The sequence below is a fragment of the Galleria mellonella genome, unplaced genomic scaffold, assembly GCF_026898425.1.
Source record: "Galleria mellonella isolate WM207_F2 unplaced genomic scaffold, CSIRO_AGI_GalMel_v1 utg1812, whole genome shotgun sequence".
In the NCBI taxonomy this organism is placed as follows: Eukaryota; Metazoa; Arthropoda; class Insecta; order Lepidoptera; family Pyralidae; genus Galleria; species Galleria mellonella.
In genome coordinates, this window is record NW_026442022.1 from 596,176 (window position 1) to 710,968 (window position 114,793).

General features: G+C 35.8%; 2 protein-coding genes across 2 annotated transcripts; one reads left to right on the forward strand and one right to left on the reverse strand.

Moving 5' to 3' along the window:
* The first annotated feature begins 1,297 nt into the window (after positions 1 to 1,297).
* On the forward strand, positions 1,298 to 18,728 carry LOC113518859 (synaptic vesicle glycoprotein 2C-like). The gene is made up of 10 exons (XM_026903879.3): positions 1,298 to 1,526; positions 6,268 to 6,471; positions 9,620 to 9,782; positions 11,025 to 11,206; positions 12,445 to 12,629; positions 13,121 to 13,272; positions 14,022 to 14,237; positions 15,327 to 15,512; positions 16,610 to 16,737; positions 17,190 to 18,728. The coding sequence occupies exons 1-10, from the start codon at positions 1,412 to 1,414 to the stop codon at positions 17,243 to 17,245; spliced, it is 1,587 nt and encodes a 528-aa protein (XP_026759680.1). The 5' UTR covers positions 1,298 to 1,411; the 3' UTR covers positions 17,246 to 18,728.
* A 954-nt stretch (positions 18,729 to 19,682) lies between these two features.
* LOC113519101 (mothers against decapentaplegic homolog 6) lies at positions 19,683 to 88,521 on the reverse strand. The gene is made up of 5 exons (XM_026904161.3): positions 88,123 to 88,521; positions 75,362 to 75,415; positions 33,462 to 33,542; positions 25,798 to 25,991; positions 19,683 to 22,244 (listed from the first exon to the last, which is right to left on the reverse strand). Exons 1-5 carry the CDS (start codon positions 88,394 to 88,396, stop codon positions 21,900 to 21,902), a joined length of 948 nt encoding a protein of 315 aa, XP_026759962.1. The 5' UTR covers positions 88,397 to 88,521; the 3' UTR covers positions 19,683 to 21,899.
* Positions 88,522 to 114,793: the final 26,272 nt, after the last annotated feature.

Genomic DNA, 114,793 nt, shown 5'->3' on the forward strand with positions numbered 1-114,793 from the left:
GAGACTTTGTAGAAAAGTCGTTTGCTTGGGTACCTCTGTACCATTCGTGTTTCAACCGTGAAGCAGTTGTGTTTGCATGGCTGTATTTCGGTTTGAAGGGTGGGATATGGCGTGAATTTACAGGGTATAGAGGAATAACACCCGAGTTCTCAGGAATGGCAACGCATAGGGGGTATCATGGGCGAAACAGTATACTCTGTTATGTCCATGGTACTGCTCATGTCTATAGGCGACGGTTACCACTTTCCATCAGGTGGGCCGTCAGCTTGTTTGTATATATATATATATATATATATTATGGTCGAATTTCGACTACGGAACGAGTACTAGTTTAAATAAAATATAACAAAACTATTGTATGTTGCAAGTAACAGATAAATAAATATGTAGGTATATTAAAATAGAACTTATATCTATAGGTAAATAGAAACCAAAATAACAATCGACCTAACCTTCCATTGATAGGGAACACTATGTCACTGAGCTGATTATGACATTCAAAGCCATTACGACTAGCTGACGCGCCCCGGTTTCGCACGCATATTGATGTCACGGAATTTACCCTGACTTGTCTACCTACGTCACTAATTTTTTTATTACTTATTACTAATTTTAAATTATCGCTAACATTGTAAACACAAATATTGTTCTGCAAAGCAAATGTTTTATCACCATGAATTGTTGGTTTGATAAGGATTACTTTCAACCGACTTCAAAAACAAAGGGCTTAATTCTATTGTATGTACTTTTTTATATTTGTTACCTCATAACTAATAGTATTTTCCAAGTCGGTTTACAAGTGATGGACTTGTAAACCGACTTGGAAAATACTATTTTATGAAAAGATTCTTTAAAAAAGAATTTCCCAAAACTAGTGAGGTAACAAACATAAAAAAAAATATACAAACGACTTAAGGTTTCTTTTTTTATAAAAAAAAACCTTTCTCTTATTTCGTTGATTATAACAAACTTCTTTCTTATAGTATTTTTCAAAACTTTCCTCTTTCAAACGGAAATGAAAGACGGGACAATTTTATTTCATAATGAATAAATAGTGATAGCAATCGAAACAAATAGCTATGTTTTCCCGCAAATATTTGCAAAGCATTAAATAACATTATATTATTTTCTAATACATACAGATTCTATTTTAGTCGGTAGTGTTTGAACAGAGATACAGGACTGGAGGAATACTGAACACTGTATGCGTTGGGCTTAACCGCTGATCCCACTGCAAACTTATGTGTAATCTCTCCGCAGCACCCGTATAAAACATCAGCATATTTTACTTTCAAATTAGTTCGATGGTTGAGAATGGTTACGGTGTGAGTCCATACGTCCATAAATGGACACAAATAGTCCTAAAGTTTATACTAATTAGTAATATTTGGATTGTAAATAGTCAGAGATAATGGTGTTGAGTAAAACAGACTCGGAGGCGCCGGCGGCGAAGGAGGTGATACCCCACGACCATCTTTTCAAAGTGACCGGCTTGTCGTCGACAAATCTGGAGAAATTGGCTCAAGGTACATCTTCTATACTTATAATAAATCTGTAGAGAGGTCAATTCTGTACATGAAATATATTTCCAAAATAACTATCAGGCGGTGATTAGTGATCGATACTGATGCCAAAAATGCAATCGGTAAAATTTTTGTCTGTCTCTCTGTATGTTCGTTATAGAAACAAAAACTACTCGACGGATTTTAACGAAACTTGGTACGATTATTCTTCATACTGCTGGGCAGGTTAAAGTATACTTTTTATCACGCTGCGATCGATAGGAGCAGAGCAGTGAAGAGAAATGTTGGGAAAACGGGAAAAGTTACTCCATTTTTAAGCTTCCGTCGCGTGTGCAGCCTTAATGGCCACTTTTTAAGATGTAAAAATGTCCACCCATGCGAAGCCGGGACGTGTCGCTTGTTCACAATATAAAGAAATAAATAACTAAATATTTTCGCGAGTATAATCGCGTAATGGGGTTGTCAGAGACATTTGTTAATCATTCCCAAGTTTAGTTAAAATTATCACAGATATACTCTCTAAATTAGATTAATTACAAACCGAAACATTCAATGAAATAATCTATTTTTAACCCTTCTTTGCATGATTTTTTTTTTATTTTTGAAATAAATCAAAATTAAAGGATTAATGGTTAAAATAATAAATTTGATAACTATGTTTTTTTTCTGCAATGGACATTCAAAAGGTATCCAGACACGATCAAGTTAAAGTGAACTTGTTCTTATATATAACTTTTGGACATTCAATGTTATGATGGAAATTTCCACCATTATGCAAAGAAGGGATAAATTTGTGCCAATATTGAATGCAGCAAGCAAAATTCATTAGATTGTCTTATGGTCGGATGTTTGTTCGCTTCTTTACACTTCATTCTCTTTAGGCTTCTTTGTGAGTATACTTATAGTACTTAGCAGGAATCTTTGCATACTTTCCCGTTATAGAATGAGTCACCCCTTCTTTTCCCGTGGGTGTCGTAAGAGGCGACTAAGGGTGGGCGAGGGATGAACAGCAGTGTCCCTCTTAAAACATCTCCAAAGTCCAACTGCGGTTGCCAACCCACCTGACAAGTGGGCAAAGTCTATGTTAAACTATTCATTTACTTCTATTAAAAGAAACTATAGAATCGTACGGCAATTTGGTTTCGTCGATCGTCTTCGTCGATCTTAGCTTACATAATCTTAAAGCGATGTCCAAATGAAGAAACTTGTCGATAAATACTTTTGTATTTTTTTTTTCTGTATGCGTTACACGATATCTTCACCAGTTTTAGTTTGTTTTTTTTTTTTTAATCGACAGGATATAGTTCTATATTGGTCCCATATAATTCTAATTATGGTTGAAATCGTTTCTTTTGCAGAGTAATATCCTATTTATTTTAAATTCTCAATCAGAACTTAACACAACACGATTACACGTAAATATAGTACCTATATATATATAATGAGTAGGGATAATATTTATATTATTACATGTATCACATCTCCCATACCAGAGGGAGACTTTGTACAAAAGTCGATTGCTTGGGTACCTCTGTTCCATTCGTGTTTCAACCGTGAAGCAGCTGTGTTTGCATGGCTGTGTTTCGGTTTGAAGGGCGTGAATTTACTGGGCACAGAGGAATAACACCTGAGTCCTGACTGAGGAATGGCAACGCATGGGGGGTATCATGGGCGAAACAGTATACTCTGTTATGTCCACGGTACTGCTCATGTCTATAGACGACCGTTACTACTTTCCATCAGGTGGACCGTCAGCTTGTTTGCCATTCTAAATTGTATAAAAAAAATTTAGAATTAACAGAATTTTTCACCGCGCCTCTCACCAAATTGTTTATAATTACTCCTCTCCGTCCAAAGGTTGCCTGGAAGAGATCGCTCTTAGCGATAAGGTCGTCCATTGTTTTCTCACTGTGATTATCTCTTGTAATTGTTTATATTTATAATAAGTTTACTATTGTAATATTTTAGAGGAAACAATAAAGAGTATCTATCTATCTATCTACACACCTGAATTTTATTGCCGCCGTTTCGATGTGGACTACATAAACAACAGACAACGAGAAAGTCTGAAAATTAACTGAAATCCCGTTTGTGGCGACACTTCTTCATATTAAACACAAATATTTTAACTGTATCTGTGAAATATTTCGTCATGTACCAGTACATTTTAACTATTTCCTTTTAATTCAAATAGTGATATTACTGATACTACTACTACTACTCTACTCTCTACTCTCTACTCTTTACTTAGAGAGAAGTGTGGACTGAAAGACGATGTAGTGACAAAAATCGAAATAGGAATGTTGCGTTGGTTCGGTCATTTGGAGAGGATTGATGAAAGAAGAATTACGAAAGAGATTTATCGAGCAAGAATGAATGGAGATGTCGGTAGGAGCCGCCCTAGACGGACGAATGTCGACCAAATAGGCGACGTGCTGAAGAAGGGCCAAATTAAAAGTACCCGTAACCGGCGAGCGTGTATGAAAATATTGATGAATGTGGAAGAAGCGAAAGAGGTTTGTTTGAATCGAAGCATTTGGCGTTCCATTGTTTCTGCCTACCCTAATGGGAGACAGGCGTGACAGATATGTATGTATGTATGTATGATATTACTGATTTATATTATTATTAATTTTGGTACTATCAAAGTTGCTTATTGCAAAATAAAAACTACTTATCAATTTATAAATTAAGTATTGCCCGAGACATTCCATTTAAGTTGAAATTTTCAAAAGACCTCCCTTAGCGAATGCTTACGTTATATAATAAATTCACGTTCCAAATTTCAGATCTCTAGACTTATTCATTTTAGCTGTACATTGACAGCGATTAAGCGATTGTACATTTGACAAATGACTGTACAAATATAGATTAAATACGTTAGTATTTACGATTGTGATGAACATCGTACCACTTACCTAAGCTTGAGGATTGATTAAAAAAAATGTAAGACGGCCAGCAGATCGAATGTTTTTCCGCAAAATCACACCAAAAATATCCCAATACGTGTTACAAAGTAAGATTATTATACAAATTACGTCTCAAACTGGTCTAGTTTACGTTTGGAGTGGAGCCAACACTGTAACCGGCCGGTCCGTCGAATTGACGTATTTACTGTAAAATGTCACAGTACAGTTTATGGGCGCTCTTAATTTTATGTTTTGCTGCTGAACTAATATTTATTTAAAGAATGGAAAAACAACGTCCATAGCTGCGAACATTAGAAATAGGTTTTTTTTTATTAGATGGGTGAAAATGGGATGTTAACCCCGCCTGCGCTATCGGTATAGTCTAGCGGGACACCAGTGATAGGTGAAAGCAGGTCAGTTAGCCCATAGTGAAAAATTCCGTGAGAATTAACCATGATGGTTTCCAGGGGGAACCGCGTGGAGGTCGTCCTGATAGGGTACATTGCTAGCAATGGAACTGTTTGATCTCATTACTAACACCCTCTCCCCCCCCCCCCCATTAGGAATATGTTAGGTATGTCCATGACGTTATTAGAGTTAGCCTAGCATTCAAACATAAAAACACCATTGTACAGTTTGTTTCCGGGGACAGTTAATACTCTTATAAGTACTTACCAGTGGGAGACTTTGTACAAAAGTCGTTTGCTTGGGTACCAATGTCCCATTCGTGTTTCAACCGTGAAGCAGTCGTGTTTGCATGGCTGTGTTTCAGTTTGAAGGGTGGGATATGGCGTGACTTTACAGGGTACAGAGGAATAACACCTGAGTCCTCAGGAATGGCAACGCATGGGGGGTATCATGGGCAAAACAGTATACTCTGTTATGTCCATGGTACTGCTCATGTCTATAGGCGACAATTACCACATTCCAACAGGTGGGCCGTCAGCTTGTTTGCCATTCTAAGTTGTATAAAAAAAAGTATAAAGCCACGTGGTGTGTACTGGAAACTATTGTGGTTTTATTTTTGATGGGTGAAAATGGTATGATAACCCCGCCTGCGCTAACGGGATACGCTAGCGGAGCACCAGTGCAGGGTGATTGATGAGAATGAAAACAGATCAGTAAGCCCATCACTATGAATTCATCAGGAATTAACCATGATAGTTTGCAGGTGAAACGGCGAGGAGGTCGACCTGATTGGGTATATTGCTAGCAATAGGATTCTGAGTCTCCATTACTAACAATCCCTTTCCCCTCAATTATTGTGGTTAATTACTGATGAATTCATCACGATGAGCCAACTGACCCATTTTCATCCTTACCTAGCATCCCTGACTGATACCCCACCAGCGCATACCGGAAGTTACCATTCCATACAAAAGCCAGTCGATTAGTATTTGGCTTTGGAGACCCCAAGATTGAATCCCATCTCTGAATCTCCCCGAATTTCCAAATTCACGATTGAATCATTAAAAAATTCAAATCTCTTGTGCTTCGGAGGATACGCAAAGCCATTGTATAACAAGTCACGTCAGAGACGACTTAGAGACTCCAGATAGCAGAGGGCGAAAACTCCTATAGTTCAATCTTTTCTGGTTATACTTTACGCCAAACATCCACACATATTTCTGAATAGAAAAAAAAAACAGTCTTTTAAATTGTCGTTTCTTTAGAAATCTACTGCGAACCTGGCAAAATGACAAGAAAGTTCGCTAACGTATGTTCTGCTAATGTATATTATCTGCTTAGAAGAACCCGCAAGAAACTAAAGTTACTTCCGAAAAGTATACTTATTTCATCTTCAGCAAAATAACACTTCCTGTTACCTGTTCTAGATGCAGAAGCAGCGGACTTCGAAACTGCGATCGCCGCGACAGGGTATGGCAAATTCAACATCTGCCTGATGCTATGCATCTTGCCCGCGTTCTGGAGTGCCGTGTCGGTCTCCAGCTCTGTATCCTACATCTTCACACAGGCCCAGTGTGACATGCAGCTCAGTTTACTAGACATGGGAACACTTAACGCTATCACTTATGGAGGTAAATTATCTTTTTTATGATATTTAGAATGGCAAACAAGCAGATGGACCATCCAATAAAAAATGTTAACCATCGGCTATAGACAGGAATATACATAGACATTAGAAACACGCTGTGATGCCCTTGTGTAACCATTCCTAAGGACTATGGTGTTATGTCTTCATGCCCTGTAACTAGTAAATGCCATACTTGAAGCTGTAATAAAGCAATCAAGCACTACTGCTTCGCGATTGAAACCTTTGTTCTCAAAGGTGCACATACAGAGAACTCATGTGGAGACTTTGTACAAGATCGGAGTACCAGAGTACTTAACAGGAGTCTTTGCATACATTCGTCTTTTCACCATATTCTGCTGCCAAACTGCTTGCTCGTACGCTGTGTTCCAGTTTTAAGGGATATTGTAGCATTACTGAGTACTATGTCTTAAGATTTACATTGTCATAGGTTCTGGTATGATGTACAAGTGACGCCTCTAAGAATTCTTGAGCTATGGAGGCCTCTTACCATTAGACGCATTAGCTCGTATCATTAATTGTCATTACAAGTCATTAACGTGCCCTTGATGATGACGTTAAACTAAGATAAAACTTTAAGTTAATTAGGTTTAGTTAAATTTGTTTACTTTTAAAATCATAAACATAGTATATAATATAATCAAATGCATATATACTTAGTTTACAAATCATATAAAAAAAAAATTGTAGGCTTTTTAAGTTCTGTAGTCAGAGGTATGACGACATATTATTGCTTTCTATTTTTGCCCACTATGTTATAATAGGTGATAACTACTATAAAAGCTTATCAGACGCACCAGGTACAAGGATACAAGTTTTTATCATAGTAGAATTAAATCAATAGTCATTATTTTATTTCCAAATTCCTTCTAGTCTAATGTTTGCACACTCGTAACATCTAATGAGATCATACGTTTGTTGATAAGAGATAAAATTGATTCTATACTATTATAGCTGTTGAATTTTCATGTAGTATTAATTCATCTATATTCAAAATATAAAACTTACATCCAAGAAATGGTATTTAGATTTTTAAACTTGCTTATTATTATTTTTTTTTATTTTTTACGACTAAATAACAAAAAACATTTTATTCATAAAAACCCCTTTTATTCATTAAAACTCCTTTTATTCATTAAAACCCCTTTTATTCATTAAAACCCCTTTTATTCAAAGAAACCCCTTTTATTCACAAAGAACCTATTTTATTCGTAGAAACCCCTTTTATTCGTAGAAACCCCTTTTATTCATAAAAATCCTTTTATTCATAAAGACGTATTTTATTCGTAAAAATCCCTTTTATTCATGAAAACCCCTTTTATTTATAGAAATTCTTTTATTCATAGATACCCTTTTATTCATAAAAACGTATTTTATTCATAATAACTCCATTTATTCATATAAACGTCAAACCTCTCATAATAATTTTTAGCTATTGAACTGTTTTATCTTTTTCTTTTGCACTGATTTCTCAATTTGAAAGAAAATTACAAAACACCCCAATTATTAAAATACTCGTAGATTCGTTGAACGTTTTAGTTTTTATGAATAAGGAGGTTATAAACGAGAAAATTGTATTTTATTATTCCTTTCTTTTTTAACTTCCCTTAATATTCCTAAGATTCTGTTCAAATACATATTATAAATGTGAAAGTGAGTTTCTAATAACGATATTTATATTTATTTATACTTTTTTGTATACAAAAATTATATTGTTATATATTTACATTAAATAAAAACGTACAACTGGCGAGCTTAACTCTGTAAGAGTTCTCCTCCAGTACACCCTGAGTGGAAAGAAACATTAATTACTTTGTATATTTGTTTTTGTATTTGTGATGGGCTGCTTTATATACCGATCAATAAATATATTAGTATTCCAATTATGCGATCAGAACCGCGTGTAAAAACTAGTAATATATAATTTATAGTAAATAGGCAGCCATCACAAGATCAAGACACTCCTCCAGCATCATAGGAAACCGTTTTTTTTTTTATGGGTGAAAATGGTACGGTAAGCCTGCGCTAACGGGATACGCTAGCGGAGCACCAGTGAAGGGTGATAGATGAGAATGAAAACAGGCCAGTTAGCCCATCATGATGAATTCATCAGGAATTAACCATGATAGCTTCCAGGGGGAACCGCGAGGAGGTGGACCTGGTTGGGTATATTGCTAGCAATGGGATTCTCAGTTTCCATTACTAACAATCCCTTTCCACCCACATTATATATTTGTTTTTGTATTTGTGATGGGCTGCTTTATATACCGATCAATAAATATATTAGTATTCCAATTATGCGATTAGAACCGCGTGTAAAAACTAGTAATACATAATTTATAGTAAATAGGCAGCCATCAGAAGAACAAGACACTCCTCCAGCATCACAGGAAACCGTTGTGCAAATACAACATAAGTAAATTTAATTAGTTACCTACGGCATATATAAATTTGTTTAATTTTCTCGTGATACATGAATATATAATATATGTTTACTAAATATATATATATATATATATATATATATATATATATATATATATATATATATATATAACATTGTTTACTATTTCAAAGTCAATACAATGTCATAATTGTCACATGCAAATGTTGACAATACAAACATTATTACTCGTATACTCGTATTTTTGTTTCACGCTGATTGTTATGTTAAAATTTAACGTAACGTGTGTTTACTCATTTGTAATCATAATTCATTTGACAATCATAAATGTCTTCTTGTAATTAAACTAACTGGAATTTTTTTTTATCAAAATTCGTTAATAATGACAAAAAGGTCGATGGCCCTTTAGATACAAAATGGCGGCGAAAGGTCGTCTGTAAAGTTAAAACAAAAAAGTATCTATACAGCGAACCAATGGTAGGCAATAGAATAGACCTTACATAGAATGAAATAGACTTCCTTGCACTTCAGACTAGGGCACGACAACATTGTTTTTTCACAGTGAAATATTATACGTAAGACTGTAGTATGCCCAATTAGGCAAATCGTACAAAATTGTATTTTGTATACATGCGCTCCACGACTCTTCAGTTATTTAATACGAAAGGCATAATTTATTGTATTTATTTAAAAGAATACACATAAAGGTTTTAAAAATAACATTTTCCAGGTATGATCTCATCTGCGATGATTTGGGGCTTTCTGTCGGACACCCTGGGCCGCCGCAGGATCATGGTGTGGGGGTTCTTCTGCACCGGCATAGTGGAGATGTGCGTCAGCATGAGCCAGAACTTCATTATGCTACTCCTCACCAGATTCGCCAGCGGTTTCCTGTGAGTATTATTTGGTATGTCTACTGTTTATTGTACAGAAAGATAAGAAGTAACATGTTTATAGAGAAGTAATTTATGTACCAAGGATATGTGCTTAGAGCAAGGAGTTTTCTTTCAGCAAACCTGATGATTCTTCTTCAACATTGCGACTTCAAAGAAGTTTTCTCTCGCGAACGCTCAGACTATGGAATAAGCTCCCTGTCAAGGTTTTCCCTAAAGACTACAGTATGGGGTTCTTCAAAAAGGGTATATTAAGTTTTTTTTAGAGTCTGCAACGCGCACGTGACACCCCTAGTGTTGCTGGCGTCCATAGGCTACAGTGACCGTTTACCATCAGACGGGAAAAAATTAAACAATAATCTAATACTAACATAGATTATAAATTTTATTTATAATCTATGTTATTACCTCTATTAACTTTTAGACTTTTTAAGTTTTATAAGAGACAGGAATTAATTTCCTTCTACCCTCACTTTGTCATAAAAACATTACCTCAGTATAGCATGCAGTCGGTAATTGCATTGAACAAGGACATGGCCAATGCTGTGTGCAGAAACCCTCTGTCCAGTGACACAATTAATGTTGTGTAGGTCAATAAGTGAGTAGGAGAAATTTCGGAAGCGGACACATGACAGCGGCAAATCAGTCCACTCGAGACCATTTTGAGGGGAAAGGGATTGTTAGTAATGGAGACTGAGAATCCCATTGCTAGCAATATACCCAACCAGGTCAACCTCCTCGCGGTTCCCCCTGAAAACTATCATGGTTAATTCCTGATGAATTCATCATGATGGGCTAACTGGCCTGTTTTCATTCTCATCTATCACCCTCCACTGGTGGTCCGCCAGCGTATCCCGTTAGCGCAGGCGGGGCTAATACCATTTTCACCAATCAAAAAAAAAGTCCACTCGAGACCACAACCAAGGTAACACCAGGTCAAAACGTAAATTAGTTGACCTAAATGATTGCTTTAAATCCTTTATAAGGTCTCTTATAAAATCTAACTTGTTCACATTCGGTGATAAACCATAGTACTCGTAATAAATATATTGGGACTTTCTTACTTTTTAAATCTGTAAAAAAAAGAAATAATATGGAAAAAAAGAACTAAAAGAATATCTATTTTAGATACAGCTATTTAGAGTAAGTGGGCATCACTCCATGGTGCTGTTCAAGTTAGCCATCAGATTTATATGAAGATTTATATGGAAAATGATTTTTTCTAACAATTTCCTATTTCAGTTTCAACGGTCCCTTCGCAGTTCTCATCTCGTACCAGGCCGAACTCCACCGTGCCGAGTTGAGGGCCAGGGTCATCCTACTAAGCAGCTTGTTCTACACCATAGCCAATACAACGCTGCCGCTGTTAGCTTGGGCTATACTAACCAAGGACTGGCACTTCTACTTATTTGGCACTGGCTTTGGTGAGTATTGTTCCTGAAGTCTTTTATCCTACTATCTTACATTTTTTTTTTTATACAACTTATAATGACAAACAAGCCGACGGCCCACCTGATAGAAAGTGGTAACCGTTGCCTATAGACATGAGCAGAACCATGGACATAACAGAGTATATTGTTTCACTCATGATTGATACCCCCTATGCGTTGCCATTCCTGAGGACTCGGGCGTTATTCCTCTGTACCCAGTAAATTCACGCCATATCCCACCCTTCAAACCGAAACACAGCCATGCAAACACAACTGCTTTACGGTTGAAACATCCTTCATATATCTAATATTCACTTCTTGTTGGTTAATGAGGAGGTTAGTCGCTATTGCTATCAATATAGCCAGCCAGGTCGACCTCCACACGGTCCCTCCTGGAAACTATCGTGCTGAATTTCAAGTGTATTTCTTTTTAATGGATGATAATAGAATGGTTACTCCGCCTACACTATCGGTATATACTGGCAGGGCACCAGTGAGAGATGATAGGCGCGGATGAAGCAAGTCAATTAGGCCACTGTGACGAATCTAACAATAAATCAATAACGATGGTTTTCAGGAGAAACCACGAGGAGGTCGACCTGACAGGGTATATTGCTAGCAATGGGGTTACTAATCTCCATTACTAACAGTCCCTTTTCCACCCAGGAAAGGGTAATTTCAGGTGTATTTATCACGATGGACCAACTGACCTGCCTATTCATTCTCACCTATCATCCCTCACTGGTGCTCAGCTAGCGTAAGGATATGATAGGGAAGTTACAGGGTACTGTAACTCGAGATTTTTTATACACAAAGCTGAATAAGGTGTGAGTTATGCCTTTGGTAATGGCTAGGGATCATAGGTTGCAGTAGCCTCCTACCTTCGAATTGCTAGCATGGGTTTTTTTTTAAATGGATAATAATGGAACGGTAGTCCCACCCACGCCATCGGTATACACCGACGGGGCACCAGTGAAGGATGATAGGTGAGTATGAAGTAGGTCAGTTAGCCCATCGTGACGAATTTAACAAGAAATGTTCACGATGGTTTCCAGGGGGGCCACGTGGAGGTCGACCTAATAAGCCATATTGCTAGCAATGGGGCTGTCAAACTCCATTGTTAACAATCCCTTTCCCCCCTGCTAGCATGGTTGATTATCCACAAACGACCATCGACTTATGTGTCAATCTAAAATATCTACGAACATTTAAATTCTCCTCTTTGTCAACAGTAATTCACGCTTGGAACCTATTTCTTTTGGCGACGGCGTTAGTTCCCCTAATCACCGGTCTGGTCTTCCTTTGCATGCCAGAAAGCCCCAAGTTTTTAATGTCAAGAGGAAGAAATGAAGAAGCAATGCAAATTTTCAGAAAGATATATGCCATGAATACTGGCAAGCCGATGGATGACTATCCTGTAAGTTATGTAATTCTCATACAGATAGAAAGATCATTACTTTTCTATTTACTTCAAAAAAGGAAAACGTTTAGTATTTTACTGTTTTTTTTTATGATATAATAGGGAGGGAGGGAGACTTTGTACAAAAGTCGATTGCTTGGATACCTCTGCGCCATTCATGTTTCAACCGTGAAGCAGTTGTGTTTGCACGGCTGTGTTTCGGTTTGAATGTGTTATTCCTCTGTACCCAGTAAATTCACGCCATATACCACCCTTACCAAGCCGAAACACAGCCATGCAAACACAACTGCTTCACGTTAGAAACACGAATGGGACAGAGGTGCACAAGCAAACGACTTTTGTACAAAGTCTCCCTCTGGTAAAGTACTCTAACTGTACCCGATATTAAATATTTGAAAAATTATCTAAGATTGTTTCTATTCAGAGAAACCGAAATATAAGGTCTTCAGGCTTTCAATACTTACAGTATTCTATTATTTGCACTTCAGATAAAAATCTTGGTAGAAGAAAAGTCAGAGCAACAGGCGCAAGGTCTGGCGGCTCTGCGCGGGGGCTGGTCCCAGCTGGCGCCCCTGTTCCGACCGCCACACCTCAAGTGGCTGCTGCTTGTTTGTATCATACACATGTGCTGCATGTTTGGGTATGTATAATTTTCAAAACACTTCAAAATGAAGAAGGCTCTCAAGTCGATTGTATTTTTTTTATGTTCGTTACCCCATAACACCGTCAGTTCTAAACCGATTTGGAAAATTATTTTTTATCTGTAATCTAATAAAATATATCTACAGATTGGTCTCATACAAATTTTCTCAAAATCGGTTGAGAGGTGGGTTGGCAACCGCAGTTAGGATTTTGGTGATATTTTAAGAGGAGCACTACTTCTCATCCTTCGTCCATTAAATTCTCTTAGTCAGCTCTTACGACACACACGTGAAAGGAAGGGGTGGCCCATTCTATGCCGGATTGTCTTAATCCTGGAATATGATAACACCTGGGACCATGTTATAGCGTATTCTGTGCTGAACAGCACAGAATACTTGAATGTTTATAGGTGACGGTTAACACTTTCCAGCATCCAGAGGGAGACTTTGTACAAAAGTTGTTTGCTTGGGTACCTCTGTTCCATTCGTGTTTCTACCGTGAAGCAGTTGTGTTTGCATGGCTGTGTTTCGGTTTGAAGGGTGGGATGTGGCGTGAATTTACAGGGTACAGAGGAATAACACCTGAGTCCTCGGAAATGGCAACGCATGGGGGGTATCATGGGCGAAACAGTATACTCTGTTATGTCCATGGCACTGCTCATGTCTATAGGCGACGGTTACCACTTTCCATCAGGTGGGCCGTCAGCTTGATTGCCATTCCACGTTTCATAAAAAAAACTTCTTACAGATCGAACACGTTGAGACTCTGGTATCCTCAACTGGCCGCCATGATACAGTCAGACAGTAACGAGGGATTGTGCGCAGCCATAGCTCCGGAGGCTGTTCCTGCTCCCGATATACTGTGTCAACCAATAGAGACTGACATGCTGACATACCTGCAGAGCGCCGTGGTAGGCGCCGGCTCCGTACTCACTTATGGAATTGGAGGTTTACTTATTAATAGGTAAGCAGTTTATTTATACTCTCTTGATTATGGTACTTAGAAAACTTTGTTTTATATTACATCATAGACATTTTTTTTTTTATTTATTTTACAATTTATTGCACCATTTATTAAATAATAAATACATTTAATATTAATGAGAAGTGATACAAAAGGCGGCCTTATTGCTAAGCAATCTCTTTCAGACAACCTTTGGGTAGAGGACATTGAGAAAAGAAAGAAAAGCAAAGGGTAGGTGGCGCACTATTATATAGATACTAATATATACAAACATATATATAAATAAATATATACATACACATACTTAATAGCACAAATACGTTAGTTCTTTAAATAGTAAATAAATACAGATAATTTGATAATTTCTTATAATTAAGATTTTAGCTAAAAACAGGCTTACCAGACATTTGAAGGTGATGTCTCTCACTGGTAAATCACATGGGAATGATATTTATTGAAAGTAGCTCCACCCTTTGCAGCATCAAACGTTTCTAATCATATAACTCGGCGAGTACAGGGGGAAAGGAATTGTTAGTAAAGGGGCCTAATCCTCCACACACACACTCCCTCCTGGAAACCATCGTGGTTAATTATAATAGAATTCATCACGATGATCTAACTAACCTGCTTTCGTTGTCACCTATCATCCCTCACTGGTACCCAATGTACACTAATAGCGCAAACGATGCAAACGTTCGATTATCACCCATTAAAAAAAAAACTCAGAGTACATATACACCAGACCCGCCGTAGAAAATAAACTAGTGCAGAAGCGAATTTTAATTTAATAACATCTACAATTTCGTCGCCTACTGTGTGGTCCCGGCATAGAATTGGCCAACCCTTCCATTCCCGTGGGTGTCGTAAGAGGCGACTAAGGGAACTTAATTTTTTTTATATATATTAATGGTCGAGGGATGGGCAGCAGTATCCCCCTTAAAACTGCGATTGCCAATCCGCTTGCTAAAAATGGCAACTAATAATAAGACCCTCATAATGGGGTAGGCCTATGTTCAGAAGTGGACGGTAAATGCCTGATACTCGTATAATAATTTCGTCTGTCCTTATAAATATCTCTGTTCCATACAGATGCGGGAAAAAGTTTGTGAACGGTTTCTGCGGGCTGTTCAGTGCAGCTACAGTGATCATGCTGCCGTTCCTGGGCAACGGAGCGTTGTCAGTGCTGGCCATGATGACCACTGCGCTTGCGTTCACCGCGCTCGGCGGAGCGGCGCTGTCGAGCATCTGTGTCGATCTGTTTCCCACATCGCACAGGTACGTATTTTTTTGTAGAAAATGGAATGGCAACCCCGTCTACACTATCAGTATACGCTGGCGGGGCACCAGTGACGGATGATAGGTGAGGATTAATGTAGATCAATTGGCGCATCGTGACGAACTCATCAAGAACAAAATAAGTTCTTGATAAGTTCGTCACGATGTGCCCGCTGGTAATCAATGCGCCTTTCCACTCAGGGTTTGTTGGAAGAAAACTCTTACAGAGTTAAGCTCGCCTGTTGTACATATCTATTTAATATAAATGATATCATCATAGTCGTAGAATACTGACGGATCTGACAAAGAAATACATATATAGATCCGTCAGTATTCTACGACTATGTGTGTAATTTTTTGTGTACAATAAAGTATAAATAAATAAGTTCCTTCCATACGGAGACCGCGTGGAAGCCAAACTATCAGCATATGTGACTGAGGGGATAGGATTGTTAGTAATGCGTACTACCAGTGCCCATTGCTAGCAATATACCCTATCAGATTGACCTCCACGTGGTCCCACCTGGAAACCATCGTTCTGAATTCCGGGTGTATTCGTCACGATGGGCTAACTGACCTGCCTTTTCATTCTCACCTACCACTCCTCAATAGTGCTCGGTCAGTGTATATCGATAGCGCAGGCGGGGTTACTATTTTATCATCACCCATTAAAATACAGCGTGTCTAATTTTTTTTTTTTGGCACCAGTGAAGAATGATAGGTGAGGATGAAGCAGGTCAGTTAGTCCATCGTGACGAATTCAACAAGAATTGTTCACGATGGTTTCCAGGGGGAACCACGTGGAGGTCGACCTAATATGGTATATTGCTAGCAATGGGGCTGTCAAACTCCATTGCTATTAATCCTTTTCCCCCTGCGTGTTTAATATTAGGTCTATTCTTTTTAATGGGTGAATCACGATGGCTTCCACAGAGAACTGCATGGAGTTCGATCTAACAGGGTATCTATATTGCTAGCAATGCGTTATAAACCCTGTTATTAACACTCCCTTCTCCCATAATGGGTCTGTTAGACCTTATAACTAACAATCTACATGTAACTACCATCACCATCACATAACAATGATACTGCTCCAGGGTGATGGCAATGGCGACGTTTCTGATGTGCGGCAGAATGGGCACCATCGGCGGCACCGTCACGTTCCCCGCCCTCATACAGTACGGCTGTTTCCCACCGTTCATCACCATAGCAGCTGTGTTAGCCGGTGAGTCGCTATAGACAATGTATTTACCAACCTTCGCGAAAAAATAGAAATAAACAACATACCAAGTGGTAATATAAATTCATTTGCGTAGATACCTACATACATTTATGTACAATAGTCTTCCGGTTTTAAATTTTTTATATCTTGAAATACTGATCCATAAATTTTCAGGTATATTTATAATTTTATTGTTCTACGCCATCTAACAATGAATCAAGAAACTACAAATTAAATAATTTAAAGTATGTGTGAATAAGCACAGAATCCTATGTAATCATTGTGCTTGAGATTAATAAATTCACTTATTCGTCAAAAGATGGCGCTGATATACTTTTTTTTTTCATAATTAATGAAATCTTGTGATTTAAATGAATTTGCTTAGAGTCAATTCTAAAATTGATGGTTTACTTTTAATTTAATGTTAAATCTAAAAGTGCACTTTTACATTTCAGCTTACGGGCTGGGCTGCGCATTGGTCCCGAACACAACTTTAAAAAAATTAGAATAACATTTAGTATTGATTGTAAAGCCAAAGATTTTTGCCTTTTTTTATCATAAATTCTGTTAGTATTTTCTTAGGTTATGTATATAATTTCTTTTTTTTTAATTATACTTACTCGAGGTTATATTTTATAAGTTGCCTGCATGTTTTGTACAAATAAGGAATAAGTAAATGAAACGGCTGACATTTTTAAAAAATATTTTCTTTCTTTATTTATTTATAATTTATTGTATCCTAATCTCATCCTTCTTTCAGTCAAACTCACAACTCATACACTTAACCGGCGAATCAGGGGGACTATCTAAATTATTTAATTTATTATTATTTTACATGTCACATATTTTCAACAATGTATTCGTATAAATTAACGAACTATGGACGGTATACGAAACCTCACAGTGAGGCAACATCACTGTAAACATTTCAACGTTTAAGGTATTGGAGACAGAATGGCGCGGATTCCGGGATGTCTTCAAATCTGTATTTCTAAATAGACTATTACAATCAAAGAATGGTAGTTAAAAATTGATCCCACTTTAATTTTAAACGACATGAAAAATGGCAATTTTTTTTTACATTTTTTTTTTGACAGTACACAGACATCCCGGAATGTGGTACAATATTAATTTAAAAATCTATTTATGTAATATTTTTATGATATTATAAAAAAGAGCGACATAATTAACAAGTTTAATAAAAAATATTGGAAATAAAACAAAAAAATATTTTTTTTAAATACAACATCAATGTACATTGTCAAAAATATGTGTAACATTTCTTAAGATTGCTACATCAGTCTAATGCAATGACTAAACAGCAGTTTCGTTAGATTTTTTTTTTACCAATTATACATAACAATGTTAACAAACAAATTATGCTGGGACTGTACTTTGTGACAGCTTCACGATACACACCCATTATAAAACTATCCAATTGTCTGTTAGGCCAGAATGATTCTCCCAAATTTTATTAATTAGCTAGAAAATGTCGAAAAGTTCGCGGAATGGCGGGGATGGTGGGGCTTGGTTTACACATCCATAGTAGTAGGTAGTCACTTGTTAAGAGTTTACATTACCAAGTTTGAACCAAATCAGGTCATGAGATTTTAAGTTGTCGACCCGTAAACAAGTGAATCGGGTAGAAGTCAGCGAGTATTGGGAAAATTTAACACCGCACCTTTATCAAGTTCCTCGCCAAGCAAGGGGGATCCGTTCAGAAGATTTTTCAAAAGCAGTTACCAGAGGCGGACTCTGCCCCTGGTGAAACCATAATGTCAACCCGCCTCCCCCTCATACGGCGAACCTTTCGACCACCCCCCCCGTATATCATCTCAATGGACCGCTTCCTTGACTGGCCTGTCGATTTTCCTTGAAGTATACTAGTGGATTATGACAAAGCAAGATTTCTTTATACAGACTAGAATGAAGTGTTTTATTGTCAACTCACTTTGTCTAAACGGTACACTCTTAAATTCGAGGCTTATATATAATAATAATTTATATATATATATATATATATATATATATATATATATATATATATATATATATATATATATATATATATATATATATATATATATATATATATATATATATATATATATATATATATAAAATATTATAGGCCAGTGAAATTGACTGTATTATAACCCTATGTAAATTTTGGATTTAAACATTATATTTATCTGAAAATAAAACAAGGCACAATGTTCAGTGATCGATTAGGACAGCTTCGCTTACATAATATAAAAAAAAAAAGTATTATAAACACGATTGCACTAATTTACACGAACCATTTTTTTTAATATTGGCAGATCTTTCACGATTTGTAACAACTAAAAGATCGAATTTTATTGATTTATACATTCTAAATATATTTTACTGTGTGTGTGTGTGTATGTGTGTTTGTTTGTTTGTGTCCGTCGCTCCCGTGCCGCACGCCAACGTAACCTGAGATACGATTTACTGGTAAATTATTGATATTAACACATGTTTTATACCGCCATAGTTAATTGTTTCCATTCATCTGTATGGCCAATGTTATTATTAAACAGCCATTAATCAAGTCAATATTTTGTCTATTACAGCCATAGCATTGTCAATGGTTGTCTAAATATATTTCTAATTGACCTAGGGGGGAAAGGGATTGTTAGCAATGGAGTTTCACAGCCTTATTAGGTCGACCTCCATATGGTTTCCCCTGGAAACCATCGTGAACAATTCTTGTTGAATTCATCACGATGGGCTAACTGAAGTGCTTCATCCTCACCTATCATCCTTCACTGGCGCACCGTCAGTGTATACCGATAGCGCCGGTGAAGTTACCATTCCATTTTCACCAATTAATAAAAAAAATTCTAAATAGGTATTGTTTTTTTAATAAACATCAATGTTGCCAGTTATGATTTTTAATCGGAATATTTACTGTACTCGGATTTAGGGTTGACAACATAAAAAAATATGTACTATGTAATTTTTCTGAATAATAATTAGTAAATCTGTATGTCACTGTAGATCGTCATATTTTTCAGATATATAAATAGAAAAATGTACATTTTAAACAATACACGTGGGATATTAGACGGTGGTAACAAAAAGTTTAAGAACAATATGAAATCCAGCGATTATTAATTCAGGAGTTAATGGTCAAAAAATTAATTAAAAAAAAAAACATTTTTTAGCACTTTTACGCAATTACTTTCTTCATTTTTAGAACTATTTCATTTTTACGATACCTACTATTGCTGGAACTTTCTATTACAACTGTATGACAATCGGCGTGCAACAGTAAAAAGTGGCGGGACAGTATTAATCTCAACACTTGTAACATTGCGGAGACCTCAAACACATGTCTCAATATAAAATTTCCACCCGGAATCGGCTACAAATGCTTATCACACAGCCTTCGCGTTAGATCAGCACACAACTCGCGATACAAAAAATTCTGTCAAATGTCAATAATTTGTACAAAACGAATATACAGTAATCTTAATTAAAATCTAAGGTAAGGCATATTTTATAATTATAAATAATTAATTACAAAATAATATAGTACATATAACGTTCCATTTATATATACAGTCTCGCGTTGTCTTAAAGCCGACATTTCATATTATGATACAAAATTGCATATGTGACTAATTATGGTACTTGCCGTATAAAATTATTAGGCCACCAGATTTGGTCGCGTTAACTCGTGGAGATTGGAATTGGGGTGCACTCTACGACAAAATTGGCTTTTCCAATTTGCGAGAGACGCAATAATGGCGTGGTTGCAATGCACATTCTAATTAAAATATTTACATACATACAATTAATAAATGTACAGGTAGGCACAATTAATTTGTTTTTTATACAACTTAGAATGGCGAACAAGCTGACGGCCCACCTGATGGAAATTGGTAACCGTCGCCTATAGACATGAGCAGTACCATGGACATAACAGAGTATACTGTTTCGCCCATGATACCCCCCATGCGTTGCCATTCCTGAGGACTCAGGTGTTATTCCTCTGTACCCTGTAAATTCACGTCATATCCCACCGTTCAAACCGAAACACAGCCATGCAAACACAACTGCTTCACGGTTGAAACACGAATGGGACAGTGGTCGAATCGACTTTTGTACAAAGTCTCACTCTGGTGTTTTCGGTTTAAAATCTATTTATTTATATAATTAATAATGTCAAAATAGAGTCTCATTTGTGAGTTTCCGTTAATTACAATGTACACTGCACCTTTTGAATGACGATGAGAGAAATGATGAAATTTATGTTTTTTTTTTTTTTTTTTATAATGATAATGCATGAAGTAATCTCCATAAATTCCGAGTTGCAACGATGTGCCCCGTTATGTAAAATTCACAGAAAACAATGATCATATTTGGAAAAATATATGTAAAGTAAAATTAATTTATGGTTTCATAATTTAGAGAAAAAAAAAAATATTTATATGCAAAAAAATGTACAGAATCTAATTTTCAATTTAACAATTCATGGTCATAAATCGATTGACAGTTGTCAAATTACTAGTAAAAAGTAAGATAAAAAATAAATATAAAAAAAAAATTGATAATTAATTGAAAATCAAATTGATCATAACTTTCTGAACGTTTATAACATTTTTAATATAAAACGTAAAGGGATTTTTTTATTTACAGTCACAGCAGAACAGTAAAATCGTCAATAATTAAAATAAATACGTAGTCACGAGAAGGTGCATTCACCCCCGAAAACAGGGGACCTGCTGAACAGCCAACGGACTTCATCGATTCGCACGCATCACATGCGTACAATAACACATTCAGTAACAAAAAAAAATGTGATACAAACATTAAAAAATACTTAAGTAATGGAAATTATAATCCACAGATAGATCCAGGCAGACGCCCTCTGTATAACAGAGTGGGGCATATCACGCCGCTGTGCGAGCAGAGCCGCGCACAAACATTGTACACTCACTATTTGATTGTAGTTCTTGTCAAATTGTCTATGCACTTCACTCTTCACTCTATGGTCCGTTATCCACAATCTTCGGTCCTTGTCATCTCGATTTAAAAAAAAATTGTCTATGAAATTTAAAAAAGGAAACTCACTATTCCATATTCAAAAGTTCAGTTCTGAACATCGAGACACAACCAACGATAATTTAGTCCTGGCGTCAGCTGGGCGGCGCGAGGAGCACCTCGAGCCAGCACGGGCACGCAGTAACGTCCCGCCTCGAATATTTGGGGCCCCAACCCTTTGCGAACGAGATCCTCACGGAGCGAGGGTCCACGGGGCCTATGTGCGGCAGTGAGACCGCCGGCGGGGGGCACGCCGGGTCGAAGATGCACAGGCAGTGGCCGGGCGCGACCCGCCACACCAGCAGCGCCTTGGCAGCGGCCGCGTCGAGCGCTGGGGAGCTGACGAAAACGGGCTCTTCACTCCGGTTGTACAGCCACACCCCGTCCGACTCCAGCGAGAGGGTCACGCCGAGACCGATTTTCGCTCGCGTTTTTCGCACCTGAAAATGAAAAACGAATAAAAAATCAATCCTTGTCTCTATTATTGGTGAATGTTAGTGCTTGGTTTTTATAAGCAAGAACTTTGTGCTTCCATACGCTTTCAGTCGACTTCAAGAATTTGTATTTTTTTTAATATATTTTTTTTTTATACAACAGAATGGCTAACAAGCTGACGGCGCACCTGATGGAAAGTGGTAACCGTCGCCTATAGACATGAACAGTATCATGGACATAACAGAGTATACTGTTTCGCCCATGATACCCCCAGGCGCGCGTTGCCATTAATTAGGACTCAGGTGTTATTCCTCTGTACCCAGTAAATTCACGCCATATCCCTTTAACCCTTCAAACCGAAACACAGCCATGCAAACACAACTTTTTTGCTTCACGGTTGAAACACGAATGGGACAGAGAAATGGGACCCAAGCAAACGACTTTTGTACAAAGTCTCCCTCTGGTAATAATTAAATCTACGTGCCAATTAAACCGTCGATTGGTTGTTGGAATCACTTATCTCAATACAGTGGACAATTTATTGCATGCATATAAGTCAGCGCGTATGTGTGTACTTGTGACAATTTATTGAGGAATTAATGCAAAATATACATACATATACTGGCGGTCCGTTCCGGCTTCGCACGGGTTTTACATTTAAAAAAGTGATTATTGTGACATAACGATAATAGTGTCGCGAAGTTTTTTGTAGTTATCGATATTTTCTTCAATATTGTAGAACATACTTTTGTTCTATCACCAATAGTTTCCGCAGCGCACGCGACGAACGATATTTTATAGCATTTTTGTTTACACCTCGAGTTACGTTACTAAAGTTTTAGTAAAGATGCCTAATCTTTTCTAGCAATAAATATAGCTTATTGCACTCAGGGTGAATGTAGCTTTGTAATGGTGAAAGAATTTTTGAAATCGGCAAAGTAGTTTTTGAGTTTATTCATTACAAACATACATATACATAAAAATACAAATCTTTCCTCTTTATAATATTATAGTGTAGATTACTAATGCCATTTATGGTCATTTATTACAATTAGAGACATTCGAAAGAATAACTCCTATTGATAGGGGAGAAAGGGATTGTTAGTAATGGAGACTGAGAATCCCATTGCTAGCAATATACCCAACCAGGTCGACCTCCTCGCGGTTCCCCCTGGAAACTATCATGGTTAATTCCTGATGAATTCATCATGATGGGCTAACTGGCCTGTTTTCATTCTCATCTATCACCCTTCATTGGTGCTCCGCCAGCGTATCCCGTTAGCGCAGACGGAGTTACCGTTACCATATCATTTTCACCCATAAAAAAAAAACTATTGATAATGGTATCCGTACATGGATTCAGCTGTGTAAATACATTATTTCCTATTTAATATAAAATTGTTTATAATTGAAAACGTTTAGAACTATCCGATTTGTAATAAAAATTCTGAGACTTCACAGGTATTGTATTGCGGATTTTTTGTTAGCAAACAGGACTTCACTGCGACAAAAATAACTACTTTAAAAGTACGTGACAAAATTATTAATAGGATCAACATAGGAGTCGATCTTATTGATGGCAGAAACAGTTTTAAATTATGATTGTTTTCCATAAAAAAAATCTAAAAAAATCGACTTCAATTTTGGCAAAATTTGTTTTTTTTTTTATTTAAAAACTAAACTACCGAACTGATTCTGATAAAATTTCTTTGGGACCAATCTATATATAAGTATTTCCTTTCAAATAAAACAATTTTCCAAATCTTTTTAAAACCGACGGAGTTATGAGGTAACAAACATAAAAAAAAATACAGCCGAATTGATAACCGCTTTCTTATTGAAACCGTTTGAAAAAAAAATTATACCACTTGGCAAATGGCAAACAAGCTGACGGCCCACCTGATGGAAAGTGGTAACCGTCGCCTATAGACATGAGCAGTACCGTGGACATAACAGAGTATACTGTTTCGTCCACGATACTCTCCTTGTGTTGCCATTCCTGAGGACTCAGGTGTTATTCCTCTGTACTCAGTAAATTCACTGCCATATCCCACCCTTCAAACCGAAACACAGCCATGCAAACACAACAGCTTATATAAAAACAAATGTTGATATATAAAAAAAAAATTACAAAATAATATAATGACAGGTACATCTTATTTAAATTATAATTCAATGAGTTATTGTTTTCTTCATATCAGTTATTTATACCTTATCAAGTAATTGTAAAAGAGGTAACTTGATGCTACCCACATTTAACTATGTTCCACCAAAAGCATTATAAATGTTGTACTAACTTCAATGTATGTATTTATATTCGATATTGTAACGTCTTTTATAAATATTTAAGTCAAAGGAGTTTAACTATTCACTGAGATACAGGCTCTGCCTAGTTCGGTGACCAGATTTATCCCAAAGGGAGACTGTACAAGAATCGTTGGCTTGGACACCTCTGCCCCATTCGTGTTTCTATCGTGAAGCAGTTGTGTTTACATGGTTATGTTTCGGTTTGAAGGGTGATTTATGGCAGTGAATTTACAGGATACAGAGAAATAATATCTGAGTCCTTAGAAATGGCAAGGAATAGGGAGTATCATGTGCGAAACAGTATACTCTGTTATGTCCACGGTACAGCTCATGTCTATAGGCGACGGTTACCACTTTCCATCAGGTAGGCCGTCAGCTTGTTTGCCATTTTAAACTACCTAAAAAAAATAACTAAATCTAATTTCTTTAATACAGCTAGTTATTATTATTATTAATTTTAATAAATTCTAATACCGTTACAATATCCCAATGAAACCTTTGTAGAGTGTTGATTGAAATGCGTTCTCGCATCAACCGGGGTTTGCATGGTCGGTGTTTTAGCGAAATATTCAGTTATCGGGGGGTTATCAGGCAGAGTCCGACCGTTTCCACTAAATCAATTATTATCGAAGCGGTCCTGCACAATCGGTTGAGACCTTTTTGAAGAAGTAATTAAATCTGAAGTATATGTTAAACATTTAATTAACACGTTTAAAATAAAAATAAAGATATTACTAAGTATTAGTATTAATTTTGTCATAATCGAAACCATTGCTTTTTTGTGAAAAACGTCTAGAAAAGTCGTAACAAGATGCTGGTGGAATAAAACTCAACAAACTAGTGCACGAAAGAATTCCTTCTTTCGTGCACTAGTTTGTTGAGTCGAGGGAGACTTTGTACAAAAGTCGTTTGCTTGGGTACCTCTATCCCATTCGTGTTTCAACCGTGAAGCAGTTGTGTTTGCATGGCTGTGTTTCGGTTTGAAGGGTGGGATATGGCGTGAATTTACTGGGTACAGAGGAATAACACCTGAGTCCTCAGGAATGGCAATGCATGCGGAGTGTCACGGGCGAAACAGTATACTCTGTTATGTCCATGGTACTGCTCATGTCTATAGGCGACGGTTACCACTTTTACGTTATTCACGTTAGCTTCATTTGTTATTCACGTTAGCTTATTTGCCATTCTAAATTGTATAAGAAAAAGTCTCTCCCCTCTACGACGGTTGGGTTGTCATAATGGTGATGGTACCTGTTCAAGTTGTGGCACGTCGCCCCTCTGCTCGAGCGCGTCCAGGCAGAGCCCGTGGCGACCGCTGCCGCAGGCGCCGCCGTCGCCGCCGAACACGTCCACCGCGGGCATACGCACCCCGAACTGGCGCCCCACCCGCTGCGTTAACTCCCAATACGCCAGTCTACACCACTCCGACTCCCAGCTCTGACGTTCTGGAAAAGAAAAACGATGACAATTAACTATAAGAAATTTATTTCTTATTTTTATCTGTGTACTAGTCGGTCGCAGTCTTCCCAACTTGGGACTTTTCGCGCCAATTTTAGGGTAGCCATATTAAAAGAAAGAAAGAAATTTTCACTATCAGGTTAGCCATATGTTTGTTCGCCACCTCAGTAGTATAAAAAAAAATAGAAGTATACATAATATTTCATGCAAAAAAAAAAAAAAAATGAAAATTTACTACAGTTGTATAATGTAAACTTCAAGAATACCGAAAGTTCAAAGTCGGAACATAAACGATTTACCAATCAAGTAACAATTTTTGACAAATGTAGATCTTAAATTAGTTATAATAAGTTAAATTTAATTAGTCTTATACCTGCAGGAATCAGTAAGAGGCACCTAAGGGAAATTTAATAGTCGAGAGACGAGCAGCAGCGTCCCTTTTAAAACATCACCAAAACCTAACTGCGACTGCCAAACCGCCTGCCAAATGTAGCAACTACTAGCAAAACCCTCCTTTTTGAGGAAGCCTACGTTCAGCAGTGGACAGGTACTATTAATTTACCTATTTCACCATCTTCAAAATCAAGTGTGGTCAAATCTAATTTTCAAATACCAAGAAGAATATATATATATATATATAGAGAGAGAGAGGCATCAAAGGGAACTTAATGGTCGAACGATAATCAGTAGCGTCTTTTTTAAAACATGTCCAAAACCAAACTGCGGTTGCAAACCCGCCTGTCAAGCGTGACAACTACTGGCAAAACACCCCAAAGAAGAGGCTTACGTTCAGCAGTGGACAGTTAAATGCTGATAAGATGATGAAATGGTTATTATGAATACTACTCAAACGTTTTGCTATTGCACAAAGTGACGTTAAAATATACATTGTTACATTTTGTGTGCAACGTAATAATTTATATACAATTTTAATAGCGTCGATAAGGAATTTAATTACATTCATCAATGTCCCACATTCTTGTAAGCATTGACAGTCGAAGTTCCTACACTTTTGTATGTTGTGAAATCAAACAGTTTTGTAGGGTCCATGCTTCAAAAGTTAAAAACTGAACGCTTTATATAAGCGGCACTTCCTTAGCCCTCTTTCTGTGTATCTGTACATCGATAATTTTTTTTAGAAGAGCATCCAAAGGTGGATAGAGAGCAAAAAATATATCAAACACTAAAATATTTGAGATATTATTTCTCGTATTACCCAATAGTCAACTGGTAGAGAACACCGTCCGGTGCTAAGTCCACCAAATGTCTCTATATTTTTTAATTTTGACAGTGCATTAAAGTTTAAATAAATAAATAAATATTTGATATAATTCTTTTTCAGTAGTGTAATAAATTCAATGTCCAACTCCATTTAAAAAAAAAAGTTAAAATAAAAAAAACGTTAATCAAAATCCATAAACCTTGCAAATCAGATTAAAGAAAGATTGATAAAATTAACGGAACCCTCAGCGCACTAGTGCAGCTCACGCTTGACATTTCAATTGTACTACAAAACGAAACAAACAGTTAACTCTGTCAAATACACAGTTATTAATAGTGTTGACTCGAAACTCGCTAATTAACAGAATTTTCAAGAAACAGCTGCATTTAAACAAATCACAATAGATCCCACATAGCTGATTGATATTTTGGCGGGATGACATCAACAATGGCTCCAGCCAACTTGGCGAGCACTGTGTTGACGAGGAGGTACTGCCAACTGACTGATAGTGAACGGCGGCCTGATGCCACAGACAGTTGATTCCGTAATTGCTTTTTTGTAATGCGATACCCGCCTCCAAAAAAAAGTATGCGATTATAAGGGTTTTTATGTCAATTAGATGACAGACAAGCTGGCATGTAGACACAAACAGTATCATGGACATAACAGAGTATACTTTGTCGCCCATGATACACTTCATGTGTTGCCATTCCTGAGGACTAAGATGTTATGTCTCTGTACTTAATTTAATTGCTATATCCCATCCTTCAAACCGAAACACAGACATGCAAACACAACTGCTTCATAGCAGAAACACGAATGGGTCAGACCCAAGTAGACGACTATTGTACCAAGTTTCCCTCTGTTAAAAGACATAGGTACAGATAATTACAATGAATGTATAATCTTTAACATTAGAATAAAAGATTTTAAAAATTCAAGCCGTGATGATAAACAAAGGAAACTATTAGAAATTGTTTGCTATACGATCAAAGACAGAAGGTAACTCCTCCTGGAATATACTTCGAAAGCATTCTTACTCCAAATAACGCACTCACTTTAGTCAGTTTGGGATTTTCGCCAAATTTTCATGGTTCATTAATCGCCAGATAAAATCATCATGCAAAAAAATATAATGACGCAACGAAAGTTTTCATACCATAAACGTTTCACGTAAAATAAAAAATACTATTTCTTTATGGAGACACCCTTAAAAAAACACCCGGAAAATTTTCATGAAGGTCCAAATTGAACTGCAAAAGTTAAGATGCTGTGACTGATATAGCTGTCTATCTAGATGTCAAACGAAGACATGACGAAATTATAAGAGCACCAATTTTTTCTCTTGGCTGCAGACGTCTTTAAAACAAAGACACTTCATCAAAATTCTACCCAAATATTTCCCAGAGGAAAATCTAGAGATACGCATAATACATGCATACAGATATGTCTATGTGTCATCTCGTTCGAAGTCCAAGTGTGTAACGGAATTTCACCACCGGCACTTGTGGTCAACAACCACAAAGTATGATGGGAATAATTATGGTAATACCACTATTGTCCCACCATCCCATGTAGCGTGGCGGCGGCATGGTGTGAGGGCGGCGCCAGGCTGCCGGGCCGCCAATCGATCGTCAAGGTTACCGCCACCAGACACGTGGGACTGGGACACACACCGCTGTTTTATAACTTCGAACCAAGAGTCTCGGCACCAGAAAAATAACAAGTTATACTTTGAACCAAAACTGGGAGATGATCAGTGGAAACGTAACAGGAGTGATTGTCGATCACCAGTGGAGATAGACCCAACTATATCGTAGGAAATGGTCCCCTTTGTAACAACCTCTTTTTCTCGTTGTCTGGCAGATAAAGACTCCAGGAAAGTATATAGGGTCATGAACTTCGATATGGTGAAACTTCCAACGAATTGAAAGAGCGAAAAAACTAAGAAATTTGAAACTAAAGAAACCGGCACGTGGGATTGGTAGATTGCACCTTCGTCACTTTAAAATACCTTATAAAAGACTCTCTACTAAAAATCCCTGAAGAAAGACAACTAAACTACTGAGCCTTTTTGGGTAACATTTGGCAGAGAGATAGTAAACTTACAGAGTATATGTTCAACATCCATTCCAGCGGTACAGAGGGCGAACAATGGTCATATTTTACTTACACAAGGGACTCGTTACAGCTTAGCGCAATATTTTTTTAAACAAAATACTGCCCATGTTACACGTAGTAGCTTTTTATATGTGACAGAATTCACCTCAAGATACATCCTTAAATTGATATGGCCAAAATTCAAAATAAGTTTCGAAGAACATGCCATAACCCCCCTGAATGTATTTTTTTTTTAATAAATAATAAATGTATATATACATGCATACATATATACATAATTTTTTTAATGGATGATAATGGAATGGTAACCCCACCCGTGCTATCGGTATACACCAGCGGGGCACCAGTGAAGGATGATAGGTGAGGATGAAGCAGGTCAGTTAGCCCATGGTGACGAATTCAACAAGAATTGTTCACGATGGTTTCCAGGGGGAACCACGTGGAGGTCGACCTAATAAGGAATATTGCTAGCAATGGGGCTGTCAAACTCCATTGCTAACAATCCCTTCCCCCCCCCCCCCCGAATGTATTTGTATAGGCGTAACTTTGATACGCGCATAGATTGATGTATCTCATATATAAAATGAACAGAAAATTATATATTTGTGTGTATTAAAGAAATTTATACGCTCCTCACACGCGAACGACTGACCTCGATGAAAACTGAAACAGCATTTCTTTCAGCTGTAATTAATAAATAAATATTGCATGGTACAATGACCTGAAATGATAAAGGTAACTTGCAGGGTCGAATTTAACTTTGTCAGCCGTCTCGGCTTTGTTTATAAGGCTAACTGTATCTTATGACAAGTCTATTTATAAAAGCTAAATATAAGCTATTGAGTAGCTTCAACTCAAGTTTCAAAAACTACCGAAGCTGAAATTTTGCACGTTAGTTTAATTTTGGTGCGATACAGAGATATTTACTAACAAACTACACTGATCACTGGTTTCTGACGGTTCTCGCGTAAGCTGGAGAGAACAGGTCCCGAAGTAGTCTCCCAATAATATCTCCAGAATTATAAAGCCTAGGAAAATATTAAAAACCTCATTTGTACAATTTGAAATAGCAAACAAGCTAACTTGTTGGAAAGTGGCAATGGTCGCTTATATGCATAAATAGCCCCGTGGACATCAGTACATTGGCGTGTTCATTGTTGGTCACACCTCGGCATTGCACAGGATTTCTATGCCTCTATACTCCGTAATATCACTTCCGTACCCTTCTAGCTTAAATACAACTATAAAACTGTTTGATAGTAAAAACATAAATTAGCCAAAGAGAAGTTTGCATACGACTTTTGTACAAAATGTCCACTTATAACCTGATCCAAATACACTTACTCGTAATTCACTATGCATCGAATAAATCGCATAATGATCTTGTCGGTTTCATTGTGTAATTTACTTTTTTTTTATAATACAGGGGGCTAGGAGCATGCAGCTCAACTAATGGTGACTACCGTCGCTCATAACATCAACACCGGCAAATTGCAAATATGCTGCGAGCCTTTTAAAAAGAAATACGCTCTTTTCTTGAAGGTTACAATATCGTATCGGTACACAGAGTAAAAGCTGTTACAGATAAATTAAAGAAAAGTTTACGAATATTAATTTAAAAGACATTAAAGTCTAGATATAAGAAAGAAAGAAAGAAAGAAACTTTATTTTACAAGAAATATGCGACGGCACCCACACAGGGGTTAAAAAAAAATCCATATATTAAGAATTATAATCAAGAAACAACACAAAAAATATTTATAAATATATATATATATATATATATAATTAAAAAAGAAAAATAAAACGAATACAGATAGCAGTGTGCAAATTGTATCCAGGCGACTTCTGGATCGTCAATCGTTTATGTAAAAGTTCGGCCGGCTTGTTTGTCGTGTCGGTAGGCGTATAAAAAAAAACTGGCATAGATATATGCGAAAGGAAACCTTGAGCGTTCATCGTGTCAGTGAACCAAATAGATATTTAATTTCAGTACCAAAGTAATTGCCAAATATTGAACTCATCTGTTGCCATTTGTCATATGTTTCTATTCGCGAGGTCTATTAAAAAACAATCATTGTAAAGCAATGTCAATAATGTCACGTCCATAACAGTGTGACAACTCAATAAATATAAAAAAAAAAGCTTTACTGAGAAATAGAGATGGTGAATTTGACAATGCTCATGAGATATGGTCTGACCCACATAGTATTTTGTATGGAGAAGGACATAAGAGACTACTGTTACAGACTCGACCAGTCCATTACATAGGCTTGACTGTTGTTTATTATTACCTATAATTGTTTATTTATTATTGTTTTTGTCAGTAATAAAGAATTTATTTATCTATCTAAAATATAGTCAGGAATATACATAATGATGATAAATATATGTTAAAGTAAATGCTGTGAATGAATACCTATAATAAGCATGTGCATTAATATTGTATTGTATTTAATGTTTGTTACGCCTATATGTTATAATGCAATATGCTGTTGGTGTTCCTTAAATAAATAAATAAAACTGTTTTTCATGTTTAGAAGAAACCAAGTCACACCTTCAGCCTTCCACATGCGCTATACCAGTGTTTTTCAATATTTTTCATGACGCGACCCCCTTATTGTGTAAAAATATCTTGCAACCCCCTACCTTCCACTGTTTCGAATGTGTATGAATTTTATTATAGTACATTTTTTTTTATACAACTTAGAATGACAAACAAGCTGACGGCCCACCTGATGGAAAGTGGTAACCGTCGCCTATAGACATGAGCAGTACCGTGGACATAACAGAGTATACTGTTTCGCCCTTTGATACCCCCCATGCGTTGCTATTCCTGAGGACTCGGGTGTTATTCCTATGAAATCCGTACTATGTATGTATTTATATTCACAGTTAGGTATCGATAAAATAATATAAATAATACATAATAAAGTATCTAAAACAGACGTGTAATCGATGTCTGTTATAGATACTTCATTATGTATTATTAATTGACTGATGTATTTACGGAACTGTTGATTTTTCACTGCTTCGAGATCTGCGACCCGCTTGTTGAGGCTCGAGGATCCCCTAAGGGGTCGCGACCCACACTTTGTAAAACACTGCGCTATACTATACTTGGCTATCTTCAGGCCAGGCTACAATGATTTATGTGTAAAATACATAAATTACCAGAGGGAGACTTTGTACAAAAGTCGATTGCTTGGGTACCTCTGCCCTATTCGTGTTTCTACTGTAAAGCAGTTGTGTTTGCATGGCTGTGTTTCGGTTTGAAGGGTGGGATATGGCGTGAATTTACAGGGTACAGAGGAATAACACCTGAGTCCTCAGGAATGGGCGACGGTTACCACTTTCCATCAGGTGGGCCTGTTTGCCATTCTAAGTTGTATAGTGTAAGTGCGTCACTTGGCAATAGCACGAATCAAACTCCGCCATTACTCGTTGAGTATAGACAACTATTGTTATCTGGTGATAACACACGGAACTATAGGCTTAACTTCTTTTTGAAGAGTGTTAATCAGTTAATGTCATGCTGTTTGAGAAATGAGAGATCTGGAAAAACAGAATTTATGACCGTGTGAGTCGCCATCTTATTTTTTTGGATTTAGCAGATGTGTTTCTAATAAATTGGAAGCGCGGCCTGTCCATTCTCTAAAAATCTGAAGACTTTGTCTGTGCTAAAGATTTTACTAATTACTTTTTTGTTAAATTTAAGTATAGTGGGATCAAATTTGCATACATTTCAAGGAGGACCTCTTAAAAAATATATGAAGTATTTTCCATACTAAAAAACGGAAGATCCTGTTGGTTTTTCTTTAATAAAAAATAAATAAAATAAAATATTGTCTCAATATTTCAATACCGAGCTAGTTATGCTTTATTAATTACAATAGAAAAAAACAATTATTAAAAAATTTTATTTACGAGTATAAACAAGAATTTAAAGCATGCAAACATCTACCTAATTATTTGCTTATGGAACACGATGTCCACGAAATAAATCTACGTAGGACAATTACCATTTCTACCAGGTAACTGTCACCTTCTTGTTATTCCATGATATTTAAAAAAATATATAAAAATCATTTTTAAAAAACATTTAGTAACATACCTTCGCCATCAGTGGCGAGGGAGCCAGCCACTAGCCGCTCGTGATCTGTCCTCCTTGCGTCCTCGGTTCTCTCGCCGTGCTCTGCAAAGAAAGAAAAAAAATTTAAATATTACATCTATACAATATAAAACGGATCCTTTAACATACACAGAGGTATGTACTTGTCGTGTAAAGCGTACGTTTTTATTCAATTGGTAATATGGCTCTTGGTAAACGACTGTTAATTATTTCTGATTGTAAAGTGGCACTCCCAACTGATCGCGTTCAGCTGACAACCTGACAACCGCCATCGAGGAGCCATATTGGACGGTTCGTTGTGGAACAGAGACGGCTAGATTTAAAAGTGTTCGTACTGAGTCTTATGAAAATGTGGCAACATAGGAAAACAACGTCAATTTACACCTTATACGTATATCATACAACATTAATTACTTTCAGTTTTTAGCAAGTTTGTGTTAAGAACTTTTTTAGAAATTTATTTATTTACTTAAAGGAACACCAACAGCATATTGCATTATAACATATAGGTATAACAAACATTAAATACAATACAATATTAATGCACACGCCTATTATAGGTATTCACAGCATTCACTTTAACATAATTATACAGTGCGAGAAAATGAAGTAACAATTATAATGAATTAAATAACACTAGACTACAAATATTTTAAAAGTTGCGTTATTAGTTATAGAAATAAACATGTAACCTGAGTTGTGAGCAATATCAGAAAATACGATTATAAGTGAATTCAATTAAAAAATATTAAAAAAATATATATATTATGATAATTAGAGTTACTTTTTATAAGATTATTGTACAAAGTGTTTCAGCAATTTATTCCTGTAGGAATTCGAACTATCATGCACTATATCAATTTCAGGTAATTTGACATTAATTTCATTTCATACATAGTTTCCATTTTTACAGAACTTGAGCATTTCACACTCTTCCATTATGGCCGCACAGTTTGTTTCCTGGGCCTCAAGCGCGTTATCTTTATCGACGACGTATAATATCGTAGTGTTGTAACTAGATGCTTCCAAAATCAATTCGCACGGACAAATAAAAAACTAAATAAGTAGAAATATGGCGGGCCGGCGGCGGACCAGAATATCGGGTTTGTGATGACATCACGTCTGGACACCTGCACATACCTACATAGACACACACACACGGCGATATGCTAATACGTATGTATAAATTAAATAATCGAGCGTTATGTTACATCAAAAATATCTTTGTCTTATTGTAACGTATAATTATTAGAAGATCATACACGAAATTTATGAGTTTCTATCGATATCTATTCGATATTACCTTACCTTAATAATTTAAGACTAGTACCTAGTATCACTAGGGTGGCGCTTAAAAACTTTTGCAAGTAATCGAAACGAATCTTAAACTGTTTTATAAGTATGATACATTTTTCTTTTACGACTTAATTCGACTTTTATTAAGCAATAAACGTTATAAAAAATACAGTAAATTATAACTCCTTTCCTTTTTTCTTAAAAGAAGATATGTATTCTCATTTCAGGCGTGAACTTACTGGGTACAGAGGAATAACGTCTGAGTCCTCAGGAATGGCAACGCATTTTTTTTTATACAACTTAGAATGGCAAACAAGCTGACGGCCCATGCGTTGCCATTCCTGAGAACTCAGGTATGGGGGGTATCATGGGCGAAACAGTATACTCTGTTATGTCCATGGTACTTACTGCTCATGTCTATAGGCGACGGTTACCGCTTTCCATCAGGTGGGCCGTCAGCTTGTGTGCCATTCTAAGTTGTATAAAAAAAAATCCTGTACTTAGTTTTTTTTATTTCTGAAATAAAAATAAATTATTTTTCCTAGCTTTAGGGTTCACTTCATCACTTCGAATTCAAATTTATTATATTTTTTTTAACTAGTGCAATAAAGTGTAAATAAATAAATTTTGTCAGTTGGTCCCAGTCTAATTTTCTTATGATTTAAATAACTTTTATGCGAAGCTATAATCCGCTTGTTTTATATGTATGTTACGCGACATCTACTGTTAATAAACGTATAACTTCCATGATGGATCCATAAGTACTTAGACAGTATTGGCAAATTGAATGCCGGTTATATTTTATAAATATTTGAACATAAAACTCTAAAACAAACGACACTGTGACAAAAACAATGGAGTGCAAAAATAATTTTAAAGGCGAAGATATCTCGTAACGTAAAACCATTATAACATTTAAATATATTTATATTCTTCAAACAACTTCAAAAATGGGGGACTTTTTTCAATTCGCTTGTATTTTTTTATGTTTGTCACTTCATAACTCCATCATTAATAAACCGATTTGGAAAGTTCTTTTTTTTTATCTGAAAGGATTAACTTTCAGATTGGTTCCATAGAAATAACAGAGTATACTGTTTCGCCCACGATGCCCCCCATGCGTTGCCATTCCTGAGTTCTCAGGTGTTATTCCTCTGTACCCTGTAAATTTACGCCATATCCTACCCTTCAAACCGAAACACAGCCATGCAAACACAACACCGAAACACAAATGGGACAGAGGTACCCAAGCAAACGACTTTTGTACAAAGTCTCCCTCTACTGCTATATCGTCATCATATCAGCCTTTAACTGTCCACTGCTGAACATAAACCTCCCACTTGAGAGCGTTTGCCAGTAGTTGCCACGCTTGGCAGGCGGATTGGCAACCACAATTAGGCTTTGGAGATTGTTTTAAAAGGGACGCTGCTGATCATCCCTCGCCCTCTCTTAGTCAGCACTTACGACACCCACGGGATAGGAAGGGGTCGCCTATTCTATGCCGGGACCACACGGTTTTTACTATACACAATAAATCATGGATACAAGAATGATTTAAGATTATTACCAATTATCTAATCATTATCTGATAACATTAACGGATAATCAGGCGCACACATAATACTAATAAACTCAAACAGGGGGGAAAAGGGATTGTTAGTAACGGAGACTGAGAATCCCGTTGCTAACAATATACCCAACCAGGTCGACCTACTCGCGGTTCCCCTGGAAACTATCATGGTTAATTCCTGATGAATTCATAACGATGGGCTAACTGGCCTGTTTTCATTCTCATCTATCACCCTTCACCGGTGCTCCGCCAGCGTATCCCATTAGCGCAGGCGGGGTTACCATACCATTTTCACTCATATTTTCCCCTAAATTTGACATTTGACTCTATACTAATATTGAAGAATATTTTAATCATTACAGATCAACGGCATCGATAAATTCAATCGTCATTATTCCAATAGAATTGTTTACAAGCAATTTTAAATAGTCATTTTTGTTTTAAATGTAATGTAAGTACTGTAGAGTTCGGAATGTTATCTGTTGAGAAGAGCCAGCTAGAAACTCAACAGTTATTTTTTTTTTTAATATATAAATAGATCCATGGATACAATTTTGAAAGTCATAGCGTGCGAGCCTGAAGAGAACAACCTGAGGGCCTACCATGAAATGATTTCCAAAATTTCGGAGGCAAACGACAAAGAAATTTGATGTTAAAATTACATGCCCCGTTTGGAAATATTAAAAATGTTAAAATATTGTTCTTTTGGACTTTTATGATAGGATGTATGACGAACGAAATGTTAAACTCCATTTATTGGTCCGATTTTGGTATAAACAAAAACACGAAATTGAGTTCGAAATTTTGGAATTTCATTTCATTGTAGACCCGCTGACCCCTGCCATGCTGCCAGTAAGCATTTCAAATATTAAGTAGCTAACTAGCTGCTAGCTAGTAGTAACTAGCTGCTAGCTAGTAGTAACTAGCTGTATCTCGCGGCGTCATTCGCGGACGTGTCGTAATGTTAAATAGCCTATACTTTCCTCCAGAAATCAACTATTTACATACAAAAAGAATTTATTCAAATCCAACTGGTCAATTCCAAAGATTAGCTGGTTCAAACGAAGTCTTAATATATTTTTTTTTATTAATTTAATTATTTTTTATGGACAAGTGTGAATTCCGTAATAAATTTCATTATTTATATAACCATTTTCGATTTGCGACCTCTAATTAGATAAGGTTACGACCACTAGTGTATTGCAGGGAGTCAGTGGAGACAGGTGGCTCAGGACTGTCGCCTATGGCGGTCTATAGGGGAGTCCTATGTACATCAGTGGACAATCCATGCCTCAAATCATTACTATGATTAAAAAAAAAAAAAACAAAAATATATTCGGTGGCTAAAACCTTAGACTATTTGACACGTAATAAATTATAATGCCACATTCCTTTCCCGTGGATGTCGTAAGAGGCGACTAAGGGAGCTTAACAGTCGAGGAATGCACAGCAGCGTCCCTCTTAAAACATGTCCAAAACCTAACTGCGGTTGCCAATTCGCTTGCAAACCATGGTAACTACTTGCAAAACCTTCCTATTGTAGGAGACCTATGTTCAGCGTCCCTTTTAAAATATCATCATAAGCCAAACTGCGATTGTCAATCCGCGCGCCAAGCGTTTTTTTTTTATTCAACTTAGAATAGCAAACAAGCTGACGGCCCACCTGATGGAAAGTGGTAACCGTCGCCTATAGACATAAGCAGTATCATGGGCATAACAGAGTATACTGTTTCGCCCATGATACCGCCCATGCGTTGCCATTCCTGAGCACTCAGGTGTTATTCCTACAAACCGAAACACAACCATGCAAATACAACTGCTTCATGATTGAAACACAAATGGGACAGAGGTACCCAAACAATCGACTTTTGTACAAAGTCTCCCTCTGGTAAGCGTGGCAACTACTGGCAAAATTCCTCCAAAGACTACGTTAAGATTCCTTACAGCAGTCTATGATGGATGCCTATTTTCAGCAATGGACAGATTATGACTGAATTTACGAATTAAATATTATAATAGTAATATTTAAAAATTCAAATATTTGTTGGGAAATTTTTCACTTAGAATACACACAAATGATAGGTGTTGATGTATTTTTAACGTAGATAAGTAGAATGTAAGTATATAATTGCTTATATATTAATATAATATATACATACTGGTGATCGTATCAAGGTCGATACGTATAGGTACCTACGATTTTATTATAAGCACAAGTTTATTTATATACTTAACCAAAAGGACTGGGGGAAAGGGATTGTTAGTAATGGAGACTGAGAATCACATTTTGTTTCCACTCGTGCCTTGACGGCTTAACCAATTGCTATGAAATTTGGTGTACACGTACGTCATTACTATATTATCTGTTCTCATCATCACCATCATATCAGCCGTTAACTAACCACTGATGAACATAGGTCTCCCCTATAAATCAGAAGGGTTTTATCAGAAGTTGCCACGTTTGGCAGACGGATTGGCAATCGCAGTTAGGTTTTGGTGATATTTTAAGAGGGACGCTGCTGACCATCCCTCGACAGATAAGTTCCCTAAGTCGACACCCACACACGGGTTATAAAATATATATCAAGAATTATAACAACGAATCTACACATAATATTTATATATATTATTTAATAAGTTATTTATTTTATATCTTAAATTTGTATAAAATTTAAATATACATATAGTGCGACATAACATACCTACCTACCCCTTATCGTACATAAAACGACCGATTGCAGATAGGCTCCCGCAAAAATTACAATTACTAGCATTATCATTATATATATATATATATATAATATTTATATGTAGGTACACATTACAAGTACATATTGCCTAGTACATAAATGTCATACATATAATACGTAGTACAGTAGTGTTTCTTATCGTGCATATAAATGATAAAATTTGTGATTTGAGGCCTCGTCTATAACTTATTTGAAATAAGATAATACCAACGCCAAGTGGTCGCACTTTTAGTGCGATCACATTCCGTATGATGAGTGAGGGAGTCCGGAGGCCCATCCTATACCCATCCCTTTCCTAATACCGAAATCCTTCCCCCAACCCTCCATCTATGAATACCACCATGGCAGAATTCACACCTGCAATGCCGCTGGTGTTGTGGGTGATCATGGGCGGCGGTAGTCACTTACTATCAGGTGAGCCGCATGCTCGTTTGCCCCCTGCGTTGTAAAAAAAAAAAATCCACAAAGATTGCCATGTGGTCCCGGCATAGAATGGACCACCTGTTCCTTTATCATGGGTGTCATAAATGGTGACTAAGGGAACGTAATGGTTTTTGGTTTATGGGTGAAAATGGTATGGTAACCCAGCCTGCGCTAACGGGATACGCTGGCGGAGCACCAGTGAAGGGTGATAGATGAGAATGAAAACAGGCTAGTTAGCCCATCATGATGAATTCATCAGAAATTAACCATGATAGTTTCCAGGGGGAACCGCGAGGAGATTAACCTGGTCGGATATATTGCTAGCAATGGGATTCTCAGTCTCCATTACTAACAATCCCTTTCCCCCCGACCATGGTTGAGCAGATGGACAGCAGCGTCCCTCTTAAAACATTACCAAAGCCTGTGGTTTCCAACTAGCCTACTAAGCGTGGCGAGTACTGGCAAATATCCCCTTATGGGAAAGGCTTATGTTCAGCAAGTTCACAGTTCCAAGGCACGTCTCTTAACATCTCTAAAAGCATTGGGATCCTTGGTGTCGACATCTCTAGTGACGTACAGTTCCGTGGCCACCTCGAAGATAAGGTGAAGCTGGCATCCAAAAAACTCGGTGTGCTCAATAGAGCGAAGCATTACTTCACGCCGGATCAGCGATTAATGCTTTACAAATCGCAAATCCGGCCCCATATGGAGTATTGCTGTCACTTATGGGCGGGAGCACCTAGATACCAGCTTGAACCCTTCGACTCAGTGCAACGACGAGCTATGAGAATTGTCGATGATCCCATGCTTGCAAGCGGTATCGAACCCTTAAGTCTTAGGAGAGATTTTGCCTCACTCTGCGTGTTCTACCGCTTATACAACGGATTGTGCTCAGAGGAATTATTCAATATGATGCCTACGGCCACTTTCTATCATCGTACGGCTCGCCATCGGCAGGGAGTTCACCCTCATACCTTACAGCCTAAATGGTCGCGTACAACGCGGTTTCAGAGATGCTTTCTCCCACGAACACTCAGGTTATGGAATGAGCTCCCTGCCGAGGTTTTCCCAAGAGACTACAGCATGGGGTTCTTCAAAAGGGGGGTAAAGAGGTTTCTTCAGGGTCGGCAACGCGCACGTAATACCTCTGGTATTGCAGGCGTTCATAGGCTACGGTAACCGCTTACCATCAGGTGGGCCGTATGCTTGTTTGCCACCTCAGGGGTATAAAAAAAAAAAAAAAAAAAAAAAAAAGCAGTGGACAGTAAATGACTGATAGAATCATAATAATATATAATAAGATATTCCACAAAAAAAAAATTCAGTTATAATAAAAAAAATTCAGTATCAACACAGAAGAAAAATAAAACTGTCAAGATCAGGTTTATATTTGACGAATATATTACGTAATCCTTAGTAATATTATAAATGTAAAAGTGAGTTTGTCTGTTTGTTACCTTATAGCGCCTTAACGGGATAACAGGAAATTTAGTATACAATGTATACTAAATTTCCTGTTACCCCGTTAAAGTATACTATACATGTACTGTATGAGGAAGAGAAGGATGGCTACATTTTGTCCCGGTCAGTAAAGATATTTCGATCACGCGGACAAAGTCGCAGGTAAAAGCCAGCGCACAATAAAAGACAAGGTAAATCTTGGCTAGCTTTAAAGGATCACAAAACGGCACTTACTACAATTTAATCGCAACAAAATTAACTTAGAGAATGATGTAAGATCCGGCAACCCGATAAAACTGATTACCGAACGATAACAATATTGATACCAAATGAAAACTGGAGAAAGAGCAACATGACAGACATTTGGATAGATTAAAGAAACCCTTCAAATCGTTTAGAAATTGCACTATTCTTGTATTAAGGTCGCATATTTTTGAGCAATAAAATTACTTGTAAGGAATTTTGAAGAACCATGTTACTATTCCAAGGAGAATTGGAGATATGTTTTAATAATTGAACATCCTTTTAACCTGGTTTCCATTTATGAAGACATAGCCAGCCAGTAGTTAGTACAGTAACAGATCAATTAAATATTTATCAGAGGGAGACTTTGTACAAAAGTCGTTTGCTTGGTTACCTCTGTTCCATTCGTGTTTCAACCGTAAAGCAGTTGTGTTTGCATGGCTGTGTTTCGGTTTGAAGGGTGGTATATGGCGTGAATTTATAGGGTACAGAGGAATAACAACTGAGTCCTCAAGCATGGCAGCACATGGGGGCTATCATGGCGAAACAGTATACTCTGTTATGTGCATGGTACTGCTCATGTCTATAGGCGACGTTACCACTTTCCATCAGGTGGGCCGTCAGCTTGTATGCCATTCTAAGTTGTATAAAAAAAAGAACAATTTTGGCTGAATTCGAATTCCAGTTGTGATGGTCCCCCCTTTTTGCACCCCTTATAATAACTACCCTCTTAACTAACCTACACGTGGAAAACCTACAAAGCCTATGAAAAGCCTACGAAGGCTTAACCTAATGAAAATCCATGAAAATCTAAAGAAAACCTACCCTAAAGGATAGCCTAACACCCTCAATATAACCCCATACCTATATTGCCTTATACACCCCAAATATCCTATGAATCATATAAACCCTTACAATAAAACATAATATTGAACAGATCTTTAGTAGAACACTTGATCATTTGGCCAGATAAATAAATGTGTGATCGTCTAGTAATGTAGGACCCGTTGTGTGTGTAATAACCAAAAGGTTCTTTAATTGGTATATGATAGGAGTTAAATAATGAAGATGATTGATAAATCTTTAAGGATTAAGAATAATTAATGAATTATACTCATAATTCATGAAACTAGAAGGTTATGTTAATTTAATAGTAAATTACAGAATAACTGTAATAATAAAAAAAAAATGGGGGAGCGGTCGGGCCCCTCACACGCCCGGACCAGTGGAAGACTTTCCAACTATCTATAACTCTTCCTCCTAAAAGGTAGGGAAGGGTATTACTATTTATTAATGCACTCTGATGGTAATAAGGGCATGAGTATTCTCAGTTCCAAACCAAACATAAGTACATTTACTTCAACATTACAGTGGCTCCACCAGCCCCACGATGCTTCCAGTATAAATTGGTGTTTGCCAGAGGCAAAAGGATCGGAACTGAAATCCCAGGATCACTCCGACACGAGAGCTTACTCATGGGCGATGACCCTTTCAGTCCTATATGGCGACATAGAGATCACCCACTAACAGTACGAAACTGTTTCCCAGCGTCACCCTGTTACGAGCTTACTCAATGGGGGTTTCCCTTCGGCTCCACAAGAGATCAGACCAAGAAGCGAGATTACCCAGACACCAGAACTTACTTTGTTGGGACATAACCCTTCGGCCCTATAATGTGACATTAGAGATCACCTGTGAAGACAGTCCGATAGAGATGAAGATTTGTGTGATAGGGGATACCTTCCACACCCTGGAATTGGCCAAGCCATATAATGTTGATAATTGCTATATCATAACATAGCATTGTCAATTTAATATTATTTACTTAATACCAAGAATACTCAAGGTTCAAGTTAAATCTGTTGATTAGGCCGGAGCCTAAGAACGAGTAGTCCAACCCATAGGTCGAGAGCTACTAAAAGTAATGAGTGCTATTGAATGAACTATAAGTCCAGTCAATTATATATAATATTATTGTTGATTAACCACATTGTGAATTAACCAATTATTTATTCAGAGAGATATATCTAAAGGAACTATAAGTCCTTTAAAAGACACTGATTAATCACAAGTTAACAACGTCTCGTGAAATAACCAGTTGGGTTTTCTATAAGTTTGAGGACACTAAGTCCAACAAGCTATTATTGTGTTGAGAGTAATAGAGATCTTTTGTAATATTTGTAGAGGTTTGATTAATCACATTGTGAAATAATCAGATTAAATAATTATGTAGCTTTATAGAGAGGACTATAAGTCCTAATTGGTTGTTGTCATAAGTACTGATAAATTACACATTAAAGTGCCAGGTCAATTATTATATATAGGTATATAGGAAGGACAATAAGTCCTATTTGTGTATGTTGTAGTAGTAGAGGCAATATATTGCATAATTATAATGTGAAAGATATAGATTAAATATATATTTGTATAGAAAGGACAGTAAGTCTTATACAATTATTGTAGCTGTACTATAGTTATACTATATTTACTTCCTTTTAGTGTCTTAGTAAACCTATTTACTAAGAAGATTTCTAGGATAAACAAGTGTTTTAGTGTTTAAATCATCATGATTAAATCCCTAAGAAATTAGGTCTTTAAATAATTATCATATCATTTAAGTGAAATTTCTCATATAAATAATTCCAATATTCCCCCTACAGTTATTATAAAATAACAGAATATTATATAAATTTTCTATAGACTTAGATATAGAATCATAACGTGTATAATCTCCTTTTGTTTGACATCTGTCACATTAATGACGTATTGAATGACGTATTGATGTATTGAATTGAATTTTGATTATCTATCACAACTGTCAACGTAACAAATACTAGCAAGTTTGTTTATTTGTATTTGTTTAATATAACTAAATATAAAATCATCATATATCAACCGTAATATACAACTAAATTATCAGTGACATAAATAATCATGGTTTACACCAGAAATAATTAATAGTATCCAGTAATGCTGCAGTTTTATATTCATATCAGTAGCCAAGCTTACTCTCAAATTCAAGAATAAACAGAAGATTAGAAGTTTAACATTCTTATTGCAATTGTACTTGCAATAATATATACATACAGTACTAATTATCAAGAACATTCCTCAAATACATGTGTGGTGAAGATTTTCCCAATATGCTATCTATTCGATTTCTAAACTCTAATGTAAATTTATTAAAGAAGTGAATAATCAGTGTTAGTGTTTGCTTTATTAATATTTAAAGTAATTGTCCTAACTTGATATTAATAGGTTCATATCTCCTTGGATGCAGCCCAACATATACAACTAACTCGATAATGAAATTTATAAAATACTAATATTATATTTTATTACTTGTATATCTCCATTCTATTCCCATAAATATTCAAAATATGTATATTAAATATAAATCCAATAAAGATTCACTAATTTTAACCCTGTCTGAACTTGTCTAGTCAATATAGCATGAACAAACAACACACATACAAACCTTATCGCCATGACAACTTTCTTCCTAAATATGAGTAAAATACATAGCTCACACTTGTCATTTAGTACTAATTTTATACTGTATCTCATACCTAGTTAAGAGTAACTATAGTCAGAGAATCCTTTAGTACATTTATTACCATTAGGAAATAAATCCACACCCATAATATCAGCATAATTAAATATTATTAGAAACCAGTAATACACACAGAATTGTTATTATCAGCTTGCTTACTACAACAAAATCAATATTAAAGTTTATAATAAATCAAGACAAAATATCTATTTAAACAATACAGGCTTGTTTACCATAAACATCCCACCGTTTCATGAATTTATCTACTAACACAATAATGTATTAAAAGTAATACATTCACATAAAATCACCTGCAACAGCTAAGCTGTTTCTCTGTACATCTGGAGTAAAACAAATCCCCACATGTAGTCATGGATAATCAAATATAGACTAAGAATCATTAATCTGGTCGACCGAGTAATGGTATAAAAACACTCCACCATGAAGCGTTAAGTATGAATAGATATTCTAAACCAACACTGTAATAGTGTAATAAATACAAATATTTCATCATCATCATCGTCTCAACCATCACCAACCCACGACTGAACACAGGCAATTTCCACCGACTGACACAAGGAACGGCCCCACAATACACATAAAACAGTCACTCCAAACAATGGAGGTAGCCCACACCGCACTTGCATTCACAGGGTCGCCACTCAATAACCCCTCTCTCTCATCAATGGCTGTTTCCCCAGCAATGAGACCAGACCATAGTCACTTTAGTCTATTATCCTCAATAAATAAATACTTTATAATAACTAGATATGAAACTAGTTAGTATTGTAATAGTTCAATAGTTGATTCAATAAGTATTTTCCAAAACTGGACAATTAGAACATTGAATCAAATTGATGAAGTTCTATCAAACGACCATATAATTGGATTTTGTATATGAGTAAAATAACGTAAGTACGTAAATTATATTGATGTAAACTTTGTTTAAATGTGATTGCATTTAACGATATACGCATTACCTAAAGGTATATGGACTCGACTAAATACGTATTTTAATAGTTGTTGGGAAAAATATTAAGTATAGACTTTGCCTGTGATCACAGTCAAAAATCTAACTACGTAGTAATAAATGGAACAAGCTCACCGGATTCTCCAGTCTTCTATTGATTAATTTCACACACTTAATCGATAGTGATACACTAAGATCTCAAACCCCTTCATCGATCCAGTCCCTCCTAGATCTATATCCCAGTTAATTTTTTATTTTATTGCGCAATCCCTAAAACACGACTCCCCGCCATTTGCCGTTTTTTTTTTTTTTTTTCTTTTTTACTGCGCAATTCCTAAAAAGCGACTCCCGCGCGCCCGCCGATCTGCCGGCTCCCCTCTCTTTTTTTTTTTTTTTTTTCTATTCTTTCTCTAATAACGTCATAGATTATGTCACCGAAGGGTAGATATTTCAATAATCAGATTTAGCCTATTATTCGAACTGAACTTTTCTTTAAATTCAATTTAATTATATGTTAACGTATTTTGGTATTTTATATTTCATTGATTATCGAATTTATAAAACTTTAAAGGCTCTCATAAACCTTATTAAACTGTGTTGTATGTATCTTTTTTACACCTGATGATAAAAAGGTAAACTATAATTTGGTTATATATAAAATATAATATATTTTTGTTTAATTTATTTAATTTTCTTGTGACATCCACTACACTTTGGAAACACATCAAAGGAGTTTCCCTTCTGTGTCAATATTTCATATATGGTAACGTCTTCTCTGTATACTATTGTGAACCTTGACTTTAAAGTTTGTTTATATTAAATAGCTCAGCTTTCGCAGCGGTCACCCATAGGAACCCCTGTTTCTTTTATGTACTTATGGTATTAAACCTATTGTACTATAGGCGAACCGTCACATCCGGCCCCCTAATTATCAAGGAGTTTATCGGATTGATAATTACAACAAGATAAGTTTATTGCTACAATTTTTTTTTTCCAACCCTAAAAATGTACTTCACATATGTGTATATAATTTAACTTTACAGAGCTTAAGATCATCATTTAAATTTTTCATTGATTCATCGATACTAGCCTAACACTCTGACATTCTTAAGACTCAAAACAATAAAAGTATTAAAAAGATCTTTAAACCCGGAGTTATGTGTTGTTGAATGTTATGTGTATGAATAGCCTTAAAATTTCTACTCAATATATTAATAATTAAGCATAATATTTATTTATGAATAGATTTGTAAATAATTATTTATAATTAATTTGCATACGCTATAATGATAGAGTGAATCCATTAAATTTTATAATTAAAATTTTTATACTCGTTTATTTATATGTAATAAATTCAATGCATGTAATTACAATGTCATAAACAGCATAAATGAATACAATCCTAAATGTGTGTAAAGGAGTCTATAAAACCTAAATGTATGAAAAGCCTAAGTATGTGAGGAGTCTAAATGTATAAAACCTAAATATGTGAAGAGCTTCAAGTAAAGAACCTAATAGATACGTTATTTGTATCAGTAAATTTAGATAAAGTATCTATTTAAAATATACGAGTTAAAACATCTAAATGGAAGTTCATAATTAAAAGCTTAAATGTATGAGTATAACATATCAACAAGCGAAAGAGCCTAAGTAAAAACCTAAAGCGAAATGAAGTGAAATAATTTAAGCATTAAAATGTAATAAATGCAAAAAGGAATCCTAAAATAATTGTCTAAGTGTAAATAAATGATTAGATAAAATCCCAAGTTAATTAAATATTAAAATGAAGATGTTCAAATAAATTTGTTAAAATAAATTTAAACAATACGAATAAAACTTTATGAAGCGTCTAAGTAACCACAAATACATATTTCATCTAAGAAATAACCTAGTGTTCATTGAATAAAAAAAATAATAGTCCCTAACAAAATTCAAATAAATTTAATTTTTATTTATTAATTTTAATCATAGAAGTAAAGCTTATATAAATAATAATTTATCACCACCGGCCCCCCTGTCTGACAAATTTTGCACGGCCCCCCAATTTTAAGACTCCTATAAATATGTTGCATAAAATAATACAAACGGCCCCATAGTTTAAAACTCTTATCTGTCTGACAAATTTTGCACGATCCCCCAATTTTAAGACTCCTATAAATATGTTGCATAAAATAATACAAACGGCCCCCATAGTTTAAAACTCTTATTATAAGAAATTCCCTTAATACTTAAATTACCAATGACTATTTCTTAATACTCTCAGAAATAACATGATCAATAAGTTTTATAATAAAATATTATGTAACCACATTAGATAGGTAGATAGACACCCCCCATCGCCTCCTCCAAAAGATCACAACAGCAAACCCAACATAAATACAACCAACTATATTAGATACATCAATTAATTTATTTTGTACAATAAATTATCATTTAAAAAGATACAAATGTCTTGTGTTATGTGCAATTACAAAGAGCAAAATAAACTAAGTGTGCGCAACATCTAAGTATGTAAAATGCTTAGGCATGTAAAGAGTGTATATGTATAAATAACCTACAAAATCTCCCTCTGATATAAGTATAAAGTTTTTTTTTTTTTTTTATAATAAGTGTCTAAGTCAAAATAAGCGAATAATCAAATAAAATCTGAAATATAATTGTAAAGTGGAAAAAAGAAATTATGTATAGAACCCTAAATAAAATATTATAATAGCATCCTAATAAATTGTTGGAATTAAATTTAACAACATGAAAACACCTAATTAAATTTTCAAATTTAGGTAATCAAATAAAGTAACTAAAGGCCGTAACTAACCTTAATGATATTTTATGAAATGTCTAACTTTCAATTTGAAACCCCCTATAAAACATTATATAAGCTATTTAAACATCTTAGGATGATCAAAATCAAATCATAATTATTTAATTTTTTTTTTTTTATATATATAATCAATGTCACTGCATCATAAAAGTTTATGAAATAAAAGTCAATAATTTCCTCAGAAATAAATAATGTCATTAATTCATCTTAAATCATTTCTTTCACAATAAAAGAATTTAATAAATTTTATGTATAAGTCATTATAGCATAATTATTGTTTATAAAATTTATATAATGTTAAATTAATAGTTCAGTAAGTATTGAGAATTAATGAAGCAAAAGAATAATAAATGTGTCCTATAGCATAAAATTAGATCAATGTGAACTGAATATAACCTAGTAAGCTATCCTCACTACTATTGTTATGTACCTATTAGTGTAATACTTAATATTATTTACTCGATTGATATAGAGTAAAATAAAATATAAACTAAATCATGTAAATTTGTTGTATAATTGACTCCAATAGGTAACCACTGAATGAATTTGATAAATTAAATCCTAAGAACATGAGATAACAGTAAAATAGGCTATTTACCTATAGACATAGAGCCCATGAAATTAGGTCCAAATCCTAGATCTATGACGGTAGAATTATTTAGTCATAATCATTAAAGTTGGTTTTGAGTTATACTATTAGCAGATATTACTGTTTAACTTTATACTCCTTCATATTTTAATAACCAATCCCTGAAGTCACAAGCTCCAATTGTGACCAAGTGTTCTTATTGATCTGATATGTAAATAGCCATGAACCAATTATATCCTGGTCACGGCACCAATTGTGATGGTCCCCCCTTTTTGCACCCCTTATAATAACTACCCTCTTAACTAACCTACACGTGGAAAACCTACAAAGCCTATGAAAAGCCTACGAAGGCTTAACCTAATGAAAATCCATGAAAATCTAAAGAAAACCTACCCTAAAGGATAGCCTAACACCCTCAATATAACCCCATACCTATATTGCCTTATACACCCCAAATATCCTATGAATCATATAAACCCTTACAATAAAACATAATATTGAACAGATCTTTAGTAGAACACTTGATCATTTGGCCAGATAAATAAATGTGTGATCGTCTAGTAATGTAGGACCCGTTGTGTGTGTAATAACCAAAAGGTTCTTTAATTGGTATATGATAGGAGTTAAATAATGAAGATGATTGATAAATCTTTAAGGATTAAGAATAATTAATGAATTATACTCATAATTCATGAAACTAGAAGGTTATGTTAATTTAATAGTAAATTACAGAATAACTGTAATAATAAAAAAAAAATGGGGGAGCGGTCGGGCCCCTCACACGCCCGGACCAGTGGAAGACTTTCCAACTATCTATAACTCTTCCTCCTAAAAGGTAGGGAAGGGTATTACTATTTATTAATGCACTCTGATGGTAATAAGGGCATGAGTATTCTCAGTTCCAAACCAAACATAAGTACATTTACTTCAACATTACAGTGGCTCCACCAGCCCCACGATGCTTCCAGTATAAATTGGTGTTTGCCAGAGGCAAAAGGATCGGAACTGAAATCCCAGGATCACTCCGACACGAGAGCTTACTCATGGGCGATGACCCTTTCAGTCCTATATGGCGACATAGAGATCACCCACTAACAGTACGAAACTGTTTCCCAGCGTCACCCTGTTACGAGCTTACTCAATGGGGGTTTCCCTTCGGCTCCACAAGAGATCAGATCAAGAAGCGAGATCACCCAGACACCAGAACTTACTTTGTTGGGACATAACCCTTCGGCCCTATAATGTGACATTAGAGATCACCTGTGAAGACAGTCCGATAGAGATGAAGATTTGTGTGATAGGGGATACCTTCCACACCCCGGAATTGGCCAAGCCATATAATGTTGATAATTGCTATATCATAACATAGCATTGTCAATTTAATATTATTTACTTAATACCAAGAATACTCAAGGTTCAAGTTAAATCTGTTGATTAGGCCGGAGCCTAAGAACGAGTAGTCCAACCCATAGGTCGAGAGCTACTAAAAGTAATGAGTGCTATTGAATGAACTATAAGTCCAGTCAATTATATATAATATTATTGTTGATTAACCACATTGTGAATTAACCAATTATTTATTCAGAGAGATATATCTAAAGGAACTATAAGTCCTTTAAAAGACACTGATTAATCACAAGTTAACAACGTCTCGTGAAATAACCAGTTGGGTTTTCTATAAGTTTGAGGACACTAAGTCCAACAAGCTATTATTGTGTTGAGAGTAATAGAGATCTTTTGTAATATTTGTAGAGGTTTGATTAATCACATTGTGAAATAATCAGATTAAATAATTATGTAGCTTTATAGAGAGGACTATAAGTCCTAATTGGTTGTTGTCATAAGTACTGATAAATTACACATTAAAGTGCCAGGTCAATTATTATATATAGGTATATAGGAAGGACAATAAGTCCTATTTGTGTATGTTGTAGTAGTAGAGGCAATATATTGCATAATTATAATGTGAAAGATATAGATTAAATATATATTTGTATAGAAAGGACAGTAAGTCTTATACAATTATTGTAGCTGTACTATAGTTATACTATATTTACTTCCTTTTAGTGTCTTAGTAAACCTATTTACTAAGAAGATTTCTAGGATAAACAAGTGTTTTAGTGTTTAAATCATCATGATTAAATCCCTAAGAAATTAGGTCTTTAAATAATTATCATATCATTTAAGTGAAATTTCTCATATAAATAATTCCAATATTCCCCCTACAGTTATTATAAAATAACAGAATATTATATAAATTTTCTATAGACTTAGATATAGAATCATAACGTGTATAATCTCCTTTTGTTTGACATCTGTCACATTAATGACGTATTGAATGACGTATTGATGTATTGAATTGAATTTTGATTATCTATCACAACTGTCAACGTAACAAATACTAGCAAGTTTGTTTATTTGTATTTGTTTAATATAACTAAATATAAAATCATCATATATCAACCGTAATATACAACTAAATTATCAGTGACATAAATAATCATGGTTTACACCAGAAATAATTAATAGTATCCAGTAATGCTGCAGTTTTATATTCATATCAGTAGCCAAGCTTACTCTCAAATTCAAGAATAAACAGAAGATTAGAAGTTTAACATTCTTATTGCAATTGTACTTGCAATAATATATACATACAGTACTAATTATCAAGAACATTCCTCAAATACATGTGTGGTGAAGATTTTCCCAATATGCTATCTATTCGATTTCTAAACTCTAATGTAAATTTATTAAAGAAGTGAATAATCAGTGTTAGTGTTTGCTTTATTAATATTTAAAGTAATTGTCCTAACTTGATATTAATAGGTTCATATCTCCTTGGATGCAGCCCAACATATACAACTAACTCGATAATGAAATTTATAAAATACTAATATTATATTTTATTACTTGTATATCTCCATTCTATTCCCATAAATATTCAAAATATGTATATTAAATATAAATCCAATAAAGATTCACTAATTTTAACCCTGTCTGAACTTGTCTAGTCAATATAGCATGAACAAACAACACACATACAAACCTTATCGCCATGACAACTTTCTTCCTAAATATGAGTAAAATACATAGCTCACACTTGTCATTTAGTACTAATTTTATACTGTATCTCATACCTAGTTAAGAGTAACTATAGTCAGAGAATCCTTTAGTACATTTATTACCATTAGGAAATAAATCCACACCCATAATATCAGCATAATTAAATATTATTAGAAACCAGTAATACACACAGAATTGTTATTATCAGCTTGCTTACTACAACAAAATCAATATTAAAGTTTATAATAAATCAAGACAAAATATCTATTTAAACAATACAGGCTTGTTTACCATAAACATCCCACCGTTTCATGAATTTATCTACTAACACAATAATGTATTAAAAGTAATACATTCACATAAAATCACCTGCAACAGCTAAGCTGTTTCTCTGTACATCTGGAGTAAAACAAATCCCCACATGTAGTCATGGATAATCAAATATAGACTAAGAATCATTAATCTGGTCGACCGAGTAATGGTATAAAAACACTCCACCATGAAGCGTTAAGTATGAATAGATATTCTAAACCAACACTGTAATAGTGTAATAAATACAAATATTTCATCATCATCATCGTCTCAACCATCACCAACCCACGACTGAACACAGGCAATTTCCACCGACTGACACAAGGAACGGCCCCACAATACACATAAAACAGTCACTCCAAACAATGGAGGTAGCCCACACCGCACTTGCATTCACAGGGTCGCCACTCAATAACCCCTCTCTCTCATCAATGGCTGTTTCCCCAGCAATGAGACCAGACCATAGTCACTTTAGTCTATTATCCTCAATAAATAAATACTTTATAATAACTAGATATGAAACTAGTTAGTATTGTAATAGTTCAATAGTTGATTCAATAAGTATTTTCCAAAACTGGACAATTAGAAAATTGAATCAAATTGATGAAGTTCTATCAAACGACCATATAATTGGATTTTGTATATGAGTAAAATAACGTAAGTACGTAAATTATATTGATGTAAACTTTGTTTAAATGTGATTGCATTTAACGATATACGCATTACCTAAAGGTATATGGACTCGACTAAATACGTATTTTAATAGTTGTTGGGAAAAATATTAAGTATAGACTTTGCCTGTGATCACAGTCAAAAATCTAACTACGTAGTAATAAATGGAACAAGCTCACCGGATTCTCCAGTCTTCTATTGATTAATTTCACACACTTAATCGATAGTGATACACTAAGATCTCAAACCCCTTCATCGATCCAGTCCCTCCTAGATCTATATCCCAGTTAATTTTTTATTTTATTGCGCAATCCCTAAAACACGACTCCCCGCCATTTGCCGTCCTTTTTTTTTCTTTTTTACTGCGCAATTCCTAAAAAGCGACTCCCGCGCGCCCGCCGATCTGCCGTCTCCCTTTTTTTTCTTTATCTCTTTCTATTCTTTCTCTAATAACGTCATAGATTATATCACCGAAGGGTAGATATTTCAATAATCAGATTTAGCCTATTATTCGAACTGAACTTTTCTTTAAATTCAATTTAATTATATGTTAACGTATTTTGGTATTTTATATTTCATTGATTATCGAATTTATAAAACTTTAAAGGCTCTCATAAACCTTATTAAACTGTGTTGTATGTATCTTTTTTACACCTGATGATAAAAAGGTAAACTATAATTTGGTTATATATAAAATATAATATATTTTTGTTTAATTTATTTAATTTTCTTGTGACATCCACTACACTTTGGAAACACATCAAAGGAGTTTCCCTTCTGTGTCAATATTTCATATATGGTAACGTCTTCTCTGTATACTATTGTGAACCTTGACTTTAAAGTTTGTTTATATTAAATAGCTCAGCTTTCGCAGCGGTCACCCATAGGAACCCCTGTTTCTTTTATGTACTTATGGTATTAAACCTATTGTACTATAGGCGAACCGTCACATCCGGCCCCCTAATTATCAAGGAGTTTATCGGATTGATAATTACAACAAGATAAGTTTATTGCTACAATTTTTTTTTCCAATTTTTTTTCCCCTAAAAATGTACTTCACATATGTGTATATAATTTAACTTTACAGAGCTTAAGATCATCATTTAAATTTTTCATTGATTCATCGATACTAGCCTAACACTCTGACATTCTTAAGACTCAAAACAATAAAAGTATTAAAAAGATCTTTAAACCCGGAGTTATGTGTTGTTGAATGTTATGTGTATGAATAGCCTTAAAATTTCTACTCAATATATTAATAATTAAGCATAATATTTATTTATGAATAGATTTGTAAATAATTATTTATAATTAATTTGCATACGCTATAATGATAGAGTGAATCCATTAAATTTTATAATTAAAATTTTTATACTCGTTTATTTATATGTAATAAATTCAATGCATGTAATTACAATGTCATAAACAGCATAAATGAATACAATCCTAAATGTGTGTAAAGGAGTCTATAAAACCTAAATGTATGAAAAGCCTAAGTATGTGAGGAGTCTAAATGTATAAAACCTAAATATGTGAAGAGCTTCAAGTAAAGAACCTAATAGATACGTTATTTGTATCAGTAAATTTAGATAAAGTATCTATTTAAAATATACGAGTTAAAACATCTAAATGGAAGTTCATAATTAAAAGCTTAAATGTATGAGTATAACATATCAACAAGCGAAAGAGCCTAAGTAAAAACCTAAAGCGAAATGAAGTGAAATAATTTAAGCATTAAAATGTAATAAATGCAAAAAGGAATCCTAAAATAATTGTCTAAGTGTAAATAAATGATTAGATAAAATCCCAAGTTAATTAAATATTAAAATGAAGATGTTCAAATAAATTTGTTAAAATAAATTTAAACAATACGAATAAAACTTTATGAAGCGTCTAAGTAACCACAAATACATATTTCATCTAAGAAATAACCTAGTGTTCATTGAATAAAAAAATAATAGTCCCTAACAAAATTCAAATAAATTTAATTTTTATTTATTAATTTTAATCATAGAAGTAAAGCTTATATAAATAATAATTTATCACCACCGGCCCCCCTGTCTGACAAATTTTGCACGGCCCCCCAATTTTAAGACTCCTATAAATATGTTGCATAAAATAATACAAACGGCCCCATAGTTTAAAACTCTTATCTGTCTGACAAATTTTGCACGATCCCCCAATTTTAAGACTCCTATAAATATGTTGCATAAAATAATACAAACGGCCCCCATAGTTTAAAACTCTTATTATAAGAAATTCCTTTAATACTTAAATTACCAATGACTATTTCTTAATACTCTCAGAAATAACATGATCAATAAGTTTTATAATAAAATATTATGTAACCACATTAGATAGGTAGATAGACACACCCCATCGCCTCCTCCAAAAGATCACAACAGCAAACCCAACATAAATACAACCAACTATATTAGATACATCAATTAATTTATTTTGTACAATAAATTATCATTTAAAAAGATACAAATGTCTTGTGTTATGTGCAATTACAAAGAGCAAAATAAACTAAGTGTGCGCAACATCTAAGTATGTAAAATGCTTAGGCATGTAAAGAGTGTATATGTATAAATAACCTACAAAATCTCCCTCTGATATAAGTATAAAGTTTTTTTTTTTTTTTTTTTTATAATAAGTGTCTAAGTCAAAATAAGCGAATAATCAAATAAAATCTGAAATATAATTGTAAAGTGGAAAAAAGAAATTATGTATAGAACCCTAAATAAAATATTATAATAGCATCCTAATAAATTGTTGGAATTAAATTTAACAACATGAAAACACCTAATTAAATTTTCAAATTTAGGTAATCAAATAAAGTAACTAAAGGCCGTAACTAACCTTAATGATATTTTATGAAATGTCTAACTTTCAATTTGAAACCCCTATAAAACATTATATAAGCTATTTAAACATCTTAGGATGATCAAAATCAAATCATAATTATTTAATTTTTTTTTTTTTATATATATAATCAATGTCACTGCATCATAAAAGTTTATGAAATAAAAGTCAATAATTTCCTCAGAAATAAATAATGTCATTAATTCATCTTAAATCATTTCTTTCACAATAAAAGAATTTAATAAATTTTATGTATAAGTCATTATAGCATAATTATTGTTTATAAAATTTATATAATGTTAAATTAATAGTTCAGTAAGTATTGAGAATTAATGAAGCAAAAGAATAATAAATGTGTCCTATAGCATAAAATTAGATCAATGTGAACTGAATATAACCTAGTAAGCTATCCTCACTACTATTGTTATGTACCTATTAGTGTAATACTTAATATTATTTACTCGATTGATATAGAGTAAAATAAAATATAAACTAAATCATGTAAATTTGTTGTATAATTGACTCCAATAGGTAACCACTGAATGAATTTGATAAATTAAATCCTAAGAACATGAGATAACAGTAAAATAGGCTATTTACCTATAGACATAGAGCCCATGAAATTAGGTCCAAATCCTAGATCTATGACGGTAGAATTATTTAGTCATAATCATTAAAGTTGGTTTTGAGTTATACTATTAGCAGATATTACTGTTTAACTTTATACTCCTTCATATTTTAATAACCAATCCCTGAAGTCACAAGCTCCAATTGTGACCAAGTGTTCTTATTGATCTGATATGTAAATAGCCATGAACCAATTATATCCTGGTCACGGCACCAATTGTGATGGTCCCCCCTTTTTGCACCCCTTATAATAACTACCCTCTTAACTAACCTACACGTGGAAAACCTACAAAGCCTATGAAAAGCCTACGAAGGCTTAACCTAATGAAAATCCATGAAAATCTAAAGAAAACCTACCCTAAAGGATAGCCTAACACCCTCAATATAACCCCATACCTATATTGCCTTATACACCCCAAATATCCTATGAATCATATAAACCCTTACAATAAAACATAATATTGAACAGATCTTTAGTAGAACACTTGATCATTTGGCCAGATAAATAAATGTGTGATCGTCTAGTAATGTAGGACCCGTTGTGTGTGTAATAACCAAAAGGTTCTTTAATTGGTATATGATAGGAGTTAAATAATGAAGATGATTGATAAATCTTTAAGGATTAAGAATAATTAATGAATTATACTCATAATTCATGAAACTAGAAGGTTATGTTAATTTAATAGTAAATTACAGAATAACTGTAATAATAAAAAAAAATGGGGGAGCGGTCGGGCCCCTCACACGCCCGGACCAGTGGAAGACTTTCCAACTATCTATAACTCTTCCTCCTAAAAGGTAGGGAAGGGTATTACTATTTATTAATGCACTCTGATGGTAATAAGGGCATGAGTATTCTCAGTTCCAAACCAAACATAAGTACATTTACTTCAACATTACAGTGGCTCCACCAGCCCCACGATGCTTCCAGTATAAATTGGTGTTTGCCAGAGGCAAAGGATCGGAACTGAAATCCCAGGATCACTCCGACACGAGAGCTTACTCATGGGCGATGACCCTTTCAGTCCTATATGGCGACATAGAGATCACCCACTAACAGTACGAAACTGTTTCCCAGCGTCACCCTGTTACGAGCTTACTCAATGGGGGTTTCCCTTCGGCTCCACAAGAGATCAGATCAAGAAGCGAGATCACCCAGACACCAGAACTTACTTTGTTGGGACATAACCCTTCGGCCCTATAATGTGACATTAGAGATCACCTGTGAAGACAGTCCGATAGAGATGAAGATTTGTGTGATAGGGGATACCTTCCACACCCCGGAATTGGCCAAGCCATATAATGTTGATAATTGCTATATCATAACATAGCATTGTCAATTTAATATTATTTACTTAATACCAAGAATACTCAAGGTTCAAGTTAAATCTGTTGATTAGGCCGGAGCCTAAGAACGAGTAGTCCAACCCATAGGTCGAGAGCTACTAAAAGTAATGAGTGCTATTGAATGAACTATAAGTCCAGTCAATTATATATAATATTATTGTTGATTAACCACATTGTGAATTAACCAATTATTTATTCAGAGAGATATATCTAAAGGAACTATAAGTCCTTTAAAAGACACTGATTAATCACAAGTTAACAACGTCTCGTGAAATAACCAGTTGGGTTTTCTATAAGTTTGAGGACACTAAGTCCAACAAGCTATTATTGTGTTGAGAGTAATAGAGATCTTTTGTAATATTTGTAGAGGTTTGATTAATCACATTGTGAAATAATCAGATTAAATAATTATGTAGCTTTATAGAGAGGACTATAAGTCCTAATTGGTTGTTGTCATAAGTACTGATAAATTACACATTAAAGTGCCAGGTCAATTATTATATATAGGTATATAGGAAGGACAATAAGTCCTATTTGTGTATGTTGTAGTAGTAGAGGCAATATATTGCATAATTATAATGTGAAAGATATAGATTAAATATATATTTGTATAGAAAGGACAGTAAGTCTTATACAATTATTGTAGCTGTACTATAGTTATACTATATTTACTTCCTTTTAGTGTCTTAGTAAACCTATTTACTAAGAAGATTTCTAGGATAAACAAGTGTTTTAGTGTTTAAATCATCATGATTAAATCCCTAAGAAATTAGGTCTTTAAATAATTATCATATCATTTAAGTGAAATTTCTCATATAAATAATTCCAATATTCCCCCTACAGTTATTATAAAATAACAGAATATTATATAAATTTTCTATAGACTTAGATATAGAATCATAACGTGTATAATCTCCTTTTGTTTGACATCTGTCACATTAATGACGTATTGAATGACGTATTGATGTATTGAATTGAATTTTGATTATCTATCACAACTGTCAACGTAACAAATACTAGCAAGTTTGTTTATTTGTATTTGTTTAATATAACTAAATATAAAATCATCATATATCAACCGTAATATACAACTAAATTATCAGTGACATAAATAATCATGGTTTACACCAGAAATAATTAATAGTATCCAGTAATGCTGCAGTTTTATATTCATATCAGTAGCCAAGCTTACTCTCAAATTCAAGAATAAACAGAAGATTAGAAGTTTAACATTCTTATTGCAATTGTACTTGCAATAATATATACATACAGTACTAATTATCAAGAACATTCCTCAAATACATGTGTGGTGAAGATTTTCCCAATATGCTATCTATTCGATTTCTAAACTCTAATGTAAATTTATTAAAGAAGTGAATAATCAGTGTTAGTGTTTGCTTTATTAATATTTAAAGTAATTGTCCTAACTTGATATTAATAGGTTCATATCTCCTTGGATGCAGCCCAACATATACAACTAACTCGATAATGAAATTTATAAAATACTAATATTATATTTTATTACTTGTATATCTCCATTCTATTCCCATAAATATTCAAAATATGTATATTAAATATAAATCCAATAAAGATTCACTAATTTTAACCCTGTCTGAACTTGTCTAGTCAATATAGCATGAACAAACAACACACATACAAACCTTATCGCCATGACAACTTTCTTCCTAAATATGAGTAAAATACATAGCTCACACTTGTCATTTAGTACTAATTTTATACTGTATCTCATACCTAGTTAAGAGTAACTATAGTCAGAGAATCCTTTAGTACATTTATTACCATTAGGAAATAAATCCACACCCATAATATCAGCATAATTAAATATTATTAGAAACCAGTAATACACACAGAATTGTTATTATCAGCTTGCTTACTACAACAAAATCAATATTAAAGTTTATAATAAATCAAGACAAAATATCTATTTAAACAATACAGGCTTGTTTACCATAAACATCCCACCGTTTCATGAATTTATCTACTAACACAATAATGTATTAAAAGTAATACATTCACATAAAATCACCTGCAACAGCTAAGCTGTTTCTCTGTACATCTGGAGTAAAACAAATCCCCACATGTAGTCATGGATAATCAAATATAGACTAAGAATCATTAATCTGGTCGACCGAGTAATGGTATAAAAACACTCCACCATGAAGCGTTAAGTATGAATAGATATTCTAAACCAACACTGTAATAGTGTAATAAATACAAATATTTCATCATCATCATCGTCTCAACCATCACCAACCCACGACTGAACACAGGCAATTTCCACCGACTGACACAAGGAACGGCCCCACAATACACATAAAACAGTCACTCCAAACAATGGAGGTAGCCCACACCGCACTTGCATTCACAGGGTCGCCACTCAATAACCCCTCTCTCTCATCAATGGCTGTTTCCCCAGCAATGAGACCAGACCATAGTCACTTTAGTCTATTATCCTCAATAAATAAATACTTTATAATAACTAGATATGAAACTAGTTAGTATTGTAATAGTTCAATAGTTGATTCAATAAGTATTTTCCAAAACTGGACAATTAGAACATTGAATCAAATTGATGAAGTTCTATCAAACGACCATATAATTGGATTTTGTATATGAGTAAAATAACGTAAGTACGTAAATTATATTGATGTAAACTTTGTTTAAATGTGATTGCATTTAACGATATACGCATTACCTAAAGGTATATGGACTCGACTAAATACGTATTTTAATAGTTGTTGGGAAAAATATTAAGTATAGACTTTGCCTGTGATCACAGTCAAAAATCTAACTACGTAGTAATAAATGGAACAAGCTCACCGGATTCTCCAGTCTTCTATTGATTAATTTCACACACTTAATCGATAGTGATACACTAAGATCTCAAACCCCTTCATCGATCCAGTCCCTCCTAGATCTATATCCCAGTTAATTTTTTATTTTATTGCGCAATCCCTAAAACACGACTCCCCGCCATTTGCCGTCCTTTTTTTTCTTTTTTACTGCGCAATTCCTAAAAAGCGACTCCCGCGCGCCCGCCGATCTGCCGGCTCCCCTCTCTTTTTTTTTTTTTTTTTTTTTTTCTATTCTTTCTCTAATAACGTCATAGATTATGTCACCGAAGGGTAGATATTTCAATAATCAGATTTAGCCTATTATTCGAACTGAACTTTTCTTTAAATTCAATTTAATTATATGTTAACGTATTTTGGTATTTTATATTTCATTGATTATCGAATTTATAAAACTTTAAAGGCTCTCATAAACCTTATTAAACTGTGTTGTATGTATCTTTTTTACACCTGATGATAAAAAGGTAAACTATAATTTGGTTATATATAAAATATAATATATTTTTGTTTAATTTATTTAATTTTCTTGTGACATCCACTACACTTTGGAAACACATCAAAGGAGTTTCCCTTCTGTGTCAATATTTCATATATGGTAACGTCTTCTCTGTATACTATTGTGAACCTTGACTTTAAAGTTTGTTTATATTAAATAGCTCAGCTTTCGCAGCGGTCACCCATAGGAACCCCTGTTTCTTTTATGTACTTATGGTATTAAACCTATTGTACTATAGGCGAACCGTCACACAGTGTAAATCTCAGAATCTTCAAATTCATGTTTGGATTATTCATAAATGATTGTTTTGTACTTCGAGAGTACATAAAATGGACATCCGATAAGCCATAACAAAAATCTAGTAAAGAAAACAGCTAGAATTATTGGACCTTAAAAAAGTAGTTCATATAAAATTGGCAAACAGTGTGATGGGGGAAGAGATTGTTAGCAATAGAGACTAAGGGTTAGTAATAGAGACTGCCTTTGTCTTTTTCTCAATGTCCTCTACCCAAAGGTTGTCTGGAAGAGATTGCTTAGCGATAAGGTCGCCTTTTGTATCACTTCTCATTAATATTTACTGTATTTGTTATTTCTCTTTTTACTTGGTTTAATAAAGTGTAAAATAAATAAATAAATAAGGTTCCCATTGCCAACATACCCAAGCATGTCGACCTCCCCGTGGTGCCCCCTGGAAACCAGCTAACTGACCTGCCTTTTCATTTTCACCTATCATCTCTCACTGGTGCCACCCCCTCCCCCCCCCCCGTCAGCGTTACTATTCCATTATCATCAATTAAAAAAAAAACAGTGTGATAAAACTATTTTACAATAAATCAACGACCGCTTTACAAAATAGTAATCTAAATATCACGGATTGTTTATCCGTGAGTCACAGTCGATGGCAATGTAGGTAAAAAGTACGTTAACCTGCTTCACATTATTCATCAGCGTAATTAATTAATGACGACACATTGTTGTACATGCAACCACAGTATGGAAATCATTATTTCGATCCCATTACTCTGTACCGACGCAGTTTTGTTTTGCAATTCGGAATGACAAACTGACGGCCCACCTGTTTGACATCTGCCTAAATAACCACAGTAGGGGGGGAAAAGGGATTGTTAGCAATGGAGTTTGACAGCCCCATTACTAGCAATATACTAGAGGTCAACCTGATAGGGCATCAGGTCGACCTCCACGTGGTTCCCCTGGAAACCATCGTGAACAATTCTTGTTTAATTCGTCACGATGGGCCAACTGACCTGCTTCATCCTTCACCTATCATCCTTCACTGGTGCTCCGCCAGCGTATCCCGATAGCGCAAGCGGGGTTACCATACCATTATCACCCATTAAAAAAAATGTATATAAATAAGTATTTACATTCTTTTACACCGGTATCTTGTTGTTAATTCTCCTTTTTTTTATACAACTTAGAATGATAAACAAGCTGATGGCCCACCTGATGGAAAGTGGTAACCGTCGCTTATAGACATGAGCAGTACCATGTACATAACAAATTATACTGTTTCGCCCATGATACCCCCCATGCGTTGCACTTTTCTGAGGACTCAAGTGTTATTCCTCTGTACCATGTAAATTCACGCCATATCCCACCCTTCAAACCGAAACACAGCCATGCAAACACAACTGCTTCACGGTAGAAACACGAATGGGACAGAGGTACCCAAGCAATCGACGTTTGTACAAAGTCTCCCTCTGGTAAAAACGTCTCCTTGTCGTTTTCATCAATGGCGTCGATCACTAATTGTAGCAATAACTCATGCCGCCATTTTGTTATGTTTATCAAGAAAACATCTCACATTTACAATTACCAGATGTACTTGTTACCACTGAGTTAACATTGAATACCGCAATAGGTGTCTTGTCTCTATTATATATATATATATAAGCGTGTTGTAAAACTAAACTACACGTGTTACCAGTGTTTACATGGAAAATGCAATCCGTTTTAATAACACTCCAACATTATACATAAACTTTTCAAAGGAATCCGCCAATATTTAAACTAAGACGCGCTTCTCGTTTTAAATAATCATATTTTGGTAACAAAGAAGTTGGACGAGTGGCGGTCTTCCACCGTGCGTTTTTCAAGGCACTTTCTTCCACGCACAACCATTATTTGTGAATCAACTTCCAGCAGCAGTATTTGCGAACCGATACGACAACATAACCTTCAAGAAAAGAGTATATTCCTTTTTGAAAGGCCGGTAGCACACCTGCAATGCCGCTAGTGTTGTGGATGATCATGGGCGGCGGTAGTCACTTACCATCAGGTGAGCCGCATGCTCGTTTGCCCCCTTTTTTTTAACGTCTGGAAAATGCTTTATGCAGACCCATACACCTTGTGGGAGGTGAATGGGTACTGTGGCAATCCCCCAGTAAGGTGGGGGCGTAGCCACCAAAAACCAGACGATATACCCTCGAGGTGCCATATGTCGGAGACATGGGTTTGCTTTCGCACTCACCACATCTCCGACGGCAGCGACCCGCCCCCTGATGGTAAGTGCAGGTGCATGGCGTGCTCAAATGCTCATTTGCCCCTGTATTGTAAAAATATTCTCCACTTGTAGAGAAAATCTGTGGGCCATGGTGATAAATTTGAAATTATTATAAATATAAACATACTTCAAGAATAAAACGAAACACGAATGTTTAATGAAATTACCTGAAAACAGTATTGTAAACACAAAATAGGATGTATACTGTTTAAACAAATCCAAGGAAACAATGTATTCACATTCGAAATATTGTTGGTTCAGAAATCATAACAAACCAAACTTCGTTTGAAAATAAATCAGCAGCTATATTGTTTTATACGTTTATATACTCATATATTTAATACATTATATTTAGAAATTGCCGAGTGGTCCCGGCATGGAATAGGCCCTTCCTTTCCTGTTGTAGTAAGAATCGACTAAGGAAAATTCATGGTTAAGGGATGGGCAACAGCGTCCCTTTTAAAGCATCTTTAAGGCCTAACTGCGGTTGCCAGGGGGAAAAGGGATTGTTAGCAATGGAGTTTTTAATAGCGTCATTGCTATCAATATACCCTATCAAGTCGACCTCCACGTGGTTCCCCCTGGAAACCATCATGAATATTTTTTGTTGAATTCGTCACGATGGGCTAATTGACTTGATATTCACATATCATCTCTCACTGATGCCCCGCCAGTGTATAGCGATAGCGCAGGCAAGGTTACCATTTCGTTATCACCCATTAAAAAAAGCTGTGGTTGCCATCCCGTCTGCCAAAAGTGGCAAAAATGAGGCTTGTGTTCATTCGTGGACAATTAACAGCTAATATAGGTATTTTTTTTTTGATAGGTGAAAATGGTATGGTAGCCCTGCCTGCGCTAACGGGATACGCTGGCGGAGCACCAGTGAAGGGTGATAGATGAGAATGAAAACAGGCCAGTTAGCCCATCATGATGAATTCATCAGGAATTAACCATGATAGTTTCCAGGGGTTCGACCTGGTTGGGTATATTGCTAGCAATGGGATTCTCAGTCTCCATTACTATCAATCCCTTTCCCTTTAAACGAGATTGTTATTAAATCATGAACCTAATTTTAGCTTGCCACTACCTGCAAGCTTAGTTTCTTAGCTCATTGTTAACAGAAATGTTGAGATATATAGCTAAATTCTTGTACTATCGCTCACTACCAATTCCACTGAAGTAGTTACGAAATGTTTTGCTTAATCAGCAGTTTTCATTTCTATTTTAAGAGATGACTGCATGCTTCTCAAGAGACGATAGCGCTGATAAACTTGACGTTGACGTCAATCTTTGCAAATTTTAAGGTTGTAAACGTATTATTTAAGGCTACCGGCACACTTGAGCAGTTGATCTCTTTACAGTGATTTAGGTCATACGAATCATCACTTCGCGGTTTATTTAGTAGCTTGTATTAGTACATATTGCCAACACCATACTGTGGCCATGTGGGCCCGGCATTTCCCGTAGGCGTCGTAAGAGGCGACTAAGGGAGGACGAGGGCAGCAGCGTCCCTCTTGAAACCTTTCTAAAGCCTAATTGCGGTTGCCAATCCGCCTGCAAAGCGTGGCAACTCAGTAGTTGTAGTAGTTTGCCAGTGCAAAACCCTCCAAAGAGGAGGCTTATGTTCAGCAGTGGACAGTTAAAAGCTGATATGAGAAACGTCACTATAAAACCTTTCAAATATGCTTTTTTTAATACAGTAATGAAGCAGTTGCGTTAAATGATAATGGAGATGCATGTCAAAGAAATCTGACCACTGCGTAATCAGCTAAAATAAATACCATATCTGTTTGGATTACACTACAAAAACTCCTGGACAATATTTTTATTTCAAATACATCTTCGAAGTTCTTAGAACACATTGAAAAGTTTTTTTGTTATGCAACTTAGAATGGCAAACAAGCTGACGGCCCACCTGATGGAAAGTGGTAACCGTCGCCTATAGACATGAGCAGTACCATGGACATAACAGAGTATACTGTTACGCCCATGATACGCCCCATGCGATGCCATTCCTGAGGACTCAGATGTTATTCCTCTGTACCCTGTAAATTCACGCCATATCCCACACTTCAAACCGAAACACAGCCATGCAAACACAACTGCTTCACGGTAGAAACACGAATGGGACAGAGGTTCTTCAAAAGGAGGGTAAAGAGGTTTCTTCAGGGTCGGCAACGCGCGTGTAATACCTCTGGTATTGCAGGCGTTCATAGGCTACGGTAACCGCTTACAATCAGGTAGGCCATATGCATGTTTGCCACCTCAGTGGTATAAAAAAAAGGTACCCAACCAATCGACTTTTGTACAAAGTCTCCCTCTGGTCCCACAAAGTCAGACTATCAAAGTAAGTCATTAAAACTTTTTTTTTTTAATTAATTAATGAAGCCTATCTGACATTTCAATGGGTCTGAAAATGAATAATCATAAATTAGTGTGCAGGCAGACTAATCTCGGATTATTCCCAAGCGTATGATAGGGGCAGAATCAATGTTTGATAGTGTTGTGATAGCCTTACACTCAATCTAGTGATGTCACGCTATCAACAGTCGAGTCTGGCGTCATGATAACAGCACGCAGTCAAGTAGTACCGGCCAAATAGTACTGATAAACGCGTACTATATACATATTTATATCATCATTATAATTTATATTTTGCTTGGGTACCTCTGTCCCATTCGTGTTTCAACTGTGAAGCAGTTGTGTTTGCATGACTGTTTCGGTTTAAAGAATGGGATATGACGTGAATTTACTGGGTACAGAGGAATAAAACCTGAGTCCTCAGGAATGACAACGCATTGGAGGTATCATGGGCGAAACAGTATACTCTGTTATGGCCATGGTACTGCTCATGTCTATAGGCGACGGTTACCACTTTTCATCAGGTGGGCCGTCGGCTTGTTTGCCGTTCTAAATCGTATAAAAAAAAGCTTCTCGTGATTTAACACGATAGTTTCCAGGAGGGGACCTGATAGGGTATATTGCTACCAATATGACTGGTAGTTCGCATTACTAACAAACCCTTTCCCCCCTATATTGTCCGTTAGCTTCGCACAGCATTTTTGTCCATTAAAACGCCTCAATTCGCATCCGTAAAACTAAAATGTTAGGCGTCGTGTGATGAAAGTGACGCATAGTTACGGCCAGAACGATAACCGTAGCATTCCGTCGTGGGACGGGTTCCGTGGAGCGATGCGTTCACACAGCGCCGCTCGGCAACCGAATAGTTGAAAGCTCAATGACACCGCCGGGGCCCGTTTACAACCGACGACACGGGCCCGCTGCTGGCACGGGAAGTAATCCCATAACGACATAAATACATTTTGCTTTCAATAGAATAATAGTTATATTAAATTTATAATATTTAAATTTTAACAATGGAACTGTGTGTCTGTGAATAATTTTCGCTTTGCAACAAGCAGTTTATTGGTCCACAAAAGTAAATTGCGACTTCAAACATCACGTAATTAATATAGGACTAAAACAATATATATCAAATGCAAAATAAGTAAACAATATCGATTCAGAATTGATGACACAAAACTTAAAACAAAATACAGATGTATTGAGAACTTTTTGCTGTTGAGAGTATCGGAAAGTGAATCATTTTTCTTATAATTTTTAAGCAATTCTTTAACGAACTTGCCAAAATGAATGTTGAAATTAGAAGGATGTTATAAATAAATCTGATTATTATTTAAATTAATAACATTCATAATATAGGGGGGGAAAGGGATTGTTAGTAATGGAGACTAAAAATCTCATTGCTAGCAATATACCCAACCAGGTCGACCTCCTCGCGGTTCTCCCTAGAAACTATCATGGTCAATTCCTGATGAATTCATCATGATAGGCTAACTGGCCTGTTTTCATTCTCATCTATCACCCTTCACTGGTGCTCCGCCAGCGTATCCCGTTAGCGCAGGCGGGGTCACCATAACATTTTCACCCATCAATTAAAACATTCATAATATCAAGAATAATTACTCATGTCGAAATATACTATGAAATGAATCAATAAGACATAAAATTTCAAAAACCTGATCAACTAAGATTAAATTTGATAAGCAGATTTTTAATGCATGCAGATTTCTACTAAAAACAATTATCACGGAAATAGCAAACAATAGATTTGGACGAAAATTCTATACGAATGTAAGAAACTGCTAAAGTCAGCTACAATTAAAAAATATCAGCTACAATATAATTAAAAAATAGGTCATACATATCATATTTAATAGAAATCTGCAATTTGAAATTGGAACTAATTTCACTTTTTATTACACAACCGAATTATAAGCGTGCGTATAATTTATTGCACACTATTTGTAAACTAATACAAAAAATACTGAATAACTCAAACAAATCCAAAACCAGAGGGAGACTTTACAAAAGTCGTTTGCTTGGGCACCTCTATCTCATTCATGTTTCTACCGTGTTTGCATGGCTGTGTTTCAGATTGAAGGGTGAGATGTGGCAATGAATTTACTGGGTACAGAGGAATAACACCTGTGTCCTTAGGAATGGCAACGGATGGAGGTATCATGGGCGAAACAGTATACTCTGTTATGTCCATGGTACTGCTCATGTCTATAGGCGACGGTTACCACTTTCCATACATAGTAGAATCTGTACTCCAATTTCAAATCACTCTCAGTATTCTTTTAACATACTCATCTAATTTCACGTACAGTGTAAACCCCACGTGACATACTAACACTGCATTTATTCACCGCTTGTTTACAAACGTAGTTTCGTAGTCGCAGCAACAAATACAAACAAACACAGACAGATACGGGAACAGTGCGTTCTAAACATAGACGCACGTTGGAGCTGGAGGGGGAATAACTAGGAGTTTTTGACGGTTGCTCACTATATGGAACTTCATTATTCAACAGAACAAGTACTTGGAATACTTCTTCAAATCATTTTCAATACAGATCTGAGAGCAAACCAAGTTTAATGTGGTCATACAATTTTATTTAACAATCTCACTGATATATGAAACAACTTAACCAACTCGCCTTTTACAACACCCACAAGAAAGAAAAAGGTAGCTCAGTATGCCGGGCCCACACGGCCATGCAGCTAAGTACTTAGCTTTAATATTGAACATTGGAATACAAAATATTTGACCTTAACAAAGCCACGCCATCTATAGATCGAAATAGTATGATAGAAACGTTAAAGTCCCCTCAACCAGTGTCAATTCATTACTATATGTACTAGGCAAGTGATTTTATTCATAAATAAAATGTATAATCTACTTAATTGATAACGGCAATCACCAGTGAAAGTGTAGACTTGATTCATAATGTTTGGACTTTAGACATTCTCATAACAAAATTACAAATGGCAGCTGCAAAAGCGTAGCCTGAATTTGTTGAAGAAATATCAGTTTTTATGACATCGTCATCATTATTATCATACCAGCCGTAAACTGTCTACTGCTGGACATTGGCCTCCCCCATAGATTGCTCCAACGAAGTCCTGAACCACCTGCATCCACTGACTCCCTTGCAATACATTTGAATTCGTCACTTCCTCTTGCGGGGGATTGTCTTACACTGCGATTAAGATTGCCAATCAAGAACTTTCCTTCTCCATCGGTTGTCGGTTCTTAGAACTTGTGATCTGTCCATTGCCACTTTAGTTTGCTTATCCTTCGAACTGTCGGTCACTTTAATTCTTCTGCGGATATCCTCATTTCGGATTCCATCACGCAAACTCTGAGCATAGCCCTCTCCATAGGTCGTTGAGCAACTCGAAATTTCTGCATATTGCCAACCGTGTGAGGCCATGTTTCGGTTCCATAAATCGTCATTTAAGACATAGACAACAGTTTTATAGTTTCCTGATTATATTCAAAGATTACAAATTTTTTTTATTTGTTACTTTATAACTCCATTAATTATGAAGTAAAATGGCAAATTCTTTTTTTTTTCATCTAAAAAGATATACCTACAAATTCACTTACACGCTCCATAGAAATTTTATTAAAATCGACTCAATAGATTCGTTTTTAAATCAAAATTGATTTGCCATTTTTTGAAGTGGAGTTATTTTGTGGCACACAAATCTGAATTACTGTTAAGTCGTGTGGCCAAAGACTCTAATTCACAAAGCGCTTTTAGCTGAGATGTTCTAGTTAATTCAATTTTTACATCAAAATACCTAGTTCTTCTACAATAGAAATGAGGTTTTTTTTTGCATAGCACAATTTTAATTTACATCACATTTCAATTACATTACATTCTATTAACATTTTCCAAATCTGAAACTATAGCGTTTGTATACCACGTGGTAAATAATTACATTAGGTGTAATTATTGCGTAATTCTTGTTGGAGTTTCAACTATACAAATAAATCGCTATCGCATCTCCACGAGACAGATATAAGTTATGAATTTTATGTACAAACTGTGACCAAGAGGTCATTTGGTAAGGAACATACAATGAAAATATAAATCAACGGCGACAGGCATCAAAGACGCGACCGGGTCTCAAGTACTGAACCGGACTCTGCAGGCCGAGCACTTAAAAAGCATTTTGTCACTGATAAATCCTGCATTACCGAAATGCGGCTATCAAATGATACGGCCACAACTGAAATGCATAAAGATTAAAGTGAGTCGGTAGGTGAGGCGCCGGGACACTTATAAGAAAGCTATTGAATAACAAATCAATGGACCACAATCTAGAAACATTTGGTCAAAACCCAATGTACAGACTTTGAGAACAATCATATAATTGTCTAACTGGCGAAAGTAACAGTCAAAATTTCAAGACGTTTAGCAGTCTTATAGAAAATCATAGCGTAAAAATCACGAGAAAACTGTAGCTCACTTTGAACAAATTCTTGCCAGATTCGCTCGAGACAAGCATTCAAAATAATTCAAATAATTAATGTTTCATTTTCAAAATATAGCTTTCATATAACAATATAAATGACCAGCGCAAAACAAACGAGTAAAAGGAATCCAATGTCTAATACCAAGATTTGTCAACAATAAAATTTTGAAAGCAGACAAACGAAAAAGAGGAACGAAGGGGAACTTTCTAAATTTTAGTCCACATAGTGAGTCTATTAAAGTTATGATTAACAGCTCCTAATAATAGAAGGGCTCTGATCACCTCAGAGCAGACAAAGACTAACACTGGCCAGTATCTATGTCAGGCGGCGCCGGCGCCGGCGCCACGATAACGCGAGGATAACGCTAATGGAAGCGGCTGTTATCGGAACACACCGACCAATACCCGAGAGAAGGGATCGATACTTAACGACAACCTGGCAGCAGATCAATGCCCTAACACCAAGGAATACAGTCGAAACTCCCGTAACAATGGATCACTGCGACGGCCAAAGTAAAGTTGTGGAGGTGTAAATGGAATGAATGGGTTCGGGGAAGCACGTGAGAAAGGGCCCAAATACTGGAATGCCAGTGTCAACCGTATCGGAGGGGGCTGAATAGTTCATTGAGAAGGCGCCGAACAGGATGTGCCGATCTTTGTTTTTCGTTTTTAACGTTCCGTCTTTTATAAATGACGGTAATATAAAATTATATACATATATAGATACGTATCTCATTCAATACTGTACTTGTATTTTATATTATAGTGTCCATACTACAGGATAAACGACAGAAAGACATTTTTGAGTTTATTATAAACACATTAAAACGAAATTATCCATTGAGAACTATTTGTTGTTCTAAGTAAACTGCATTTAATTAGGCAAATGATAATTACAAAATTGACGATATTGACATTTTTGTCTGAAAAGACATAACTACTGTATTGAGTAAAAGATGTTGTGTTTTCTCAAAATATTGATTGACTATAAAGAGATAAATTACTTATTTAACAATGCACCCTGTCAGGTCAACCTCCACGTGGTCCCTTCTGAAAACCATCCTGCTGAATTCCAGGTGTATTCATCACGATAGGCTAACAAACTAGCCTTTACATTCTCACCTATCATCCCTCAATGGTGCCCCACCAGTATATACCGTTAGCGTGAGCAGTGTTACTATTTCATTGTCATCCATTAAAAATAAACTATAATTTTTATGACAATTTTAATTTGGAGATCAAATCATATAACATTCTTAATATCCACGAAGATAAATTTTACACAACACAAACAGTGTCTGTAAACGACAAAATCATGAAAGCAAAGCAAATCACTTTTTAAATTTTTTTGGATGTAAACCAAGAATTATAAATAGCTGGGATATATGACTGGAATCGGTTACAAACACATAATATTATCAAGCTCTCGCATTAAATGTAACTAAAAAGTATACAGGCGTTAAAGAGCCGGTAAAAGGGAAGCCTCCAACTCTTGGGAAACCCAGTGATGAAGGCTCGAAGGGAATACCAGCGGAGTGTAGAACGGGTGCACCCCAGCCCGGAAACATCGATTGTTTTGGGATTTCCTGTGACGTGATTATGATCATGGCAGGAAGCATTCACGGTGCTCTAGAAATTCAACGTTTTGCAAATCAATTCTTTAAAGAGGTACTTGGTCATTGTCCGTCCACCTTATTCATAAAAACGTCTAATCTATTTTAGCTATTGAACTGTTTTGTCTTTTTCTTTCGCACTAAATTCTCAGTTTGAAAGAAAGTGTTAAAACACTTCAATAGCTGAAATAAATTTGTTGGAAGTTTTAGTTTTTAAGAATAAGAAGATAATTCTGTAGAATATTAGTTACAAATAAATCAAATATAGGTTCATTGGCTTTTAAGCATTTTGCTCTTTGTTACAGAATAGAACGTAGTAAATATGATACTAATAATTTTTTTTTTTTAATTTCATTAGCACAATAAATAAACGTACGTAATCTGGACTATACAAGTGCAGGCGGTATTGGCAAGTTGTTTAACGTCTGTTATCTCTCCCCGGCCTTATCTTTGATCCTCTCTTGCTTTCTAATAATACCTATTACCTAACTATGAATTCATCTCGTTTTATATTTATGAACACTGCCAGTGACAATTCCTTAAATTGGTAATTTCTAAAAGTTTTAATAATTAAATGTTACTTTTTAAACAACTTAGATTACACAAATAAATCAAACAATTTAATGTTTCGTATAAAAAAAATAAAAAAACAAAAACAAAATAAGTAACCTACTTACGTAATTTATACTTTATTCACTAATTAGGATCAGATTAATAATTCTGTTAGAAAAAAAAAATAATAATAAATAAGCCAATAAAATTAAGGAGGTCTACATCACAGAAAGGAAACGTACCGCAAGGGTGAATATTAAAAACAAATATATTTTGTGCCCACAGCATGGTGCCGTTGCATTGAGGAGCAGAAAAAACACAGTGTGATGTTTGCCGTGCCGGCGTAAGCATTAATAATGTTGTTTAAAGATGGCGGCGGAGGAATGTGCGCGCGCAAGCTGAGGGACCAGCTCTTATAGGGCAGCGCGGTAGTCGATTTAAGGCGTGCCCCATGTATCGATATTTTTATTAGTTTTTATCTAAATTATAATCTTAAATGTAGAGTGTTATTAATATGTAAGTAAATTTGTTCATAAAATCCCTCTAATTATTTATCAATATCATATCAAGAGTACGGTTGTTTTACTCACATTCCAAATTTAACACGACTGATATGATTAGTAGATCGTAATATGATTATATCTATAAATTTATCATCAAGCATTAACTTTTGAGCCGTAATTAATAATATGTAATGGAAAACGCAAACATCGTATCCTATTGAATGCAATAGTAATTGTATTTTCACAACAATTCGCAATATCCTTAAACAATGGTTGGTTTGCAACGTAGTTTTTCTATAATAGTCATGTAAGATAGTGATCGTGTCAACCAATCACGTGTCAATATTTATCGAGTGTCGAGTGCGCGAGCGCCGGTCGCCGGTCGCGGCCAGCTCTCTTCCACATATTTAATTAGCAATGATAACGCTATTTGCGAACAAGCGCGTGGTTATCGCAATAATTATCTGTTTGTAAAGCAGAAACGATGTAAACATGTAATTTTCGAGTTTGTATAAACTTAGATTTATTAATTTTATTAGATTTATCTAATATTAAGTTATAGATAAATATGACAATATTATTTATACCATCAAAAACATATATTTCGTTGATTTTTATAAATAATTACATAAATAAGAATAGACACTAATTTCATCTTATTTTTCCTTAAAAATAATGTGCACACTTGAAAAACATTTGAAAAAAAAAAATTATGCGAAATATCGTTTCTGATTTCTGCAAAACTTTTGGTCGGAAATAATTATTGATATTAGTTTTTTTCTTATACTTGATTTTTGGTATTGCATTATCATTTTTTGGCAGTATTGTATGTGTGTGGTCCATAGAGATAATGAGAGCTCTAAGTTTTAAAAATAAACAATACTGATAAGATAAAAAAAAGTATAGCATTGCAAGGATGTGTTTTGTCGTATTTGAGTACTACAACTACGTATTTTGCAGTATTTAAAAGAGAGACGTATATTTTATTTACCAAAGTTAAATAACAATGAGTACGTAACTATTTCTGAACGCAAACACGAAAATCTGCATATTATCGCTGTGTACTTCATGTACTGACATTGCCCTCTTTTTCTAAGGGCCAGTCAACAAAAATTACAACGAATTAAAATGAAATTAGTAAATTAAATTCCTCCTAATTATTTTTTTTCCCCACCGAACTAATAAACTGATCACTACCGTTATATTATAACAATCAAGTAATTACTCATAACATCACAAAAAAAACATGATTTTGTTACGGTTAAAATACGTAACACTTCCAGTATTACAGGCGTCGATAGGCTACAATGACTGTTTACCATCAGGCGGGCTGTATGCTTGTCTTTGTAATATAAAAAATATATTTTAACGATAAACTATCACGGTGTACGGCACTAGGCATCCCTAATTTCCAGGAAGAAAGAAGGTCGGGCGCCGCCACGGTCGAATTCCACGATTTCCCGCCCTTTGGACCGAGTCGGGCCTCAGCGCGCGAAGATCAAGTCTATGATCTATTGTTGAGTTGAAGACTGATTGAGGCGAAAGTTATAGCTTTGAAAGATAAAACTGAAAGTTTTTCGAAGTAAAAACAAACTTTATTTAAGTACCTTAAACTTAGTTCTCTTGAATCGGAATGTATTAAAGTAGGAATAAAAAGTTTGATAATATACTAAGAGTTTGAAACTTAATCGACAAATGTGTTTTAAGAATAACTAATTATTAGAAATTTCTAAATACAGCACAATTGAGTGATGTTTTAAGAAAAAAAAATTATTGTTTATGGTATTGGTTAAAAAATATCGCATTGTCTATGTGTAGTGTAGAAGCGAATGGAATTTGTTTTTTTTTTCGAATATTACATCTATTCACAATTATACAACTAGAAATATCGAGATAGTTTTACTAACCTTTAGATTTGACGTCGTCCATGGCGTAACGACTGTATGGTGGAGGAGGGGTTTCTGAAAACAAAACAAAAAAGTATATTGTAATTTTCAAATTAAAAACCATTAGGAACTTATAACATCAATATGGCGGCTTATCGTTAAATATTTTAAGAGAGAGTGCAATATATATCGACGAATGCTAATAGAAAGAATCCCTTTATAAGATCAAATTAATGTACATGTCATAAAAATTCTTGGTAAATACACAAAAAAGACGAACCGAAACCCGTTTTTCAATTCGTCAGGTAATCACCAACCACGTTACCCGAAGGCTTGTATTGAAACAAAAGAAAAACGCTAAAACAAACACCAAATTTTGGGGTACCCGGCCCCTAAAGCCGCCGACGTCCGCAATTATCTTGGCCCTGGAATCGAACGATGGTGGCCACGTAAATGGTGAACCTATACTTTTATGATGTATAATGACAATTCAAGTTATTTATGTAAAAATTAAACCTCCATCAAATTGCTACGAATTGATGAAAAAATCAAATTACCGTACAAGATGTATTCTCTGTATCTAAATTGGTAATATCTGGTAATAATGGGCAGATATATATTAACATATTTGCCCATTTTCTCTAATATTACAAACTAAATTATATTACTGCTATTTGTTCTCCTTTAACAAAACGTTGTCTGGAAGAGATTGCCCTAGCGATACCTTTTGTACCTTTATCTATATATTTTAATTTATACTTTATTCTAATGTATTTCACTTGAATTGTGTATATATCATTGTTTATTTTAGTTTCTAATGCAGTAAAGAGTTAAATAAATAAATACATATATTTTAGTTTGTAATATTAGAGGATATAGCAAACGAATTTTTATTAATGAAGTATATATGTACACCATTAATAAAAATTCAATAAAATTAAGATTTTAAAGTAAGTGACAAGATTCCTTAGATTATATAGATAGAGCATCGAGTGTCAAAACGTATCAATATTTAGTAAGCAAATTGACATTTAGCTGACTCAATTTCAAACATTTTTTTTTTTAAATAAAGACATAACGCGCCATTTATACAGTGTTGCAAGTAATTCAATTAAAAAATTCCCAGTCACCAGGTGGATTTTTATTTTTTTTTAAATTAGGAACTACTTATAGTTATCATATGTTTGTATTAGTTACAAATTAATATATTGTTTTTATTTTTCAAGTTAATCCTACAATATAATTTCTCCTATATACTAAGTAGTAAATGTATATTTTGGAATCCTATTCACACAACATGGATAAAAAAGTTGACCTGTATTTAGAGAAGCATTAAAATTATTTAAGACGACTTCATCCTTGGAGTCATCCACCACTTTCGAACGAGCAGAGCTAGTCTAGCTCCCTGAATAAATCATGACAGTCTAACGGAAAGTATTAAAATTCAGTAGGCGTTAAAAATTAAACTAGTTACTGTTCTTAGAACACATCAAGATGTGACTCCATAAGGTTTCAAAACATTCACGTAATGTCTACCTCGTTTGTAGACCTATAATCCTTAGAGGTAATTTGCCCAAACCAAATTAATAAAGTCTAGCTAGACGGATGCCATAAAAAATAATGAAAAATGCACTAGTTTATGTTTTCTTTATCGGATACATCGTTCTCAAGGTGGTCCCGTTGAAGATTTTATCAGCAGAAAGTGATTTAAGTTGAAACAAGCGGAGCCCATATTTGAGGCACTGCGCACCGCGGTCGGATGCCCGCGACAGAAGAATCTGAACAAATACCGGTTCAACTAAATGTAAGTTAAGTAATGTCGTTAAAATCCGGAACGCGATCTATTCCATTTACGGATAAGCGGGCACGCGCTATTGGCCATTTCGGATTTCGAACACCATTAACGTTTTCAAATTTGGAATGCGAATTGTGCAATTGTCAATTGCGATTCGGCGCCAGTGCCGTCGCGACGTGTTGCCGCGGTGCTTTTCGACAGCATCGGTGCCGTATCACAACGCGAATACAAATTATGTGACCATTATCCATTGCCCATTTTCTATATGACTTTATGACGTATCGGCGCGCCTTGTGCGATGTTCCCAGAAGCGGTTAACTGGATTTGCGCAAGAAATTTCAAACAATCGCTCGTATCTGCACCTGCATATCGATGAATTTAAAGCACGCCACTTTTTTAGAGTGGGACATAAATCAATCGAATCTTTATGGCTATTTTATTGCTTAATCAAGCCTTTCGGCGCTCCTTCATACAATATGTATGTAATAAATATTTCAAATCAAATATTTCAGCTAAAATAATAATGTAATCACGTTTAACAATTAAACGAAAAGCGAAATAGTTTTCGATAATTTCGTGCGATTAAGGAAAACACCGTAGATATAAGTGAAAAAAAAAACGGTGCAACGGGAGATTACTTGACCATTTAGCATCAAGTAGATAATAAATAATATCACTTGTTGTATAAAATCTCTCGATGTATATGTACACACAATTTCACGCGATAGGCAGAAACAAACCTTATCTTTAAATCTTAAGAAATATTTTCACATTAGCCACACATGTCACATCTAACCTTTCTACGATATAAGACTTACAGCATAAATATGTAGTGGCGTGACTGAAAATTCTTTTGAAGGCATTATGTCATATTAACCCTACGATTATATAGAAAAAAAGACTCTGTCGCGATGAACATAAAGTTTAATTTACATAATTGTTTCATTAGAAATCATTAGTTAATTTGTTCCGTAACTTAAACTTTATCAAGTGCAAATTTAATGATACCAAATGTTCCAAATAGGAGAGTCCATATTTCAATACACGGATGCCCTACACGTAAATATCTTGTTCATATTGAAGACACCTGTCAATGGAGAACGCATTTTAATTGTATTTGTGTAGGGTATAAATTGGGTGGGCGTGTTTTGAAATGCTTACTGATGAGATAGGTAGGTAAATACAACAGTAGGTGAGTAGGCAGTACGGGCAGTGGAGAGCCGGCGGCCGGCATATGTAATTAATCTGAACAGTAGATCTATAGCGATAAATACTAAAATACCGTACGCTGTCAGTCAGTTTGTCCTTCGATTACTGTGTAACTAGCGAACCGGTCAATCTGGCTAAGTTTGTTCGCTTATTAATCGCTGTGCAAATGGAAAACTTGTGACACGTTCTACGCTAAAGTTTATCATTTATCAAACATCTTGTTCAATTCGTTTTCATTAGAGGTACCTACTTAGAAATTCCCTCCGAGGTTTTCCCAAGAGACTACAGCATGGGGTTCTTCAAAAGGAGGGTAAAGAGGTTTCTTCAGGGTCGGCAACGCGCGCGTAATACCTCTGGTATTGCAGGTGTTCATAGGCTACGATAAGCGCTTACCATCAGGTGGGCCGAATGCTTGTTTGCCACAGCAGTGGTATAAAAAAAAATTAGTAATAAAAGCAAGAAAAGTTTTGCTTTCATTTGTTTTTCAAGGTTACCCGAAAAGCAGCCTTATATCCATGCTCACAACTCACATAATTGTACTTCAAGTGTAGTTGAGCAGTTTACTTCGCTCGTGTAAGTTTGACAGTACTACTTCCAATACGGCAGATTATTCCAACATAAAAACAAATCATTTGAAGTCATTAAATTATTTATATCATAAATGATCCTCACACAATAGCCGCAGAGAAATATTTAAGAAGTTAATAGAGACGAGACGCATTGCGGAAAAGGCAAGATTTTTATGAGACTAGAAAACGACGTCCTGTATTCACACCACACTAAGACAGTTTATGCCACGCTAAGCATACCAATGATGCTAGATCTAGACTTTGTTCTTTTGGGAGAGCTTCCTTATAAACAAACACGTATATTTTGCTCCACAAATACTACTTCAATTGTAAACACACACGCCAACAAACAGATATTTTGTATATACACAGCTACATTACACTGTATTTAGAACAAGAAATAGTGTATACAGAAATATATAGTCTGCTTCGCAACAGTATATATATATATATATATATATATATATATATATATATATATATATATATATATAATATATATATAATGGAATGGTATCCCCATTTGCGCTATCGGTATACGCTGGCGGGGCACCAGTAAAAAGTGATAAGTGAGGATGAAAGCAGGTCAGTCAGCCCATCGTGACGAATTCCACTAGAATTAACCACGATGATTTCCAGGGGGAACCACATGGAGGTCGACCTGATGTTGTTTGCAATGAGTCAGTTAGACCCTATTACTAACAATCACTTTCCCCCCGGTGTCTTTATATTGAGAGGAGATGTGCGACGTAAAGCACTGTGCTCGCCATGAAGAAGACTTCCGGATGGAATGGAAACAATTGACGGAATGGACAGACATAAGTTTAAAAATGCCCGTTATACATGGGTATATATAGGCATAGTTAAAATATGAACATATATTTCCAAAACACAGAATAGGCCCTTTTTCTTTCCCATAGATGTCGTAAGAGGCGACTAAGGGACGGCGAGATAGGTAGCAGCGTCCCTCTTAAAACATCTCCAAAGCCCAACTGCGGTTGCCAATACGCCTACTAAGCGTGGCAACCACTGGCAAAAATCCCCCAAGGGAGAGGTTCATGTCCAGCAGTGGACAATTAGGAAATGATATGATGAATAACGAAAGACGGCATCTTTAAACGGTACAACATTAATATGGGACCGAAAACAGAATAAAACGTATTGATTGTAAAAATAATTCAGAACTGGCGACGTAATCGCGTAACGTAACCACAAAAATATATATATATACAGTCAAACACAAAATCTTCTCTTCTTTTGAAGTAAAACTGAGAACCTTTTGGAAGTCGCTTAAAATTTAGTCAATTTGAAAAACAATATTTCCGTGTTTTATTTATTATAACAGTATAAAGTATAAAAGTAGAAACAATGCACGGTAGCATTGTTTATCCAGGTCGATAACTAAAATTTATCATTCTTGAATCTAAAGAAACTGAAGTGGCGTTTTCTTTTAGCATTTATAAACGAAGGCGTAAAGTATCTATTGCAATAAATTTAAATAGATGCAAAACAATACGTGAGTAGTGTGAAAGCCTTGGATCTCTATTTAATTAAAAACATACAAAAAAAAATAGATTTTCTAAAACACGTAAAAACGAAGTGAAGTCGTCAAGAATTTTCCATTGATATCTAGTTATAGCCTATGAAATGTGAAGATTTACAGCAGCGCACAATCAAGAATTGAGGATAAATACTCGTAGTCGAATGTTTGACAAACGGTGCGCCGGCGCCGGCGAGCCGCGCGCGGTACGCGGCTAAAACAAAGTGGCAAATAGGTAGGTATGCGAGTGATTCATATGTATGTTTAGAAAACTATTTACTTTTATACGTTTTATATATAATTTTAACAGGTGAATACGTTACTATTCGCAAATTTAAAGTAAATTAATTTAAAGTCTGCAAATAACTGTAAATCAAAATCATAATCCATAGCGCGGAGGACGATAACGGAATAGATAAATGCTTACATAAACGGCTATAATATCTAATCAATTATACTTAATAAACAATTAAATAATTCAAAAATAATTTTTTGTAAGTGCCAAATATAATAAAGACGTACGGGTAAAAACTGAAATACGCTACGAATGAGTGGGCGAGTTATAAATTTCGTACAATATCGTAGGAAACACATTAGTAACATATATTGTTGTTTTTAAATATTCTAATATATCTATCTAACAGTACGCACGCACTTTACTGCCCATGATAACAGCTGAGACAGCGACATTGGACGCTCTATTGGGACCGCGGATAATATTTCAAGGACGCGGAATTTGTAGTTTGTATACATTACACTAAAAGATGTTTTCTAATGTTTGACCAAGAGTTTGTTTACAACAAATAATAAATGTGACATATAAGATAAGTGACGACCTCTAAACTCTAGTTCGGTGGCGATACCTACAAAAAGCGCTAATGCGGCAATTATTAGACTTTTGAACATAACTATGAATCATATCAATATGAATATTATCATTTGGATCACAGCAATGTGCCAATCGTATGCGAGTAGAAACAACACCAGCCATCCGGGAGCGATAGTAACGAACAGTACTAAAATTCAAAAAAACGTTATACGCACGGAGTGTGCGCGCGCGTGTGAATCGACAGAAATAGCTCGCCCGAATTATAACATGTTGAGTGGCGCCAGCGGCGGCGCCGGGCCGCCGCGGAGCGTGCGCCTGCGCACCCACGCAACCTAGCGTCGCGCGGCCGTCGCCGGCTGAACACACCTATAATACGAAACACACACCGGCCTCCGCGACAATGCATCAAACAACCGTATTGAAAGCCATCAATGAACTCGAAAACAAAACATCGAGCGGAATTCACGACGATTCAGAAGTCAACGACGACATATTTCTTAACAATCTGTCATGCCATGGTACGTAACATCTCCAAATACATTATAAGACTATGGAATAAGATCCGATATGAACGATCCAATGACTACAGTCGATTCACACGTAAACCGTCTGATCGTAAAACGAATTCCCCGTACCGCTAACTCATCTCTTACTAGAATACTCGTAGAAAGTAGTTTACTCTTTTAGTTCGGCACTTACTACGATTAATGTGACTGGTTACTTAGACATTTAAATACACGATATACGTGCATTTTCACTTAAAAAAAGATACACGATATGTATTCTATTTTAAAAAAGACTTCGTATTCTTACTTGATAATGAAACGCTATTTGTTTATTTAAATATCAATCATACAGTCTCGTATGAAAATTGGCTTGATTCTACGTTAAATGAATATGTACGCGACGCGGATGGCGTCAAGCGCATACGCACCTCAGACCTTGCTTGTCATCGCTCGCCACTCTTCGCTACTATAACTGAACACCGGAAGACATGTTTGATGTACTCAGAACGAGGAACATGAATTAAGACGATGCAAATGGTTATGATAATTTTATTCAACCTAGAGAGCGCCATCAAAGCGAAGAACCAAGAGAGATAAATGACGAAACAGCAGTTGGCCTGGGCTGTGTCATAACCCTGAACAGCGTGTGTATTCTATGATCTATTTTCCCACAGTCAGATGTGACTATCTGAAGAATATCAGTGAAACATGAAACGCTGAGAATCGAATTAAACGTCGATCATTCGATTGAAATGCTCAATAAACATTTTTTTTATTATAAAATTATACACGAATCCATATCCGACTTGGGATTATTTCATAAATATTCAAAGGACGCATCATGTGGAGGTACTAATGACAAATACTAATTATCAACAATTACTATTTTAGATTTAGCTGTTATTATTTTATGGAATCCATTAATTATTACTTAATTATTATAATAATTATTTTGTATAGGCAGTAGGAGTACTTTTCTAAAAACATAAAAATGTTAATTATTAAGAGCCTTATATTTCATAGATTTTGAAACATCAATTATGGGATTGGGAATACAGATTATAAAATATTGGATTTAACTGGTAAAGATTCTTTGGTTTTCAAAAGGTTTCTTTGATAATTTTTACATTACGAAATATTACTCCTCCAATTTGTCTCAATAAAAAAAAATCCAACCATTGAACAATTTTTCTACTTTGTCATGAATTTCTATTGATGATCAATGCCTACATTGGTAGATAGAATTTACAACAAGCGAAAACCGATAATTGTAAATCAAATTCTAATTTTAAATATGATGATATCGTAAGAATTTAAATGAGGAGAGGTAGAGACAAAAACAAATGAGCGTTAGAGGCAGCAGTGGATTGTTTAGAGGCGGTAACGAGCGAGGAATTGACCGATCGCTGACCGTCGGCGTCGCCGCGCCGCCCGTCCACGGCCCCGTCACTCTACTAGCTAATAAAGACAATTTTTCCAGTTTCACAAGAGCCGTGGCCAGGAGCGACCGGTTCTGTCACAAGTGCCGCCAGTCAATGGGCTCCTTTATTACATGCTCTTCGCGAAAACATGCTAATCAATCGTTCTAAATTAAAGGAACAAACTTGGACAAGGCCTTTCAACTATTGAGTGACACTAGTTTGGATGTATCTAAATTTAGAACAGGAAAAGAAAAATAAGAACTTGTAGACTCGCATCCCATTATTATTACTTAAGTATGTAAATGAGCAGAGTTATAAACGACCTGATGAGAACAATAATACATTAAGAAAACAGGCAATAAACAACTTTTTATATGATGCAAACCTATTCACTATCGAGCATATTGTGATCGGCCATTCACAAATTCAACAAAGCAACCCAAAAACATGACCAGACTACAATAAAACAAAAAAAAACCGATCACGAAAATCAAGTTGAGCTTACGCAGTGCGACCGGCGTACCTGCGTCGGCGCAGGCACCGCGCCCGCCGCGCCCCCCTCACCGGCCCGCAGCCGCTCGGCGCGACATGGCGCCGGCGCCAGTCAGCCGACAAGCAATTATGGCTAAATAAATATCGGCCATGCCGCCGCCTCCGACGCGTCGCTAACATCAACAGCAGATGAATGCTTATACGGGTATATCTAGACGACATCATTAACTTTTGGACCCCTCTTGTAATGGGTTAGTGAAATGTCGTGTGGGCTCAAAATTACTTGTAAATGGTAGTTACAGAGTCGGTGATAACGCGCGCTCGATGCGGATGTGGGTTTGATTGCTGCTCGTGGGTGAGTGATTTCTTTAATGGTCCTAACATGACAATTCAGTTAATTAACGGGCCGGCAACGTCACTCGCACGAGCTTCGTGGCAATCTTTGATCCTGTGAGCGCGCGGCGTCGGCCCGACGCCTGTGAGCGATAAGATAACGTCCCCTTCCCGCGCCCCGAAAGTGCCGGCTGTATAAAAACATTCAGAAATAGAGGCCGCCGGCGAGCCGTGATTGGTGCCGATCTGCGGATATACGCCGTGGGCTCGTACATTCACGAGATTGTTCGTTATGAATAATGTTTCAATTCTTTTAATAATAACGATACGATATAACGTAACTATGATTCACGATCATACATTCAAATATTAACATTGTCAGTTTCCCAAATCTCATGAAGTAACAAGAATGTTGAAATGATAATTAGGGATTTTAAAACATCACTTTACCAACCAGTAAATACAATAAATACTATATACAGTGTACGAATAATAACAAATAGTATTACAATAAAAATAAAGAAAGCAAAGTTTATATAACACGAGACATGATCAGTCAAACTGCAGACAAATCAAAAGAGTGCCGAAAAAAGACGGCGTCAGGCAACTATATTTAGTGTGGTCGGCTGTGGGAACTCGCCGCGAAAGTTGACAAAAACCGTCGTCGGCCGAAGTGAAGGAACCAAGCAACGACAGGCCGCGCCGCCGCAATAAAAAAAAATCGCACAGGTGATCCATGCCAAATCATCACAGACGGAGACCCGTCTCCGGGTGTGTTAATTTCCGTTCTGACTTGATGGCTTCATTTTGTTCGTTGAACTTACTGATGATATAACAATCAATCAAGTCGACATGTAACTGTAACGCGGGGCAGTATCCAAGAATCAAAGTTTAGACAAATTGACAATAATTAATCAAACAAGTTTTCTTTATTTAATTGAAGGATTAATAGATAAAAAATTACGCAACACGCATTACTTACTCTTAGCTAGACACACTGTGTGTTCAACATTGATAGGAGCAAATATTTATCTAAAGCGAAAGTAACATGGCATCTTTAACCGACTCCTTTCATAAATCAAACTCGTGCACCTCGTGGGGCATTATAACAACTTTGCTCTATGAATTGACAGTCTGCTGTTGTTTAGTGAGATGGATAATTTACTAAACCACAATAAAGAGACAAAAAACCATTTATAATTCAATCCTTCGATCATCATCACTTTGTTTTCTTTGCAATAATTTCAAAAATACATCAGAATTTGCTCAATTCTAAAAGAAACAATTTTTAAAAGCCAATAGCTATTCTGAATTTTCTAATTCTGCTGTAAATTTGATTACCATTCATGCTGCTCATTGGCTATTGTCAAATATAAGGTTTCCTTGTAGACGTTTATAAGGAATGGTCTTTTGTACATTGTATATACATTGGCACTATAGGATAATCTAAAGGAACGAGACTATAGAGAACGGGGCTTTGCCTCTCAAGAACCTTTTTCTTTTTTTATTGATTGTTAAAGGTATATCGGGACTTTAATTTGTTGATCCTTCAGATTATATCATTCACTTTGATTCTCGTACGAATATTTAGATTTTAATTCTCACGCAGCAAGATCCTGAGTATCCGCGTTTCTATAGCTTGTTGAGGGACTTGGAGCTTCCTTACACCGTTTTCAGTGAGTGTAATTCTAGTAACAGTAATTCTATACCGTAAGCTGTCACTGAGAATAAGTATCCAGTAATCATAAAATGTTTGGACTGTAATCTTTGTGATATGACCAAGCCTAATTCTTTAACGCTACCCAACCAAGTCATATTCGCCAATTGATCTTTCAGTCCAAGTTTATATAGTATAGTAAGTCTTCGCAGGTTTGAATATTCGATCGAAACGTTCCCAACTATAACCGGTATAGGTGTGACATGGACGTTAGACGTGACATTAGTCTTGCCCATGTTCATCTTAAGGTCTACCTGTTAAGAAACACTATTGAGGTCAACAAGCATTGGGCTGATATCCTCCACAAATTCTGTCACGTACATACTCACGTCGAGATCAGTCATGACGAATAAATATTATATTACTTATACCAAGCATTTTCTTGGATGTCTATGCGTTTGAAAACATCTTCGACTGCAACTGTGAATAATCTTCGGTATACTACATGGTTTTACATTTCTCCAACTCTTTGTGTCCTACACAGGACTAGTTTTGTAATTGGATAGACAATCTTAAAAACATTTAAATAACAAAACCAGAAAAGCCTTTGAAAAACGAGTTAAGGCTTCCGTTTAAAACATTTACCAGTCCGTTTAAAACAGTTACCAGCATTTCTTTGGGTACTGACCTATACTCCTATGAAAAACGAGACACATTATTATATATCTTGTCAGCGTGCAATGTATTTTATATAAATGACATCATCTTCTATGGTAACAATCATTAATTCTGTGAAATCTCGACGTGAGGGCCGACAGACGCCGTGATCTTACCGCATTAGGAAACATTAATATTCATATTTTTGTTGCCTTTCTTTTTAATTAATATGCTAACAGGCATTGTCAGTACACCTACGTGTGGCTCCTAAGCAATATAGGTACTCCACGCGTGGGAGGATGTTTGTAGGCGATTTGAACTGCGTGTGAGTCGATGTCATGGCCACACATCACTAACGTCAAATCTTCAAATGAATATGTACTAGTTTATTACTTTCTTGAAGTTTTTATATCATGCTACCTAATACGAACTAGATAGCGTATCAATGTACCTAGTTAGGTAAATTACACATTACATAGATAGATAGATAGGTACCTAACTAAACCAGATTAGTTTGCAATTACTTATTATGAGGTATTATAATTGTACTAGGTAGGTACCTATATAAGAGTATTTATAAATGTAGGCAACGACCCTCTGAAGACCGCGTAGGGAGATGGAATGTACGCATTTACCTAACAAAGGCTGACGGCGCGCGGCAGCCATTGCTTCGCGAATTAAAAAGTTAACGGGTTGGTTGCGCGCGCCGGGCGTCGCGGCACGCCGGCGCCAGCGCCGTGACCTTGTCTAGTTATCGCGAACGACTACGAGTGACCCTCACTACAACGCGAGATTAGGTGATAGCTATTCACTTTTTCTACAGTACATAGGCACAGTGCCCCCCTCCATAATGCTATATTATAAATAGTTCACAATATAAAATAATGAAAAAAAAAAAAAACAAACATATTTTAATAGGAATGTAGGTAGGTGTTTTTTCACAACCAGATCTCTTCAGCGTAGGTAATTAGGTAGACGTTCGGAAAAATTAGTATTCACAAAGTCGTATAAAGATAATGGTGCTCGTGAATTTCGTCGTGACATTTAAAATACCTAATCCTATAAAACAAACTTAAAGAACACTACTAAGCTGATGTCAGACTCTAAAAATAGATCGTCGAACGGAAATGTTTACACTTCACAATCTACTATATGGATAGAATGATTTTAGCAGAGGAGACGAGCGGAGCTGGTAGCTGGTGCTATGTGACTATGAGCACACGGCACCGAGACCACGGTGACGTCACCGCGGACGTAACGATTACAGAAACAAACAGTAGCGATAAACTGATAACCGGCAGCACTGATAACGGATACGGCCCGTGTGAGTTAGCAGTGGAAATTGACAGAATAACGCCGGCGTGGCGCAACGGTGCACAAACAGCCATGATCCTGCCTCTAGTTAGGGACACTCGAGCGATGCAAAGCACCCACTTGGTTTGGTAAGGTTATGTTGGTATGTTTACCAAGGCGAAGTGAACCGTCTGACGTTACACATTAATGGAGAAAAATGCAAAGTAGGCAAGTAAGTAAATCCTGAGTTTCCGAACGATTCTTCTTTCAAATCTCACTCCGGCGTTGCGTATCATCCATTCCATATTCATACCACACACAATTTCATCTACACAAACACTCCCATTTGGTAGAAACACACAATCTATTTCGAAAATACACTGCGATAGCGCGGCGCGGCGCGGCTCGGCGCAGATTCGGCACTCATGTTTACTTCATGCACTTGTTGCGCGGGTCAACGGCCGAGCGGCACGTCACGTACCAGGCTTGCAGAGGCGGCTCCAGTGGTAAGGGTTGCAACACTGCTGTTCCTTGCAGAGCGGTAGTCGCCGAAGCTCGCTCAGTTCACGGAGCTCGGGGTATCTGAAGCGGGTGACGGCGAGTTGGAGTTGAGGGCCGGCTTGGGCGGCCGGCACGCACTCTCTACCGTCGGCACCCGCGTCCAGGACACTGGCCAACCGCCGCAGCTGGTCGTCGGGCACGGAAGGCGCGCCGGCCAACGCCAGCCGCCGCCGCAGCGCGCGTCTCCGGAACATCACATGCCGACGACGGCGTCACGAGTCGCGCGGCCACCCGCGCCACGCGACACCAACACGCTGACGGTACGTCATCACTCGCCGCGTGCGGGCACTCGACTGATGGACGTATTCTTTGGACGACCGATGCAGTGACGCGGCTCAGTGCCACCTGCTTCGAACTATTATTTACCCCAATGTAATAATGGTAAAATATTGTCTACAATCAGTGACTGTTTAAAGATGTTATAAACACAGCCTTGCATCTGAAGTAAGAAAACAGAACAAAGCTACTCTATCTATTATAATTCCTGATGGGCTAATTTTGCTTTCTATGAGTTTACGACAATTTCTAATCATCAATTTCGAATATATACTCTTGAAGCCTTGCTATATGTTATTACGAATTTAATTTAATTCATGGAACTTAATAATATGTATTAATAATCAAAATATATATAATTAAATTATACTTAAACAGGATTTAGTGTTTTTATTTAATTCGGTGTTATAAACTTTTCTTTCAATTCTAAACACTTTATACGTATTTTATATGTATATAGGGCATATATAGAGACTGAGTACCCTAATAATTATAACGATTAGGTAACTACTATAGATGGATGTGGTGTTGGCATGAAATAAAATAAATTTACTTAAGATTTTTAACTACAAGCAACTAAAATAAATTAATTGTATACAAAGTAATATTGAATCAATATCATATCGATTGCAAAAGGAATTATCAAAATAAATTCCATATTATCCAAGATATCGAGTCACATACAATAATAATTATAACTGTATACTTTTTCTTTTGCTCACAAATGTACACACGCTAATAAATTAACTTAAAATAATGCAATATCTATAAACTGGCAACCCAGTGGCGGGCGGTGGCGCGACGTGCGGGCCGCGGGGCTCGGCTGGCGCCACCGGCGGCGTCAGGTGTGCGCGTGTGTGTGCGTGCGGCGCCACCCGCACCCGACCACATTCAAACTGCCGACGCAGAGCTGTCACGCGGTGTGCAACATCAATGCATAGCTGCTATGTTACTCTGAGAGACTCCTAGACGAAAATATCATTTAACAAAATCTCAATTGTGTAAGGGTGTTGCTTTCTATTGTCTAGAACTTCTAAACCGCTTCATCCTACTAATATAAAGAAACAGTTTATAAAGATGGTTGGATGTTCGTTAATCAATTGCCCTTAATTAAAAGGCCTTAACGAATTTGAATTAAATTTTATACATAAAAAAAAATTTAGTCTTAAATTAACATATAAAATATTTTTATTCAGTAAAAAAGCGAATCATATCTGTACATATTCTTAAGAATTTATATCCTTTTTTTCTTTATAATCGTACAAACTACCAGTTTTTATGTATTAACGAGTGTGCGTTAATATAAATTGTATGAAATATAATATATATTTATGGCTAATTTAATTCTCATCCATACAACGGGTTATGCACGACTGAACAACACACATCCTAATGTACACACCCATACATTTTTATAAACTTTCACTTTTATGATTATTTTACTTTTATCAAGTTATAGTACTTCATAATTCAGGATAAATAATAATAATAGCATTGTGTACTTTTTGATTACCATAAAAATAAATAGTCTTGTATTGTTAATAATAGGAAAAAAAATATTTAATTAATATTTTATTACACCAATATATCAGAAGTTTGAAGGTTTTTAATAAGCATAGTGTAGACACTTCCAGACGACATTTGGGTAGAAGGAATTAAAGAATGATTGGGTAGATGGCGCATCGAAAAAAATAATTGTAAAGCTAAATATGTAAATAAGCACAATTGTATAAATACATACATAATTATACAAAGTATGACTTTTATACAATTATGAAATTAAACAGAATTCAAATTAGTCTAACGAAATTCGTCGTAGCTATTCAGATATTTTGGATAATTTGACTTATTTATATACAAATTATTATTATATGTATAATTAGTAATTTACAATAACTGGTCTGTTAACAAAACAAAACTGTTCAAATTAATTTTTCCGAGGTTTAATTACGAATAGATAACAAATTTTAATTAACTATCAGATAAAATATCTACAACAGCAATTCACTGAAAATGTTAGTGCGTGGATAACGTGAGAAAGATAAACATCGTACGATAAACGAACTTGTAAATAATATTATTGTCTTAGGTAATTTCACTTATCTTAGGTGATTAATAGAAGTTGTTTCCAAGGTGTTTTATAAACAACACCATATAATAATTAATTACTAGTTACCCTTTAATACAATATTAATAGCCGTGTGCAGACACCAAGTTTCATATAACTATTGGATGATCTCAGGAGCTGACATCACAATTTGTAATATTTTCTTATTAATGTCACGCCTTTGATTTTTCATATACCTAGATAAGAGTGATTAAATATTATGACGACATAAATTACTTTCGCCTACGTTTCTTGTTTTATAATTAAATATTTTAAATACATACACATAGGTATATGGTATATTAATATAAAATCTAATAATATTTTACTTTCTAAAATTTGCAGTGGTAATTGGAAGTGATTAATGAAACTATAATAGCTTGATTTTTTTTATTATTTTGATGTTACTAATTCCAATTTTTATTTTCGACAGTAAATAACATATTAAATAGCTTGACATAGGAAACACCTATGCAACTATTACTTATATTTAAGTAAAACCCTAATTAGCAGATATATACCTAAATTAAATAAGACTAACTCGGACGTGTACTGAATAATTTCTTTTCTCTTCACGAAAAGTTCACTACTTTTTGTTAACTAGTAGCTTAAGGTACAATTAAATATATGAGACCAGTTTTGTGAGAGACTGGTTGTTGCAGTAGGTTTTCAAAAACTTATACACTATATTGATAAAGATCAATTGCAAAAATAATCGTCAAAATCGATTCCAAAGGCGAAGATGTTTTATAATAAACTGATTTTTTATATTTATTAGTAAGAATTGATACTTAATAATAAAGTCTTAACACAAAATTTCCAATTGAATTTCCTCGCCTCTTAAATAAAATTTCTATTTGAAGTGCAAAATATTGGTAAAAACTTACAACACCATCGGCGTCGATGGCTAATCTTTGGGCGTCCATCGTTCGGAATGCGCGCAGCTAAAAGACACATCAAGTTAATAAATAACGCCGCTCCTGCGAGATAACACGCCCGAATCTTAAACATCTCGCTGTACAGTTGTACAACTTGTTAGTTCTTACTTGCTAACTATTTAACGGGCAAGCACTAATCGCTAAGGGCGAGAAAATAAAAAAACTATAAGATCGTCTCACTTTCTACACGATCTATACACCAATGTAGTCAAGTAAAACTCTAAGCTGTACAAGTTTTTAGTTAGTTCTTGTTTTCTAAACAACTGGCACTAATTCCTCAACAAAAACGACATATGCTAATTAAAGATTGTGTCCCACAAAAACAACCGACTTCTATTGTGACAAACTCAGTTGTTTTGATCTAAAAACAAAATAACTGAACCAATTTTGATAAAATTGCTATGGGAGCAATCTTTAAATAAGTCCTTACAGATAAAAACTAATTTTCCAAATCGGTTTAAAACTGACGAACTTATGAGGCACCGAACAAATATAAAAAAATAGAACTAACTTTAGACTCTTCTTTTTTAAGTTGGTTGAAAACATTTAACTTTCTTTAAAACAGATACGTGTCTAAACACTTGGCTGTATAACAATTTGTTAGTACTTGTCCGCTGGCTAACACACTAGCATTGATTTCTCAACAAAAAAAATAAATAAATAAAATCTACAAAGCCACTTCACTTTCTTTTTTACAATCCGTGCAAAATAAAACATTCGCTGTACAACTTGTTAGGTGGGTAGTTCTCATTTGCTAAACAGCGGGCGAGCACTATATTTTTTTTTAACAAAAATAAATTAAATCTATGGTAACATTAACTTTCTTTTTTATAATCCGTACGGGTGTACCGTAAAATGCCCAAAACACTTCGCTTTACAACAATAATATCAATACAATTAGAATGTAACTGATATCATAGCCAAAATACTCATAATATACATTGTTTTTTCTGTGCTAATTAATCTTTGGCCAATAAACGACATGCATTAGAAATTACACACACTTTTATTTTTTGAATGAAGAAGGAATATTTTTTAGTGAATTTGTTTTTTTTTTATACAACTTAGAATGGCAAACAAGCTGACGGCTCACCTGATGGAAAGTGGTAACCGTCGCCTATAGACATGAGCAGTAGGTACCATGGACATAACAGAGTATACTGTTTCGCTCACGATACCTCCCATGCGTTGCCATTCCTGGTCAGTAGACACGTACAACGGTGGTTTAGAAACTCTTGACGCTAGAGGGCGCCACTGTTACACGAGATTTTTTTTAATTAATGAAAATGAAACGGTAAACCCGCTTGTATATTCATAATGAGTTCGTCACGGTGGGCCGAACGACCTGGGAGTCTACTATGAAATTAAATTTCAAATTTTCTGATACAATTTCGTGATTCCGTTCGTACCGAAATCGAGTCAGTAAATGAAACTTAACATTTCACTCATCATTTTCGATATTTTAACATCAAATTTGGGTTTCGTTTCGCTCTAAAATTTCGAAAAACGTTTCATGGCAGACCCTCTGCTTTCATCCTCACCTATCATCTCTCACTGACACTTCGCCAGCTTATAACAGACGAGGTTTCCATTTCATTTCCAACCGACTTTAAAAAGAAAGACGTTCTCAATACGATTGTATTTTTTTTTTATGTTTGTTACCCTCGTAACTTCGTTAGTTTTAAACCGATTTGGAAAATTCTTTTATTATCTGAAATCTATGGGTCCGATCTGTAAATATACCCTATATTTACAGATCGGACCCATAGAAATATTTCCAAAATCGGTTCAGTATTTTAGTTTTGAAATTAGAATAACTGATTTTGAGCCGTTAAACAAATGCATTAGATTTTTGTGTGACACAAACTAGAGGCCTGTGAAATAAGGACGGACAACTCCAGAGGGAGACTTTGTACAAACTGTGAAGCAGTCATGTTTGCACGGCTGTGTTTCCGTTTGAAGGGTGGGATATGGCGTGAATTTACAGGGTACAGAGGAATAACACCTGAGTCCTCAGGAATGGCAACGCATGGGGGGTATCATGGGCGAAACAATAAACTCTGTTATGTCCATGGTACTGCTCATGTCTATAGGCGACGGTTACCACTTTCCATTACGTGGGCCGTCAGCTTGTTTGCCAATTAAGTTGTATAAAAAAAACAAAGTACTGGCGTTAGAAATGCCCAATACCAGTCGCATTGCTAGCAATGTACCCTGTCAGGTCGACCTCCACATGCCCCACCTGGAAACCATCGTGTTAAATTCCAAGTGCATTCATCACGATGAGCTAACTGACTTGCCTTTTCATCCTCAACTACCCTCACTGATGCCCCGTCAGCGTATACCGTTAGCGCAGACGGGGCTACCATTCCATTATCATCCATGAAATTATGAAGACGTACGTTGCCACGTACGTACGTGTAGATACACATAGATAACGTGTGACATAACACCAGTCGCAGAGAGGAAAGGGGTTGTTAGTAATGGGGTTTAATTGATCCATTGCCCGCAATACATCCTATCAGGTCGACCTCCACGCGGTGCCCTCTGAGAACCATCATGTTTATTTCTTCTCGAATTCATCATGGTGGGCCAAGTGACCTGCTTCATCCTCACCTATCATCCTTCACTGGTGCCCCGCCGGTGTATTACCGATAGCGCTGCTTCATCCTCACCTATCATCCTTCACTGGTGCCCCGCCGGTGTATACCGATAAACGGAGCGCCGGTGTATACCGATAGCGCAGACGGGACTACCATACCATTATCACCCATGATACTATCCAAGACTAAACCATTAGATAACGTGTGACATAACGCCACTCGCCGTGTTACGGGCACAGTATCTTGTTTGACGTAAGGCTTATGTATTTATTGTACGTGACAATAATACTGATAACAATCGTGACTAGCGCAGCGAAAAAAAACGAACGAACCGTGGTAAACAAGCCTGTATCATTATCATAGTACATGATAATTTTTAGCGTAGAGTATAACAGCCGTGTGGTCCCGGCATAGAATGGACCACCCCTTACATTCCCATGAGTGACGTAAGAGACGACTAAGGGACGGCGAGGGATGGGCAGTAACGACCCCCTTAAAACATTTTTTTATGGGTGAAAATGGTATGGTAACCCCGCCTGTGCTAACGGGATACGCTGGCGGAGCACCAGTGAGGGCTGATAGATGAGAATGAAAACAGGTCAGTAAGCCCATAATGATGAATTCATCTGGAATTAACCATGATAGTTACCAGGGAGAACCGCGAGGAGGTCGACCTGGTTGGGTATATTGCTAGCAATGGGATTCTCAGTCTACATTACTAACAATCCCTTTCCGCCCTCTTAAAACATTTCTAATGCCTAACCGCGGTTGCCAGTTCCAGGCGAGTTGTTGCCAAGCATGGTAGCTACTGGCAAAACCCCCCAAGGGGGAAGCTTATGTCCAGCAGTGGACAGTTAAAGGCTGATATGATAATTAAGATATTATCTATGCAATTAGTACTAATTAAATATAATTGGGAGACAACTGGAGGCCACCGGTGTAGTTTTTTTTAAATGGGTGATAACGGAATTGTAGCCCCGCCTGCGCTATCGGTATACGCTGGCGGAGCATCAGTGACGGATGATAGGTGAGGATGAAAGGGCAGGTCAGTTAGCCTATCGTGACGAATACCACTAGAATTAACCACGATGGTTTCCAGGGGGAACCGCGTGGAGGTCGACCTTTTTTTTAACGTCTGGAAAATGCTTTAGAAAAACCCATACAACTTGTGGGAGGTGAATGGGTACTGTGGGAATCCCCCCGTAAGGTGGGAGTGTACCCACCAAAAACCAGACGATATACCCTCGAGGTGCCATATGTCGGAGACATGGGTTCGCTTTCGCATTCACCACATCTCCGACGGCAGCGACCTGCCCCCAGATGGTAAGAACAGGTCTCCTCTCTCAAGATAGGGTGGATGGCGTGCTCACCCTACCACTCGGGGGATGCGCCGGTATATTAGCACATCCCACAGGAACGTGGAGGTCGACCTGCTAAGGTGTATTTGCTAACAATGGGTCAGTTAGACCCCATCACTAATAATCCCTTTCCACCCCACCAGTGTTTATATTTACTAGAAATTTTATCAAAAAAAATCATTAGTTTAGTCTTAAATCAAAATATTATGATAAAATGATTTTATCACAATTGAAGTAGCTTTTTTATCTCTAATTATTTTGTCATTATTACCTCATAATTCTGTTATTTACCTATAGACCGATTTGGAAAATTCTTTATTTCATCTGAAAGAATGTACTTCCAAATACGTTCAAAATGTTTTCAAATTCAGTAATATAGTTTTTAAATCAAAATAAATGGTTTTATTACGACTACAAACACGCCACAAACTAAAGTTTCATCCCAACCATCTGGACGAGTGGCGGTCCTCCACCGTGCGTTTTTGAAGGCACTTTCTCCCACGCACACCCACTCTTTGTGAATCAACTTCCAGCAGCAGTATTTCCGAACCGATACGACAACATAACCTTCAAGAAAAGAGTATATTCCTTTTTAAAAGGCCGACAGCACACCTGCAATGCCGCTGGTGTTGTGGGTGATCATGGGCGGCGGTAGTCACTTACCATCAGGTGAGCCACATGCTCGTTTGCCCCCTGTGTTGTAAAAAAAAAGACTTAAGTTGGTGGAATTAATCCAACATAAGTACAGTGTCGCCAACTAGAAAAAAGTCTGTTATGGTAGGTCAATGATTTGTATTTTTTTTTTTATGCAACTGGATATGTTAAATACACTGACGGTCCACCTGTTGGAAAACGATAACCATGTAAACATAAATAGTACAACGGAAATTATACAATATACTGCGATGCCCTTAATACCCTTCGAGGGTTGCCTAGGGAATTATTTATTTATTTATTTACACATACATTGGACAATTTTTTTACTTCCATAATATCATTCATTACATTAGATACTCTCTCTTTTTAAGAAAAAAAAAAGTTTAACAACTTTAAATTTAAGTCATATAGAATAAATATAGTTTAAATGATATTGTATAATAATGGAGAAAATTAGCTGGAGGAATCGAATTAGCAATAAGGAGGTCCTGCTTAGGGTTAAGGAAAAAAAACAAATTATTAGAACTATTGAGGACAGAAGGGGAAAAATGTTGGGACACTTGATACGACACGACGAACTTATGAGCATTATAATAGAAGGTAAGATAGAAGGAAGGAGGGGAAGAGAGAGACCGAGACATAGATACATCAGGCAGATCAAGGAAGCAGTTGGTGTCGTGTCGTATCAAGAGGTGAAGAGACTCGCTGTAAATCGTAGTGAGTGGCAAGAGCTCCACCGACAAGAGCGCAGCTCTTAAATAGGATAGATAGATAGATATTCCTATCGACATTGAAGATGCAATATAGTATAGAGTTCTTAAAAAAAGTCAACAATGCGTCGCGTACGTAGCAAACGTATGTAGGCTTCGGCAAACATAGCCACCTTGGTAGCAAAAAAAAATACTTAATGGGGCAAATCTGTGTCACTTCGAACAAGTAAAAAATGTTTTATGAAATCTATGCAACCATTTTATCGAATTTACAATTTTGCACCATAGAATAATTTACTTTTTTATGATACCTATTAATACCGATATTTTGGTCAGAGGTATATTATAAACACCTACTACATATGAGTATTCATTACATTTTTTTATGTTTGTGCTTCGAGGCAATTGAATAGGTTCATTTTCCAATTTCGTAAATATATAAGGACAGTGCCAACTCTTAAATTACGTAGTATAAGGCATAGATAGAATATTCTTATAACTTAAAACATACCTGATTATCTGCTTTTAAAATTCCAAAACATTATAGAAAATACACATAAACGTTCACAAATCCAATAACTATTCCTAACAAGCTCTGTATTATTGTCGGTATTATTTATTTTATTAATATTAAAAAACATTATAAAGTTTCATAATATCGGCGTGATTTACGCGAAATACAATATGGCGCCCGGCGAGCGGTCCACATGGTGTTCGAGACGGGAATGGCGCGAAAGCTAACAACTTCTGTATTTTATGCGTGCGCCTCGTGAAACTCGTGAATGGACATCGTGAAATGGAATGATGTCGTAGTAAGGATATTATACGATGTAGGGATCTCTTCGGCATCCGACAGAAGGGGAAATCGTCGGAAGAAAAATCTTGTAAGTAGGCATTTCAAACTCATAGCATGTTCATGGTAATACTAACAACAATATAATAGTGAATATATTTTTAGTAGATTACATACTTTGAGCTTATTTTAGAAGGAGCATTGAGTATAAAAAGCTTCAAATAAATAGTCAACCTCTACTGACAGATGTGTTTTTTTTTTCAGACTAAATCGTACGAAATTCTGAAAGTATAAATTGATAACACTTTAAAATAAATAACAGTAAAATCTGACGCTTAGTACTTCAAAACTTCTACGAAGATTAATATAAATTACGCTTGAATTAATTTTCTCGCCTTTTATGAAGAATCAATATCTTATAGCTAAGCTGTATGGGCCACGATCTTTGGCTGTTCAAATAGGACGAATTTTAAAGGAACATTGTTTTATTTATCTTTCAGCGTTCTTTAAAAATGGCCACATAATAAACCTTTGCAATGAAAGAAGAATAGTAAAACGAATAAAGATCCCAGGAATCATGTAAATTAAGACAATATAAAAACGAATTCCTTAATGGTAATTTATAGTAATATACGAAAAATTCAGTGGCACAGATTTCAACTGCAGCATCACACTACTTTTTCCAAATAGAGTCTCGGAATTTATTCTCGGCCAGACCTTTTAAGGGAATTATAAATTTCCGCATGTACCTACCGTCACCAAATATTTATTTGATTCCTCAAAGCACATCATATCCTAGTCTGAGGACCAAGTTATTAATTATTGACTTAACAATAGATTATAATATGAAATATACTTTTTTTGGTCCAAAATCAAGCATATTATTATAGAGCTCTTCAATCGTAACAATAATTATTAATTGATAAAGAAACATACTCGTTCGTGAGCGGTGTCTGAAGAGTTGGATGGCGTTAACTGCAATTCGGATTTAAACCTCTGAATTATTTAATTGAGGTTATTTAAAAATGATAATTACAATTGAGAGATTACATACTGCCATCGACCGGTAAATCATGTCCAAATCATTACGAAGACGACCTTAAAACTCTCTTATGCACTAGACAGCGTATAGTAATAATATTTTTTTTTTATATATAACGTAGGTGGCAAACGAATTCAGCTGATGGTAAGTGACTACCGCCACCCATGATCACTCACAACATTAGAGACATTGCATGTTGCCGGCCTTTTGAAAAGGAATATGCCCTTGTCTTTAATGGTATGACAGTTTAAAAAATAATAAACTAATAGTAACAAAGAGGGCGATTTGACATAAGTATAAATAAATTAACGAATGTGTCATTAAATCAGGTAGATACTTCTTTTACAAAGTGTAAGTACGCGTTCGCAAGTAGCCAAAAGTTTGGACATCATTTGCTCGGACACAGGGCGAGCGTAGCGGCGCGGCGCGGCCGCCACAGCGTCGCCTAATAAGGGAAGATCCGAATTGCTTGTTTACCGCCATAACTGGCGCTAGTGAGGGCTGTTAATTTTTCATGCGTGCCACACCGACCCGCCGGATGCAGTCCGATCAGATACGATTTTATTTTATAGAGAATCTTACTACAAAGTATACTGTTATGATTATTGCCTAGTCTTAATCTCTAAATCAAATAATATAATTGTCTTGATGTGCCTTCACATTATTTTTTTACGTCTACTTGATCTTGAAAAGCACTAAGTAGATTTTTTTTTATACAACTTAGAATGGCAAACAAGCTGACGGCCCACCTGATGGAAAGTGGTAACCGTCGCCTATAGACATGAGCATGACATGACCATGGACATAACAGAGTATACTGTTTCGTCCATGATACCCCCATGCGTTGCCATTCCTGAGGACTCAGGTGTTATTCCTCTGTACCCTGTAAATTCACGCCATATCCCACCCTTCAAACTGAAACACAGCCATGCAAACACAACTGTTTCACGCTTGAAACACGAATGAGACAGAGGTACCCAAGCAATCGACTTTTGTACAAAGTCTCCCTAATCCAGTCGTACTTTGATTAGTAGTAATTTAAGAGTATTCTAAGACAATTATTATAAATAGGAAGACAATAAATATATTAGAATACGTAAATATTCAAATAAATACAAATATAATAGTGTAATTTCATTTCAAAGTTAAAAAGTATTGAAAAAATAAGGAAGTAATCATAATTGGCGCCCAACGTGGGACTTCAAATATTTATATATTTGTTTATGTTTTTATACATAAAATTTATTATTATTATTATTATAACAAATATATTTGCTTATTTTATATCATCATCATCTTCCTACCCTTATCCCAATCATTTGGGGTCGGCGTAATATGATTTTATCCATATTACAAAAAGACTTGGTTTTTAGTTCTACGACCGGCCACCTGCCCTCTTATTTTATGTATTAGACAATAAATTAATAAAAACTTTATATTGTTCCCTTCAAAGAATGATACAGATTGTAAAGATTAAAAATATGTACACAAACAAAATTTATACTTAATTACATAAAAGCATGATAAAGAGGCAACAATGGACATTAAATATTACTTAAATTTACGGTGTATTCTTTATTAACAAAAGTTTTTTTTTTTTAATAATAATTACCCTTTGTTTTTAAACTATTAACAATACATACCGTTTGTAAAATTAAAAATTAAAGTATCTAAGCTCTAAATAAGGAAGCTAAGTATCGTCAACACGTATTGTGTATTGGGGATTGATATTTCAAAATAAACATTTCCCGAGACAACGGTCACCCCAAAATAAGAGAGATAGTCAAAGTGCATATCCGATTGGGGTTAGGAGGCGGGCGACGCGCGGGCGCCGAGTCCGCGGCGCGCCGGCGGCGGCAGTGGCGCGGACGTGGCGGAGGCGACGCGGCGGCGCGGCGGCGGCGGGACAGCCTCACCTACAGATTACAGTTGCCAATACACTGTTTGTTACTTTATTATACTCCATAATACTCATTACGTGGTGTTTTTAGGTAAACAGATTTGGACGTTATCTACTTTGATACTTGTGTAAACGAAATACAACTGCGGCGGCCGTGAGGTACCTCTCAATAAAACTACCTCACGAACTGGTCACTGTATAGTCGGAGGAATATATTGTGAAAAAAATATTTATTTATATTTTATTATACGTACTAATAACTTAAGGAAATATGACAGTGTAAAACAAATGAACAAAGGCGAGCACAAGAGTTCTCTTCCAAACCCAAAGTGGAGGGGGGAAAGGGATTGTTAGTAATAGAGACTGAGAATCCCATTGCTAGCATTATACCCAACCAAGTCGACCTCCTCGCGGTTCCCCCTGGTAACTATCATGGTTAATTCCTGATGAATTCATCATGATGGGCTAACTGGCCTGTTTTCATTCTCATCTATCACCCTTCACTGGTGCTCCGCCAGCGTATCCCGTTAGCGCAGGCTGGGTTACCATACCATTTTCATCTATCAAAAAAAAACCCAAAGTGGAAAGGAGCATCAATGACAAATATATGACAAAAAATATATATATATATAAAAAAAGGGAATAAAAATAAAACTGTTTACTTTTGTTACAGTTATATATCAGTAAGTTAAAATGTGCATTTATATATTCATATTATTGAATGTATTATAATCTCTAAATATATTTAAAAACAGACTTTTATGCCTCCGGACAAATTTTATAATTACTCCTCTCCATCCAGAGGTCGCCTGGAAGAGATCGCTCTTAGCGATAAGGCCGCCCATTGGTTTCTCAGTGTAATATTTTCTTGTAATTGTTTGTTTACCACAGTAATCTTTCTTTCTTTTCTTTTCTTCCTTGGCAATCAGTCTTTATTTTAACGACCATTTCTGCCAGTGTCGAGTATTTTAATTTTCGTTTCATTCTTCAGAATACCGCCATGTTTAATATTTCCCGCCTTTTTCGATCACTACGTTGAGTCAATGAAAATCTTTTTAACCAACGTCAACCACAATTACGGTGGTAGTATAAGTTTTAGATTATATAGATAGAGCATCGAGCCTCAAAAATAAGTCAACTTTTTGTTAACTAGTTGCCAAACTAGCTGATTTGCTTTTTTTTTCATTATTCTATATATTTATGCATAAAATGTATCTTGACGTATTACTTAATAAATAAAAAGAAAGTTTACTCATTAAAAAGATGCAGCATTTATAAAAACAATAGAAATAATAAAGTAATCACTCAAAACTATTTATCACGCAAAGTTTTATGAAAAAGTTGACCCGCTTTCTATGGAGCATTTCTATGGAGACACTATCTATATATGGTAATCTTAGATATAGTATGTTATTGAATTACTAGCTAACTAATGTAGTATAACATTACGTAAAGTTCAATGACACTACTTTTCTATTGTAATCTTGGAGAAAACAATAAAGAGTATCTGTCAATCTGTCTTATGTTTATATTACAAAAACAAATTATTGATAGTAAAATTTTTCTATCACTAAATTTTCGAAAAAAACTGCATGTTACGTCTATGCCAATCTTCTAAACTTTTTCAATATTAATTTTAATGAATAGAAACTACAATAGTCGTTTGCTTGGGCACCTCTGTCCCATTCGTGTTTCAACCATACAGCAGTTGTGTTTGCATGGCTGTGTTTCGGTTTGAAGGGTGGGATATGGCGTGAATTTACTGGGTACAGAGGAATAACATCTGAGTCCTCAGGAATGGCAACGCATGGGGGGTATCATGGGCGAAACAGTATACTCTGTTATGTCCATGGTACTGCTCATGTGTATAGGCGACGGTTACCACTTTCCATCAGGTGGGCCGTCAGCTTGTTTGCCATTTTAAGTTGTATAAAAAAAATATAGTACAGTACCTATATGCAGTTGCGTTATCTGACTACCCCTCACCTAATGGTATCTGCTATTTATTTATTTAAAATAGAATATCAAATGGAGGCGAATGTAATGGACACACAATGCATTTTTTTCATATTTCTTTTTTTATTATTTTTAATAAGGAATTTCGCGACTGACTCTTGGCCACAACAGAATATCAGTGTTTTGCTTTTTTTGAGGGTAAAAAGAATGAGGTTCCCAATCCAATGGTTTTGTTTTTAATGTTTGTTACCTCATAACTCCGTCAGTTGTAATTTGATTTGGAAAATTATTTTTTTACCTGAATAAATAAATATACTTACAAATTGGTCCCATACAAATTTTATTTATTTATTTGTTTATTTTATTTATACTTTATTGTACACAAAAATTACATTGTTCTAAACTATATTAAATAAAGATGTACAACAGGCGAGCATAACTCTGTAAGAGTTCTCTTCCAGCAAACGCTGAGTGGAAAGGAGCATTAATTACCAGCGGACAGTGTGCGTACAATAAGATCATTATCATTTTATCAAAATAATTGATTATACCATAATTGTAACCGGTTTTTTTTTTTTTTTGGAAGACAATTTTAAATTATTAAATTTTTTTGTGCGTCTCTTACGCGATGTGTTGATTGACTGAACCCATTTCGATATTTATTTATTCACAACAGATAAGGCTTTACTATCGTGTTGGTATTTTTTTATGAATGATAATAGAATGGTAACCCCACTTACGCTAACGGTATAAGCTGACGGGGCACCAGTGAGGGATGATAGGTAAGCATGAAAAGGCAGGTCAGTTAGCCTACCGTGATGAATACATACAGAATCCAGCACGATGGTTGCTAGGGGGATCCACGTGAAGCTTGACCTGACAGGGTATATTGCTAGCAATGGGACTGGTAGTTCGCATTACTAACAATCCCTTCCCCCCCTCGTGTTGATATTATATTAATATTGTCACTACTGAAGTATCCGTTTCTTGAATACCGAATTTAATCACTTATAGCAGTTCAGAATATTTAATAGTTAATAAAATTCAGGTTCAGATAAAAAATATAATAACGTATTATATTATTAACAAATTTATAAAGAGTTTTAAATATAAAACAACTCTATTATTTATTAATACGCAAAAAGTATTATAAACATTTTTTAAAGCAAACTTCTTAATACAAATATTGCTTATATTTGATAATCTTTTTAATTTAGAATTTAAACATAAATTTAGCTATTAAAGTACGTTGTCCTTTTTGTTCTTACTAAATACTCAAATAAAAAAAAAAGTTAAAAAACACTTTAAGTAATTAAAATAGGTTTTTAAAAGGTATTAGTTTTAGTTTTTTTTTTATAAAAGAAACTCAAAATAAATAATAACAAAACAAAATGAAACATATAAATCTTAATCTAAACAAGTTGGCAAGTTTTCGCCTCGCTGCTCCTAATAGTCGCGTCTGCTTCAAGTGGTCCGTACTAACTGAATGTTCGCTGACGTTCTAAACTTTACTCAACTCACAAACTTTTTTGTTAATTCATTAGATACACAAGTTTATTAGACATAAATAGTATATTTAACATTACACATCAATAAACAAAAAGTGTATTATTTATAATTTCAAACTCTAACACATCGAGAGAGAGAAGAGAATAGAAGAGGCAAAATGCTGGACCATATTAGGCATATACGACATGACAATTTTTTAAAGCGCATAGTAGAAGGAAAAATATAGAGTAAAAGAGGATGAGAAAGACCGAGGAATAACTACACGGGACAGATAAAAGAAACACTAGGTGTCATGTCGTATAGGGAGGTCAAGGATATGGTATAGGATAGAGCTGGCTGGAAGGAGATGCATGAATTAGTCGCACCGACAAGAGGAAGCTCTTAAATGAAATGAGAGAATACGTGAAGACAATGTAAAAAGTGGACTACATCATTATCATATCAGCTCTTAACTGTCCACTGCTGAACATAGATAGATAGATAGATAGATACTCTTTATTGTTTCCTCTAAAATATTACAATAGTAAACTTATTATAAATATAAACAATTACAAGAAATAATCACAATGAGAAAACAATGGGCGACCTTATCGCTAAGAGCGATCTCTTCCAGGCAACCTTTGGATGGAGAGGAGTAATTATAAATAGTTTGATCGGAGGCACGATGTAGATCCTATTATTACTAAATATGGAGATATAATACATGTAATAATGTAAATATATATCCCTACTCACTATTATATACATATATAAACATACACATATACATACATATATGCACATATATATATTTAATTGTAAGGATTAACAGAATGTATTTATTTTAATTTTATGATAATCATTCTCTATTTATCAACGGACTTAAAAAAAAGTAGATTAAAACACGTTGAAAATTCTATTATTTCTAAATATGGAGATGTAATGACATACGCCTCCCCCTTGAGAGGTTTTGCCAGTAGTTGCCATGCTCGAAAGGTGAATTGGCAACCGCAGTCAGGATTTAGAGATGTTTTAAGAGGGACGCTGCTGCCCATCCCTCGCCTTCCCTTAGTCGTCTCGTACTATACCCCGAGGAAGGGAAGGGGTGGCCTGATCTACGCCGGGACCACACATACTAGATATAAATAAGGTTTTATTTTTATTCTATTCAATGTAAAATCAGATACATCACCAGCTGTCCGTGTGTAAATGTAATCTGAAGCTGAAGGGAGGAAAGGATTGTTAGGACCAGGGATTATCGGCCCCATTTATTCAGGTCGACCTCTACAGGGTTGTCCCTGAAACTTTTGTTATTAAGTCTTAATCAATTCGTCACGATGGGCCAACTGGTCTGCTTTCATCCTCACCTGTCACCCCTCACTGGTGCCCCGTCAACATATACCGTTATAATTCTATTATCACACAATAAAAAAAGCTGAAGCTGCATTAAGTTATCATTTAATCCCCGCTTATCAGCCTTAGCATTCAGTGGATTCATTTGTTTACATAAGTAGGTATTGCACGGTTGTTTTGCAACAGGGGCCGAATCCACGACCCAATAATGTAATGATAACGTGACAAGAATCCTCGTGATACTGCACATATTTATAGGCGACGGTTACCACTTTCCATCAGGTGGGCCGTCAGCGTGTTTGTCATTCTAAGTTGTATAAAAAAAAAGATTATCTAGCTTGCTTCATGACCAGACAAGGAGAAAAATATACCCTACGAAAGGCAGACTACATTTTTCAATTCTCTCTAATATTATAATGTAAAAGTAGGTTTGTTTGTTTATATATTACCGTCCGTGAAAGTGGACATAGTCGTATACATAGTAATTTTAATGGAGCGAAAGGAGAAGGGATTATTGATAATGTGGATTAGTGGTCCCATTGTTAACAATACACCTTGTCAGGTCGACCTCCTCGCGGTTCTCCATGGAAACTATCGTGTTTCATTCCAGGTGAATTCATCAGGGTGGGCTAACTTAACTGCCTTTTCATCCTCACCTATCATCCCTCACTGGTGCCTCGCCAGCGTATACCGTTAGCGCCGGCGGGGTTGCCATTCCATTATCACTTATTAAAAAAAAAACAATAGAATAATAATCCTGATCACACACAGAATGTCGTGGGTAAAAACTATTAATAAATATATTAGTACTTATTACACTAGATTATCCATTATTTTTTTCTCTCTCACTACACTGGTTTGTGTATTCCTATACTATATATTAATAATTATATATATTTATTTATCTATTTATTATATAATAATAAATAGATAAATAAATATATATAAATAAAAAATATACTCACACATATATAAGATATACTATTTATTTTAATGGATGATGATGAAATGGCAAACTGACATCACTGAATGCAGCCAGCAGGTCAGTTATCCCACCGTGATGAATACACATGGAATTCAGCACGATAGTTACCAGAGGGGACCACTCGGAGGTCTACCTGACAGGGTATATTGCTAGCAACGGGACTGATAGTTCGCATTATTAACAATTCCTTCCTCCCCAAATATATTATATTATATACGAAGATGAGAGTAGTAGATGATACTTACTGTTCGGATAAAGTATAAAAGTGGTCATGAACCTTTGTTTTAATGACGGTTAAGCAGGCATTTAATTATTTTTATCTGTACCCTAGGTACTAATTCATAACACAGATAATATAACAAACTTCCTGGAATAACTAAGCGATTTATATGCGATGATTTGTCAGTATTTGTGTGAATGATTCGCCGTCATCGGCGGTAGTCGTTCATTAATACAGCTTCGATTTATGCCGCCGAGGTGCGGAATGCGCTTGATTTATGGCCACCATGGATATAGCTGCCGCGCGCCGCCGTGGGAAATGGCCGTTTGCGTAACTGTGTAGGTTTGGTATCCTGAAGCATATATATATATATACATATTGCACTTGTAAGTTACATATAAAACAATGTATTTATAAAATTTATGAGCAAGAGTGGACTTATCTCTGACAGAGATCTCTTCCAGTCAACCCAATGCAGTTAGAAAACATGTTGTTAGTGGGCAGCTGAAGTGCTACAACTATTAATACATAAATAAATATACAGTTAAATAAAATATTACATAAATACATACACTCTTAATATATATATATATATATATATATATATATATATATATATATATATATATATATATATATATATATAATTTTAGATATTGAAATGTTTGTTTCTTTCTTTTGAGCTAAATTCCTAATTTGAAAGAAAATAAGAAAACAGTGTAATAGCAAAGTAGGTTTGTGGGTATTATTTTTTTTATGAATAAGGGGGTAGGGAATAATAAAGTCCGCGCGGATGATGTTACCGTAAACAGCTATTGTTCTAAAACACTGCAAGTATGTTAACATTTAATTACTTAGTATTATACTAGTTGTTACCGGCGACTTCGTATGTGTAACTCCTCAGGAATGGCAACGTATGCGGGGTATCATGGGCGAAACAGTATACTCTGTTATGTCCATGGTACTGCTCATGTCTATAGGCGACGGTTACCACTTTCCATCAGGTGGGCCGTCAGCTTGTTTGCCATTCTAAGTTGTATAAAAAAAATCAAATATTTACAATCCGAAACGCAGACGGTTCCGTCGCACGACCGACGGCTGTAGCGAACGGCATTTGTTTCAGTTCATTTCAGCATTCGGACTTGGTAATGAGCACGCAACGGCGCGATCCATCATACAGTCTGTTGTCGGTACAGCGCACGTCTAATGACGGGGTAATGACAGGGAATCGACTTGTGATGACGAATGACGCGAGTGTGCGCCGATGACAGGCGTACGGATGAAAATAAAGATGTGCTAAGAGTCTGGTTCGAATTTTGCTATATTTTTTTTGTGTTGGTAAAATTAATGGGATGGGATGGGGGAAATAACGTATAAAAATTATTTTGTTAACATGAAAAAATAAGTGTTCTTCACTTGACGCGTTTAAATTTTTTTTTTTTTACAACACAGGGGGCAAACGAGCATGCGGCTCACCTGATGGTAAGTGACTACCGCCGCCCATGATCACCCACAACACCAGCGGCATTGCAGGTGTGCTGCCGGCCTTTTAAAAAGGAATATACTCTTTTCTTGAAGGTTATGTTGTCGTATCGGTTCGGAAATACTGCTGCTGGAAATTGGGGACAAGATAGAAGCGAACGCTTTCCATAAAAAAAAAATCATAAAGTCATCAAAATCAATTTAGATTGCTAGAATTTATCAATATATGGTACTGCTCATGTCTATAGGTGACTGTTACCATTTTTCAAGAGGTGGGCCGTCAGCTTGTTTGCCATTCTAAGTTGCATAAAAAAAATACATATAATAAAATCGTAACCGGTACGTGAAAGATATGTAAGAAAAACTATTGTAGAGGGATTTTGTAAATGCAACAGAAACCAAAACAATGATTTTTAGAATTTTTGTCTGTTTGTCTGTACGTTTGTGCACGCTAACCTCAGAAACGGCTTAACCGTTTTGATTGTGGTTTTTACTAATACGTTGCGGTTTGCTTTACTTATCTTATCTTATATTCGCATATGGGGTCAGCTAAGCTGTTGCACGTCGACCCATTGAGATCTTTTGTGCTTCCCCCTGCCTTATACCATCGTTTCATAGATCCTTTGTGTTACCTTACCGATATTCCGCGGTTTAAGATATCTGTAGTCCCCTGGTTCTGGATAAGCCGTATAATAAATAAAACAAATACTTAAATTTTAGTGTTTGTTTTATTTCAATCGGTTCATAAATATAAAAGTTACATCCATCTAAAGAATCGTATATAAAATACTATAAAATAATCCATTAATTGAATTGGCTGAAACTTTTTTACTAACATATATGTATTGATTTTCGAAAATTGTGCGAAGCCGGGTCGGGTCGCTAATACATTAATATTTACATATATAAATAACATATAAACATAACGTAACATATGTACACATAAAAGAGAATTACAGGATACAGTCGAATTGAGAATTTACACCATTCTGAATTCGATTGAATATTACTATTTGATATTGGCACCGATGGCTTTTTAATATCCATATAATTTTTTTTACAACACAGGGGGTAAACGAGCATGCGACTCACCTGATGGTAAGTGAGTACCGCCGCCCATGATCACCCACAACACCAGCGGCATTGCAGGTGTGCTGCCGGCCTTTTAAAAAGGAATATGCTTTTTTCTTGAAGTTTATGTTGTCGTATCGGTTCGGAAATACTGCTGCTGGAAGTTGATTCCAAAGAGTGGTTGTGCGTGGAAGAAAGTGCCTTGAAAAACGCACGGTGGAAGACCGCCACTCGTCCAGATGATTGGGATGAAAATTTGGTTTGTGGCGGGTTGTACGGTGGTGAAAATCAGCAGCAGGTATCGATCCGAACAATTTCTCAGAACACTCCCCATTATAAATTCGGTAGAAGATGTACAGAGATGCAATTTCGCTGTGTTTCGGTTTCAAGAGATATGGCCAGTGAAATTACAGGGTGCTAAAGCAAAATACCATAGTCCTCAGGAAGTGTAATAGACGTTTTAATCATATCTGTGACATCAATTGCATTATTCATGTATAAAGACGACAGTTATTTTTTTTTAATGGATGATAATGAAATGGTAACCCCACCCGCGCTATCGGTTTACACCGGCGGGGCACCAGTGAAGGATGATAGGTGAGGATGAAGCAGATCAGTTAGCCCATCGTGACGAATTCAACAAGAATTGTTCACGATGGTTTCCAGGGGGAACCACGTGGAGGTCGACCTAATAAGGCATATTGCTAGCAATGGGGCTGTCAAACTCCATTGCTAACAATCCCTTTCCTCTAGACGACAGTTATTACCACAGCCTGTTTACCATTCTAAGATGCATAAAAAAAATGAATAAAGTTATTAAGTATAAATTATTCTTATTCACTTGCTCGTCGCGTGGATTTCAAAAGTAGAAAACAAATGTATCAAAGTGAAACTTACATCAGATTTTAAGCTAGACATACAAGAATTCATGGCCGTATGTTCCCGGCATAGAATAGGCCACCCCTTCCTTTCCCATGGGTGTCGTAAGAGGCGACTATCATGATGAATTCATCTGGAATTAACCATGATAGTTACCAGGGGGAACCGCGAGGAGGTCGACCTGGTTAGGTATATTGCTAGCAATGGGATTCTTAATCTCCATTACTAACAATCCCTTCCCCCCCCCCCCCCACTAAACTGTCTAGGCTTTAGGTAGACTACTTCACATCAGACAAGACTTGGGCTTATTTACGTCTCTGAATCGTGTTAAAAAAATAAGGATGGCTAGATACTCATTTACGTTAAATGAATTTATTTATATGTAATAATTCAACAAGCGACAAACATATAAACGGTAATGGCTGACAGTTCATCTTACTGTTATTTTATTTCTTATCAAATAATTACCTACTTAAGCCAATTAAATATTTGTCCACGATATCTATCAATCAAACGGGTGGCACAAAAGAATTATAAGCAAGAATTGTTTACGTCTACCGTGTAGGAGCTGTGTCGCCATCTCGCCGGCCGCCCGCGCCGCCATGACGCTGCTTTTGGCGCCAAATTCCGGGCGCCATCTTGTCACATTCACATGATTCTTGACAATAAAAATAATTCCGATTAGGAATGAGGAAGGGACATGTAATTTGTTCATGAGTTTGACTGCAAGACGATCAACAAGGTTATCGCTGTTTGCTTTTTGATCGTACTTTGTTAGCTGTTTCAAAGTACTTGGCGGTGTTTTTATAAGTAGGTAAAATAGGGTTGTCAACCCCAAATTTCAAAAACAATGACTTGCAACTTTCCAGGTTTTTCCAAAACCTGGAGTCTTAAGTCTTGTTTGAAAACAAGATGCAATATTTGTATAACGATAATTAAATGATATATACTGAAAATAGGTTAAATGAAATTCAAGTAATAATAAATTATTAATTGTTAATAAAAGTATTCAAAATTTTTCGAAACATAATCAAAAATTATAAAGTGTGTGCGAATTTTAAAATACATGACGTTATCAGGACACTTTAAAAACTCAAGATGTTGCTTAAAAACTATCTAGGACACCACAGAACACTCTAAAATTACCTAGAACCAGAACGTGTCCTGGGAAAACAGGACGATTAGCGACTCCGAGGTTGGTAAACAGATGCAACCACTGCATTTCTTGTGCAAGGTGAGAGCACAATGCAAAAGTGTCAAAGACGGAAACGAATATAGCTAAAACAGCATCAAAACATCTCGGAATTCTGAATCGTGCACAACGGTACTTCACACCTGGGCAAAGCCTTCTGCTATATAAAGCACAAGTAACGTCATGTATGGAGTACTGCTCGCATCTCTGGGATAGCTCCGCTCAGTACACACTTCCCCTACACACTCAATATTCTGCAGAGACGAGCTATCATCGTGGGAGACGCTGAGGTGAGCCAAACTCTAGAACCTCTACAATTAGGTATGGATGTAGCCTGCCTCGGTGTCCTGTACCACCTATTCCATAATCAGTGTTCAGAAGAACTTCATTCCCTTTTTCCACCTTCCCCTTTCCGATATCGCACCACGAGTTTGGGCTTGCGACTGCATCCATACACAGTAGACCGCCTGTACTCACGTGCAAATAAGTTTGCCAACTTTTACATGTACCGTACCGTTTCAATTTAGAATGGCTTTTCCCTAGACGTGTTTCCTTTATCCTATATCTTCGAAATCTTCAAAGGTAGCGTGAAAAAGCACTTAGTGAATCGGCGTAGTGCGGCCAACCATTGAGTTATTCTTTTTCGATTGATCGTACTCCTGGATCATGTTGTCTCTGCATTCGCTCAGGATGATGTGATTTTTTTATACTACAAAGGTGGCAAATAAGCATACAGCCCGTCTGATGGCAAACGGTCACTGTAGCCTATGAACGCCTGCAACACTAGGCATATCACGTGCGCGTTGCCGACCCTGAAGAAACCTTATTATACCCTTTTTGAAGAACCCCAAACTAATTACATATTATAGTCTCTAGGGAAAACCTTGGCAGGGAGCTCGTTCCATAGCCTGAGCTTTCGCGGGAGAATTCCTTTTAAACAGAACTATACGAAATGAACTGTGCTATAATGATAAAAATATAAAACTGTACTTACTTACCAAACCCTCTGTCTAGTACAGGTAGAGATACTCTCTGTACCTAACAGTTGGACCATTGGACGTTAATTGGTTGTAAAGGTAAGATTAGTTTTTCAAGTATTTTCTCATTATCTATTTTTAATCTTTTCATACTTTCCTCAAATTTTCAAGGGTCTGGAGTTAAGATTTCAGATTCTTTAGATCTAAGGAGATTGCAGTCACTGTTGCATACGCCCGCTCCAATTGTAGCTCCATTTGTAAAAGTTCATAGTACGGGTAATGTTTTCAGGGTGTTGTTACGGCTGCCACGTTTTTGTAGTGCATCCACAATGTTTGCAGCGGCATGGACAGATGACTTCTATGCCATCAGACGCAAACGGATTGCATCTGTTTTATACCGATTGCGTGGCAGCAGTAACGGCATTCTGAGGGCATTATGTAATAAATACGATAGCCCGATCCTCTCATTGTGGGTCAAAATTATTATAGGGGCTATAAAATGAATTTTGTATTTTTTTCTCTACTAACTTAGTTTAAGTCAATTGTTACTAACAAAAATGGATCTTAGTAATCCGTAAATAAAGAAAATATTATATTATTATTATTATTATAATTTAAGATTGCGGATTACAAAAAAATCTACTTAAATTGTGGAAAATCAGTTATTTTGACTTAAAAACTAAACTATTAAACCGATTTTAAAAAAATTTCTATACCTACGACAAATTGTAAGTAGTGTCCTTTTAGATAAAAAAAATCCAAAATATAACTAACGGAATTATGAGGAAGCAAACATAAGAATAATACAACCGAATTCAAAATGTCCTTTCTTTTTGAAACCGCTTGAAAGTACCCAAACAATGCCGATCGGCGAATGCCCTCACATCCTAAATACTACACAGCGGCAACAAACATTTCAATTCCATTAACGAGCATCAGGCCGGCATCGAGCAGGCGGCATCACACCAGAGAGCGATAAATCCTTGCCCCCTAATTTATATAATAGTGTGACAATGGTATGCGAAACAAAATCAAAAACTATTGGCCGGCGCACCGCGTACGCTGGGCCACTAAAGATGGTCTTTGTAACACAGCGGTTTAATCTACTACCTTCTCTTCCAATGGTCACGAGGTCCATTCCCGCGCAATACAAATATTTGTATTCATGGCCACGTCTGTTTGGATTCTGTGTTTAGTAATTTATTAGTATTTACGAAATATTTGTCTCAATTCTATTATAGCGCAAGTTCTGTTCAATTTTGGACTAATCCATGGCATTGTGTGCGCTGATGTAAAATGTCCACGGGTGTTTATCTTTTGTTTACTGATTTAGGTGTTATTTCACGGAAGTCCATATCATTGTTATTGAAATAATTCTATTGTTAAAACTGTGGTAAGTAGATATTATATTTTAATGTAAAAGAACATCCGAATTGATTTACGTGTACGTGTATTTTAGTCGAGAAGGCTCGACTAGTTTCGCGATCGTGGCAGGACCATTAGTCGTGAGCGGTTATATGGCATTAAAATATAATCGTAATGATTATTGTAGATAGATAGATAGATACTCTTTAGTGTTTCCTCTAAAAGATTACAATAGCAAACTCATTATAGATACTTAACAAATTACAAGAAATAATCACAATGAGAAAACAATGGGCGACCTTATCGCTAAGAGCGATCTCTTCCAGACAACCTTTGGATGGAGAGAAGTAATTATAAACAGTTTGAAATTAAATTAATTAATTAAATTAAATAATCGATTCTATAATTTAATTGGTCAAGTTTTAGATTATATAGACAGAATGTCTCCACACAATTGGTCCAAAAAAAAACGGGTGTTATTGAAGGGAAAGGTTTATATAGGTCGTCGTTCACTATCGCCTATTGTTAAGATAGTAGTTACAGAGAAAGGACTTTGTTATACATATTATGATGTTTCATTAAAATCCCAGCCCGCCGACGAACTGGCCACATCGGAGGTGCCGTCCCTCAGTGGCGTCTCCGGCGTCGGCGACGCGCGGCGCCGCGCCGCCGCGTCCCGCTCGCCTCCTGTTTGATGGGATACTGTTTATTATAAATTATACCATTTATTATACACTACACAGATGGTACATTAGGCAATAGTTACTTACTATTCACCTACTTACTCATATAACCATTTACCAGAGGGAGACTTTGTATAAAAGTCGTTTGCTTGGGTACCTCTGTCCCATTCGTGTTTTAACCGTAAAGCAGTTTTTTTTTTTTTTTTTTTTTTTTTACAACACAGGGGGCAAACGAGCATGCGTGCTCACCTGATGGTAAGTGACTACCGCCGCCCATGATCACCCACAACACCAGCGGCATTGCAGGTGTGCTGCCGGCCTTTTAAAAAGGAATATACTCTTTTCTTGAAGGTTATGTTGTCGTATCGGTTCGGAAATACTGCTGCTGGAAGTTGATTCCAAAGAATGGTTGTGCGTGGAAGAAAGTGCCTTGAAAAACGCACGGTGGAAGACCGCCACTCGTCCAGATGATTGGGATGAAACTTTAGTTTGTGGCGGGTTGTACGGTGGTGAAAATCAGCAGCAGGTATCAATCCGAACAATTCCTCAGAACACT

Excerpts from the sequence above, each read along its gene's own strand:
- LOC113518859 (XM_026903879.3), top strand. The coding sequence starts at position 1,412 with ATGGTGTTGAGTAAAACAGACTCGGAGGCGCCGGCGGCGAAGGAGGTG. Across the intron at positions 11,207-12,444 it reads CTTATTTGGCACTGGCTTTG|TAATTCACGCTTGGAACCTA; the intron begins GTGAGTATTGTT and ends CTTTGTCAACAG. Across the intron at positions 15,513-16,609 it reads CTGTTTCCCACATCGCACAG|GGTGATGGCAATGGCGACGT; the intron begins GTACGTATTTTT and ends ATACTGCTCCAG.
- LOC113519101 (XM_026904161.3), bottom strand. The coding sequence starts at position 88,396 with ATGTTCCGGAGACGCGCGCTGCGGCGGCGGCTGGCGTTGGCCGGCGCG. Across the intron at positions 75,416-88,122 it reads GAGCCGCCTCTGCAAGCCTG|AAACCCCTCCTCCACCATAC; the intron begins GTACGTGACGTG and ends TTTTGTTTTCAG. Across the intron at positions 22,245-25,797 it reads ACGTGCCACAACTTGAACAG|GTGCGAAAAACGCGAGCGAA; the intron begins GTACCATCACCA and ends TTTCATTTTCAG.